Source organism: Vidua chalybeata, chromosome 3, assembly GCF_026979565.1.
Source record: "Vidua chalybeata isolate OUT-0048 chromosome 3, bVidCha1 merged haplotype, whole genome shotgun sequence".
Classification (NCBI taxonomy): domain Eukaryota; kingdom Metazoa; phylum Chordata; class Aves; order Passeriformes; family Viduidae; genus Vidua; species Vidua chalybeata.
Window position 1 is genome coordinate 9236594 of NC_071532.1, and position 144179 is coordinate 9380772.

General features: G+C 39.4%; 3 protein-coding genes and 1 long non-coding RNA gene across 6 annotated transcripts in view; 2 read left to right on the top strand and 2 right to left on the bottom strand.

Annotated features, from left to right (window-relative positions):
- Positions 1-5191: 5191 nt before the first annotated feature.
- CCR6 (C-C motif chemokine receptor 6) lies at positions 5192-23302 on the bottom strand. Its single transcript, XM_053939832.1, has 3 exons — positions 23212-23302; positions 12188-12264; positions 5192-6404 (listed from the first exon to the last, which is right to left on the bottom strand). Exons 1-3 carry the CDS (start codon positions 23300-23302, stop codon positions 5319-5321), a joined length of 1254 nt encoding a protein of 417 aa, XP_053795807.1. The 3' UTR covers positions 5192-5318.
- Positions 23303-27349: 4047 nt separating this feature from the next.
- On the bottom strand, positions 27350-54291 carry CEP43 (centrosomal protein 43). Of its 3 annotated transcripts, XR_008429835.1 has the most exons (13): positions 51273-54291; positions 42903-42956; positions 41008-41062; positions 40287-40375; positions 38303-38437; positions 36667-36750; positions 35002-35219; positions 32266-32375; positions 31616-31684; positions 30838-30877; positions 30115-30208; positions 29274-29650; positions 27350-28291 (listed from the first exon to the last, which is right to left on the bottom strand). XR_008429835.1 is itself a non-coding variant. In XM_053937724.1 (12 exons), the coding sequence occupies exons 1-12, from the start codon at positions 51360-51362 to the stop codon at positions 29576-29578; spliced, it is 1113 nt and encodes a 370-aa protein (XP_053793699.1). In that variant the 5' UTR covers positions 51363-54291; the 3' UTR covers positions 27350-29575. The 3 variants fall into 3 exon arrangements, 2 of the variants coding, with proteins under 2 accessions (XP_053793699.1, XP_053793700.1); XM_053937724.1 differs by having other exon boundaries at positions 27350-29650; XM_053937725.1 differs by lacking the exon at positions 30115-30208 and having other exon boundaries at positions 27350-29650.
- A 1169-nt stretch (positions 54292-55460) lies between these two features.
- RNASET2 (ribonuclease T2) lies at positions 55461-76329 on the top strand. The gene is given in 11 exon segments (XM_053937727.1): positions 55461-55532; positions 55534-55556; positions 59650-59754; positions 61657-61723; positions 66839-66894; positions 67994-68051; positions 68859-68929; positions 71239-71352; positions 73572-73617; positions 73833-73907; positions 75973-76329. Coding segments are annotated over 11 exon segments (909 nt in total). The 5' UTR covers positions 55461-55475; the 3' UTR covers positions 76210-76329.
- A 24191-nt stretch (positions 76330-100520) lies between these two features.
- The window catches only part of LOC128785691 (uncharacterized), a 45411-nt gene continuing 1752 nt past the window's right edge, over positions 100521-144179 (top strand). Inside the window, exons 1-3 of the long non-coding RNA XR_008429992.1 lie at positions 100521-100665; positions 100787-100865; positions 104047-104091. This is a non-coding gene — a long non-coding RNA (uncharacterized LOC128785691). The remainder of the gene's footprint in view (positions 100666-100786; positions 100866-104046; positions 104092-144179) is intronic.

Genomic DNA, 144179 nt, shown 5'->3' on the forward strand with positions numbered 1-144179 from the left:
CATTCAATCAAAAATGAAGAAATTGTTTTAAGGAACTCATCATAAAAGGAACTGATCTATGCTCCAAGTGGTGAAGAGAACACAAGAGACTGCTCAGCGGTCACAACATTACCACCACGTCTTGTGTCATTCATCCACACTAGAGGAGGTATAATTTAATTTCCTCTTCAGCCTGAAGGACATGCAGAAGAGAAATAAGATCTACTGGTGTAGGAGAATTTGATGACAAAATTTTCACCCTTTTTTAGCTGTACTTTGCATAGGTTTTTCAAAGATGCTATGAGCCCTTAACTCATGAGGGGTAACAGAGGTTTGGTACCCTCTGCCTTAAGAGGTGGTTGGAGGGAATAACCTGATTACTTGGCAGCAGCATAAAAAAGTAGGTTAGGAACTACTTTCAGTGGTTTTGTGAAATTATTTCCTTGGCATTTGTTATAGTATCTGAAATTTAACCAGAAATGTCAAAATATTGTAGATGCTTCATGAGACAAACTGTTTTGATGATTTGAAACTGTTATCATTTTCACTTAATCTGAAACTTTTTTTTTAATTTTGTCCAAATTTTTAAAGCTTCAAATACCATCTCTTGCTACTCTGTAGTAAGAAAATTTCCCCAGAATTTCCACAATTATAAATAACAAGTTTGCCCTACAAAGATCCAAAGCAGAGTTATATCTGTTATGTACTTAACCATCATTAATAACTTTCCATAGCAAGATGTTCTTCTCTAGACTGTTTTTTCAAGTTTCCCTTCAGTTTCCACTAATCATCAGCAAATGCTATCTACCTTGGTGTGTAATTTTAATTTTCTTTCTTTTGCCACTCCTTGCTAGAAGCAAGGCACAGATGGCTCTGAACTTATTCTGTCCACTTTGAATCTCTTGCAGGCTCACCAATGTATAGTGATCACTCTTCTAAGAAATGTAATACATAAATAGAAGAGACACCACATGAACTTTAAATTTCACCCTGTGAAGAAAGCTGTCATTTATTGTGGGGAGAAGAATAATAAATGAGGTCAATTTTTATGATCATAGATATCAGAAAAGAGATTTATCTTTAGACTGTCTGCACTGACTTTATTTAGCAGTGAGCACTGATGAACTATGTCCTTCTGAACTGCTAGAACAGGAAGCATCAAGCAGGGCCACCGTGTACCCACCTAAAGCAGAACGGAACCTGCCAACAAGAGAGACCTTGTAGGTCCAGCCAATACCACAAGTCAGCCCCAGTCCCCAGCTGGAGGAAGATATGAATCAGCTTCTCTAAGCTTATCAGCCACATCTTCTCTGTCCAAGACATGATGCAACACTGCATATGTCCTTCTCCCTCTCTTTAAATGTGGTGGGAAAAAAGGACCTGTGCAAAACTAAGTCTTATATTTCCAAAAATCCCAGATGGAATACCTGCAATGAAAAAGAAAATCTTACCATATGTTTGTCATACACAGCTATGACAAGAAGAAAATCATAATAAAATGCAGTATGCATAGTAAGCTTTGAAATATTGCTCTATAATATTTATTATTATTGTTCCTTTTAAAAGGAACACCAAGTTCCCAGGCTCCCCTAAACCTGTGCTCTTTTCAAGCCTTGAACTACCAATATCAGCCCCAACTCATGAGCTGATTCTGCTGACATGGCCACCAGAGACATGATGGAATATCTGAGAGCCCACCAGCCACATCCACTGGCCAGCCTGCCACTATGGCCATCTCCTTCTGGACATTGAGCAGAGTAATCCTTCTCTTCCACTGCTTTTTCTCTGAACTGTTCTTTCTCTCTTACCTTATGGTAAATTTCACAAAAAATGTCAAGAAGGTATTATGTCTAAATTAAATTTCTGTCTACCCACCCTTCCATGCTGTAGTTACCCTCAAAGCGTATGTAAAAAGGCCAGCATCCCACTGGCTGGAGCTGTGGTTCTCCCTGCACAGCAGCCCCTTGGGAGATGTATTGAGCTTATGTGGTCAGGTTTTGGCAGTGGGGGAGCTTTAAGAGGAACCCTTATTACTCTAGAGAAACTGCTAGAAGCTTCTCCCACATCCAACAAAGCCAATGTCAGCTGGCTCCCCCAAGATGGACCCACTTCTGGCCAAGGCTGAGCCCATCAGCCATGATAGTAACACTAAATAGGAAAAGAAAAGCTATTGGCACAGAAGTAATTGCAGAAGTGAGAATACGTGAGAGAATCAACACTGCAGACACCAAGGCCAGCAAAGAAGGAGGGGGAGAAGGTGCTCCAGGCACCAGAGAAGAGATGTATTTGTAGCTCATGATGAAGACCACGGTGAGGCAGGCTGTCACCCTGCAGCATTCAGAGTTCCACAGGAGCTCAGACATCCACCTGCAGACCCTGGGGGAGCCCCACATGAGAGCAGGTGGATGCTTGAAAAAATGTTGTGACTCTGTGACTCTGTGGGAAGCCCACGTTGGAGCAGGCTCCTGGCAGGACCTCTGGCCCTGTGGAGAGCGGAGTCCATGCAACCTGGTTTCTTGGCAGAACTTGGGACCTCACAGGGAACCCATGCTGGAGCAGCCTTTTCTTGAAGAACTGTAAGTCATAGAAAAGGACCCAGACTGAAGCAGTTTGTGAAGCACTGCAGCCCATGGAAAGAACTCATGCTGTAGGAATTAATGGAAGACTGTCTCCTGTGTGAGGGACTCCAGGCTAGGGCAGGGGAAGGACTCCTCTTCCTGAGAAGGAAGCGGTGGCAGAAATAACATGTGATGAACTGCCTGTAATCCCCATTCCCATTTCCCTGCTGTGGGAAGGAGGTCAAGAATCAGGAACAAAGTTACACCTGGGGAGGAAGATGGGTGGGGGGAAGGTATTTTTAAGACCTGTTGTATTTTTCATTGTCTCACTCTGATTTTGACTGGTAATAAGTCCAATTAACTTCTCCAAGTACCATGATAGCAATCAGTGAGTGATCTCCCCCTGCTCTTGTATGAACTCATGAGCCTTTCATTACATTTTGTCTCCCCTGTCCAGTTGAGGAGGGGAGTGATAGAGAGGCTTTGGTGGATGCTTGGCAACCAGATATGCTAAACCACCACAGGAATCCATCCAGTCCTCTACCTTCATCTTTCCTAGCACAGAGCACTCATTCATGGCAATAGAGATTTTGGTTGCACCTCAAGCAGGACTTTTGGCAAGACCTTGGAACCAGCACAATTCATGCTCCAAGTGCTGTTTTAGTCCCACATGTGTACCAGGCTCCTCTTCACTCAGCAGGACTTCTCTCCCATATGCATTGGGGAGTAGCTGGGTACATTTTCTACACTTCAATGTCATTTCCAGTGAGCATTTTACCCTCACAAAATCCAGCAGCTGAGGAGCTGTGCTGGAGGCAGCTGTCCCACTCCACCACTTCCAGCTTGCCTGGGTCTCTCACAGTTACGAGGGGCTGGCGACCTGCGAGGCCCCAGGCTGACCCCTCTCTCTGGGGAAGGCCCAGGGCTGCAGGACCCTGCTTTGTTCTCTTTCTCTGCCCTCCCTCTGAGGCAGGATGCTCTTTCCATTAACTACTTCAGGAAGGCTATGGCACACATTCCCTGCCCTCTCCCGGGGTCCATCAGCAAGTCACCAGTGGTGGGACAGTGACAGTGCCCGCTCGGTGACTGTCCCTTGGCTGCTGTCTGGCCCCCGAGCCCCACTGGGGCAGTGTTTGGGTGCTCAGTGGCTGAAGGCCAATGCAGGCATGGCAGTGGGGTGACAGGAGGTGGGGGATACACTTTGGAGCCTTGGGAGGTTCTGCCCAAGAGCCCCTGCAGCTGCTTCAGCTCTGAACCTCCCGCCCTGGGGCACGCTCCCTCGGGGAGCCCACAATGGACACACTGTTCAGGTGTGACAGATTTTTCACAGAGTCAAAGAGAATGCTTCATGGCAACATAGCACGGAACTCTTAGATATGAGGGGATCTTTTCCTTTTCAGTTACATTTTTTATTTGCTGAATTCTCTTCCAGAAAATCATCATTGCTATGTACAGCAAATGCATGCATCTGTATTTACATAATTTTCTATCATATTGCAAAATTGCTATTCAGTTATGATAAATATATGCAATCTTTATCATATCTGGTACTGATATTTAAAAACCTGACACTGCAGAGGAAACAAGGATGGATTGTACCAGCCAAAGCAGTACTAGTTTCATGTGCCCTATTAATGATTTCCTCAAGGGATCTTCAGCTCCTGCTTCTGGCTACCTCACTGTCCCACAGTGACTGCAACAGTGGTAAAGCTCACTCAATGAGCAGAAGATCCACTGAAGATTTGCTGAAGAGTCAAGGCTGGGTAAAACAAATTGCATTTATTATAAATATTCCTATATTCATAGTGAGTCAAATAGTGACTCAGTAAAAATTTCAGCTGAATTAAATCAGATTCTGCTCTTTTTTTAGACAATAATTTCAAACTAATTTCTGAAACTACATATATGCATATTTGAGCTGGTAAACGCATTCCTAAGGAATCTTTGCTAGCAGTAGCTAAATACAAAGAAATGCTTCATATTTTGTCACCATTCACATCCCAATAAATTGTGTTGGAATAATTGCAGTTTTATCCAATTCGGTGCCTTTTAAAAAGTAAAGTGTAAATTTCAGGTAGAAAGAGGCAACTTTTCACAAAGAGATATTCATCAGGTTATCAGCTTTGTTGGATTCCAGCATCTGAAACAATGATAGAAAACTCTAGCAAAGCTTCACTCTCTGCTCAGAATAGCACTGGGCAAAGATTTACAAGACCAAGCACCTCAGCCCAGCTATGTCAGCAGTTCTGAACCTGTTTTTTCATTTTGCAGTTTGCATTCCTTGTCATGCTTTGCTCAAATGCCATCTCTTTGTGTTAGTCCTGTCACAATGTGACCTGTCTGCAATATAAGCACAGTGGAGAGCCACACTTCACAGGGATTTCCAGGTAGAAGTAATTAACAGAAACAACATAAATGTAAGAAGAGCCTAGACATAACCTTATTAATTTACTTATTATTTTGGGGATATTTCAATGTTGTAGGACAGATGAGATGCAATTTTTTCCTTACACAATGACGAGGGTTCCTCTTTAAACTTCACTTTCTTTATAATTCCAAGAGGATGTAGTTTAGAAGAGCATTAAGAGGAGTGAATAAGGTTTTAGTTTTACACAGGACAGTATTATTCCTTTATCTAAATTAGTTTCCTGAAAGGAGGTGTAGATCATTGGATCTCATTTAGAGGCACGGAGAAGTTCAGATTACTTGCTGTCACACGCAGTCACATTGGTTTGGGTTTCTTGGTGAGAAGAGTCCTTCAGTACTAATGTTCAAATTGTATTATATAGTAAAAGATGATCCATTGTCAGTCAGAATTTCACTAGTCTGTCTTGAATGATAAGTATCAGAGTTTGTCCTTGAATTACGTTTACTGTCTTTCTTGTATCTCTTGCACCTTAGGTCCTTCATTAGCTTCACAAAATAACTTCTGAACTTCACTCCAATAAATGCATAGAGCACAGGGTTCACACAACAGTGTAAAAATGCTATGGCTTCAGTGGTGTATTTTGCATAAGCCATTATCTTGTCATTGTCACAAGATTTGTCAATCTTGCCCATGTTGACAGCTGTTATGAGAAGAACAATGTTATAAGGTACCTGGCAAATTAGGAAAACAGCTATAATTAATACAATCACACGAATTGCTTTGTTTCTTTTGGAATTCTGAGCTTGTTGTAAGGATTTGACAATGAAGGTGTAGCAAAAAATCATGAATATGAAAGGTATAAGAAATCCAAATGAAACTTGTAGCCATAGCAGCAGTGATTTCAGCATTGTGCTTGCAGAAATTCTGGTCGATCTGTGATCACAAATCTCTTTGGTTTCATTCATGGAGAAGCTGTAACTTCCACTGTACAGAAAAGAGGGACTAGAGATTAGAATTGATGATATCCACACAGCCAAACAAATGAGTTTACTATGTGCGAGAGTCCTTGCCCTGAGTTTAAAAGACTTTGTTGCCTGTACGATAGCAATGTACCGGTCCACGCTGATAAAGGCCAAAAGCAGCATGCCACAGCTGAAGTTGATTGCATAGATACCTCTAGTCATTTTGCAAATGAAATCACCAAAAATCCATTCATCAGCAGCATAATTCACTGCCCACAGTGGAAGAGTCAGAACAAACAGTATGTCTGCTATGGCCATGTTGAAGAGGTACACATCCGTCATGGACTTGGCTCTTTCATATAAAGCGAAGGTCATCACTACAAAGATGTTACCAAAGAGGCCGATGATACAAATCAATGAATATGCAACTGGCAGAAATGCTTTTGTGAAGTTCCTGACTTCCAGCTTAGAACAAGGTGGCGTGATCAGAGAAAAATAGTCTGAATAATAGGGGTAATCTGTGGAACAAGGGTCTGTCTGTAGAAAAGGAGAACACCAGTTAACACACGGATGTTAATCTTTAATTCCTGTATGGTAGAAACGTGATAGGTAACTGACCACACATTCCAATTACAAATGCATTTAACACTACAGACAAGGCTTGTAAGAACTATCTAGGAAATTACATAAAATCATACTTAAAATACGAATGTGGAAATAATCCTTTTGGATGTCCCAAAGGTCTTCATATTTAAATGCATTGTGCAGAAAGGACAAATCTGCTGTCACAGAAGACTCTGTAAAAGTCTGAATTTGAATTAGGGGCCTAGTCTTCCTTTACCATCACACAAGGCAAACAGGTCTTTATAACATACTATGCATTTCATACTAATGTAGCTTGACTAAATCAAGCCCAAAAATGATTACTTCTCTCCACTCAGCTAGAAAGGCAATCTGTGATAGCTAGCCTGAGACACATTTACCTGCACCACAAATACCACACCTGTAGTGAAAATCCAATAGAGTGTGCTTTGACAGTGAACTCTGCTGTCAGAAACATCTCTTCAGATTTTCACTCCTGAAATTACAGTGTTTGCATCTGCAGCCTCAAGGAACTGGGTCTTACAGGGTCATTGCTTTATTGATATACTAACATAGTTTATCAATTAGGTACTTACAACATTCATTTTGGCAGTACACTTCTCAGAAAAATATGTTCAGAAGGACCTCAAAATATTTTCCCCAAGTATTTCTGAAAAGAAAATAAGTAGATTGGATCAAAAAAAACAGCACAAGAAGTGTGAACAAGTAAAAAAACAAAATTGGAAATAAAACCTACTCAAAACAGAATCTCATCTCTGTTAACAAGTCTTAACAAATCACACATCCCTACAAAATGTGCAGTTGTAGAAAGTGAATGGTTTTTATCAGTATTATTAAGAGCACAGACTTATATATTAAATGTTTATTCATAGGCTAATAAATTATATTTGAGACTATGTGACCGCTACTTCACATTGAATTTGCACACAAGAAATTAGAATAAATTAAATTTTACGTTGAGAACTTCTGTATGACAATGGCAATCCATGTATTGAGGGAAATACAGAAAATATAAACAGCACTCCCTTAGTATACTTCCTAATGCAACAGTTTACCCTTTGTTCCCACTCTGACCCTTTATCAGTGACCCTTTATCAGTACTTTCAACATAACATTATTTGTCATTTTTTATTACACTAGTGAAGTAATAGAAGAGCAACAGATTAATATCTTATAGTGCAAAGGATAGTACACAATGTATGAACAGACTGAGCACCGGTGTTTTGTCTTTGTTCAGTGCACAGATTTACTGTGCAGTGCTCGGTGTGCAGTTCAGACAGCACCCTATGAAAAAATTTGTTTTCTTTATCACTGTGATACCTAACTGTTTTACAGATAGGGCTTACTTAATTTGTGCAACACTCTGTGGTGAAGAAGTATTACCACCTTTATTTAAAAGGGAGAATCTGAGTCATTAGAGTTAAGTATCCACTTAAGATGTTTGGTTTGAGATACGTATCCCCCTCAACATCACTTGTAAAATTATGAAAGACTTCAGCTAGGTAAAAGATTAAATCCATTGACTGTTTGCATCCAGGATCAGACTCCTGCAAATCAGATCACAGAGTCTAAAGTCACAGAAAAATAAAATGGGGAACATGTCATTGGTGACCACACATGGGAAGCTAGGCTTAGATAACTTGTTCAGCCTCACACAGGAGCTCATGGGCAGGAGATTTTATTCCTCAGACTCCCCTTGCACGAGTTCAGCCCTTCCCTTCTTTCCATTAGCTGTTCTCTGAGAACTGCACCTATCAGCAAGGCAGTAATTTCAGGGACAGGATGACATGAGGTCCCATATTTGTCAAGGTTGTGAAGGACAGTTTTATCTAGAGTTTTTCTGCTTTTTGCTAGTCATGCTACCAGTTGGGAAAAGCACATGGGTCAGCTTTAAGTCTACAAAACCAAAACCTTCTTGTTTGGGAATTACCTAATGTTGAAAACGAGAGAGAGAGAATTTGTAAAAGTGGGGCAGATGAAGTCCAGATACAATGGGGAAGTTGAGAGAGGGGAAAGGACAGAACACTCTCCAAAAGCACAATGAGGATGACTCATATGGGGATGCTGGCTCATGACAGAGGGCTGCAGCTGGGTAAAGACCTGAACTACATGATGTAGCTAAGGCATCTTAGCTTATCTTGATTTCCTGCCCTTTAGACAAATCTTTAACTATCTCTCCAGCTTCATTTGTTGGCTTTTCAAAACTGATTTTTAGAAGCTGCAGGAATATGACAGCCTGAAAGTTCTTGAAGCTCCTGAAGCAAATCTCAAACAACTTAAAGGTGTCTCTCAGAAGTGCAGAGATGTATAGAGTAAGCAGGCAGGTTATGCAATTAACCAGGGGCTGTGGTCCCCTAGCACATCTTTGCACAATTTTAGTCACTATCCACTGCTTTACAGTTTCTGATCTCATCCAGAGACACACTCATGACCTTGCTTGGTGCTTCTGTTACCCTTTGTACTTGGCAGCTACAGTAATTCTTCAGATGGACAGAATTAAAGGGGTACCCGTCTAGGTTATTACTTTTGAAACTGTTATTTTATCATTGCAAGAAAAATACCATTCTAGATGTCTGCCACTCATGTTTTTTTAAGACCTACATGGTTAAAATATACAGAGTCTGACAGCATATCTTCTATCAGCCACCCTGAAACGTGAGCATAACATACAGAAGAAAGGTGATTGAGTGAGGGCATTTAGAAGAAAGGGAGCCATGGGTACTTCCTACAGCCTGCAAGGAGGGCTAAGGGAGCTCTCTTCAGATGATCACTTAGAAAAGGCTCTTTAGTTTGCAGAAGAGCTCAGCAGAGATCATATGGGGAACAACAGCTACTCATCATAGAAGAGATGCATATTCTCCCTGATCCTACAGGAATTCAAAAAGGCACCACCAGTCACACATTTATTCACAAAATTACTTCTACTGTCCAGCAGAAGCTTCCTGAGAATAGTTAGTATGAGAGTTGTAGCAAAGGACTCAAACTGAAATCAGAACTGCAGAGATCAGATTTAGACCTGATTTAAATCTCTTGAGCTGACTTCCTTTTCTGAACTTGAAACAGCATTCGCAGAAGTTTTTAAAAAGATGCACCGGCTGCTGAGGAAGTTGAATCATAAGTCTTATAAACACAATTTCCTTTTCAATTTAAATCTTTCTAACAGTGTTTTAGTAGGCTCCTTTATAATTTATAGTCTTCATATTTACATTGTTATTTAGCATTAATGTATTAGGCAAATATAAAAATAAATTTTCATATATACATATATATATATATATATATATATATATATATATATATATATATGGTGGTGTGTCCTAACATTGGTTATGTACTACATATTGGTAGTACATGTCTGTGCATGTGCACTCAAAAACACGTATGTTCTGAATGTTAAATATATAAGCCTTGAATTTTTAAGCTTAGTATTTTTCCACTTTAGCCACACCGTTACATTTCTTTTCACTATGAAAGCAGTATGCGAGGACTCAAATGTAAGACTACACCTCAATCTTAAGAGCAAATAAACTATTTGAATTATACAAACAAAACACGATGAATAAAGACATACCTGGGGAAAAAGACAGAATTCTATGAAGAAAAAAAATCAGTCATTAAGTACTTTTAAGAGTAGTCCACCCTTGTAAGTAGAATCCCACTTACATGTTCAGTTTAATACATTCGCCGCACATATACACGGATCATAGATTACCTGTTTTATTTTAGTACTTACGCAATTTGAAATTTGTCTGAAGGGCAGGTGAAAGAGGATGTGTGATTCTTTTGGCTGCCTCAAGCACATTTACCAGCCTCAACAAAAGTACACTCTAATTCAGAAAACAAGAAATAACAGCATTAGTTAAAGATACAGAGTTAAATTGAAATAACCACCACTTCCTCCTCACAAGCAACAGCAATAAGCTGTTTTTTAGAAGCTGTTTTTTATGTAAAGGAAAATGTTGTTGTACTGAAAACATTCAAGCTGGAGGCAAATATGTTATTAATTTACTTATTAGTCTACCTATGTAATGATATTATTTTTAAAATGATCAAGCTAGAATCAGAATCATAATAATGAGCAGGGTGTTAATTGTCATTGTGCTCAGAAATGTCCTGAATGATGACCTGGTTTTGCAAAGGGTGCACTTAATGTCATGCAGATGAGTAGTTTCAACATCAATCATTTAAATCAACAAGACTGCTTAGAGTGAAACTGTGAAATGAGACAAGTAATAATTACCAAATTGATTAGCAGCTGTTTTAGAAGAAAAAAAAAAAAAAAAGTAATCTGTTATATGTCAAGGTGCACACAACCCAAATGTTTGTCCAGATCTGCTAACAAAAAATGTGTAAATGCAGGTAGATAAGTAAAATGTGGTTGCATTTGCCTGTTTGACACAAACATTTGCTGTTCATGTTTGTGCTGTTCAAGTCTGTTGCTAAAGCTAGTTGGAACTAATTTTAATTTAATTTCATGATTCCTGAATTTTAAAACCTAGAAATGTTTCTTTTCCAGACCTGGGTTTGAACACAACTTAGATGTTTCCATTAGCAGGAAGGGGGGAAAAAAAGAAAAAAAAATGGTAAAATGGCATAAATACAGACAGTCTTGTAAGATTCCAAGATATGATTAAATTAATAGAACACTGGACCTAAAGAAATGCAGGATGACAGATGTTCTGCTCACTCACTTTTTTCCTAAACAGAGCATATCACAGGAGCAGTGGCTCCCTACCAGCTTAAGTTTGGTGCTTCTTTCCACTGACCACACCCAGTGAACAGAACAAAAACACTGCCTGGTGTCAAAAGGAGAACTGGTGCATTTAAAGCACCATGTTGTAATGGTTCATAATCATCTAAGCAGGCACGTGTAATTTTCTCAATGGCTCATTTTCACAGGATCCAAGACTTCAGCTATTACCAAATACATGTGTATGGAGCAACACAGAGACCTGAAACCCCTGAAATGAGTCTTGTTTTACTGAAATGTGCATGCATATGTGGTGAAAGCATGTTTTGATTGTTACTGCTGAACATCAATCTTCACTGTTTGATGCATAGAAAGCAAAAAAGTGTGAAATCTATCTGTGACTCAAATAACTTCAGCAGGGTCACTACAATATTAATTTGGCCTCCTTATCACTGTTTGGACTAAACCATTCCCTGTCATCACAGATCTGGAACAGGTTGTGATTAAATCCATAACATAGTTAAGCACTTGAAAATGGTTTTATGAAGCTCAGGAACATGGAGGAAAGAACATGTGGGAGTTTCAGTGCAGAGACAAGGAGGTGAAGACAGAAGTCCTTGTGAATCTTTCAAGACATCCTTAATCACAATAGAGAAGTAGTCTTCACTCTTTAGTTATGATTTTATAACTCATAACAATCCCTATCTTTAAAACGTCACAGGTTTTCAAGGCCATCCTTTAATCATTTTGTGAAAGGGGTTTTGACTTTTCTTTTAACTGCATTTTTGTGCTGGTTTGCTAACTTGTTATTTGTATGTCAAATTGTAATAAAGGAAATCTAATTAACTTGAGATGAGGAAGGTACTTTCTGGACTTTCTTAGAAACAAAACACAAGCTTCATTTTGAAATCTCCTGTCCCTCAAGTGCTGCAAGGCACAGTAATTTACTCCCGATAAACTGAGTTACTACTCTTTGTAGTAACATAGCTACATATAGCAGCCTCAATCCTGTTTACAGAGAACTCACATTCTGTAAACACTGTCTGTAGAAAACCACAGATTCCTCTTCAGAGTCTCCGACAGTTTGAAACAAGGGCTCAAACCCTGTTAAAAGCAGCAAATTTAGAGTAGGAACACATTCTGCTGGTAATGTAATTTGCTGACATGTCATTGTGGGATCTTTCACTGAAGCATTTCTAGTGCTTCTTTCTCATAACTTGGAGAGGGAAGAGATGGATCTGTGTCTTGCAAAACAAACTTCATTGCACAAAGACAAATGTAACACATGGCAGTCACGTAACCAGCAAATAATGAGTAACAGAAGTAGAAAATCCCTCTCCATTACAAAATCATCTGTGACTTCAAATCATCAAGTCCATCATGATTATAATACATATTCAGACAAGCATTTCTAATAACAGCTTCCAACATCTCTCTCAGACAACAACTTACCTTTGGAATACCAAGATTAGGCTATGAAGAAACTGAATATTATCAACATATTTTCATGGAATGAGAGTCATCAAAATATACATTAGATTTTTAATGCTTAATTAAAGATAAATCAGAGGCTAATCCCTTACAAAAACTATTGCTCACCTTGTTCCATAATCAGGTGCTTTCTAATTTAAATGTATCTTGTGCTTTTAGTCTGTAATATATTCAATATCCAGCATCAATAAAAAACTTTCAGAAGGTGAAGAATTCACTGTTTGGTGAATTCCAAAGTTACCACAAGGTACCCAGTCCAACTTACCTTATCAACACAGTTTCTTTCAATCAGTCAGCCTTCTTTACAGGTGCTTTGTGCTTCACCTTCACACTGTGGCAAGTGGAAAGAGTTAGTTCTTTTCAACACAGCTATTTGTTAATCTCTGTGTTAGCTATTTTTGGTTCATATGTTAGAGCTCTGAAAGGAAATCTGCTCTCGCTTAGCTAATATGGTAATTGTGGTTTTTCAAATCTTACCACATTGTTAGTTTTCTGCCACCAGTAATTAAGGAAAGAAAATATTTAAAGATAGGGAAAGCAAAGCTATTGTCCGAGTTGTTCCAGAATCCACAAGTTTCTTCTGAAATGACACAGTATGTCACCTGATTTCATGTTCCTTCAGTTAAATTTAGATCAGTCTAATCTAATTCAAAAATCTAGCCATCAGCTGAAGTTGTAGTCTCTTCATTATTCTTTTCGTCTATAAAATGTAAATTATGTATTTACATTCAAATTGTTTATGTTACCTATTTAATTTTCTCATCATGACCATCCTACATTGTCAATATATATTTTTTCCTCATTAATTGTATCAAAATTTCCTTCTTTTGTTTGCATCTAGCTTTTTATTTCTTGTCAAACATTTTTGCTGATTTTGGTATTTCTGTTTTTTAGTTTTTTTGGTCTCCCTTTCTTCCTCTTTCTTTGCTTAGCTTTTCTAGATTTCCCTTATTCCCATCTCTTGTTGTCTTTATAATTTCTCTTCAGCATTATGTTTTGCAATTCCCCTGACTTCCTTCCCCTTTGATAATTTTTGTTCCCCTTTTACCTCACTCCCATCTGCTTCCATTATCCTTTTGCCAGTTGCAGCCCTCCTCTCACATTATGAGGTGTCAGTGACTGATATCCATCCTGCACTGACCAGCATCCATCAATGTTTTTATCACTTGGTCACCTCTGCCAAACCTGTCAGGGAAGACAGAGCCCTCCTAAAGGCCTTCTATAGGGTTTTTTTTCCTACAGGAGCAACTAGGACTCAGGGATTAAATGGGTAGCAGTTGTAAACAGAGCACTTGGGAAGGAGCCTGCACGTTCAGTGCTTAGGGCTCACCTCCAGCCCAAGGTATGACTGCATTTGTCAGGTATCACAACCCATCACTTGTCTTCCACCAATGCACTCGATATTTTTCTTGAAAATGAAGTCAGGCTGAAAAAAACATCTGATGGGAAACAATTTGCTGGTCATGGTAAAGATTCAGATGTGATTTCTTGTCAGACTAGACATGGAATTTCTGAAGGAGGAGCACAGTCATACTCATAGCACTCCTCTGCTGCACTGCAGCATCACTTCTTAGAACCAGCTGAGCTCATAGCGGGCCTGAGTTCCAGAAAGAAGCATGAAGAACAGTAAGTGCATCGTCCTGTTGATAATCACTGACTTCAGAGAAGCTGGTTAAACAGATTTCATTGGAGAAAATGTTGATAAACCAAAGTTGTAAATTAAAAATTTTCAGTTTAAAATTTTAAAATACTAGTTTATAAAATGCAGCAAGATGGACAGCTGAATTATCATATGCTTGTTTATGTTTTTATCCTCTTTTGTAGTCTCAGCTTATCAGTCAGGCTAAGTTACCCAGCTTTGGACAGAGGAAGTAGGCTGTGAGTAATGTCATTCCATGGTTTAAGATCTCACAGAACTTTAGACAAAAAAAGAAATAGAAATCATAAGGAGCACCAGCTCCCATGAGACATAAGACCAGCCTTTTCCAATTAACGCACTTCAATTTTTCATCAGAACATTTCTGAGATAGCTAAAAGCATTCTGAAAGAAAAATCTGGTTCATTGAAATAATGTGGTTTTTACTTTAAGAAAAAGATTTTTCTAGATTATGCTGTATTTGGTCTCTTTCTTACTATTCCCTTTTGAGTGCTTATCTTAAAAATGTTTAAGAACCATTTCTGGTAAAAGCATCTCCCCAGGTTATGCCAGAAGTAACGAACCCTAACAGTGATAAACACAATAACACAATCTTTGTACTGCCAAGGGCCTATTGAGTGAAGATGCCAAGCACTTGTAATCTCACTTTTTTACCTTTTCAACACAAAAGAAATTATTTTATAGACCAGAGAATATATGTTTGTTCCTGAAATTCCAAGAAAAAATGTGTACTGCAAGTCACAGTCCCTTATTTAAGGGCTTAACATCATATTCTTGCTAAAGTGGATGTAAATATTTTAAAAATTAAGTATATCACCTCAGAGAAGACAAAATATTGCAAAATATTTCCAAATAACTGCTTTCTGAAATCAATGGTCTAGTGAAAGAAAATTCTGCTGAATTGTTTACAAAGGTATGCTAGTGTTTACATTAGCTGTAGAGGACATGTGAATTTCCATGTCAGAAACGTTGCACACATGAGACAAAGATACAAGCAGAGCTAAGTATGCAGTTGCTGACATAATTCCTATGTTTTTGATCCTGTAGTCAGATCATACCCATTGTGGTGACATTTTTTCATTGTTTCACTCAGTCACTCACTCTCTATTTCATGTGTCATTGAAATAACTACCAAAGTAGTTTCTCAGAGCCTGTCATCACTCTGTACTCCCAAGCATTTACATTTTAACCTGAATATGTTGAATTCAGTGACCTGATTTCTTTTTAGACTTGTACTTTCTTCATATGACTGTTTTTTACAAGAGACCCACACCATGGAATGCCCCAATCCCATCTCTCCAGCAGTGGGCTTCATGGCCTGAGTAAGAGCTCAAGATAGCTTAAAAGTTGTTTATATACCTAATGCTGCAACTGGATGTGCAGTATGGAAGTTTTAAGGCATCTGTAATCCCAGCTCCCATCTAAAGCCACAGGTGATGAAATGGAAGAGTGAAATTTGAATTTGTGTCTGCACAATATGCACTCCCTGTGTTGGCTGGATACAGAGCAGAGGCGATTTCTTTCCTCCTGCAGGGACCAAGTTACAGCGTGTGCCTTTCAGCACGTGAGCTGTGATTTTGCTGATTGCAAAGACAAACTGGAGGTGCTGGCTGGCCACTTCAATGAGACAATGACTCCCTCATTTTACATCTATACCACTAACCACACCAATGATCTGAGGCTACCCAGAGAGAAACTGCCACAAGAGATTGCTCTGCAAGGAGGAAAATCTGCTTCCAGGTCTTCTGGACAGGAGGAATTACTGCTCCCATACAGTCATCACTGAGATGCCACTTGTGCAGGCTGGTATAGCAAGGAAGTTGTGTCCTAATCACACATCCTCTCTATGCTCAGATACTAATCAGTGAGACAATTAAACACATTTAAATAATTTTGCTTTTAACAAGTTTTAAATGTTTCAGGCACTCAATTTTCACAGCAGAAGAGTTGCACCATGATCCCTTTAGAGCATTGATCATAACTATTTATTTCTGTGTGGATTAGGAGGGAAAGGAAATGCACAGAGCTGTGTTATGCCAAGCAGATGACAGGGAAAATACTTGCTTACACAGGATCCTCTCCTGTGCACATCTAACACATCTGTCTGAATTCATATTGCAGCAGATATATAACCTTTCACTTCCCTTCTAAGAGTGGGCAGCTGCTGTTATCATTTGATCTCAAGGTCTTTATGCATGAAATCACTGGTGGTTAGAGCTTTGATAACATTGATTTTTCCACTTTGATTTCAGAGGTGGCAAAAAAATTTTAAAAAAGAAACCAAAGAAGTAATGGGAGGCACATTACTGAATGTTTACTCCCAGGAACAACAAATTGGCAACTGCAGTTGATTAATTTTGTGCTAGAGAGAGAATGTAAGTATATGCTTACATACATTCCTGAGGGATGATGGGTTTGTTTCCTTAAATATAATCTAGCCTGCACAAAGACAGGAACTTGCTAATGCTGTGGGACAGGTATGTTAGAGAATCAAGCAGCACAGCTAAATCTACTGAAATTATACGGTTGGGCAACAGCCTGGAGTGAAGAACAGTTAGCCCAGTTACTCAGGTATAACTGTCCTGGTGAGACCAGGAGCACAAAGGGACAGGTCAGTTCTGTAGGCATTCTGGCACTGATTTGAACTTCAGTGCTGGTTGGTGGGTTGACCCTGGCTGGATGCCAGGTGCCCATCAAAGCATTTCTATCACTCCCCACCTCAAATGGACATGGGAGTGAAAATATAATGAAAGGCTCATGAGATAAGGGCAGGGAGAGAACACTCACTGATTGCTTTGCCTGGGCATCTCTAGAGCTGTTACAGTCTCTCATATATTCTGACTATTCTCTTCTTTATCTGCCATTGCTCTTGTGAAGGATTTCCCCCCACCTCCCCCTTCTTAAATATGTTATCCCAGAGGCTCTGCCACCATCACTGATAGACTTGGCCTTGACCAGCAATGCATCTGTCTTGGAGTGTCTGGCATTGGGTCTGTTTGACATGTGAAGCTGTAGCATCCCCCACCCACCTCCAAACATTGCCACACAAACCCAATATAACCTGGAAAGCCAGCAACTTGTTTATGGCTCTTATCCTTTTCAAGGAAATTTCTTCATCTGCAGCAAAACTTTTTAACAGGTCTCAAAGCTATGCCAGTTCAGGTGGCAGAAGCAGTACAGCCCCCAAATGATCTATTCATCTTTCTCCAAGTTAGATTATTTTTGATGAATGCCCAGGCACCTTGGTCATCTCTTCATGGCATTGTCCCTGCTTGTTGCAGGGGGATTAGACTAGATGACCTTTGAAGGCCTCTTCCAAACCAAACTATTCCATGATTTTAGAATTATGTGATTGTGCTGTGTGGCACAAATGTGTTCTTTACTGAAGGGGAAATGTATATGTGTTTGGACATATACCTGTACCTCCAAGACACACTGGAGAAAGCTGGCAACCCGTGGTCCTTTCTCCCCAGGATGTTTTGGTTGCCTCCACTTTTGAAAAGTGAACTAGTATTAATTTTGAAAAGTGAACTAGTATTAACCACGTCCTGCTTCACTTCATCTTCCTCCCAGTTTGTTGGCTAGGCTTGACAGGCATCTAAATTTGCACTGGTCTATCACTCATGCCCTCTCACTACCCTGAAGCTTTAGTGCCTGTTCCAGAAAGCAGCACCTAAATGCTAACTGGGACACCCTCACCAGGATCTGCTGCTGCTCCCCATTGCTGCTCTCTGTGGTCCTACAGGAACTCTTTGCTCTATCTGCTTCCTCCTACAAAGATGACCATCTGACAAATATGTTTCTTTCTCTTGCTCCCAAAATATTCTTTCTGTCCACGTTCAGCTGACCTCACCAGTCTGTGTTTGGAGTGAGGATCACAACTCAGCTGGCAATATTTGGGACAGCATTCTTGTTCTTTCATTACTTCACAGGCACAATATTCCTCTTGCTATTTCCAAGCTCAATTTCTTCCAAAACACTTCTGACCTGAACCATTGCTACCTGAAATGCTGAAGTGAGACCTGGCCCAGCTAGGCATTTCCTTCTACCTGCTGTCAGTTGTAGGGGCAGAGGTGCTGCTCCTCTGCACTTTTTGTACATTTGTCTCAAGCATACCTGCTCCCTGTTCAATCCAGAGTGCCAGGACCAAATGTCTTGACTCCCAAGGCACACACCACAAGAACCATTTACCAGACAACCTTAGTATCAAATACACAAAACTGGAATCCAGAAAGGCTCCTCAAAGCAGTGTTGGTTACATGAGGTTTATGTGATCTGTTCCTTGACTTCTCAACATTAGTGTGAAGGCACAAGGTCAACACACCCACAGCTAAGCACTGCACTGCATTTAACACTGCAGCACTGACTCTTCAGCCCTTCCTGAGCCAGGGAAGGCCTCACACTAGTGAGGTGTTTAGATCTCTGCCTACTTCTAAATGCATGGATAATCTCAAAGGTGTTTTCCAGTCTGGTTTTAAATGATAGATGGGCCAACATGTCAGCTGCCGCAGACACTTTCTCCTGGACTCTGGCACCTGCCTTTCTCTCCTAGTTTCTGTCTTAGTTTGGCAAAACAACAGAAAAGTGTTCATTCTCTTTCTTTGTTGTTTTATGCTGTGTTTTGTTGGTTTATTGTTTGGGTTTTTTTAAATGAGGAATTTCCCGCATGTTTAGCAAACCAACTCTCTCTGGGATCAGCCAAAAAGCCAACAAGAGGAGACCAGACTTTGATCCTAAATATTGTTGGGTCTTGCTTAACTCCCCTCCCTGTGCTTGTGGGACAAGGGTTCTTGGTGAGGATTGTCACTCCTATCTGCAACCGAGAGGGAACCACGTGGGTGAAGTTTGTCCACACTAACCCACAGTGACATGTAAAGTCCGGAAAGGGTCCCCTAATCCTCACACTGATTATGGAGAGAAAATTATGTCTTCCTGACAGGATATGATGTGTCACATGTACTAGTCATGCCTGGGTCACCCTGCTGTAGATGGCACAGAGCAGTCCATCCTTCAGGAAGACCAGCAGAAAGAGAATTCTGTTATGCTGGCATCAAGACTGGAATCCACTGCCAAACCATGTCTCTGAGGACATGTTCATCAACCAGCTCCACAGTGGGGTGTGTTCAAGTTCACACAGCAGCCTACTGTCAGCCAGGGTGCATCCAGGGGGTTATTTTCCTTTTTTCCTTTTTGACATACATAAGTGTTACATGATGCAAATTTTACTTACTTTTTGAGGATGGAGGGAAAATCTGCTTCTCTGTCATTGGGGTTTCAGCCTTCATGGCTGGAAAAGAGAAAGATGTCGTGCCACAGCAAATGTAGACAGCAGGACCAGAGGTGTTTGTTCTACAACAAATGCTGCCAGACCTGTCTGACCAACCTGATCCACACCACCTCTGACTTTAGGTTTGTGTCCTTGTCAAAGGATCCTTCCTGTTAATACTTCAGTGGGGTTAAAACAGGCAAGCAGCTTTCACTAATATGGGATTTTTGCTACACTTTTCCCAGTGATTTTATGAGATGAGCACTCTGCCTCAGCTGTGCCAGAGAAAGGGATGGAATCCTACTTGTTGAGCTCAGTCAGAAGGTTCCTGGATATCCTTGAGTGATAATCCTGTGGTCTCTTAAAAAATCTAATACAAACAAATACAGCAAAAATGCTTGCACTGTGGTGCCTCACTGAGTTGTATTACTGAAGAGAAACTATGAAAGAAGCTGCACTGTAATTACTAGATTTGTGTCCTTTGCTGTTCAGATGCTACTGCCTGATAGCCTTGAGTGACACCTCAGAATTCTGAAGTTACTTCAGCTCTACAGAAGTGGAACCAATAGCAGGATTAATGTCTCAAACCCTAAATTCTTGGTAAAATATGGTATTGCAACAGTAATTTGTAATTTCCTCATCATCTGAACCAACTGCAAAATTTCAGTACCCAGGTAGAGATTTCTTAGTGCAAGAGGCTGGTAAGAGTGCAAGAGAGTGAGAGAGAGGCCATGCCAGCAGCTGGAGAGAAACCCTTGAGCACAAAATGAAGCTCTCAAATGCAGCCACTTTGCCTGGTAGTGAAATGGAAGGTGAATGTGAGACTGGTCCAGTGTGAGACAAGAGGTGTGTGGGAAGAGTCAGTATTTTGTAGCTCACAAAATACTTGTGAGGGCTTTTTTATGATTTAGAAATAACTTTTCTTTACACTAACTTTCCTTTTCCATCACTGCTGATGCACAAAGACTGTTAAAGGCAAGACAGAATGATAGACTGGAAGATTTTTTCAAGGAACAGGAGATACGTGGTTAAAAGTTATTTTGAACTTCTGCTGAGGAAGATGCCTCCTTACTGAAGGTAGCACAAGGCTTAATTTTTAAAAGCTCCCCTCTGATTATTAGTTAATTAAAAAGCTGCTGTTTGAATAAAGAAGAAAGAAACTGCTAGAGTTCAATTTTCTATAACCCATGAACTAAGGGTGCTTTTTTTTGAAGAGGGCTTAAGAGAATTTTTAATGAAGTTAAAATCTTATTATTCTAATAATTAGAAAATACCAGAATCATTGAAAAATACTAGACTTGTGTCTTTTAATAGTCATATATACAGAGATTTATGATTGCTTACAACTTTATCTTGTTATATCTGAGGCAACAACATCCTACTCTAAAAGTCTTTCATCTTCTCTCTTTCTGCACTCCTGCAAGGCCCAGGGTGGTTTTCAGTCTGTGTTAGAGTACAGTAGCATCCGAGTCACAGTGAGACTTTGAAGCTGTTGTCATCAGCAGCTTTTTCATGGGCCCATTGCCAGCCTGCTCTCCCAAGAAGGAGCTCTTCTGTCCCTGCACCACTCCAATGCTCTGAACCTCAGACTGAAGCACAGCCCCTGCACGAGGACACTTAAGCACATTTCTGGCATGCCCAATTCTGCCTCACAGCCTCTCCTGAAAGTTCAGCCTCTCAGTCTACCTGGTTCCAGAATCTCTTCTCAGTTGCACTTTTGGCTGTACACAGCAGCTTTAATGTACCACCAAAAGGGCAACTTCCATTGTCGAACTCTTCAGGAGCTATACAGTGTTCCTAAGGGGAAAACCAAATCTGCTTGATTTGAAGGCAGTCCAAGGGTTTTCTTCCAGGTCCCTGGAAGACCAGCAAATATATTAGTGAGGCCCCCTACCCACATGCAGAACTATGTCTTTACTCACATCGAGAGCCTGCTGTATCTTTCTCCCTCTGACTTGCTCTAACAGCTCAGATCAACACCAGAGTAGGTTTTGTTTCCTTCTGAGCAACAGCAATGTCATCTCCTCAGACCCCAATCAGTCACAGGATTTTTTAAGTAAGCATCTTGTGGTTACCTGTGCTGTGCTTAGACCAGCACAGGTCTGAGTTTGACAGGCTTCACGACTAATGAAAGCAGAGGGCTTTTCTGAGATCAGAGGTTTCTACCTTTTCACAAACCATGAAACTACTGGGAAGGAAGAATAGCTCAACTTCTTGCTAACACCACAGTGCAAATCTGGAAGTTCTGCACTACATAGATGGAGTATGCCTCACCAGGACTTCAGTACTGGTCCCACACTATCTCACCACTGCCTGTTCCAACCCCTAATACGCAGCAGAGAATCCTCAACTGTACTCATCCCCCTCCTTTCTGTGCCTGAGACTAGATATAATTTGTGCTTGTGTAGTTTTATCTATAAGTGCTGTTTTCTGCAGATAGAGGTTAAAACTAGTCCGTAAGACAGATCAATGTCCCTGCATTTATTCACTTCAGTAGGTTTAACATAACAATAATTAAATTCCACTTCCCAGTGCAACTTTGTGCACAGAGAAGACACTGCCCCTTCCCAGACAAATGGTCAGTGGGGGTCGTCCTCTCAGCACCTTGCACTGGTGGCAAAGTGGCAACATTTCTGTTTTACCCAAAGTATTGGCAAATTCTACACTCCTGAGACTTTTCTGCACTGCCACATCTTGAGATGGAGCCTTAAATTCTATTAAATATCATGTTTACTAAAAATAAAGCACACAGTTCACTAACAATCATTCCAAGTAACTGTGTGCCCCAGGCTGGTAGCTAACAACAGACTGCTGTGCTTTTAGATTAAACTCTCCTTAAACCAGGATAGGAAAGGGATAGCCATTCTCGAGAGAGAACTCTGTCTTTAGCTGTGTGATTAGCTTATCACAGCTCAGTTTCTGCTCTCCTATACTGTTGGAACCAAGGAGAGAGAAAATAAACTCCAAGCAATTAGGTTTGATTGATTTGAATGATCTCTTTTATGTTCTTTCCTGTTGAAAGTTTGTTTCAATTCCCCTCCCTAACCCCTAAAGGATGAGAGGCTCAAGTAAATGTAAAATGATTCATTAGCAGAATTTGACTCTACCACACAGAAAAAAACCAAAAATCCCAACAGGTAATCAGTGTAAAAAACCAGTAGTGACAAGAAAATGTTTAGATGCTATTTATTTTCAAAGACCACACAATTCAACAGTGTTCAGTTTGCTTTCTATGATGAACAGATCCTTTTATTATATAACAGCATGAGTCAGGATGCATATATATTTTAAAAATTCGAACTACATTGAGAGATGAGCAAAAGAAAAAGGCTGTTCTGCAAGATTTCCTGTTCTGTGATGCATGGGCAATTGGCCTACATTTGTGACCCCATTTTTCTTTCAGGTCTGAAGCTGTACTGCACAGACCCGATCCTTTGCTTGGAAGTCTGAAGGAGTGGGAATGGCCAATGCTGGGTCCAGACTGAGTCTTGAATGAGCTGCACTGCTCTCTAACCCACATGACTTCTAGCTTCCACATGGCTCTAAGCCTGAACCAGACCTTAAGTGCTGCTCTTCAGCAAAGGAGGACATAGAAAGAGATGAACAGCCTCCTCCCTCGGGCACCTCTGTGACTCACACTCGAGCCGGAACCCCAGGCGGGGTGGGGCCGTGGTGGGGAACGCGCTGTGGCTGCAGGAAGAGAACCTCTGCGGCGCTGCTCCCACCATCGACACGGACAGGAGAGTCACTGCCCTAAAAATGCGTTTCACAGCTCTTTACATGGCTTGTACTGCTAGAGCTGTAACATTATGAGGTATTTCTGTGACAAAAAACTGTAGGGCAGAGCTGTGAGATCATGTAGTCTATATGAGCTGCTACAGCCATGCATCTCCTAAGCTTTTCCCAATTTTCTAGCTCATTCCCTACAACACCAGGATGTAACCAAAACTAAGGTCCACCTTCTGAATTTTTGTTTACAAATGGGATTATGACCTCCTGGTTCAAAAACAGAGTGCTCCTCATGGTTAATCTCTAATATGATGCAGTCATTTCTTCAGATTTTTAAATTTAACTCAATCCTTGCACCTGCTTCTCCCTTCTATAAACTGCCCAGCTTGGTATCTGCTTCACCATCAAGAACATATCCACATGCCTCAGGGAAGGGAGCACAGCCACAGTCATCCTTTTTCAGTGCAAAGGGAGTTTCCTGCACCAAGGCACAGCTCCTGTGTGGCTGCCAGCGTTCTTACTGTGTCAATTTTACATAACTTGCTCTCTGCTACCACCCATTGCTTTCTCAGGTTCATTGTTCTTTGGGTTAGTCTCAATTCGTGTGCATGAGCGTGATTTAATTTTCTTTATACAAGTTTGATTGGCTTGGCTTCTTTCAAAGTGGTACTTGGCACTGATTTCTGCATATATTGTTGCACCTCTCTGGTGCAGAGTTTATCTTAATACATTTTGATATTTAGTGCAAAAGCATGCATGCAAGGAATCAGTGCAGAAGAGCCCCTATGCATTAACATAACACTAGTGTATCCTAATCTCTCTTCCCAGGTTGGATGAGACCTATAGCCCCAATGCATTCATTTGACTGGCGCTTCCAACTCCTTCAAATCAAGTGCCATCAAATTAGCACACATTCATTGAAACCAGAAACTCATGAAAATATTCATTAATTTTCTCTTTCATGGAAGAAGACCATGAGAATTTGTCCTCTTTGTCTCTGAGATCATCAGCACATCCGTGACTGCACCTTAAAGAGACCTGCACTGCCAAAACTTGCTCAAAATTCAAACCTTCTTGTACAGTCAATAGTTTCTGTTAAGGTGCCAAATTTCAAATTTCAGTAGGGCTTAATAATGTTAGTCTATTGAGTGAATGTAACTGACAAACACCAGGTTTGCAGTGCTACAGTTAACAATAGCTGGTGTATGTTTGTGTTGCTTTTTAATGACAGAGCCTATTACTTAAAACTTATTCCATAAGAATTACTTTAAATTTCATATTTCTCCCATGATATGTGTTAAATTATGAAGTTTAAGTGTACATAATTCTCACCTCCAGGATTGCTTTAGTCTTTGAAACCCAGAACTTACATTTTGTAAGTTCATCTTGGCTTGCTTGGAATGCTTTGAACTACGTATCTTTCGATTTTATCAGTTTCTTTTTAATGAACAGAGCACAGACCTCTTATTTTGCAGTTCAAAGGAGATGAAGAAAACATCAGTCAGGATGTCAGGTACTTAACACCATAAAGGTGCTTTTCTTATAAAGGCTGCCAGAATAATTTTGTAAAATCCAATCTCTGTCTCATGTTTCCAGGTAGCCAAGTATCACATTGATTTCAAGGAAATGTATGCTTCTAGATTTTGCCTAAATTCATCCCTAATTTAGCCACAAGCCACTATTACTTAGGCAGTTTTAAGCATTTTATTCATGTTTAGAAAGAACTGGAAAGAATTTTTAGGGAGAGCAGACAGTGCCGTGAGGGGTAGGCACAGCCAGACACACTGCTGAGCAGCAGCCTGTTTGCCCACAACTGCCCCCTTCTCTCTCTGCCCATGCTTGTTCCTCCAAATCACCATGACCCCTCCCTTTCTCCCCTTTTGTTTCTGGCTCTAAATATCCCAGAACAGAATTTATGCAACCCCCAGTCTTCTCCAACATCCCATCAGCCTATGCATCTGTAGGTCACTAAACCCATGAGGTGACCCAAGGGCTTGCCTGGGGGCACCTCTCCCGAGATGGCCCAGGAAAGAAAGCAAGAGGTTTCAGCTTCAAGAGCTCCAGTTCAGTATTGAGCTTCCCCTTGCCCTTGCCCCTCTGTGCTTACAAGAGCTGAGCCTTAACCCCAAACCAAACATCCACCAACATCCAAAGGAGGTGGGCTGCACTGTCACCTCTCTTCACACGCTGTTTCCCAGCCTGTTTCAGCTCCTGTGTGGGCAGCACTCCCCACACAGAGGCTTGCAGCCACTGCGGGTTCTGAGGGCTTGCTGATGTGGGTGGCTCCAGCGTGTTGAGCTGCACAGCCCCACACCTCAGGAGAGGAGCTGCTGGATCACAGCAGCCCCCAGCAGTGGCAAATGCACCTGCACAAATTACCTCTTTCCTTTGGCCTGCTTTCCATTTGTGGAGCTGAGATTTTAACCACATAACCTAACACAAACCAGAATTACGTCTGAAACATGATGAGAACATCAGTTTAAAAGCAAGTCTGCCACAATCACCTGAGCTAAAAATGCATCTGGAAACACTGCTCTGCCACATGCCAGCCTTTTCCCAACAGTTCCCCTTGCAGCATGGCCTGAAGGACACCTGCCAGCCAAAACAGACCATGTTGTGAGCACAAGGTGAAAACTTTTCCATTTCAGAGGAAAAAAAAACTGAAGTAGTTTCTTGCTATGAAAGTACATGTGATACTTTTACAGGGGAACACGGCATATGACCTGATTTTACTACCTTGTATCTATTGTGGTTTCCCCATTGCACAGAGTAATTGAAACAAAACACTTAAAACTGGTAAGAAACTGAAAAACAACTTCCAGAAACCTTATGCTTTGTTTTTAAACTTAGATACAAGTTAAGCTGATAAGGATCAGCTGCAGTTATTCACACAGCACTATTCAATTATGCTCCAAGTCCATGTTTCCTAAAAGATTTCTTCGAGGACATAAATTTAAATCCTTACAGTAGAGTCAATGTTAAATTACTGTATTTGCAAACATTAGCCTTTTTGGCTATTCAGTTAAATTTCTTTTGGCTCTGCCTTACAAGGAAAACATCAAACCAAAGGGCCTGCCAAAAGACATGCATCTGGCACCACAAAGTTCTACCCATGGATTAACTTTTTCCTGAAGAGCAGGCTGGTCTTTGTTGATAGCATTTCATCAGTGAGAACTATACTTAAATGAAAATGAAGTAGTAAACTCCATCTTTACCAACATCACCTAATCAGGTGTTTCAGTTGTCTCAAGAGCTAGGTGTAGTATCTATATGTTGTCAAAACAGTCTAAAGCTGATAGTGATTTTATTATAACTGGGGAAAGCATCACTTACAAGGAAAGATTTTATGAGATGTACTGTGGTTTCCCACTTAAATTAAAAAGAGGTGGAATGCAGCAATTTCACTAAAAAGACAAGTATCATTTTTATAATCCATCCTTATTACAGGAGCCATGTTAATGCTATGAAAATGTCAGCCATAGTCTAGTTTTTACTTCTGAAAAAGCACAGATTGTGTTAAAAAAATTACAGAGAGCATTTAACAAAATTGAGTATTTCTAACCAGACCTAGTTGATACAGAACTGCACAGAGCAGTCATCAGTGACTGGTTGTCAATTCTAAAATCTGAGGTGGGGTACTCAACTACATTGATCCTTCTGGGAGAAGCCTATGTGAAATACTAAACAATATGGTTTGAAATATACAGTGAAACAAGCATTCAAAAGAGCTTAACTTGTCACTTATGTTTAAATACCTCTAACAATGGTAAATGAGACAAAATTTTGCCAGTCAAGACTGTTGGGTTTTTTTCCTTTGTTGAATCATAAACCATCTGACAACTTGGGCTGATACCACTAATGTAATTCTGTCAAGTCTTAATCAGATTCATTATCAAAAATTGCACGATCTATTGGGCTTAAAAGGATTCTCAGTTGCAGACTGGACTATAAAAAAGCATTTTTCATAAAAACCCCTCAAATTCCATAGAGCTTCCTTATTTTATCTAAATGTTAAGATTTCTGGTTCAACAAGTCTCAAAACACGATTTAGCCAGCACAATAGCTTTATTTTACAATTTGAATTATTGTACACAATTCAGTAAAAGTTCACAGGAGGAACAGTATGAAGACACACCACTTTTTGGTATTTCCTTCAATTAGAGCCAAAGTGAAAGGTCTCCAATTAACTGCCAAGATAAGAGAACAATACTTGGCTGTTAACACAAGTCATGTTAACACTTAAAACATCAAATTAGTTAATGAAAAGGCCACATCTTCAAATGCAATTATAAGTATTTTAATAAACTTTTAGTTTCTTTTGGTAAGACAAATTGCCCCATATCCTACAGCTAACAGGTAATGGAACATCCATGTTTTCCCAAGGCATGTAAGAAAGCCAACAACACCGCCTCTGCATTATTCCATACACCTTAAAAATGAATGCCAAAAGCAACTGTTCATGTGAAATTTTATTTCCTTCAGACATGCTGATTCTCTTAAGAAAAAAAGAAAGGAAAAAAGAAAGGAAAAAAAGTCCAATCCAAACTTTTCCATATACATTATCTTGAGGCACAGGTTCCCCTACCCTTAAATAAATTTTTTACACAGGCTATATTACAGCATTGTTCCTATCTGAAGTTATGGCACATTGACTTCCTGGGGTGAAAAAAATTCTCCTGTGTGTTCAGCTGCTACAATATGGCACAAAGTTAAAAGTTAACACCATGACTAAATACTCTGATGCTTTTTTGCTGGCTATTTTTGGGGTGCACATAAATAAAAGGCACACTTTTGCTGTCTCCTCTCAAATCATTTATGTAATGTACAAGCCTAACTTCCCAGCACTGCTCCAGGCCTGCTGGCCCAGTGCAAAAAAACATTTAAGTCAGCTTCTAGTGCTAGTAGCAGCTTTATATACTTAACCAATGGCTTTAGTTTAGCATGCTACTTCCACTGTGGTGACTACTGATGACAGGCCAACAGTGTTCCTGAAAAAGAAAATTACAAATTCTCAAAAAAGAAAATGACATTAAAAATAAAATTATTTATATTCACTTACATGTCTATTTTCCAGATGTGTTCACAATGTTCAGAAAGTGCACATTTTGAAGTCTTGTTTCAGTATTACAAATGTCTATGACCTACACATTATAGCAGTGCCACTTGCAACAGTATCATTCAAGAAGTGTCAACCCTGCCACGACTGACCCTGTTCTGCAAGAGCATCATGAAAATACAAGAATTTGCTCTTAGCTAGAACTTAGTGTCCATAATGTCTTCAGTATGGTATTTTAAAATATTTGCATTGAACTTTGTACAGCAGTCAGAATCTGAAAAGTAGAAGTTTAGTAGTTTCACTTTTTGGCGCTCATTTTTACTTAAAATATTTTCAAGAATGAAAGTAATCTTACAGCACATGAAGAATCCTCAAAAATAAAAGCTCCACTAAATATTACACACTGTTAAAAACTTATCCCATAAGATTTAGTTACTGATTTGTGAATCCTTACAAAATTACTTTTTGTGATTTAACAACAGATAACATTGATGAAATTAGCATATATAAAAACAGCTTAGGTCTTAACATCAATGGTCTGACAAACATATTTAAACAAGAATATTCTGGGTTAAGACTAGTGCTAAATTTAGCTCCTGAATATAGCTAAATTTAGGTTTAAGAGTTTAGATACTCTCAATTTAATATGCCTTTAAAAAAGGTAAAGTCCAACTTTCAGAGGAGTCTGTAAAGAAGCAGTTTCAAGTAAGTCTGGAATAATTAGGTATTGTGGCTAGAGTTACCATAAATATTGACTACATGCTGACTTGACAAGGTTGTGTTAAAAGAAGTGTAAATTGAACCACTACCTTTGAAGGTTCTTGCTTTGGTTATCTTTAAAAAAAATCTGACTGTTAAAATAACAGTGCAAGTTCACTATAAAGCCACATGCCTCTTTCTCGATGTTCTCTTACCAATTGGTTTTTATTATGTCCACTGCCAGCAGTGGACGTTCTGCTTGGAAAATCCACGTCCTTCTGTGAAAAGTTTGGCTGAATCAAATGAAGAAAGTAATTCTGATATCAGAGTCAAGTGGGAACACACTATTTCATTGAGTTCTTGTTCAGAGTATTTAAAAACCTTCTTCACCTACAGTATTTTTGAAACACAAGGCACAAATAGGGAGTGGACATTCCAGCAAAAGGTGATTGTCTGAAATTAATAGTCCACAGCAGTCTTCTAATCCAGCACAACGAAACATTTTTGCTGTCCAATTCTATGCCACATCTTCTAGATAATCTGCAACGTCGCTTAACTGAGAAATGGTAAGGTCTTGAGTGATGCTTTCGAGCTAGAAAATAAAAAAAATTGCAAACTCAGAAACCACAAAAACAGTAAGAATTATGTCATGTATTCCTTCATATGCTTTCATATACCTTTTGGCCTCAAGCTCTTTCAGTGAGATTACACAATCCTTTAGGAGGTACTCAGACAGATCTGGAGATACTGGGGTAAACCTTTGTATGTTGGGCACTGAACCAGCTTCCAAAACATTTTACTCACCTAGAAAGGCACAGTGAGTTGTGCTAGTGAACAACTGTTGCAGGATTTTTGTTTTGTTGGGATTTTGTTAATCAGTATAGCATCTAACTTAGCAAGGATACTAGGTGTCAAAACCAAAATGTAATGAATAATGGACCTTAACATACAACCTAGGAACTAAAGATAACAGTATGTTACTTCACAGAAGGTTGGAAACAAAGTCAAGACAAGATCAGAAGAATATAAAAAACAACAATTCAAAAATAATCATACTTTATCACTGGCATTTGACTCTTCTGTTTCCACAGAAATTTCGTCTATTTCTTCGCCAATACTGATATCACTTTTTTCTGAGCGATGACTCGTACTAAAGAGAAAGCAAACCATAAGCACAGAAATAGTATTTCCTTATCAAACATCCAGGTATGACATTTATTTTATACCTGGCATTTGATTGGAATTGCACTTCCTAGCAAGTCAGATGTGAAGTTCATAACAACTACAGGTTTTCTACCTAAACGAAGCCATAATAAATACTGAGAAATACTTAGGCCTCAATCATGCAATTTACAACACCAATACCTTCACATCATAAGCATGAGGTTATTAAATATTTGTTACCAACTTTATTTACAATTGTATATCTCAGCATACAACATAATTATTGACTAATTGCATTAATTGCTAAAACATTATTAAGTGCATGGTTCAGGAAAAACACCAAACCCTTTCCACAACGAACCCAACACAGAATCATGCTGAAGTTAGCAGTAGGTTTTTAAGGAACTCATTATCCCTATATAAAAAGAGATATGTTTTGGTTGGTTTTCTAACTGGTAACTAAATCTATTAAAATAGCAAACTGAAGTTTAAAGGAGTTCAGAAATACCCAGTGATAGTGACTGTCTGTCATATTATGAAGTAATTGAAATATGCTAGTGGATATGCTTATACTGCATAAAGTACTACCCTACTGAGGTACGATCCTTCTCTTACCTGTTGAAGTCATCAGCATATTCATCATCATCTCCATTTCCTAAATAAGATTTAAAAGCTATTAATCAAACAAGTTCTCTTCAGGAAATACAACCCCCCCCCAATCTATTCCTGCACCAAAATACATGGTCTGATGACCAGCAAAGTGGGAGTAGATTAAATTAGTTACACTGATTAGGAAGATGAGTTATGTTTGCCATTATTTAATCTCAGTATTATTAACATAAACTGTTTCAAAACTGAACATACATTTTCAGGACATTAGCTGCATTGCTGAATACAAAAGTTAAATACTTGACAGTTCTATTTTGAGAGAATTCTTCCATCACACCTTCTTCATATTGCACCAAAAGAAAAGCAATTTTCAAAGGTGTGGAGGGCCTCTAAATATGCACCTGAAAAGCAGTAATATTTACCAGGCTATCTTTTAACAAAAATATAAACCTGCTCTTTTCGTAGAAACCTCAACAACAAAATTCATCACTTGGTATTAGTAAATGCATGCACAGAATGAATCAAATTTTTGCTCCATGTGTAAAATATTAACCCACAAGAGACCAGTTTGCATTTTTTTGGATTTCTTTAGATCACATGTCGCTTTTAACCATATTAAGCTTCACAATCTATGTTAAATAGAATAACATAAGTAGAAACGGGAAGATTTTAGCTCAGTATGTGTATTTGAGTTTCTCAGATTCCTCTAGGAATCTGGGCCAGAATTTATCAGTTATGGCCAACCAAAAATATCAGAGCTTCCTCATGTTTAGCAGTTACTTGCCTAATTCTAGTGATCCCAGCTTTGCATTCACTAACCGCAGGTCTTTTAAAACAGAGTTTCTATCCAAATCTGCAAACAAAAGCATTTATATCAGAAACTGGACTTGTCACTCATTAGTAAGATCCCACTTACACGTACAAACTAAGCATTTATAACACCTGTTCTTTTATTTCAACCTTATGCACTTTTATAGTATAGTACAGCAATATCATATATTTTCATATATTATCAGCTGAACTCTGATAATAGTTAAAAACTCGAGGAGTAAATAGGAATAATTTCCTACTACTCAGGGATTCACAACATGAAAGCAAACACTTCTAAAGAATTGGTACAAATAATTTAAGATAATACAAGGGAATAAGCCAATTTCATTTAAAACTGAGCAGTAGAATTATATAGTCCTTTCTATACAGACAAAAAAAAGGGATGTAGATAAGTATTTCATGCTCCAAAGCATAAAATGCCCCAGTGGTAGCACAATATATCCAAACCAGTATGCCACCACCCTAAAATAGCACTACTGTAAAGCACATTACAACCAGAAGGGGGCCACATAATCATTCTTCCATCTGAACTTGTAGCTAATTCACTGCATTACAGAAATAACCTCTACAATCATCAAAACACAAAAAAATATGAAAACTTACTATCAGACTCCTTTAGTAAAGGTGCACCAGTCAGGGAGCTTAACCCACTTTTTAGAGCCGGTGCATCAGAAAGGGATGCTAGACCTCCTGCTTTATTAGCCTCAGTTTTCCTGTAAAAACCAAATAAATAAATACTCCACTCCCAATAAGAGCTGTAAAATATGCATCATTACCTTCTTTTCTGTTATTACAATGTCATAAAACTAAAACAGCAATACTACAGCAAAAAAGAACAAGGAAAAAGCCCTATTCACTGCAACCTTAAAAGCAGTAGGCAGTTCCCTGGCACAAGTGTCAACCACAACACTGACTGAGAAAGCCACTTTCTCACCCATGCAAATACTTCCGCCTGTCTTCTCCCACAGACAGAGCACCTTCATCAGCATCACTATTTATGTCTAGGGGCCTTTCATCATCCCCACATGTAAATGCAGCCAAAAGAAAAAAGATTCAGACATAAATCAGTACTTCAGTTTGTTTTATGTCTTAAAGAAATTACTTCTGATGAAGCTATTAATTCTAAGAGCAGTCAGTTTAGAGAACAAAAACCTCCTGGTTATAGGAAGATAGATCTTACCATATGTTGAAGTTCATTTGGCTACTACCTAGTTCAAATCTTACTTGCAAATAAAAGATAAATAAACACAAATAAAAAGAGACCAAGATTTTCATATTTAGTATTTCCAGAACTTTTTACTATTTTGATTCCATTCCTATTAATAATGGGCATAATTTGAATAATTCATAATATCTAGATCACCAAAGTATCATGTGTAACATCATATGTTAAAGTGCTTCAAAATTTTGAACAATGGGTCAGAGACATAGAGATAATGATTGCCTGGATCATCCCTCACACTGTCATTAGCAACTGCTTGCTCTGAACCCATCTTAAATGAAAGCCAAGATTTCCATAAGGAAAATACCTTTTTTGCAAAGAAAGCAATGCTGGCAGCTGTCCTACTTATTTACCCCTTGGGACCCCAGCACACCAGCACAAAGTACCATAAAGGGGATTCTACCTCAAGAATATGGGAGGGGTTTTGCCCTCTAGAAGAGTTGTCAGGAAGGTAAAAATGAGCAATTCAGCACACACAGCTCAGCTACAAATAGCTTCTAGCTCATTTGTTGGTAAAACATTCAGCACACCTCATTATGGGATGTTACTAGAATAGCTGCATCACAGTAACGTGCTACAAAATACTACTTGTGGACTGTGACTACTACAGACAGACAATCTGGCAACAATTTTTTCTGTAGGGAGTTTCTCTACTAGGAAAAAAAAATCCTTACTTTACTAAGTAATTAGCCTGTTTTTCGGATTGTCTTTTAGAAGAAATCTAGTTTACCCAGTTTCAAAGAAAATTTCCCTTGCTGTCATATGAAAATGCTCAAAAAATAAGAAATTAGTAAATATTATTATGCAAAAGTTTTTACAGTCTTTTCTAATTTACCCAACTTATCATTTAGACTATCTGCTACAATGGTTACTTTGGTTAAAGGCTAGCTAAACAAGTTCTCGAGTAAGGAGGAGTAAATGCACTCAGATGCAGTTTTAATCTTGATATTAACAATGAGAAAAGAAATACTATAGTAGGTTTAGTTGTTACACACAGTATTTTCCGGAGTACAATCACTGCCCTTTGAGGAAAAAAAGTCTACTCCAACAAAAAACATCCAACAAAGGCTGTATTATAAATAATCTTTTACAAAGAGTCCATTAATTTATTAGAGACAGACTTCGTTTACCTGGTATGATGACTTTGTGCTCTACCAAGCACCAAGCACCAAGGATCCTACTCTAAGACTAAGCATCAACTGTAGCACTAATACAAAAAAGCTTGTGCTGCTCTGCCCACTATCAGCATAGTGGGGAAAAAGTCAACTGCCAAACCGACTTACAAATGATCCTGCAACCTCTTCTTAATGTCTGCTAAGCTGAAGCAGTTCTCTGATTACTTGAGCACAGCAAAAGAACACCATGAAATGATCCTGCAGCATTGCTCAATACAGTGGTATCTAAGTTAAGCTTCAAGATAACATAACACAAATGTTTCGGTTTTATAACAAAGCTGCTGCATAGTTCAGTAACTAGTTCTTGTTTCAAATGGCATTTTTCAGTCATCAGACTCTACAGATGAACAATGAAAAACGTGCTTTGCATGCATCTGCAAAATTGGCACATGCAGCAGTAACAACACTTCACTGAAAACACAAAAAGTGTTGCAATGTGAAGAGAAAATCCTCAGCTGTAAGGAAACTTTCCTTATTATTACAGTCTGTGGAGCCATTTAGAGGAAGACAAAAACCACTGTTTAGAGTGTTTTTTGTATTCCTTACAAAGCTGTATCAATATTTAATGCACTGTCCCTGTCACTGTCCACTTCCTTTAGTACAGATGATCACTGCAGCTCTGTTGCAAGAAGAAACACTCAAGTCTGTGCCTCATACATGTTCATTCCACCAAAGAAACAGGCTGGGAATATTAAATACCCTAACTGATGCATCTTAAAGTGATACAGGTTTTTCCACTCATAGTATATCCAAGAGATCCCAGAGAACACTGTGCATAGAATAGAATACAACAAAATCAGAGACATTAATATTTTGGAAATAAAATGTTCCAGATCTGAACACTTACAAAAGCAAATAATCAAATAACTAATAGCTCTCAAAGGTCTGCAAGCATTCAGAGGACAAAATAAACCATGTATTAAGAACATCCATGTTACCTACCAGCTATAAGTTCTTTCTGGTTTGGGTACAGGATCATCAAAGAAAGAATCTCCCTCTACATCATCTTCATCCACAACTGGATCACTTTTTTCTTTGGTATTCAAGTCTTTGTTTTCTAGTTGAGGATCTAGTTTTGTTTCATTAGGCAGAAAATGAATACTTCTTTTGCTTGCTTCCCCTGATGAGACACTTGTATCACTCTGAGTGTTTTCAGCAGCCTTGAAAGACAAAGACAGGAGTAAGTATTCATGTCATGTAATACTCTAAGTGTATATATAAATGCACAACACATAACATACACCTAGCATCACTTCTTAAAATATTACCTCAAATTCCTGAAAAGGAAGCAAGTTCATTAGTATTGTCAAGAGTCACACCATAAAATGTTGTTTTATCACTTTACAAAGTGTTCTTTATTGTTGCTGCCATTAAAATCTTTTGTTCCAGCCTGTGCATTGCTATGCTATCTACATCACTTCTATTATAAAAGCAAGCAATTTTAAAAGCAATCTTAGTTATCAAATAAAGAAATCTACAGACAGACTGATTTTTACATTTTATTCATGTCTTTTGCAACATCTCTACAAACAAAGGTTCTTAGTTATAGCCACTGTCTTCAAAAGAAATCAATTTAAACCCATGAAAATTACGCTAAATTCCCTACTAAATCTCTGCAATATAGTATTAGGTTTTAAAGTAATAAGCATAAGAAAACTAGAGTTAATGACACATTCTCTCAAATACTAAAACCAAAAATGACAAAAGTGAGACTTTTGTACGTAATTTTCAGTCTTTTTCTCATGCTTATGGCTCAGTCCTAAAGTCTGAAACTTTAAGGACAATTCCATGTGCAACCTTTCACATCAAGTCACACAACTCAAACTGCAACTTAGCATGGCTTTGTGGCCCAAAAAACAATATTCTAATTTACCTAGATAATCAAGGTGCTGAGAAAGAAAAATGTTTTTATATTATTACCTAGCAAGGAGTACTGCTATTTTTACTTTCTCCTAGACTTATTAAAATTAAGCCAGTAAAAGATTTAGCTTCCTTTCTACAAACTAATAGCAGCACAATTTTGAAACAAAACAAAAGGTATTATTTAATCCAGATAGCCAATATGTATGCAGGTTGTACTGTCTGAAGTATTTTTATCAGTCATTAACTTTCATTCAGAAGGCTGAAGCCAAATTTTCAAATTAAAGGCCATGAAAGTTACAATTACCTTGGTAGGTCTTTTTCATAGCAAGGCTATTTTATTTCAGTCACAGAATCACATTCAATTGCTGGCAGTAGCTCAGGTTTTCTAGGGCAGGAAAAAGTACTTAAACCCACAAGTGGTAGTAATAAAAATATTTTGATTTCCTATCTACAGTAACAGAATTGTTTTTGAAAATTAAGAGCTTGATGATAGCCTGGCTACAATAAACGGGAAGCTACAGCTACTTTTCTGTTCTGGGGCCTGTACTGTGTCATGCCAGAAAAGTATAAGCACAACAGTTCATCTTTGCTTGGAATCATAGATGAAAGTTTTGCTGAGTGGAATAAATATTTTCAAATTGCAGATCATTTAAGTGAATGCTGTCATATCTGCAGTTTCACAAGAGCTCCCTCTTTTACTTATCTCATGTATGTTACAAAGCTTTTCATTATATATGATCTTACCTTATTTGGTATAGAATGTGCACTTGACCGTCCATCAGATGATTTTGATGTGGGGCACTGGCTGTCACTTAGAACTGGAGCCACCTAAGAAGTTTCAAATAAGCACTTACTAAAACTTATATTTGATTTTGTAATAACTGGCACTGGTGAGGTTGCATCTCGACTACTGCATTCAGTTTTGGGCCCCTCCCATTAGAAAAGATATTGAACATGTCCAGAGAAGTGCAACGAGACTCATGATGGATCTAGAAAACATGTCCTAAGAGGAACAGTTGAGGCAGCTGGTCTAAACAAGAGGAGGCTCAGGGGAGATGTAGTGAGGTGGGGACCAGACTCTTCTACCGTGCCCACAGTGAGAGGTCCAGAGGAAATGGCTTTAACATGAGACAGGGGGGAATTCAGATTACATAACAGAAAAAAATGTTTCACTGTTACAGTGGTCGGGCATTGGAATAGGTTACCCAGAGGGGTGGTGGAGTCACCATGCTTGGAGGTGTTCAAGAGGCATCAGGATCTGGTGCTGGGTGCTGTGGGTTAGGGGTTACAGTGATGGTGCTACGCTGATGCTTGAACTGGATAATATTTCAATGGTCTCTTTCAATCTCAGTGATTCTCTGATCCTATGATAATTGCATCCAACAAGAAACAAGGCTACCACCCTCACTTGGACAGTATGCAAACCTTGACACTGGGAAGACAACTAACAGTAGAACTAGAGAAAACTGGGACATTATAGTCACACACAGTTTGGAAATCACAGAGTGTGGAGATCCAGCAGGGGCTCTCCCTTCTAAATTGCACTATGGGATTTGACTCCAATACACTGCTGGCACGTGTCCCTCAGCAAGTCAGTTAAACACCCTCCAATACAGTGGACTGCTCAGTGGAGTCCCTGTAACAGGACACAGACAGACTGGCAAGCACAAGAGTCTTGGCTTTCCTGGGGTATTCCCAGACAAATACAAGGAAATACAAGGGTTCAAGGAAATCCCGCTTTCATGTGACAGAAAATTATTATGTTAAGAAGTCTATGACAACTACTCCTGAATTTAAGCTTTCTTTGGGACACTGAATACCTCCTGGGTGTAGAGAACTTTCTTTCAAGTCACAATCAAATGCTATTGGATGGGTTTAATTCACTTAATCAACATATTTATTATCTATTCCATTCAAAAACTACTGTCACAGTCTTCAAATAGTTAAATACTTTGATATATTTAATTTTAAGTACATATGTTTTCAGTAGAGCTTTAAAGCTTTTGACAAAACTCATTTGAGGCTTTTCAGGTCATATTAAAATTAGAAGTATGCTAAGGAAAACAGGTATAGATAAAAGTGTTACCAAACAACTACAAAAAAGAGAAAATAAGTGACAGTGTTTTGTGTCATTTATCTAGATTCACTCTGTGCTACTATGCTGTAGTAGAATATTAATAAAGAGCCCTAGGGTGGTATTAATAGTCATAAAGTTTATCTCTTATCTCTCTGATTAAGTTGAAGGCATAATATAATAAAGACCTGAAACAGTATAATAGTACAACAATAGCCAAGTGTTCATAAATTCAGTTTATTTTTCATCATTAAAAGAAAGAATAAATAATTATAAAGAAAGAAATTTCAATTTAATATTACTTACTTCTCCACCACCTGAAGTCTTTTTCTGCTGACACTTCCTAACAACCTCCAACAACAGGGGGCCACCCACAGTACCTTCTGCTTCTGTAATTCCCAAATCTCGAGCTAAGTTTTCTCGACCATCAAGGCCATTTAGCTGGGGGGATAGAAGAAAAAAGAACCACAACATCAAAATAACTGTCAGAAAACAAAAGATAAATTTTGTAATACAAAAAAGTCTTATTTAACACAGCTCTACCTGAACTAAACAGTGATTATTTATGTTTTCTTGTTGCTGGTGGACTAAAGTAATAAAATCATAGAATCACTCAGGTTGGAAAGGACCCTTAAGATCATCAAGTCCACCACTACACCATGCCCCTAAGTGCCTCATCTACACCTCTTTTGGATATCATCTATTGCATAATTTACTTCTGATCTGTCACAGATCATGCAAAGTTATTTTAAATATGCAAGAAGCCACCATTAGCATGCTTTGGAATTTAAGAATTTATATGGCCAAATTACTTTAGCCTATCACATTTAAAAGTGGATCCAAGGACACCCGGCCAGTGGTCCCAGCAAATTCATGGATGATGGGGAGTCACCATTCCTATGCATACAGAGCTATGCTTGCACAGATTAACACTTACTTTCAGTCTCTGTTCCACATTAAAAAATACACAGGTTTGGACAGAAAAAGGGATGAAAGCTACTTGGTATCATCCAAAAAACCTCACAAAAAACCCCAAAAACACTTTTTCAAACTGAACTTCACACTACAGGAGAAGCAGAATGCTAAAGCAAACCCAGGCTGGTTAGCACAGCCCCAGATAGAAACACTGCAAAGGGCACCAGTTCATCCTGATCTCTTATGACCATATCGTGGCACTTCCTATCAGAACACAGGTCTAGCAAATACTGAAGTGAGCTACCACTAGCCAAGCACACTGGATAAAGAGACAGCACAAGAAACTGCTCAGAGGCAGAGGCTAGTAGAGAAAGACAAAGTCAAATCTCTCAGCACCCTACCCAGCAGTCTTGGCCAGCTCAATTAACTTTGGCCAAATTTCCTTTATGCTCCTCAATACGTGAAATGGACACATTTATTGGAAAACAGAAGGGAGTGTTTCAAAGAGCATAAGATGCCTTTACAATGCAAATGAAGCACTGCTCCCAAGAGTGAGTGGCAACACAATACAAAGCGTGGCTGTTTTTACTTGTTTCTATTTGGTAGCATGAACATGAATCTTTGTACAGATGTGTTCTAGTAATAACTTAGCAACTAATTTGGCTAAGAATATTTGGCAAAGAACAAAGTTGTATGGGATTTTCTTTGAATAAACCCCTAAAATGAAACATGAATTTCTGAGAAATAGAAGTCAACTAACTGATTGATTTGAAGAAATTGGATTTTAAATATATTAACTATTTAAACCAATGTCAAGAAAAAAAAAGTACTTGAGATATGAGAAATTCTGCAGTGAAATGAAACTGCTTCAAACTCAAAATTATTATTAAAACCTTTATATCATAAAAAGAGACAAAGATGATGAAAACCCTCTAATTCAGTACCTAAAGCCTTAAAGCAATCAGTTAGGCCACATATTCACTGTATTCACTCCCAACTGAACTATTCTATTCAAACACTTTTTGTCAAGTATATCTGCACAAAATCCTTTTTTGTCACTGAAATTTCTTTCAGAGCAGATGACTGACATTATTTTAGTTTTCATGTAACAACACTAACTTAATATTATGACATAGTAAAGTTAGTGGCAAAAAATGTTGCAGGGTATGCAGGATTCATATACCATTACATGTTTCCACAAAAATTATCAGCTCGTTAATTCAAAATTAAATTACTATCTAGCATTGATTTTGATAAAGAGAAATATTCATATTAGCCCACTTTCCTGAAAAATGTATCTGCCATAGCTTCTGCATTCATTGCCATGCACTTCAAACAGTGAGCACTGTATACAAACAAAACCAGTCTATCTTACTGTGCTTGATTCAGGCTGAAAAACAGCTAAAGTAAAATCAAGATTGAAAAACCGTAGAAATTCTGCAACAAGACCTGCTACCAAGCGACCTAAAAAGAAAATAAGAAGAGTTAGAATACACCAGACAGAAACAAATCTTATTTCAAAGATTTAACAGTAACACCAGCACACATGGCTTCAGTACGGACATAGTTTAGACATTCAGCAAACTACCACCTCATAGCAAGTTTGTATACTAACTCCCTAATTTTGAACTTGGCCATCAGTATCAAAATCAGTTAAGCCAGTAATACTGCAAGAGCATTACAGACTGCTTACAAAATTCACATGCAGCGGTTTCTTTAACTATTCAGCTGTTTTAAAAACATCATTTTGACATTTGTCATATATGTGCATTCACTCCTGTACCTCTACTCTTAATTTTCACTGGTTGCTGTTTCTATTGGTCTAGAATGTCTCTGAATTAGCACAACCATAAGGCATCATGAAATACTAACTTCAATGCCTTAATCACCTTAATTAAAAATATAACTTCAGCAATATTGACTTTAAAAATTATAGATTTAATTCTATTCTGAATGAGTAGTAATTAGGACATTTGAAAGGAACAAAAGCATACTTAATGTGAATGGAGACTGCACTATTAATAAGATTTGAAGACTTAATCCTTTGTCTCCTATTTTTATTATCAGGAGAAGTATATACTAAACAAAGAACTTACCATCCTTTGTACCTAAAAAACTTTTCAAGCTTTCATTTACCAGAGGTGCTTTGTTCTGTCAAAAAGCAAAAAGCAGACAGCAATTAATGTCATCTACATGCTAGCAAGAAACTGCAAACCACAGAAAGCTAGTGTTTTGGTATACTCTGCTGCACAATGATGCCCTGCCCGTGCAATGCACTTCTTTAAAATCTACCTTTGTATGAATTCCATAACTACAAGTAAAAGCTATGTAGCAATACATTTATTTAGGCAAATTGAATTTGTCTCATAGCTAAAGTAATTTCACCAAAATTCTTAATAGCATACTGATTTTTATTTATCTAATGACTGAAGAGGTAAGTTAAGCAGGTAACTTCCCATGTTGCTCCTCTAATATAGTGCAAAATTTAAGGCAATTCAGTCCAGCCTTTTAAAAATTGGAAATTTACAAATCTTCCAAACGAATTGTGGACGATGATAATTATTAGAACACAAATCAGTATCTTCTATTAATTAAAACATCTTCAAAGATATTATGAAAAATGCTTTTTTCTCCCTTGTTAGATGTGCCCTCTTCAATTTTTAAACAGTAATAAATCAATATGCTGTGTCTGGGTTTGTTAAAATTGTTCTGGGATTTTTCAAAATAAATTTTAAATGCCATTCCTAAGATAGAATGGGTATACTGGGTAAGAAAAGGATCAGTTAATAGGTATTTATCACTACAGTTGCAAATGCTAACACACAAGAAAGTGCTACCTGAAAAAAGGAAATCTTGCTTAATATTTTAGAATTGAGAGTCATGGTAAGTATTAACATGTCACCAGTGTCAGTAGTGCAAATTTTAAATATCATGATACGTGTAAGCTTTTTGAGAAATGGTGAGCTGAAATGTACTGTAGCAAATCTCTCTTCTTGTTACTTGAACTATTGCTGTTACTCTCCAGGTAGTGTGGGAGGTTGTTCTCTGGGTGCTCTATAATATCCTGATGCTTCCCATAAAGAGATGGCACTGTATTACTCTATATTACTCTTCCACCACATCTTCTTCAGCCATCTTATGTTAAATTTCTGGAATATGGAATCTCAAATCATAGAATAACTACTTCCCATCCTTACTAACATCCCAATATTGTCTGTTTCAGTTAACCAGTAGAGGAATAGATCAGTTTTCCATTCCTCTCCTTTTGAAGCAGAGAGGCTGGACATACAGCACTCTCTACACCCCAACTGTAGAAAATGGAAAGACAGAGGAAATGAAGCAAAGTCAGCAGCAGAAGAGGTCACAAAACTGGTATCTGTATACCACAGCAGTACTCTTATGCAACCATGTGTCAGTATCTCATTCCCTAAATATTAATATATTGTGGAGGTGTCAGTACACAGTCCATCTCTTTATTAAGAATTCATCCTTAAGTGTTAAAGCAAATTATCCTGAAGCAAACCTACAACATCCTTAAGGGAAATACCATAAGCATTAGCATACTTGGCATTTTACTGGACTAAACTGCTTTTGAAATATATTGTCAAGACACCCCAGTAAAGCATTTTCAATTTCAAAAGAAATTATTCTGATTTGATAAAATCTTGATCAGTCAAGTAGATATCTTTTTTAAAAGATGTATTTGATGGAGAAAACATTTAGCCATTCTGGTCAACTGGACAGAAGCCATATAAACCCAGCAGAGACAGACACTTAAAATTGTAACTTCAAAAGGCTATTTAACAATTCCTATTTTTAAACATCAGGAAACACCCTGATAGTCCTGTTTTGCATTCTTTATACATCTTATGCAGAAATACATATTTCTATCTTGTTACATTTCACAAATAGAAAGTATTAAAGCTATTATATTTAATTCTACAGAAAGGATGTTTTTTCTTTCTGATTTGTTTTTTTACAGTTCTCTTACCTCTACTTTCTCTTGTTCTTCTAATGCCAAAAACACAGCTGCTCGTAACTCTGCCTGCCAAACAAAAAACAAAACAAACAGCATTTCTACAAGCACTTTTTTTCCTAAGCAAATAGGATGCAAAGAGCTAACAAGTAGCTTTACAGCTATTTGTTTCTCCTCAAGCAACTTGGCATGGACTGTAATCTATATCAGTGCAATTAAAACACTTAAGATTACAGGCAATGTTACTTGAGGCAGAGAAATAATAGTTTCCACTCTGAGAACAAGGCAGGGGGCAGCATAATTTGATACAAGACTTCCTAAATTATTTCTTTGTACATAAAAAGATTCCAAAGTACCTAAATTATCTCCTATTAGTTTATTCTGACAGTTAAACATCCATCTCTTTCAGGCAGCTCCAAAACACCTACCCTTCATTTACAATTCACTCAGGAAATACGAACAAATAGGCCATAATAAGCCATTAAAAACTAAACATTAAGATATACAAATTGCTATGATTTCTTGTCAGATTACACTCAAACCCCAGAATTTCTCAAGGAAAAGAACATGATCAAAGTCATTCAAATACTCCCGGTAGTAATAGTTTACCTACCTGATTCTAAATATATTATTATAAAGAATCAGAATTCTTCTAAGGACTACTTTGAATATTGAAGCTTATGCCTTGCCTACTTTTTAAAAAATTTTGTAAGCATCTCAGTTCTACTTTCACTGAACACGTCAAATGGATAACATACATTTGATGAATTAGTCTGCCACTTTAATCAACCCTTAATCTGACATTTTGAAGTCAGCAGATAACACTGTAGTAATAAACTAGAAAAGACAGCATATTAAAGTTTTCTCAACAGCAAAAAACCATAAGAATTTAAAAGATTTATTTCCATAACTAAGAATAAGGCCAATATAAAGAATGTCTGGACTTTCTCATATATATTACAAGAGGTAACTAAACATGAAGTAACTGGTCCCTCCCACCAAAAAAATAAAACCAAAAGGAAATGCCCACCCATAAAAAACCCAACAAAGCAAAAACCCCAAACCCTACCAAAAAAACCCCAACCCACTCAGAAAACAACCAAACAAAAAAACCCAAACTCAAAAAAACCTTTCATGGGAAAAACAAACACTTCTTTTTTAAGGAAACTTCTCTTTGGACACCTTATTGAAAGACAAAAAATAATGCAAAAAAGCTAAAAGGATTTCCCACCAAAAGAAGAGTAAAATGCTTACAACAATTATACACAATGGTCATACTGACACTGCAATCACATTTTTTCAGTTGCTGGCATACAGTATTCAATCAGAAAATCTTCTTATAAGCAAATAATTTATTTATTATTCTTACCTTTTTTTTTCTGGTGTTGGGGTGCAGTTGTCAATCAGTGAGACCGTTTACACATCCCATTAATGTAAATATTATTCTTACAAAATCAGTTTCCATTTTACTTTGCAACCAGCAGTGAATAACTTATTTATTTAGTCTTACCTCACTAAAATAAACCTGAAAGCAAGGCTTTCTTTTCACTTAGGCCACAGAAACCAAATATATTTACATAATAGGATAATAAAACTAACAAAGCATTTCTGACTGGCTGCTACAACTGTTCAAAATAAAACACACCAGTCAATGCATGTGGGTAGGGCAGGGGTAAACCCCCCTAAGAGTCTGGATCATGGGACCAGTGAATAAAGTTGTCTGAAAGTAGTTGCCAGTACATCAGCTAATCCAGAGTCTGACCTGTTCTGAGATTCTGGAACAATATCAAACACTCACTTTTTTTCACTTAACTGGGATTGTTTACCTGCTCCACTCCTCTAGGTCCAATCCACTGGCTTTTAATTACTAATGGAGGTGCTCTTCTTCCTCTTATCTATTTAATGACACATAGTCAATTTCTCTCAGATGTTACCATTCTCCATGAATAGCTGGTTCACCTTTATTTACTTTAGTGCCCAATTAATAAACTTAAGGTAAGGAGTTGACCACCAGAAGATAATGCCACTGGTATTTACATGTCCCTTTAGCTTACCTATATCATCTAGAATACCACCCTAAAGTCTTTGCAAAAATACACAGCCCTGAATCGACCCTCTAACCCTGTAAGCATTGCAATGTTTGAAGTTACACGTTCCTGTACTATCCCCACAAGGAAAGTTTACAGTACTACAACAACACACTGACCTTCATCCTTTGTGGTGGGTACTGCTGAGATCATAGCACAATATTCTCAAAATATCATCTCAATAAATTTAGACAAAGAACCACACACTAGAATTTGAGTGAGGTTAAAGCAGTAATTCTCATCTTCATGCAGAAAGTAAAAAGCAACAACAACAAAGCTGAGGCCAAAGGAATAATCACCCTACTACAAGATGAATCATACTACACCAGTAGGATGGACAATGTCATATAGGCTTTTCAGGACCTGAGGCTAGTCACAGAGAATTTAAACACCAGAGACTGAGATCACCATCATCAGGTACGGCCACAGCAATTTGCTCCCACCAGCAGATATGAAGGTTATAACTACACAAATTAATCCACTTACAGTGTTCTTCTCACACTTCTTTTGTTTTTAATGGGTATGAACAGACTGCATTTCTCTTTGGCCTAGTACCCTTTGGCACCAGCCCAATACGTGTTTCATACATTGTTACAATCTATGCTTGTCATTTCAACATTTCACTATTCCACACTGCCTCATTCTGCTAGCAGTGCTCAACACAATCCAAATACACTGTGAAGAATTTTATTCACCGTCTAGTAGAAAGGCAGACCAAAGCTTGATATTCTAATTCCCCAGCCATATTCTTTCTAAGTCATCAATAAAACAGGATTATGTCAAGAGACAGATGTTGATGAGTAAGTGTCTATCATTTTTACATCCATCAAACCGACAGACTTCTTTCTCATACTGTGAAAGACACCCATTCTCTTCTATCCCTAAGAAGTTTTATCAGGCAAGAACTCATGTCAATGAAACGGCAATTTGGTTTCACTGAACTTGGCTAAAACAAGGAAGGCTATCATTATATATGACAAATATTGCCTGTGTTAGAGAAATGTATGGGTAAGTGTTTTGAAACAAAATTAAATTTCCCCTTTTCGTCCCAGGCATTTACAACTCATCAGACAACACTGGTTTTTACTCATTGTTAATGTACTGTAAATCAGAAATTGAAATCCATGAAAACATACGTGTTTTCTGCACTGAACTACAGCATCCCTCTTTAGAACCTGGGTAAGTTTACCCTATTGGAAATAGAGACCCTTTTGCATGTACCCTAAGGACTGTCCATGAAAACAGCTCCCTCCATCTGCAGCTCCCTGAAAAAGAGGATTAACAGTTCTTACTATCTCAAGAGCTCCCCAAACACACTTTTTAGGTGGCATCTCAAAAAATGCTTATCTAATTTGGAAATTTGATTTTAATAGGAAGACAACAAGCACCTACATTAGCAAGGTTATTGGTCTGATTTAGCAGTATGCTTGTAAAGCCATAAAGCCATCCACAGCATCTTACATAGCAGATACTGGATGAAAAGTGAAAGGATAAGAAAGAGACCATTCAGGACTGAATGATTACCTGTAACCTGTAACTACCTCCCACTTGTAGACTCCAAAATGTATAATATTTAGCAAATCCATGGAATTTCTGGGTTGTTTTTTGTTTGGTTGGTTTTTTTTGGTAGTATTTGTCTTTGACTGTGCTAGAATATATTTGTCCAGGACTTAAACAAGAGATCTGATTTTCCTAAGAAAAAAATTGAGACAGTATTTTCCAACAGGAAAATACTTGCAAACTTCAAACACATTTCTACTCCTCAAAGCACGTAGGCACATCAGTGGCCAAGATGATTTCTAATAACAAGCACAAACTCTGGATATGGCTTGCTCTTTGCATTCTGTCTCCTTTGTACAGCTACACAATTCACCTTCAATCCCCATATCCCAACACCCTCCAAAGAGATCTCATCAAAATATTTTTTTCCTATCAAACTTCATTCATATTTTCTATTGCTGGGGCAATATTTCATATGAATGAGCAATGGTTTCCCAACACTGTGGAATACTAAGTAAAAAAGTGGGAACTTGAGCTTCATAAACTACTTTGTACCTGTAGCACAGCTGAGTATGACGTTGTCTGCTAGCTAACAGAGCCTTGCTGTCTGCTTTGTGCATCTCTCAACATTTCTACGAACCCTTAAGAGTTCTGCAGCTTTTGCAGAGGAAGTCCTGGGCTTCTTTTTTTCATCCAAGACTCACTAGCAGAAACCATAATATAAATTTCAGCCTGTCAAACGCATATGCTACCACTCTTCTCAACCCACTTCAGCAAGCTGAACACAGTTTTTGAAGCCATACAGGCAGCATTTTGTATTCCCTAAGAAACAAGGGGTAGGCAAGCTCACCAAGTGCCAATATGGGATACACTTCAGAGATCTGGGCCAGCTGGAGGTGCAAAATCTCCTGCAAACTTGCACTCACAAGATGTGCATCAGAGGATGCTGTGGTTAAATATGTGGTTTAGGGAAGTGAAATTATTAAAGTAATGCATAAGATTTTTCAGGGACCTGCCAGCTAAATCACAGGCATGTGTAACCACCGTCTGCTCCAGCATTGTGGAACAGGCCCATGCATGCCCAAGCATAAACAATCTCTTGCATTTGTAAAATTTAGTGGCACATGGGCACCCTTCTGCACAACTTTCAGTATCTCCACTTCCTAACTCCAAAACAACTCTCATACCCCTTGGTAGACAGAGAGCAGATGCATTGTGCTGGAAAGAGACATAGCTGAATACTGAGCTGTTTCACTGCTGGTGATCAACCCGGGCTAAACCTCCGCGTGCACCAGGATAAACACCTCTCCCAGTCTACATGCAAATCCAAGGATGGAGTCAAACCATAACCAGGAACATCTCTACCAACATTACTCAGCAATATCCTTCCTGTAATCTCCATCTGCAAAATCTGTAAAGGTTCTCATCCTTGAGCACGTGGTGGGTATGCTCTCCCCCACTGCCTGCTATACTTCGGAATCTTGGCTAAGGGACATAAAGCAGTGATTGTGCACACATAATCTGCTAGACATAAACAAAGTCCTGGACTAGTAGTGAACCAGTTAGACTCCTCCCTGAGAATACGATGAGGACCATATTGACATTTAAATGTTGAATTTCAGTTAGTTTATTTGAAAAAATTAAAAATGGTTATATTTTACTTGACTTATAAAACTAAAAAAAAAATAAATATTAAGTTGACTTTCTGGTATGAACTGCTTCAAAACAAACAACACATCACAACAGGCAGAAAACAGGAGGTTACACTGCAGTGCACAGCATGCTTATCACGACAGTTAATAATTCTAAGACATTTAAAAGCACTGTTCATTACCATACATGGATCGAAGATGCAAAAGCAAGCAGAACAATTTTAAATTACCTGTGTAAATGCTCTCTTTTATCCTCTCTAACATCACACCACCTGCACTGAGCTTGTACCTCAGCCATCCAGGTTTTGAAGCAAATTAGTAAGAAATTAGCAGTACCACCTGGCCAAAAGCTCTCCTAGGCATATGACATTAGTGATGCTAACCCCCCTCACATAACTGCAGCATCAGCAAGTTCCAGAGAAGATGCAAAATTCAGGTAATATGAACTTAAAAGTATTCCAAAGCAAGAGATTAAAAGATATAAACCAAAACAAAATAAGATAACAAAGAAACACACAAGAAGCATAATGGCTCCTCTTGCTCAGATGACGACAGCTTCCCTAGGAGAAAGATCACATTCTCTTCAAGACAGAACACTCCTATTTGTACACTATCACACAGAAACGGATAATTTTCACTGAAATACAAATATCTACAGTTATATTGTGTGTTTACAGAATTCATTAGAAAGCTGTTTCATTCATCAGACTAATTCCAATGGTCAACAAACTACATATAGTAGAAATCTGTACTATATACATACATTTAAGTGTGTATATATACATATACACACATATTGCATTTTAGAGAATACAGGAAATTCTCAACTGCAAGCAGTAAATACATTTATACAACTTCCAATTTTAACAATATTACTTTATTAATTACCTCAGTGCGCAAACTTTAAGACAAATACAAAAATTATGAACAAATTTTTAAAATGTCATCTAAGTAACATTTTTGAGATAAATAATTTACATCAACAACAATGCAGCCAAGAAATTAACATCAAAATAAGAACAAACTAATAAACTGCAAGCCATTATAAAATCGTGTCTTAGTAGAGAACTAAATTATGACAATAAGTTTCTTTCTAAAAATTACTCTCATTATGTTACAAAATGTGACACCCTGATACATTCCATCCACTGAAATAATTCCCCTTGAATTCTAATCTTTCCAGTACTTCATACCAATGCAGCTATACATTGACCATATATTTTTTCCTTTATTGTAGCTTTCTAGCCTCATCCATCTTGAAAAATGGTCAGTTCTCATTCTACAGTGTGAAACTAGCATCAGTTTTGATAACATGTAAATGTTCAGTTCTAGCACATAATAAAAAAATATTGACACATAATAGATAAGCACTATTGAACAAAATCAAGTTTAACTAATTTTAATAAAAGAATGACTGCAACTTTTTTTAATGGATGGTGTAATCTAATTTCAATTAAAAGATTACAGCTTAAAAAGCCTTGCTCAATCTTAATTCTTCCAGCAACAGGGTTTTGTCAAGTAATAGTAGAACAAAATCTCTAAGTCATTAACACTGCCAAACAACACTCAACAAACTCACATGCCAATTAAGGTTTACAGCTAAGAAAAAAGCCACCATGAGTTCTTCCAGTCAAAAGCCTTAGCCATAAGCATACCAGTTATTAAACAGTAGCACCTTGTATTAAGGAGAGACATCATCTGGCAAGGAGGCTGCATTTTGTACTTTTCTAAGTCATTTGTTAATTTGCCATAACAGCACCTTACACAGTATTGAACACTGCACACTCTAAGCATTATAGAATAGTGAACTACAATAAATTTATTCACATAAAACTCAACGGACTGGCAACCATAGTATGAAATTTTACATACTACACAAAGGTAGGAATTAAGAAATTATGGTTCACGAGCTCCATGTGACCCAACTGCCTTGCCATGCTTTTTTAAATTACAATTTTACTATCAACATACTTTCATTGTTTAATAGGAGGTGAGTGGTTAACAGGTGGCCCAAAAGGCCTATCTGACATGTATTAGAAAAGCCTCACTACTCAGAACACAGTTACTTCAGCTAGAATCTTCATTCTCTTACAGAACTTAAATAAGGAACATCCAATTTGAAAGTGATGAACAATGTGGTTTTGAATATTATTTTGCTGAAAAGTATGACTAGTTCAAAATACAGTAAACTTGAAAGTACATACACAAAGATGCTCTCACTTCCATAAACCACTTCAGTTGTTGAACTGCTCTTGAAATATCAGCAATAACCATCTACCTCTGGAGACTTAACACTGTGGAAAAACACCACCATCCCTTATCTGAAAACTACATTTCTCCTCCAACTTTGAAGGAAACTTGGTCTCTATTATACACAATAATTATTCCTAGCAGCTTTTAATTTGAACAAGAATCCATGGAACCAATTTTCCTACCCTTTCTGACACAAGCTCATGCTGCACCACAGACTCAGTAGTAGCGTGCACTCCGCTATCTTCTGTAAATTTTCTTAACATAGCGCTCGCTATTTGTTCCCTGTAAGCAGGCAGCATCCCCCGAGAGCTTCCAGACTTAGCAAGCCTTCAAGGAACAACTGAAGTAACCCACACTCAAGAAGAACAAGTGCTTAAATAGCGACCCACAACAACTCCCGCTTGAAATTTTCAGTAAGGGCTTTCCGTATCGAAGCAGGGATTAACTTCACCCGCCCCGTCCCGCACCACGCTGCAGCCCACTGCTTCCAGCCAGTCTGGCGGCAGCAAGGGAGCTCTTGCGGCCACACGCTACCCGAGAGCGAACGCGCACAGCCGGGGCCGGGCTCCCCGCGGCGGCCCCGCGCTCCCCTCGCTCTGCCCGCCCGGGGGATCCCGAATGCCCGCGGCCGCGGGGCAGCGCCGTGCGATGGTCAGGCCCCGGGCCCTCGCACCAGCTCCACCACGAGCAGCCGGGGAACACCACGGGGAAAGCAGGCGCCACCACCAGGCCGCGACGCCGAGGGAACGCTCCAGCCGGGAACACCGGCTGCAAGCGGGAGTGAGAGGGGACGAAGCACGGGAAGCCTCGGTCCTCCCACACTCCGCAGGGCCGCGAAGCTCCGCCAGACTCAGCCACCGCTCCCCGCCGGCGGGAGGCCCCTCTTCGCCCACCTTAATCTTATTGAGCACCCCGCTGCTCTCCAGCGTCTGCACCAGCAGGTCCCGCAGCTCCGTGTCCTCCTCCGCCGCCGCGGCCGCCATCTTGCTTCTCCCTGACAACCGCCCAAACCGCGCTAGCGGCGGGACCAGCCCGGCAGATTCGCCGCCGCCGGAGGCGCCAGCCTAGGGCGGACCCAAGGGAACGGAGCGGACCGCGCCGGTGGCCACCCTCAGCACCGCCCCGAGAGGGGACGCAGAGAGGCCGCGGCCACCCGGCGCTTTTGCCGCCCGCTGAGCCTGGAAACTGCGGCGGCGAACGGGCAGCGCGGGCGGCGGGCGGGAAGTTCAAAGCGGGGGCGGCGGTAACGGCTGAACTGCGCGGCCGCCCGCGCCCGCAAGCGGCCCTTCAGGCGCGCCCTGCGTCCCTCCCTTTCTCCCGCCACGCTCGAACCCAAGCAACCGTACGAGGAGCGGCTGAGCTCATTTGGTCTGTTCAGCCTGGAGGAGACTGAGGGGAGATCTCAACACAGTCTACAACTTCCTCGCGAGGGGAAGCAGAGGGGCACGCAGCCATCTCTTTGTGGTGATCGGTGACAGGACCTGAAGGAATGGCATGAAGCTGAGTCGGTTTAGGTTAGATACTAGGAAAACGTTTTCCTCCGGAGAGTGGTTGGGCACTGGAGCAGGTCCCCCAGGCCTCCCCAGGGAAGTGGTCACAGCACCGAGCCGGTCAAAGTTCAAGAAGCGCTTGGACAGCTCCGACACCTGGCAGCTGCTCTGTGTTCGGGCTGAGGGTGAACAGCCCCGTTCCAGGGCCACGCTCGCTCCAGCAGCTTCTGACGGCAGCAGTGGGCTCCGGGCAAGGTCTCACCCGCCTGCTCTGCTGCCCACAAGGGCGCCTGGCACTGAACAACACCTAGAGGGGCTTCTAGAGCCCTCGTTTTGTAACAAGCATGTTCGCTGTTGCTCCTTAAAACAAAAAGTATAAAGCTTTGTAAATTGTAATGCTTTCTCTGCAGAACTACATGTGGCATTTTTTTCCATGCTGAACTGCTTATAATTTTTTATTGAAGAGAAGTCCAGTGTACGACAAATAATTTTGTAAGTTAGGAATGCTCCAAGGGAGCAGGTACGGCCCTCGGGCGAAGCAGGGCACTGCGGGAGGCTGGTTTTAAAACACATACACCGACTGTTCAGAGATACTCTAAAGATTTGGCCAAGCCTGTGAGGACAGGTGTCCATCACTCCACCCCATTTCTGCTGGACACATGGGAGGTACTGCTGGAATCCTATGCCCATTCCCACAGCTGCCCAAAGAATATAGTGTTGTATTTTGAAATAGTGAAGTCCAGAAACGTTAGCAGCCTTTCACTTTAGTACAGAACTGTGTTAAAGTAAACCCACAACATTGTACTTAAGCACTTAACAATTCTTTCCGTTTAATTTTTCAAAACCGTGTCAGAAACAAATAGTTTCTGAAAGATAATGTCTGGTGCTACAGTTATTTTTATTTAACTTAATGGAAAGACAAAACCCACTTGATAAAATAATTCATGAAAAAAAAGAGAGCAGAGGAAGACAAATCAGTAGATGCAGAAGATAGTTTATAATTTGTAAGATTCATTTAGCATTTCATAAACAGTGCCTTCCAGCTTTCAAATACATGTAGAATATTTTAAATCCATTCTACAGATAATGTTTTTTTTGAGCTATGCAAAACAGCAGACTATTATATAGCTAAATATCCATCAGCTTGAGGGCAGCAAAGCACAGTCCAGTGTCCTATTGCAATGTGCTGCCTCAAATTGTCTCACGTGTGAAGGAAATGTTTCCATTTTGAATTTATGTAATTCCCAAGTCAACTCTGTGGAAATCATAGAAACACATAGCTACAGGCTATTAACACAATTTAAATAAAATTTAAGCTTTCAAAATAATCCATGGACTAATTCTACTGATTTAAAATTAGGACATGAGAATATACATATATTCCAAAATGTGTACATCTGCTCAGAGTATTGTAAATGTTTCTTTACCACACTTTTAGGAATAAAGTCTAGCTGGATTTGTTTGTTCTATTTGTGCAATGGGAATAATCAAAGCAAAACAACACATTGTGTTATGGAGAAAAAAATTTGAAAGTCTATCTTGATTCTTAAATCCTAATGTAAACAGCTGAAAGCTAGAAAAAATGTATTCTTTTGAAGCGTTTCAACTCATTTTGGGTTGAGTTTTTTTCAGGCCATGCATTTCAGCATATAAACATATAGAAATCTAGGGTACTACCACATTTGTTCAGAATTTTTTGAGAAGAACATAATTTTCATGAAATTTAAAAGAAACTTTTCAAATATTCTGACATTTCCTCATTTTTTTCATAGCAAAATGAGTGCTAATAGGCAGCAATCAGGAGATAAAAGACAACAGAGAAACAAAAGGTCATAGTAGACAGACAAATATGAAAGTCTTAAGGAGATGGTTATCCAATGTAGCTGTCCGTTGTCTATCTTTGCATATTTCACAAAAACATACTTTTTAATAAGTGTCCATTAACATGCACTATTTTATGATATTGTAACATAAAATTGTGGCTTCTTTGTCCTATTATATTAAAGGCCTACACTATTTCTGAGTAGCTTTGGATCTCTCTTCGTAGTCACCCTAATGGGAAACTTGTCATTGAGCTTAGTTTTCACAAAGTGCAAAGCGGTAATTCGGCACTCTCAGAGAGCAAATCCCTGTTGCACCTCAAACAAGATTAGCACTGGAGCACAGGACCCTGCGGGCTGGAGAGGATGTGCAGTGCAGCGCAGTGTTTTCACCCCTAGTCTGCAAAGATAGAATCAGTCTAAGAGAACAACTCGGTGTGCTTATCTTCTGATTTAATGGGCAGTGACAAACACTTCAGTGCCACATGGAGCCCTGGTGTCCTCAGCGGCAGGAAGAGCCTGCAGGAAGAGGACGCTGCTTACAAGGATCTGGAGAGCTTCACTATTTTTCAGTCTTTGAGAAAAATTCTGGAACTTTTGATACCTCTTAGACAACAATAGATGGATCACTCATTCCATCTAGCACATTTTCACGTTTCCACAAAAAGGTAGGCAAAGAGATTAGTTTTGTCTCATCCTTCTTCCTACCACGTAAATATGAAAACATAATTTTTTTTTACTAGTTAATAAAACTGAGACGTTGAACAAAGACATTATTACAAAGACTGTAATTAAATCTGTTTAAAACAAATGTTGTTTTGCTTGTGGAAGCAGATCTGCCCACATATTTCTTAAGTGCATTGATGTAGGATGGTTGTAACATACCCCCTGTAGTTCAAAACTTCATAATAATAATTAATAATCACACAATGTATTTATGACTCATGCATCGGCAGAGAAAGAAGGGTCAGAATATGTTTCATAGTTTAACATACCGCTGAGAAAATATTGAACCAAGTTCTGACTCATCCCTTGGGGCTCCTTCCTCGGGAACTTCCTACTGCTTCCAAACACGAGTTGTTACCATTTCAAACTTCTCTATTTGGAGAAGCAAGCCACAGACGCCTGTGTCAGTTCCTGGGCTCGCATTAGTCAGTAGTCGCCTATTTAGAGCCCCCATCGCACTCTCGAAGACCTCTGTGCCGCGCAAATGCTCAGTATGAAACCAACATAACTGAATCCTTGAATATCCTAAAGAAGAAACAACCAAAACAGCAGGACGAGCCAAACACCCACATAAATTACTTCCTCCGCATCTCGCCGCTCCTGTCTTGCCCGCGCTCACAATGCCCCGCTCCCGCGGTACCCGGCTGGCCGCGGGGAGGCTCCGGGGACACCGCGGGGCCGCCACCCCGAGTGCGCCCCTCTCCAGCAGCCGCCAGCGGCCGGGAGACCGCGGAGAGCCGCTGAGGGGAGCGGCGGTGCCGGCCCCCGCCGCCCGCCCTCCGGGGCGGGGCCGAGTGCAGGCCTGGGGAGAGGGGCGGGCGCAGGGCAGCTCCTGCGGGCAGCGCCGGGAGGAAGGTAACGCGGGTCGGGGGGTGCGCGCCGCATGCTGAGCTGCGGTGAGGTCTGAACCCGAGGCAGCTGAGGTCGGATTTGAGAGTGTCCCTGCTCTGGCCTGCCTTGGCTCCCTCTTCCCGCCCCCTGCCCGCCGTGGGGCTGCGCTCCCGCGGTGGCAGCCGGGCAGGAGGGAGCTGCGGCTCGGCCCGCCCGAGGTGTTCTGAGTATGGCACCTGCCATACCCAGGCTTTTCTGCCTGGGAGTGTGGCTCTCTGCCACTGTGGTCCTCTTTGCGCGAACTGCAAAGGTGGGACTTGCAGGCCTGGGACGGACTCAGATTGTGTTTGCTTTCACTTCCTATGCTTTAAATTCCATGCGTAGCAAATCGTAAGTCAGTCAAATAAGTGGCAGCATTTCCCAGAGGCGGGAAGACTCCTAATAGATTTTTTGGGTTTTGTTTGTTTTTGGGTTTTTTTTGTTTGGTTTTTTTTTTTTTTTTTTTTTTCACTTTACATCAGCTTTGGCATCCTCCTGTCGCCTGGAGGCCTCCCGCTTCCGGTGCTGGGGAGATTTGCATTCTTTACGGTTTGTGCAGACGCCTCTGTAGCGAGTGTTTATGTGAGCAAAGGCTTTCCGCTGTCGGAGTGACATCGGTGCTAGAGCAGAGCCGTGTGCTGGTTGCCGTGCTCGGCGGGCGCGGTGCCGCCGTGCTCGGCGCTTCCCCAGGAAGCCGGCGGGGCTGAGCGCTGCCCCTGCTCCCTCCGGGCTCAGCCATCGCACTGACCGCAGTGAGAGGGGCACTGCTGAAATCCTGCCGTGGCGGTGCGCGTGAGTATTGCCTCTGAAAAGGCTTCGAAGAGCCTTTTGCAGTTACTCGGACCAGCACTTGGTTAGCTGGGAGTGGACAGTGGAGGTAAAAGTTGCCGGAGCTAAGAGCGTTGTTACAAATTAAATTAATGCTTCTGTCATACAGTGTTGTGACTTGGCTTGTCTAACTCGTTGTGGCAGATGCCACATGTGGCATGCTGACTTGTTAAGGTTGCTACCAAAGCCTTGGGTGTTCATTTTTGTGGCTTTAGATGCCAGGCTAACTGTCCTAAATCTTATCTCTGAGAGGACATTGTTGCCAGTATTTAGCTGCGTGCATCCTTTGTCATAACCATGGGCATCTCCTGCTAATGCTTGAGTGCTCTTCTGCAGCGTCTTCTCTTCTGATTTTACATGCTGAACTTAACTGTAGAGCAGGAGATTCTATATTAATGAGAGGTTTGCTAGTCAAGCTTATTGTTAAAAGCAAAACAGAAAGAAAATAAGGAAGTAAAATAAGAGGTGACCAATTGCTAGAGTCCAAAAGAAGCATGTGCTATATCAGCACTCCCCTCCAGATGGTATATTAGAATTCAAACTATAGTGAATGTGTTAAAGGAGGATTTCCTCAGTGTTTATTACAAGTTCTCTCTAGTGTTTGATAAGCCTGGGCAGATAATTTTGAAAACAGCATGGAACAATGCTAACATAACTGAAAGTGACCTTGCCCTAACTGGGTTACTAAAACACACACAGAAACAAGTGTTTTGCATTCCTTTTCTAGATACAGTAAATCAAGAGTAATCCCAAAGCTATTATTGCACTTTGGAATTTTATCCATAATGAAAATATGTTGATAGCCTAGTGTCAAGTAATAATTTTATGTATGTGTGCAGCTTTTATTTTGAAGTTTTAAGTTTTCTATGTTAAGAAATCTTTTGGAACTTTTTGACTTTTTTTTGTAACTTTCACAATATGAAATCCCTGTTTCTTATTAGAGAAGAGTTGGGGTAAGATTTGTTAAATCTGTTCTTTCTTGTATTAATGAAATTAGTAATCTAGTGTGATTTTTAGTAAACAGAAGCAATTTTTATTAAAAATGTATGTGCTCTATCTTAGTTGTTGATACAGTTTTCATATGGATGCGTGTATTTCCTCAAATGTGCATGATTCAGATGCCTTTAAGGTGAGATTGATGCACTTTTCACCTGCCACCATCAATGTCACAGACAAAAGGTCAGCTTGAATAAATCAGTCTGTCATGATAGTGTTGTGGTAGCTGCAAGGTTGTCTTCTGAGCTAAATCCTTAGAGAGAGTTTATGTATTGTTTATCAGTGGGGAAAAAAAGTGAGAGTTACAGACTGGGGGCTTTCAAACCTGCTTTGTTGCTCTATGTCCAGGTTTCGTGGTTTCAGGGTTCAGAACAATGTATAGAATAAATCAGCACCTTCTGCTGCCCTGATAGCAGCATTTTTTGAAGCCCCCTCTGTTCCTGGTCGTCACTTGATCAAGCATAAGAGTCCAGTGAGAAAGGAGACAATTGCCTTTATGTTTTTTTTTTTTTGCAATTTAGTCACTGGAAAAAAAGCTTCTTTCTGCCTACCAATTTACATCAAAAGAAATGCTATAATGCTTGCTGGGTTATTTTTCTTCATAATTGACTTCCTTAAGGTGTTTCTTCCACACCTTTGTAGAGTACAGCTTTTTTTTTTGGTGATGTGTGACATTACTGTCTTTTAAGTGGTGCTTCCTGCTTTTTGTAGGTAGGGCAGATATTTACATGAATCTTACACTCCTTACATCTCTCAGTGTTTTGTCTTGATAGTTTTTCATGCAGAAAAGTAGTCTTGCTTGGTTGGTTTTCAGTTCAAAATAATAGAAGACGAAACCATTAAGCAGGTCTGTAAGGCAGAATCTCATATCATCATTAATTCCTGCTGTTCAAATGATGAGACTGGAGATCACTTCAGGTGCAGAACTCTTGGGGAAATTTGCTATCCAGCAGTTAGTTACTTATTTGTGACTTTTTTAATACTTTATAAAGTCTCAAATTACTTATTTGTGGCTTTATAGTATGACTATATCAATTTCTTTAATACAGCATATATATCTTGCTTTGGCTAGCTTTTGCTAAAGATTTGTTCTACATTATTGTTTGCTTTTCTATACAAGTAGCACTCTCCAAATGATTTTTAAAATTATTTTTTTTCTTATTACCTGGTGAGTGAAATTCCTTCAGGTGTTTTTGAGAAACTAGATTGGGAAGTTAACAGTTGGCAACTAATATTTATCTTCTTATATCTTCTGTTAGGCCAAGTACCCTGATAATGTGTCCATTACAAGTTAGAGAGGCATTAATGTATGAAACGGGAGAATGTGTTAAAGGTGTTAGCTTCCTCACAATTTAGCAAGACCTTGTGATAAATTTAGCTGGTTAGTGGTTACTGTTGTTGCCCAAGCCCCTCACGAGTTTTGAAATCCCCACACATTTTGCAAGTGGGGGGGGCTCCCTCCTTTGTACTTCAGCTCTGGCACAGAGTTTGCAGAACTGTGGGGTTCTGCAAGCTGGGTCCAGAGCCACATAACAACTGTGGAAAAATGGGCTCTTCTTTATAATGAGCTGTGAATATGAATTACACTGAGTTTTCTTAGTGGTATGGCAGAATCAGCCATGTCTTCACTGGTGTCAAAATAGGCTTTACTTGACTGTGGTGAGCACGAATTAAAAAAAAACCTTCATAGAAAAAAAGAATACAGCTTGTGTAGAGAGAGATCTTTGAAAGCTCACCTAGGTTACACGTGGTGTCTTGTGGTGTAGGGTTGTCATTTTGAGAAAGTTGGGAAGTAGGTTTGGTGAGGCTTTCATAACTTGCATGTAAATACGTGCATGTACATCCCTTTCTAGAAGGTAGCATTTGAAATGCTGTGAAATGACTGGTGGATTTGGGAGACAGTTGGGATTTTTGACCTGTGCCAAGTGAAAGTCCTTCTGTTTGTGAAGGTTGATTTGGTTTTTTTTATCCCATGACTTCTAAGGTCCGTGAAGTATTAGGCAAATTGCTCTTGGTTTTGTAGAGGCTATCTCAGGTTTATAACAAGAACAGAAATTCATGTGGTTTTAGCAGCATTTAAAAAAAAAATATTAGTTAGGTAGTCAACTGGCATTTAGACAGAATTTAATCTTTGGACATCATACTTGGTGAGTTTCTAATATCGGCCTTGGCTAATCCAACACTAATATTCAATATTAAATTCAAAGCTTCTGTAATTAATCACTTTGGGCATTTGAGCTGTGTAGAAGATTTATGTATTTCTCCTGATTGGAAGGTGGCTCTGTTGCAACCGTGTGCAAGTAAAGAAAAAAAGAAACGGTGATCTCATCCTTGGTGGCGTTAGTTTATGAAAATTACCATACAAGCTGGGGAATCAGGCACAGCCCTGAAAGACATCCCCATTTTACCCATGGTAATAAATCTAATCTAGAGTTACCATTACTTGCTATTTCTGACGTAGTAGGGTTTTTTTTTTTGCATTTTAACATTTAAGTGTGCTGGATTGATAACAGATTTCTTCTTTCAACACCTTTTTACAGCTCTTTGGATAGCAAAATGAAACCTGCAAAGCAGCACTATTGGATTCTGGGTTGGTTTTCCATGGCTCTATGTTGTTGGTGTACTTCAGATACTTTTACTCAAAGGTACGTTGTGCTTTAAAATGAAACTCTGACAACTCATTCTTAAGTGCAGATCAGAATAGTTTAATTTCTAATGTAAATCTGTTATTATGTACTATTCTACCCTTATATGATTTATAGTAAGGCATCTACATTAACTGGAGAAGGATCATGCCTGAGGAAACCTTTACATGTGTCAGTATGAAGAAAGAGGGGAAACTTGAATTCCATTTGATGTACTTAAAACTTCTAATCTTGCTGTAGATTAATCATTTAGAGTTGTGATGTAGTAATGACAAAAACTGAAAATTATTTTGACACTTACAGCAAAAAATCTGGAGTCATCACTGTGGCGTGAATTGCACTGTTACATTATTTAGTTTTTTATTTATCTTTTTTTTCCTTACTATTTTCTCAGTTCTGACAATATAAAATTATTTTTAATATGACATCCCAACTGAGGTTGTATCAGATTGCTGCACTACCTTTTAGTGGTTGTTGCCCTTTGGAAAAATCTGAGCTTCAATAGCAATGGGCCATGGGAGAAACCACACCCAAGTCACACACTTCTGTGGTCAAAGCTGAAATTCCTATTGCATTATATGAGGAAATAAACTTTTCTGCTTCCTTTTAGTGCTTTGGCAAGAGGATGGTTAGGGGTGCTCAGTTCAGAGCTGAACTACTTTCAGTGCCTACATTGCAGTTAGTGGGTAGCTTAGACACTGTACTGATGTTTTCTTCAATCCCCAGGATTTAAGCTCTGGCTTGGCCATTTTGGCAAAGAATCAGCTCTAGAGCCACGTTCCTGTGCTGCACAGAGCAGGATAACTCAGGTCCAGAGAAGGGGGGATATCTCTGAAGCTGCATAGGTATTGAAAGTGGCTTTCCTTGAATGCCAGTTCTGAGCTTAACTCGCTCTGTTTAATAAGTACTATTTTCTGACCTATCCTTAGCCAAAAAGTGTGTTCTAGGACAACTCTTTTTGGCATGACTGTCATTGCAGAAGTTCAGCTGTTATTTCAAATACAGATAAAGGTCTAATGAAAAGTCTAATGAAAGATTGTTTCTAAGCAAGGGCTTTTTAAAACCAAGTAAATTAACTGCTCTGCAATATAGGGCAATTTATCTATTCAGGTTTCTACAGCAACAGTAAAGACCCCTATAAAAGTGTTAATAGTTTTCATTGTGGCTATGCCTGCTAAGTTCCAGAGCTATTCTCCTAAATTATACAGAAAACCACAAATATATGTGAATGCTTAAGAGAAAATGTGGCCATTGCAAAGTAGAAAAACTAGAGGAAGAAACTGAGGTGTGATATAACATGGAAGCATCCCTCAGGCTGCCCTCAGGTCGAGAAGAATTAGCTTGGTCTTTTATTCCTTTTTTTTTTCCTTTTTCTTTTAGTAATATATCCTCTAGCAAGAACTAATGACTGACAAGTGGCTGTTAGCTTCCAGAGAATAACAATTTATTTTGACAGTTCTGCACGTAATGTTGTCAGTTTAAATAATTTACAATTCTGTTGATTTTTTTCCCATTTGCTGTTATCTTTAATTACTTTGTCTGGTTTCTTAATAACTAAATATATCTGCTGCTATGTCTGATGCAACAGGTTTTTTATTTACATTTACTTAACCAGAATAGGTCTGCTCCAAACTATTGGATAAGGCCTCTATAGAAATGATACAACATTTCTTGAACAAATTTTTGAGGGGTTTTTTTTTCCCCTCTGCATACTTAAGAAATGCATACATATAGAAAGCATATGGAGATATGATGCCAGAAGGAGAAATTGTTTAACAATGGGGATATTAGCATGTTTCCTTATATGTTGTTTCTCTTTGAATCATTAGTTTGGAGTGTGCCTGAAGGTGTTCCTCTTTTTAAAATACTTGAAGAAAAATAAATTTATCTGTCTCTCTCCAGTGGCATCCACCCTCATGCCTGGAAAAAGCTGTATTTTGCTCATCATTGGCCAGTGACTGTATGTAAGGTGAGGTTTTTGTGTTTCTATTTTATCCTAAAAAAGGTAGCATTGGATCATAATGAACAGATTGAATAAAGCCCATTAAGTATTTAATCTTGGTTATGCCTTTATAATGGCTTTTCCTGATCTTGATGCAACTTCTGCTACTTCCCCTGCAATGCAGAGCAGCCATAACTGGAAAGATTGTGGTGTGTTACAGATAGAGTTGTCATTGTAGGGTATACTGTACACTAAGCTTGTTACAGAATTTGTGACATGTTATTTGTTATAAACTTAATCCTAGACTTTCATCAGACTATATAGGAAGACTTGCCTGCCTTGTTTGTCTGATGACAGTTCAGTATTTTAGCTATCTGCTGCGCAATTAGTTTTCTTAGCTTTGTAATATTGGCTCCAATATTTCTGTGATGTCATCAAATATTGATTCAGTCAGGAAAGAGAGCTGTAAAGGTGTTGTGGCAGGTGTCTCTGAGTATTTCTGCATTTTTTGCTGTATTTGAGGGGTGTGAACCCAAAATGAACCCAACCTTCCAACATACATCTGTCAAAGCACAGCTAAGAGCTATACTGTTGCTATGAAGTCTCTACTACAATCTGATAAGTAGAATACTTTTCCTATACTGGAAGTATTCAAAGGTCTCTTCCCATACAGTTTAGTTAAAAATGTTACCAGATTTACTGACACAAGGTTGAAGAACCTTGTGGATAATACATTAGCTTCAGGTTCAGCCAAATGAATGTGGAAGGTAATATCAATAACAAAAGTCAGATGCGTGTGACTGAGACCAAAGACCAAGACCACTGTTCTGTTTTTTTGTTTGTTTGCCTGTTTTTGAGTGGAAATAAGGAAAGCTTTGATGCAATTTTGTTTATTTTCTGTTGATTAAGCATCTCTGTTAATGACTTGTAGAAGAGATGTTGGTGTTGAAGAGTTTGTAGTGCCTACCACAAGTCAGTGTTCAGAGTCAGTAGCACTGCAAACCCTTGCTTGTATGGATGAGATGAGAAGAATTGGGAAAAAATAAAAAAAGAAAAATGAAACAACCCAAAATTAAAAAAGCAAACCCCTACCAACCAGTTTCCCCACTGTGTATTTATGCTGGTTACACCTCTGAATTCCAGGGTAATTGATAAATTGACTAATAATTTTCATAACCTTCTAGTGAAGTTGTAGTGAAGTTGTAGATCTTGAACGTCAGAAAATGTAGGCATCCTTGCACTTTGTTGATTTTTTTTATGATACCTGTAGTTAGAGGTGGACAGATGCATTCAAAGAAGTGCAGAAAAAGTGATATTAAAATCATATTAAGTGACTTTTTTTCCTAGTTTCCCATCATTGAGTCATATGAAGAAACAAGATCTCAGCTATACTCCTATAACAGCTTTCTTCTTTTACAGAAGAGGAGTTCCTAAATTCAGGAATTAATTTAAGTATTTTTAAGTAGGTAGATTCTTCTGTGTGTTTGGTGTATTTATCTATGAGAACTGGTATTTTTCAGGGTGTAAATATTTTTAATGTTATTATTCAGTTTAAAACTCCTGACATGATGTTGAAAGGAAAAAGCTGTGAAAGAAGCAGCAGAAGTCATTATATCATTTATGGCAAAAGCTGTGAGATACTTTTTTTCTGAAAGTACCTCTTCGTTTATGCCTCCTGTGTAAAGGAATCTGATTGTAGACTCTTTCATACACAGTGTGTTCTTGAGGTGTGTGGATGAGCTGCATCTTAACTCCTACCTGTTTTGCAAATCTGTGCTTGAAAAGTTTTTTTAGGCTTTTGAAGGCCCAAAAGGCCTTCTTTAAAATTTAGAGGGCACAGATCAGCATGCCAGAAATTTGAGAATACATCTCTCCCAGCTCTTCCTGGGCTTTAAAAAGTAAGTATTCAGCTGATGCTTTTTAATACTGAGTGTGATCGGCACAATTAAATTGGGAAGTGTTTTGTAATCATATCTTCCAAACTAACCCATTAAAATAAAGTGATATCATGGAAGCAGTGATAACCCCAGGACCTAATTACTGACTACTACAGTGAAAAGGGTGAAGGAAGAAAAGAGATTTTCTTCCTTGTAAAGTGATTAGAAATTCCAGTACCATATAATTGACCTAAGGTGACTATGTCTTATGCAAAGATTGATGAACTAGATTCACAGACCTCAAGTGATTGTGAATTTCATGTTCCCTTAAAAAATTGTGCCTGTGGCTAATTCATGCCACAGTTTTCAGTAACAAATGAGTGTGACTTAAGATCAACTCAAGGGCAAGAAGAGGGACTTTCCTACTGCCTTTTTATGGAGTTGTGAAAACCTTTTATTCCAGAACTTAAAACGAGAACTATTATTTCAGCTTTTGCATCCTGGAGATTGCAAAAAGATAAAATTTTCTGTGTTGTTGGGGTTTTTGTGTTTGTGTGAAATGTGGAAAATCCACTACAAGTTTGTAAGTTATTGAGTTCTTTTTCTGTTACTAATGGGAAGGACAATAAAGAAATGGTACCTGCTGTCATCTGCCTTTTACTTCACATATGTGCTCATTAAAGGAAAGAGTCAAAAAAAGGACAATAGAATAGAGTAATGAACAGAACAGCCTGAATTCAAGTTTGAATGTTGTGTTAAGTAACAGATGATTTTTTTTTTTAAATTTGTATTTTTCAGTATGAGATAAAAAATTTCCTAAGTTCAGGCTTTGGCAATAATTTTATAGCAGAGGCTCAAATGAAGAATAGAAATACTTGTTTTCCTTCTTTTTTTCATAAAAATAGAAGTAGTCACGTAACACAGAAAGTATTAAAGTGACTAAAGGAGGAAGGGGAGTAATTGCACAATGTTTGAGGGGAAGAAGTTGAAGAGGTGAACTCTCTGCACAGTTTGAAAAGCAAGAATTTTTCTTTCCAGTTGCCATGTTTCATTACAAAATAACTTGTAATTTATCTTAATTAAAGAGATGGCGTACTGAAGCAAGGTGGTTGGAAGGGAGAACAGGATTAAATATTTCACTTCCCAGAAGCTGATTTTTATTTTGATTTGGTGTATCTGTATGGGATCCAGTAGCACTACTCTCGCCTTTTCCAGCTGCAGTACCAAGGGATTTGTAACTTAGCCAGCTCAACAGGTGACACTTCTGGGACACATCAATGGTATTTCACTTTTTGGTGTTTCAGAGATGATAAAAGCTTCCATGCTTCTGGCAAGTGCTGTTTGTGCAATGACTTGCTGTTGCAAATAGACTAATCCCTCTGCTGTAGCGTTCCCTCTGTGTGGTGGGTGCTCTACAGCCTCACCAGAACTTTGCTCAGTTTTATAGGTCATGTATGGTTCATTTGGATTGGTTTGATTATCAGTTTGCTTTAAAACAGGATAAAACAGTGCTTCTTTTTTCAAATGAATCTAGGTATATAGGGCTTTCTGGGTACAAATAAGTATTTGTACCTCTGTTTCAAGTCAGTGGTTGCCTGAGTTTGAATTAATCCTCCAGCAATCAGTCTGTGATAAACAGGAAGGCTGACAAGGAGTGGTTTTGCACCAGCAAGCAGGGACACCCCGCTTTGCAGACCAGCGTTTGCATTTTTTATGTTACTGATTTAAAATGAACATTGGAAAGACACTAAGGCTAGAATGAACAAGGAGATTGAATGAAGCTGACCAAAGCATGCAGAGTGTGAACTCATGTGTTGTAGGTTGCATTGACCTCCCAGTTCCGCCAGCACACATGGTTAACACCAAGAGTCTGACGAAGCGGATAGAAGAAACTGCTAGGAAGGTTAGTGCCATGATTTTAAATCTGAAATGCTCTGGCTGTTCATTAGCATGTCTGAGAACTGCAGTTAAAGACTGAATAAGGAGCACAATTGCACTGTTTTTGTTGCCACCTCGGTTGAGCAAGCTGTTGACTATTAATTCGCCGTACTTTGGGCTAGATAGCCAAACCCCTCCAGATCCACAGAGCTTGTGTCATGACAGAGCAGTATTGTTTAGGCATTTGCAGTGTGTGTTTGTTCAAAATACTCCTTTCAGGAAAAAAAGCTGGTGCTGGGTGTAATTGCTTGTATTGTTGGTGGCAAGAGAGGAGAGGAAGGAAATGGACACAGAACAAGAAAGTCTTGCACAATTTACAGATCTGCTGCCACTGGCCTGTGGCATGTGGAAGGCAATTAGTGAGATTACAGGCCTGTCTCTGCTCCTCTCTACACTCTGCTCTTGCTCTGGCATCACATAAAAGGCATTTTGGCATAATTACGACAGACTACAGAGCCAAAAAGGAAAGCTATTATTATGGGAAAAGAATGTCTGGGGAGGTTGTTAGTTAATGGCAAAAATGTTTACTTGAAAGAGCTGTAATTCCTAAGAAGAATAATCAGGGAAAATACAGTAATGGTATTCTGTGATGTGTGACACAGATTTTTTTTTTTTAGTTTGTTCATCTCAGGCATATGTCTCTGCTCTAAACAGTAATTAAAGTGTAGACTATTTCTCCTGTATTATCAACAGTTTTTATTGGAGGCTCTATTTTTCTGGTTTTTGTAGGAAGGTATTTAGACTTCCTTTTTTTCTCCATTCCCTTGTCCCTCAAATCAAAATCTTTAAAGCATAAATCTGTTTTACTTGGAATAAGCAATATATTTAATATCTTCTTTGTATTTTTCGCTTTTAATACAATGATAAAACTAGTCCTGAATGCTTAAAGAGGTTTTTGTGCTTGTCCAATGTTATAGTTTATTTTGCATGTTTTTATTTTAATGGCTCTGCACTCCTTGAAAAGATGTGGTAATGGGAAAAATACAGAGAGCTGCCACCTGGAATACTATAAATGCAGATAAAGCTCTGTTCATTTAGCATGGATCAGGCTGCTTTCTGTTACCTCAGCACCTATCCTTTTGTCTTCTCTTTACGCTGTCTGTTCAGATTTCACTGATCTGCTTCAAAACTCTAATGCCAGTGGGTCCCTAAGTGGCATAATCCATGACAGCTTTAAGTAACTGGAGTTCACCAGTTCCTGATTTGGCAAGGAAAAGTTGGCATGCCACAGTAGAACCTTGGGCCATCACTGAATGAGGTTTTACTTTTGCCTTTAAACCTTTACTGGATACATGCAGCAAATACTCTGTGGTTTTGTTTCCTACAGATGAATGCTAATGATTGTCATGACCCACCAAAGTACTGGACAATCCATGGATTGTGGTATGATCATAGAGTGATTTTATTTTAGCCTGGAAAGGAAAAATTAAATTTTGTTCCAGGATGTTTAGTGATTTGCTTTTGTTGGGTAGGGTTTTGTTTGTTTGTTTTTGTTTTTGTTTTGTGTGTGTGTGTGTTTTGTTGCTTTTTTGTGGGGTTTTTGTGGGGTTTTCTTTTGTTTGTTTTTTTTTGTGGGTTTGTTTTTGTTTTGGTTTTTTTTTTTGGTTGGTTGGTTTTTGTGGGGTTTTTTTTTTGAAGATCTTAATCTGTCCTTATGATTGAAATAAAATTAAAACCCTATGGCTTGACATAAAACTGAAATACACTTCTGTATCTCATGACTTGCTGAAATTCTCTGGCCACATAAGCATTTTATTTACAAACCTCCTCATAAGATCAGAAATAGTCTCAACCACAAAGGGAATTATTGTTTCCCTTCTTTTTTTTTTTTTTTTTTTGTCTCTCTAAGTAAAAAGAATTTGTTAATATCTATGACTGCTTGTGGCCTTAAGTATCTTATATATACACAAATATTGCAAAAGTATAGGAAAAAGTAATTTGCTTCAAAGGAATCAACTCACTGGAATTGATGCCAATGGCAGCAATTCAAAAATTTTCAGGACAAATACAGGTTAGAATCAGTACAGGAGTTTAAGCTATGCCTCCTGGAAAAGTGAACAGCATTATGTTCTCATTATTCCCTGAGAGTGTCTTGGTGATACTTGCAGAAACATCAGATGGGGCAGCAATTTAGGAGATCATTGCCATTAGTGACACCAGTGACATCACGTGCAAGACCCTTCCAAGTCATTGGCACACCCAAATGACTTTTACATAGAACGAAAGGAACCAAAGGGCCAAACAAAGAAATCATGACAAAATCTTTTGGCCATCTTCTGAATCTTTATGAGAAATCTTTTGGTCATAATTAGTGTCTTGAAGGTTTTACTTCTAAACCACTGTAGGTTCTGATGGTTTACTTGCATTTTTAAGTAACATCTCCAGCTGTAATCATGCATATTCAAAATTCAGGCCAATGATATGTTAGTTACCAGTAGTGAGTTAGGAGACCTCTTTCTTCAATTTTATTTTGCTTCCCTAGGCCTGACAGAGCTGAAGACTGTAATAGGACATGGCATTTCAATGTCACCGAGATCAAGGTATTTAAAACAAAAACAGAAATACCAGGCAGAGCTTTTGCACATCCTATATGCAAAATCTGCAGTTTGTAATATCACTCTTAATGTTACCCTTCATACTGAAGGGTATGGTTTTTTAAGGACTCCAGAAATTCTTTTAGTGCTTCTGGTACTATTTGAAGTTGCCATCCTTGTGATCATTAGCAGCTGTACCTACTTGATTTTGTGAACATGCAGCTTGCCTCATTCATCCACATCCTCCGTAATAAAATCTAGAGGTCCACCACCACATAGGTGATGGATCTGCAGTGACAAAAAGCACCTGTGAAAAGAAAAAGATTCAGTCAGTCGGTGTTCTCCCTTCACGCTTTCTACTGCAAAATCCAAACAAAGAAAGTAAAAGTTCAGAAAACTGTTTTCTGTGTGTTTTCTCCTAGGCCATTAGTCCTTTTTTGTTCTTTTTCTACTTAAAAAAAAAAAACCCAGTGTATTTAATTCAACAAAATTCACTGATGTATTATAGACAGGGATAAGAGACTGGAGCTGACAAATGTGAAACACTGCATGATTGAACAACTTCTGCAGGGACAGTTGAAGGAAAGTCTTGCTTTGAGACAGTGTTTCAGTATTAGTATGTTCAGATATTTAGGTAGGTGTATTTTCAAAACATGGGGGAAAAAGACGTTTTATTTTTCTTCAACTAAATGTTTCAGTCATGGACACTGAAAAATGAGGCTTTAGTTGTAAAAAAATTATTAATATATGTAGATTGTATAAGAAGCAGCTTTTCAATGCTGTAGTTGCATTTAGTAATTATGGTATTTTTAGGATCTTATGTCAGACATGAGACACTACTGGCCTGATGTGCTTCATTCATCTCTGAATCGTACCCAGTTCTGGTGAGTACAAAAAAGCCATTAAAAGCATTTTGGATATTATTTTATAAAAATCTGTCTGAGTAGTTCTTCAGGTGCATGAGAGGTTGTGTCCAGGAGGCCACTGAAGCACTGTGTCTTGCTAGTCTCATTTACAGTATAGATCTGTTCTTTTATAAAATGCAGCTGTTGAAGAGAGGGCTATAGCAGAAGTTTTAGAGAAATGAAACTTAGCAAGATAATGTGTTCTTCCTTTGTTCCCAGGGAGGAGAAACAGCTGTTGTTGACACATTAAATCTGATTAGCAGTAGCACTCCTGGGATATCACTGCTAGCTGCAAGAGCAGCTTCCCAGCTCTCTTTCCATAGCTAGTTTAACTGTGTTGCTGGTCTTGAGAGAGCTTTCCTTTGAGGCTTCCTCATAGAAGAGAAAATAGAAAAACAGAATGTGCTGTGTTATGGTAGCCACTTCTCTGTTCAGTGAGGTTACTGACAGCAGCTCTGTGCTACCACCAAGCTCAGGGGTGCAAGAGGTGCAGAAGGATGGAACACCTGCAGCTGTTTCAGTATCTTTTTTTTTTTTTCTTTTAACATGGCTGCGCTGCAAAATAAAGTGACACTGTATCATCTTAAAGTCTTGGTAAATATTTTGTGGAGACTAAAGTCTCTGTCCATTCTGGAAGCTCACAGGACTGATGAAAACACTTGGGCCTGGTGCATTCTTGGCTTGCTGCAGATGATGGTGCACAGGCACTGTCAGTGCAGACTGCACCAAACCACTCCAGCAGCAGTTCCATGGTAGCAATGAAAGGCTTCTTGAATGCCAGCAGATTTTTGGCCCTCTATTTCTGCCTTCTTTTTAGAAAGAGCTTAAATATAAGTACTACTGAAAGCCTTCAAAAGACAGGTACATCACCATTAGTTTTACAGACATGCATGTTTGCATTCTCTGGACTAAAATTGTCATCTTACATGCAAAGCCTTGCCTCCAGCTTGCTGCTGGTTTTTTTAGTAGCCCTTTGGATATGACTATTACCTGCTTCTGATGCAACCTAACTATATCTCTTGCTAAGTTTACCCCCAAAAGACCTTCTGTTTACTTAAAAACACTGGTGTCTTTTCTCATTAGTAATTTAAAATCCCTTGTGGAGAAATTTGCCCATGGAAACCAGACTCTTCCAGGCAATAAACAATTTATTTGACATGCAGTTGTGTTAAATGTTACAGCCGGGATGAGAACTCTCTACAAGGCTAAATTTGGGAAGATACAGTGAAAATCTTACAGTAAAGCATCTTCTCTCCTGCCTCAAATCTCCTGACACCACAGTTGCTTTATTTATTTTCTGTTCAGAAGTGGTGCACTATTTCTCCAAATGCAAACATAATTTCTTTTAAGGTGTTTTAACTCCTTAAGAAATCTCTGAAGCTTTAATTTCAATGGACAATTCTAAGGTAGGCTTTCAAGTGAATAATAGTTGTCCTTCTCTGCTTTTTTATGATGTACTTAAGGCATCGTAAGGTCACAGGATGCTGTGATGATGGCAGGAGCTTGTGATTAGATAATATTTGAGTACATCTGCTGAACTGATACCTATATAGTACAAGTGGATTGTAAAAATTTGAAAAGAATTTTAAAAAAAGACATCCACAGGCCATGTCACAAAAGATTATACTGCTTAGTCTTTCTATGGACTTTAGAACTGATAGAAACATTTTTGTCTTTTCCCCAGTTTTCGTCCTGTTTGAGTTTGTCTGCTGTACACTGCAAGAATTTCTTTTGCTCTCTGTTTCTTGCTCTTAGGAGAATGGATAGTGGACTAGAAGCAAGACTTGAGAGGAGGCCTATGAAAATTCCGCAACAGGCCAGCATAAAAGCTGATGCTAAAATCTTAGCAGCTTGTGCAATTACACTGTTTCACCCAAAATAAGGCTTAATCCTTTGAGTTCAGAAAAAAAAAATAGTGCTATAAAAGTGCATTTAACACAAAAGGTTGTACTAAAACTTACAAGAAGTGTAGAGATAGTAATTTTCTAGGCAATTTTTTTTGTATTCTGATCTCCAAACATCTTTGTGTAAATATACTGAGAGGGCATTGTATTATAAGAGCATGATATATATTTATATATATCATTTACAGATGTTGCTGTAATTGAAATGGTTGGAGTGATCTTGCTTGGGTTTACCTTTTACATGTGTGATAAATTTGAATGCAGTGTCCTACTCCACAATTGTAGCCTTTCAGGTACTTGATTTAAGTACAGTGGCTAGCTTGTACAGCACATGTATCTGCCAGTAATGTGTTCTAAAATTTGCATTTTGCTTTTCTCCTGTAGGAAACATGAGTGGGAAAAACATGGCACTTGTGCAGCCACACTTGAGGTCCTTAATTCTCAGAAAAAATACTTTGGTAAAGCCATAGAACTCTACCAGCATGTTGATCTCAATGGGTACGTAAATGAACTCAATGATCTGGCTTTTATTTCAAACAGTTCCTAAAGGTTTCAGATCTAGCCTCAAATGAAAGTCTAAAAATCTCACGGTAGAGAGGAAATGAAAATTAGCATAAATTATTTTTAGTACTGAAGTTCAGAGGAAGAGTTGTTACCCTGAGAAGCAGTGTCTGGTCACTTCAGCCAGATAAGCCAGCATCATTCTTAGCAGCATCCTTCTAGACAGCGTGAGCCGGTAAATTTTTGAGCAGCTTTACAGGCTGTATCTTGGTACCAAAAGCTATGGTGCCTGTAAAGTTCTAAATCAAGTGACAAAACTCCCCAAACTTCTGAGTTGTGCTGAGCCCAAACACTTGTTTTTAAGACAGTGCTGTGCTCAGGGGAAAGGATAAGCTGCAGGCAAAATCATGCAGGACATCCTGGGAAAAGGCTGAGAGGCAACAGCAAGAGAGGAGGTTATGAAGGGTTCAGTCGCTGCAGGCAGTCCTCTGCTGTCCTTTGTGACAACCCCAGTGTGACTGGGATTGCTTTGTCCTAGAGGCTGATTTCTCCTTATTGTTCCAAAGCACTGGCCATTCCAGATTCAAAGTCTTGAGGAGACTGTTGTGGCTTGTCCAAGTGCTGTATGCATGTGTTCTGGCTGCAGTTGAATGCCAGAAGGTTAGAGTCCTTTCCTGATCAGTGCTTGGTATGGGTGAGAGGATGTTTGACTTAGATTCGTGTACCATGAGAGGACAGTATCCAAGAGAGGAAATAGTTTTGTACAAAGAAACATACCTTTAAAAAATTCAATAAAACAACCCCAGAGAAACCCCAAACCAGCTCATGCTGTTTATGCTCTGCCAGTATCCCGTCCAAGCAGTCTCCTACTTGAAGTCTCATTTATTTTGCATATGCACAAAGAAAATAAGTCTTCCCTCCCACCTCGATTTTGAAAATGTCTTTTAAAACTGTAGCAGATTTTTCTGAGAGGGTTTTCAGTGTTTGAGCATGTCATATGTAATGGTAAAATTATCGATGTCTAAGTCAATTGCCTAAGTAGCTGTGATGGTGTGACTAAAACATTTACAGATGGCACAGTGATCGGTGATGTGACTCTGTATCAGCATGTGCAACACTGCAAAAGAATAGAGACTGAAGCATGTTGAAATTAATTGCTCAAAGCTTATTATCTATTGTGAAAATGAGTACAATTAATTTTATCTTTACTGAAGAGAAAAAACACGGAAAATGTTCTCATTGTATATAATTTCTACTTGAAAGACAAAAAATGCCAGTGATTAAAAAAATTATTTCCACAAATCAAATTATTAAAAAGCGGACATCATGCAGCCTTCTGTAAGAATTAACAGAGCATCATCTATTTTATCGGCCTCCTTATATCCAGTGTAAAATGACAGTGAAAAACAGCTTGTCATTTAGTCAGCTGGGTAAAATCTTCCTTGTGCCAAAACTGACATTGGAAGGGAAGGGTTGAGCATTATCAGCATTTGTGGATTAAATCCTGCAAGATACTCACCATTCCCACTTCTTACAGAAGAAGCTGGAACTCACAGACTCATCACGTGTTAGGTCCTGAATCTTGCCGGCTTGGAAATGTGAACCCTCTCAGGACTGAGCCTAAAGGAAGGGTACACAGGCTACAGGTTCTTGGGCACTACCTCATTTCTCTCATGTGACCAGCTTTTCCTCTTCAAAAACATATTTATTAGGAACAGTTTCTGCCCTGACAGTAACATTGATTCTGACTGACATGCTGTATCCCTCTCCCAGTGTGCTGTGTCTCCCACCACAGGAAGCCCATTCTGTGTTTGGATATGAGGGTGCCTGGAATGCCCTCACAAGTCTGCCCCCATGCCCTCCGCAGTGGCAGGAGCACCGTGGAATGACTCAAGGCAGGGGAGAGGGAGCAGTTACACTCTGGCACTGAACAGAGCACTCTGAAACTCCCTTTCCCCTAGCTGTATCTGAAGACTGAACTATCCTAGTTCCTCAGATTAAGGTGTGGGAAAGGGTTCTTCCTGACCCTGTCAAGTTAGATGGGAAGTGTCCTTTCAGAAAATGGCCTTTCCTTGGCTGGCAAACAATGAAAGACAAGTTGCCCTTGCTCCCGTCACTGTAATGCTTGACAGGTTCTTAAGATCTGTTTTACCTTATGATTATAAAGGTATATTTGCATACATGAAAAATGGCAAAATGTTTTATCTTTGTTTCAGTTGTCTCTTAAAAGCTGGGATAAAGCCGAGCAGTTCATATTACAAGGTAAGAGGCAATCTTTAATAAAACAAAATCATGTGCGTGGACTTTTTTTTCAGTAGGATTCAACTAATTTCTGTAGAACAAATAATCTTTTTAAAATTTTATAGTTCTTTAAGGTTGTGCTTTTTATAAAAGTCTTTGAGAGTTTAACCAGTGTGGGAGCTGTTGGAAGATGTCCTTGTGACCTATTAATCTCTATAAACATTTTAATTTTTCAGATGACTGCTATAAAGGAAGCTCTTACAAGATTTTATGGTGTAACACCAAAGATCCAATGCCTTCCTCCAGAAGAGGTAAAAACTCCCCTAACTTCCCAAAATGGAAAAAAGAAAAAACCCCAAAAAAATAACTTACTTTTTTTAAGGAGCACTGTCTATCAAAAATATAGCAAAAACAGAGTGAAAAATGTTCGATATGGAGATACTTAGGTCTAGGTGTTCTTTGTGTATACAGCTGTTCGCATATAGGTATTGTTTGATTCTTGGACTTGGGTTTTAAAGGTCTCTTTGTCTTAAAAGATGTAAACTTGCATCTCTTGCATGAATGCTGTAACCACCCTGCCAGAGGTATTGCTGTAGCTGAGCACTTTCCTCCATGCCTGCTGAAGTTTAATTGCTGCATGGCAAATTACTAACCAAGAGTGAGCTGAATGGAGGCCTTGGTGAGGGTGCTGCTGTCAGAATCCTTCTGAAATAAAGCACCTCAGAAGCTTGTCTCTGAGATTGTTCCAGAGAGCCCATACCTTAAGAGGTCACTGTAGTCTTTCCTTTTGAACCAGTCATGTCTCGAATTTCCATGTCTTCTTACTTTTCCTGCCAGTAATTGTGCTGTGCATCATGATGCAGTAGAGAAGGTGGTACACAGAGACAGTGTTCTGTAAAGTATAGGTCACCATATCTGAACCAAAAGTGCCTTTGAAAGAACAAATTAGTGTTCTGAACAATTACATGTGTAGGTTGTAGAGCTCTCTTTCCTTTTTTTCAACTAGGTTACCCTGCTCTTACAGAAAAAATAAAGCAAAAAACCCACAAGGTTAGCTTTCACTCTTATGAGTGGTTCCTTCTTAGCTCAGCTTGTTCAAGGTGATTTACTATAGAACTCTTGGCAGAGTTACTGCCAAGTTACTGTTACAGACAACAATTTATGAAAACCTGCTAAGATACCGTTGCTATTGGAGTGTATTGTCAACTCTTGGTTTAGTAATGCTCTGAGGTTTTTGTACTCATGGTTTTTAACATGAAAAAATATCTATAGGTTACAATATTTTTAACATGTGTTTATAAGTTACTTTAAGGAACAAAGGAATTTTAGTTGAATGTGGGTTGTATACTCACACACCTTTTGACATTGAAGAAATACAGAGCTAACACAAACCCCAGTTCCTAGCTCTGTTCACTGTCGTTCTGCCATTGCTTTTAGTACACTTGGCATTCTGCTCCAATAGCATGAAAATAATGTACAGCTTGGGTCTCCTGTACTTAACAGCTGAAGGTGTTGGGCAATAGAAATGAAAAATTACATCTCAGTTATTTGAAGATAGGCCTTTTTCAGAGTTCTAGACCTGTCCATGCCTGAAGTGCATGATGGAGGCACTTTGTTTGAAATGGATTAGACACATTCTCTGTTCTTAAATTTCTTTAAAAAAACACAAAATAAACAAACTCCCCTACAACACAAATTCCAAACAAACAAAAAAACCCTCATCTCAGTTGCTTTTATCTTGTACATATCTTTTTGTCCTGCTTAATTGTTTCAAAACCATTTTTTTCCACATTTTGTTAGACCTGAGCACTGGGGGGGATTTTCCTGTAATCTTTTTGCCATATGAAAGGTCCCCATGCCTGCCTGCTTTATTCATGGTCAGTATTCTTCTTCCTAGCCCGTTCTGTAGTTAAAAAATGACACTTCTGCTCCTTCTGTCAGCTTGCTTCTGCATTCTTTTTTGTAAAAGCCATTATAAAATTTAGTTTCTCTTCTCATGTATGGAGAATTTTGTTTGCCTCAATTCCTGTCCTGTTATGAAGAGTTGGTGAAAAGTGTCTTTCTGGTCACATGTGCCCTTCAATATTCACAGAGTTCAGCCAGAGCTCATCATTTTGCAGATGAGTAAAGGCCAGGATAATATGTCACAGCATTTCATAATGAGGCCTACCAGTTAGACAAGTCCCAGATTGGTACTGAGTAACAGTCTGTGCTATAAGCTGTTCAGAGTGGATGCCTTTTATACTTTCCTTTGCATTTGTGATCTGGTAAGTACACAAATAATCACTACTGTATTCTATAGATAGGGCAATGTAGCTGAAGAATTGATTTATTTTCTCCTTCCCATGAGGCTGATCTTACCCTTCATGTTTCTAGGGTGAAAAAGCACAAACAATTGGCCAGATTGAGTTCTGCTTCACCAAAGAGCTGCAGCTGGTAAACTGCACGGTGCCAGAGGGTGGATCCAACCCAGTGCAGGCTCACTTGAAGCTTGGAACTTCGGAGCTGTCGGTGTGCAATGATACTCTTCCAACCTATTATCCTTCAGAGGTCCAAGATCACAAATTAAGCCATAAGAGTTTGAAAAACTTTTTAAACATCAACAAAGCCTGAACTCGTGTAGTATTACAAGCACCTGTCCATATCACAGGCCTACAGTGAAGATTTCTGCTGGAAAACACAGTTCTTTTGCTATTAAAGGAGAGTGGTCCACATGATAGGATCAGCATCTGATTTACAGTGTGGTCTGGATTTTTTGGCTTGCTTATGGTTTGAATCAATGTTCAAAAGAGAACTGTGACTTCTCAGTTTGACATGCAGTTGTCTGCTACTTTAGCTGCTTTTTGGTTTTTACCAGTGAGTCAGGGAACTTAATTCTTTGTATTGAAAGGATGATTGTCTCTCTGAGATGAGGTGACAAGTTCTTGAGAGGGAAATACTGTAAACAGAAGGAACTCTTGAGACCTGTCTGGAGATCCATTTCCAGATGTAATAGCCACTGCCTTGCATAATTGTTCTCCAGAAGTGCAGAACAGAGACCATATCCTCTGAGGTGTTAAACCTTTCCTCACTGAGGGAGCACAGTGGACCAAAGACAACTTTTGCATAACTTCTTAGTGAAGTAATAACATTCTTCAAGTTTGGGCTTTTCTACCTTAAAGATCTCAGGGAAACTCTATTTGTAGCCTTACCTGTCCTTTGATTATTTTCATGGCAGTAGCTCTATACAGTCTTGAGGAACAACCAATGCTAGAACTTACATGTTAGTACAGGAGAATGTTAGGCCCTAGAAATATGTTGTTACTAATTTTTAGTTATGTTTGATCATTCAGCATTACCACTTGTGAGTGCCTGCACTTGTATATAAAAACAAGATTATCACATAATCACTTTGTTCCAAGAAACATATTTTTATAGATGAAACAGTAAACACTACAGGATTTTCAGTAAAAAGTACAGATGTTGGCAATAGTGCATCTCTATCCCATAATGATGAGTAACATGTCACAAAGGTGGATGTTTCTAAAGGGAACCAAATTTTGATATCTTCCCCAAAGTGCTGTATTGATCTATGTGTCTCAAATTGTGTTTCAAAGAAAGACAATTATGGCTCAAGGAACCATCTGTTTGTTAGAATAATGTTACTGTGAAAACATGAAATGCAGTATTAGAAACAAATTTCTTATTTTGAGGTGGTTAGAAACCATTTACTCTCATTTTTGACTGTCCCTGTTTCTCTACAACCTTTCATTTAATGCTCTGTTACCTTTCCATTCCAAAATGCTGTCAGTTTCTTTGGCCTCTCTTGAAACTCAGATATTTATTTTAACAACAAAGAAATTATTATGGTCTGTCAAACAAGTGATTGTTGGGTTTGTGTGTTTTTTCTGCAGTTGCTTTAATCCCTCAGTCCCGTTTCTCAGTTAAAGCTGACTCTTGCCAAAAGGAGTCAGCAGATACAGGCATGAGTCACAAATGACCAAACTCTGCAGCAGAGTAGATAGTATGGATTCCATGCATTTTTCAGCCTTATTTTCAAATGCAAGAAATGTGAAGGAGCTGATAAATCTTAAAACTTTGAGGAGAAAATTACATTATTCAAAATGAGTGAGGGAGACAACATGCCAGTAACTGAGTAAAAATTGACTGAGAAAAAGCTTGGCTAAAACAACCTCACATACTCTGAAGTCCCATACCTGAACTACAGTGCTTGCCTTAAAGAACCAACACCCACATACTTTTTATTACAGATTAAATAATTAAATTTTCTCCAGTGAACTTCTGAGTAGTAGCAATAAAACACTATGTATATGATTACTCGTGCTTGGGTTTTGCCAAACCCATCTGCTTAACTTCTGGGAAGATACAAATATCTTTTTAAAGCTACTTACTGATTTTTATACAGAGATGTGCCAAGACATTATGAAGTTTTAAGTGATATATTTAAGGGATGCTCTAAGGTCTGTATCTGGGCAGCCAGAAGAGCAGATGAATCAATGCTATTACCACTTCAGACCAAAGACCATGTCCAGCCCTTCCTGTTCTTTCTAGCAATGGCTCACAGCCAGTTGTGAGCCTTGTCAGTTGCTTTCTATCAGAATGTGTGTAATTTCAATAGTTGGATTAAGGCAGTTTAAATAAAAGAAGTAAACAAAGGTATATTGGGAGCCATAAAATTCACTTCAGTTCTGAAAAGCATCACTCAATTCCTCGTGCAATATAAATTCTGTCAACCTTGAAAATTCAGCACAGCCTGGGGATGATGGGTCCTTTTCTTTTCTGCATCATTGAATAAATTAACTAAATTTCAGCAGAGATGTTGTGTATGCAGTCTCAGTGGTTTAAAATCCTACTCAACTCCACAAAGGGACTTAGCTTGTTTATAACCTCAGTTCCTGTGCTCTCTCATGCAAAATGCTTAAGCATCCCTTGGCATGTAGGTTAGAGCGTGGGTGTGTGTCCCTTTTCCAAGGACAGCTCTTCTTCCTGGGCCATGGGCAGGTTCTTTTCTCTCTCTTGTTTTTTTCTCTCTCTTCATGGCCTGTGCTGAGCTTTTCTCAACTGCACAGGAGCCCAGCTCGAGCCAAGTTTATGGTGGGGTGGAATAGGAGATTGGGAAATGTAGCTTCTGCTCAGTTCCCTGAGGTACGTATGTGCTTAAGGGCATATCTGTCTCTTTCTACCAGCAGACAGCTGATCTGCCACTACCAGCCTGTACAGGAGATGGGAGAAGCAGAGGGGCCTGTCCCCATCACTCTTGTTCTTAGTGGGGTCAGCAGCTGGTTGCAGTTGTCTGAGGGATGGGGAAAGCTACCTCTGCAGGCTGGAATGGAGGTGGCATAAGCCTCTGGCTGAGTCCCTACTCTGCCCCCTCAGTGGCTGGAGGGTGCTGGGCTGTGCTACTGCCCCAGCTGCTGCTGGCTGGAGGGAGGAGTGGGGGCAGGACTGCAGTGTCCATGCAGCATGTAAATACACTGCAAATCAAGTCCCACCAAGGGGGACAGGCTAGGTATCTACAGCTGCAAAGCACCGGGTTGGGAGGAGGGATTTTGACCAGAATGGGTCCTTGAATTTGGGCACCTCAGTTCTGGTGTGGTTCTGCTTCTGTCAGCTGGGCTCTGGATCTGGCACTGAGCACCGTTACGCCAAGGCCACAGAAGGTTAATGGTGCTGCTAACAGTGTTATTGATGCCTGACGATGCAAAGAGAAATTGTCAGGACTTTGCAAGTTGCTTTCCCAGGAATGGAGCAATCAATGATGAGGAATGTTGTACTCATTGTAAATTCAGACTCATGCTGATATGGCAGCTTCCTTCACAAGGGTCACTGCATGCCTCCTGTTCCTGTAAATATTCCCTGTTCCACGAAGTTGCCATAGATCACCCAGAGTCGATACAAATAATGAATTTTAGAAAAGATTTAAATTTGTGCTTTGAAGAATAAGAGGTTTTGTCTACAGACCAAGTGAGACTTGATGTGGGAGATAGGCAGATTATTTTGTGTTTTGCTGTGATTTTCATTATTCCTTACCCCAAAGCACACTGGAACATCAAAGACTCTTGGAGGAGGATTAAATAGACCTCAGGGGCAGCCAAACCCAACCATGCCCACAGATTGGTGGTGTAAATCAATACATCAGTTCATTCAGCATGAAAATCAGAGTGCTGACATTCATTTGCAATGCTTTCTCTAAAGGACTGCTATGTCAGTAATCTTTTATAAAACAAAAGAAGTAAAAATGGCCATATTTGATAAGAACTTTTAAGGTGTTATTAAATTCTTAGGCAAGCTGGAGAATACCATAGTGCTATTTTGCAAGAAATACTTTTCTGAGTACAGCTCATTTACCAGAAAAGAGGCTGTTTGCTTAGGTTTTTTTCCATAACTCACACAGTTGTTCGTGTTAGAGACCTGTGCTCTGCATGCAAATCAGGAGAGACGAGCCAAAACAAAATTAGCAAGAATTAAAAGCACAGCAGCTACCTGGCAACAATTACAATCTCTGTAAGCAAGCATTATGCATCCCAGCAGGTACCTGCTGTTACACCACTTACTTCTGCTTAGTATTGAATAAAACTTGCTGCTGTCAGCCTTGGAGGGACTTCTCTCTATCCAAAGTGCTCAGCTGAGGGTGGAGAAGTTGTGTGTACTTCTGGCAGAGGTTGGAAGAGCTGTCCTGTCGCCTGACTGCTGTGATTTTAACCCATCAGCCTTCCACAGATCCATCTCCCTTCCCAAGATTTCATAGGTTAGGTTATGAAGGCTGCACATACCCAGATGACTTCTGCTAACAATCCCCAGTGCCAGCTGTTGTGGGCTTGTGTTCCAAAGAACATTGTGAAGGGACTGCCCCTCCTCAACCCTAATTTGCAGATATTTGCTAAATGCCTGGGGTTTGCATTTTTCAAGGATTTATTAGCCAGGAGGCTGCCTGACTGATGTGTGAAGTGGGAGCTGTTTTCTCCCAGACTCCCAGATGTTTGAGGCTTAGAATACTCATATCCTACTGAGGGAGTTGTTTTATACATAACAGCTGGCCCTGACTTACTTTTTATCCTTCAGCCCCTGGATACCTTGAGAGATTTCAGTCTCACAGTTTCTGTGGGATTTAGTGAGCAGCTTGTCATTTCTGAAGCCTATTGTAGGATAATCACTGTAATAAAATATCTCTGGGACAGAAACTACCCTCTCATTTCCAATGCCTTGTGTTGTTTTCTCTTTGATTCCCTTCATTATCTTCAGTGACTTGAAGGATGAATGGACCATGCTTTTGATCTTGCAGAATAACTGACGGCACAGATATTGTAAGAGAGAAAAATCTCTTGAATCTCACGGACAAAATATTCTTAAAATAAACACCTATTTTCTCTCTCCATTTCTCCCCCTCTATGACTTTAAAGGATTCTAAATGCAAGGAACCCTGCAGGTCTGAAAGAAGGTAGGTGTATTGATGGATAGCTTTTAGTCCTTTATTTGTTATGTGTTTGGCACCTAATTTTTGGCCAGCCTGGCTGATTAACAGACTTGCTCTCACACAACTGACCAAGAACAATGTCTTGAAAACTGAATTAAAAAAGGTGGGGAAAATGGATATTTATTAAAGTAGTTAACAGTCTGGGGCCTCCACAATCACTTAAGCAGAAACATGGCATGCCTGGTCTGTCTGGGCAGATGGGAGAACAGGGAAATTGGGGTATGTTTTCTTACTTAGCTCTGCCACCATCCCATTCAGCTTGAAATTGGATGACAATTTTAAGTCTCACAAATTAAATAAGACTTCCACATACTTGCTGTCTGCAGAGGATCATTTCATCCTCCCTAGCTCTGGAGTCTAAATGCTTATCATGGCTCTTAGAGGTAATAGAACGTGTGGTCCCTACAGTGGTCAAAACCCTGCTTTAAGCAGCTGAGTTCCTTTTGCTTACACGGTGTGAAATAAGCAGCACTGCAGAGAGATGCCTCATGCAATAGCTGGACTGAGTCTTAAATCCAGCTTCTTCCCAGGGTGGCAAGGAGGAATGTCCTGCTGCTCTGCTGCAGCCCTTCCTAAGCCTTTGAGATAAAACAGGTATGGCATTCCTGGCAGGAGTGCAGACAGCACTGGTCAGTGTCAATGAGTACTGCTTAGTCACGTGGCACAGTCACACTCTTCCAGTCACCCCAAAGAGGTTTCTGCTGCTACAAAAGGCCTCTCCAAAAGGAGAAATTGCTGAAGCAGGTTTTGTAGCAGAGATGAGAACCAAAGGCTTCTCCCCACTTCAGGCAATCTAGCCAGTTTTCTTCACAGCTTCACAAGGAGAGACTTGTAGGAGGCCTGTGCAGAAAAAAGCCCTCAGTCTGGTGGTTTGGATGCTCAGAGGGGAGGAAGAAGTCCTTGTCCCCATTTGACCCTGCCAAGGGGAGAGTGCAAGGGACCTCCTCTCCTGTGGCTGAGACCACTTCTTCACTTGCTGACTCCTGCAGACAGCTCCAGTGCTTTCAGCTGTATGTTAAACACAGTGGGTGTTGTCTTTTGCGATGAATTTTATCCTGTTGGGATAAGTGACATGGACTCTTAGAAAGCTGCCCCAAAAACTGATAGGTGAAGGAATAACCTAGCTGGCGAGGAAGGAGTGCATTGGGTGCTGAAACTCCTCCTCCTCACCCAGGTGGATGAGCCTCAGCAGTACATATCCAAGTGTCTGGGGAATGTCAGAATAGAAGGAGAGGTAGGACCTTGCAGAGCAAGGTGCCAGGTGAAGCAGAGTTTCATAAAATGAGATTTTATGCTTTTCATGCCTGAATCCCCCCAAATTTCACAAGAAGCACACATGCGTTTTCTCATCCATCTCTTAAAATTTGCTCAGCAGTGTTCTGTGCATTTCCCCTTCTCCAGCTGAATTCTGGTGGAAGCCGCTAGTGGTCAGTGGTGGAAATTTTAATTACTGGCAGCTTATTTTATAAGCCACAGGGAGCCAGACAGAGATAATTCCATAACCCTAAATTATAAATAATGTATTATGTAATAGAGATGCTGAAGTCCCTTTAGGCTTGCAAATCAGCCAGTTAATAACTTTTTGGCTTAGACATACTGAACACTGTAATAACCTGATGTCATTTTGAACACAGCAATTAAGTATTCCGTTTACAAGACAAATTGAGACTCATTAGAGTCAATCAGGGAGAATTACACAAACTTAAATTGCAGATATTTCTCACAGTTTCTCAGAAGAAAATTTTATTAGCTATTTTGAAAGAAAAAGCTGCTGCTTTGTTATTCTGTAAAAGTACTGCCTTCTTTATAAAGAGCTTCTAATCACCTCCTGTTCCAATCCTAATGTTTTTTGGTAATCTGACTGCACCATGTCATTACAGGTCATTGTGAAGTTAGAAAGTGAGTGTGACAAGTAGATCACACTGGCAATTTCTTAGAAATTTATTTTAAGATTTTGCAATTGTGATGGCTAGAAGGAGGCAAAACTTTATTTTAGATAATGCACTAGGAACTGATTCAGAAGCCAGTGACTTTGAGTACACTGGACAGAACAAAACCAAATAAACAAAGAAAACAACAACTCAGAAAAAGAAATAGTGAGATTTTATATGCTTAGTTCATCATGTTTGCTTAACTTAGAAAATGTTGGGAATTTTCCAGTACTTTAGAGCTCAGTAACATAAGTAATTCAAAGACCACTTAGTTAAATATACAACACAGATATTCAATTATTTATGATTGCAATTTTTAATGATTTTAATACCACCCATCTTTGTAAGCTTTTTACTATATTTATCTTTTTTACAAGATTGACTAAGCTGTAATGAAGCTGCCAACAGCCAATTACCAATTAGGGTAATACTAATACTTTGTAGCAGAGGAATTGGAATAAAACTATTTCCATTTAGCCAAGGATTTCAGATGAAATATTAAGTAGCATCATGGCTAGATTTACAGAAAGAAACCAGGCTGAGGCTGCTTTTCAGAAACTTGCTTAACATATTTTTCCCCCTCAATTTCTTTACAACACAGGAGCCCAATGCTCTTGGCTCCAGCTAAAGCACTTGAGGGTCCTATTGCCGAAAGGCAAACTTTTATTTGTTGAATAAATCACAGAAAGACTCTGTTAATCTCTAACCTTTGCATCATTACGAATGACTGACAATAAAGCTCCTGTTTCAACTCCCTGCTTTCAGTAACAGCACATTTCTCTTCCAGCTTATTTGGCATCATTCAAGTTTAGGCTGAGAGGTTGTGTTTTGTAGTCACTCTTTGTGAAGACGTAATTTACATGAGCATTTCTTGAAATATCACAGTCAACTTCAGTTTCAATAAAGGGTATTGGTATTACAAGACAACTGGGATTTGCATTCAAGTAACAGAGCAGAAAGGCTTGCAGAGAAAACAAAAACGAAGTAGTTTTGCCTTAGAAAAGCAGTTACTTTCCATAGGAAGTTTTGTCTTCATCTTCTTTATTCCACACAGAGAATTAGATGTAAAGACTCTGAGATAGAGAACATGCTACGATGCAGCCTGTCAGTTTATTACCAAATTTTATTCCAGACTTTATATATTTTCTGGAATTGGCTGCCATGTGTCCTGCTCTCAGGGTAGTTTATAAAATAGAAAAAAATTGTACTGTTGGTGTTATTTATATGAGACAATAAGCAATTCCAGATTCTGCTAGTTGTGACTTTTTGGGAAACATTTTACTTTTGAGAAATCTTTTCCAGTTTGTCAGGTGAAAAGTGGAATTTGGTTAGAAGAGAAGACTCTCAATCCAGCTAACACAAGGGATCTGTCCAGGCTGGCCAAATAGCTGATTTGTTCCAGGAGCCATCCAGAATATTTCAGAATCTCAGTTGTCCACACTGTGCTCATTGGCTGCATTTCTGTCCTGGGAGAACAACTTTTCAAGCCAACCACTTTCTACAGGTGTGAATTTTATTTCCCAGTGAGCCTTTTCTAGACTTCAGCAACCACCAGAAAATATCCCTAGTGCAGCCAAGATACTTGCAGTTCCAAGAACATCACAGTGCAGAGCTGTGCATCGTTCTGTTGTAACTGGATCAAAAGATTAGCACTTCAGACAATTCAGTTCCAAAATTCTGAGACTACTTGTACTTCTAATCTGAACTTCTGCCTTGTTTACATTAGCCTTCCTGTTCTGGATTTTACAGAAGAGGGAAAGAAACCAAAGGACCAAGTGACTTGCTGCAGATTACAGAGAAGTAAAATCAGCCATAACCAGAACCTCATTTAGTGCTGCCTGTATTAGCTTAAATTAGATTTGCACCATTATTTGCTCTGTTTCGTTACACAGTATTGTTAGGGATTTGGCAGAGGATTTGTTTATGTGACAGAGAGCAGAATTATAAATAGCAATGTTTTGTTCCTACAGGTGCTGTTTCACAAATAAAATGACTGCAGGAGAAACAGAGTCTGAAAATAATGTGCCACGTAACTGCTTTCAAAATGTATTAATTTATAACAACAAGGCAAATCAGCACACATTTTCAAACTTCTTATAAGTCTTCCAATTCCCCCAGACAACTTGCATTGCCCATGTGGAGATGAATCATTGCTGTCCTTGAAAACCTTGTACCCTGGAGCTGGTGGAAAGCTGTGCTGCTTTCTTTCTGTGAAGTACCCACCAGCTAAGAACACCAGCCCCTTAGAAAGCTTTCCTATTTCACAAGTTTTCCTACTGAGCAAGCAAAATAAGCTCTTTTATCAAGTTCTCCCAAAGACTGGGATGCTCCCTGCAGCCTCTGTCTGCAAAGCCTGATGCACATGTGGGCCTTTATTCCTAAAGCTTTGTTAGAGGTGTGAGATTTTCTTTGAAAGAAATTCTGCAATTTGAGAGCTACTGTGAGGCTCTCTTGTTTACATTAAAATTTACATTGTTTACATGAAATGACATTTCAATTGCAGAATTGAAATAAATTCTGCAGTTTGAGAGCTACTGTGAGGCTCTCAAAATGACTTTGAAACTTGGAGGGACTGGTCTTCTTGATGGATGTTTTACTCCTGATTCTAGGTCTCTGAGTGTTAGAGACTTGAAAACAGGTGGCAGACTCACAGGGATTTATCCAGTCAATTACATCTGGAGAGAAAGAAGTAGAAAGAAGAACTGTAGAAATTTTTAATTGCTATTTGCTTATTTTGTGAAACAGGCATGACTGCAATGAATAGGCTGAGCCAAATGTAAGGTAGTTAATTGACTCCACTGGTGATCTGTAGTGGAATTTGTATCTATTGATCAAGAACAGAACCAAACAGAATGGGAGACAAAAGAAGAAAATTGTCTCTGTTAAAACTGTTTGGAGAGTGCAGAGAGGTCTAGTAATTAGATATACATCTAAGTGGGGGCAGCTGTTTGCCTGGGATTGTTTTTAGCCTTGTGACTTAGCTACTTGGTCATGTTATATGGCAAAATAATACACTCACAGAAATGCTTTAAATTGCATTATGTAGGAAACTTCTAGTCAACCATGTCACAGTAATGTCTCAAGGCAAATTGCAGCAAAGCTTTAAATAATGTTTTGCAAATTACTTAGGATGACATAAACAACATTTTTCTGGTTTTAATGAACTGAGAAATCATAATTATTCAAGTAAGCCTTTGCCTCTCCAGTGGTAACAGACAGGTGATTGAGACACTGTTTAAAAATAATACTGTCTCATATACTACTTGACATGGATTTTTTTTTTTTTTCTTTCAGCAGTATATTGAGGAGCTGTATTATTGCTCATAATGGAGTTTGTGATATTAGAGTGGAAATTGTACCAGTAATTACTCAGGTCAGAATATCCTGACATGAGAAAATAACATTTCTCAAACCTCAATTAACTGAACTGAATGATGATTCATAGCTGTGTACAGGATATTATTGGTGACCTATAGAAATTATAAATGTATAATGATTTCTAGAACATTTAAGCCATCAAATACTTAAGCAGTAGAAACATATTTATAATTATTTCCAATAGGAGCAGTAAAAGGACGTATTCAAAACAACAGGTTTTAAATATGAGCTAGAACTTAGGGATTTTGAAAACAGCAAAATTCTAAGATAAAACTACTTTTTTGAAATAAATTAAAAGCTGAGATAATGTAAATTCACTATTAAGGTAGCTACAGCAAATATAATTTTTCCACATTACACACCACACAGATCAGCAATCATTATGACATTAAAGTCAAAGAATAAATTAGAGATACTTAATAACTCCACGTGTATCTACTTCATTGAACAAGGTGCCTAAGAACATGTATCCTAATACTAATCATTGTAGAATTTTTGTGGAAACCATTGCAAAATGACATGCACATATAGCTAACTGTTATGAAAAAACCCAAGCAAAAACCCTCAACAAAAGCATTAGGTGGAATACTTTTAAATAAGTTCTGGGGAAATGACATGAACTCAATTTCTGAAAAACTGTTTATGCCCTTATTTGAAAAAGGGCTGGATTTCATTTTTCAGTGTATCAAAGCAATTAACTAAACTAGGCAGAACAAAATGTGTCCAGGAATTTTATAATTGGGTCTATGCCATCTGCAAAGTAGTTGTGGTCCCTGTGAAACTGTCTTCTCCTACAAGTTTATGGGCTAGAAATGGTATGTGTAGCACATATTGGTTGGTAGCATGAAGATTTTATCAATGTAATTCCAGATTTGGTTTCATAGAAATACACAAACTGCTGAAATATTTGAATGTTGTTTGACCAGTCCTGTTCAGCTGCAAATCTACAAATCTTTATATATAGGACTGGTTTACTAGTGAGCTTTGACTTCTATTTTTCCACTCCTGAATGTGAGGAGTGAAACCAGCTCAGGTTGTAGAGGCGACTCCTTAGGTCACTTCATGAGTCCATTATATGCAGGAGGTTACCACAAGGGCTAGTGATTATCTCAGCATAATTCTTGAAGCATCTCACCAGGAACAAAGGTTTCCTGTTTTTAAAATGGTTGGCACAGGATATCAGATACAATAGGAAGGGAGTAGAACATGAGCTTCTCATTGCATTAGTAGAACTTCTTTTTCAAGAAAGATCATTAAGACATTATGAACCTGTACCGAAATGGATTTCTAGAAGCAGTGATTCATACATCAGAACAGTCCCTCCAGCACATTCATGAGTCTCTATTCCTAATTTGAAAACTTCTCTGAAGTGTAAAAAGATTTTTTAACAAATCTGATTTATGCTAATATATTGCAGCATTTGAGGAAATCTGTGCAAGATGTAGACTCATCTACTTAGGAAAAAAAAATGTTTCTGATTGCAGCATGTTAGGGTCTGTATGAAGTGAAGCAAATCATTAAAACATAATGCATTTTCCTTGCTGTATTTCTGTCTGACACTGAAAATGTAGGTCATGTGACAAAGGTACTTCTGACCCATATTTTCAAGTCCTATTTGTAGAATCCTCAGGTAATAATTAAATTTAAAAACTTTTGAGGATTCCTAAATATAATTTTCCTTTGTTTTATCTTTATGATATGAAGAAAGGTCTAGGAAAGTTTGAGGATGTGTAAAACCAGTCCCAATCCTAACTGGACATTGATTTCAGACTTGATTGGAAATGAACAGTGGATTGAAGAGTCCTTCTTTACTTGACAGAAATTCCTGCTTACTTCTGGTGCTTAACCTCGTTTTACAACCTTCTAGTTGTAATATACTCTGATCCTAATGGTCTTACTTGGACTTAAAGCTCATTTTCAAAGCCAAGACTCTTGGAACCTAAACTGGCTTTTACTGTTATATAATACTGTGTGACACTGTTCTGTGAGATTACTTAGGGATGTTAAAATTACATTTAAATTGTGACAACTTCGGTAAGAAGTCTGAATATGTGAGACAGAGTAATACCTTTGATGCAGACAAGTGGAAAAATACTCCAGCTAATGTTGAGTGAAAGCATAGGACCCCAAGGGCTTCAAAAAGTACAAATACCCTTAGAAATTTGGATATAAGGAAATTGTGCAAAAAAGCAACACAAATACTAAAACAATCCCCTAAGAGGTGACACTTTGTGTTTTAGTTAAGGGGTTAAACTCTCCTGGAATGTAGGGATCCTTTATTTAGCTCAATTTTTTGCCCAAGAGGATTCAAATTTTCCACCACTCATGAAAGTCCCTCACCTGACAGAACAGTCTGGTTTGGATTGCATCAACTGTTTGTATTGCTCTTTCCCTTTGCACAAACCAGCACTCTGCTGACAGGACTGGGTCTCGAGACTCCTATCCATCTGCTGAACTTTTGAGACTCTACACACAGTCATGAATTGCCCCTTCTTTTCATCTTGGTGAAATTTCAGATGTTTTATGAAAAGCTAGGCAGCTTTTCAGCTGATTCTCCATCCAGAAAATAACAATTAAGGACATGTGGTGTGAAGAGTGGGAAATATGGGTTAAAGTGTCTCCAGGGCAAAAAGGTGGCACCGAATCTTCATCACTGAAAAGGAAATGCAAATTCTGCAATGCACTTCTGTCTGTTTGCTTCCTAGAAAACATTTTAATATAAAGAATGCAGTATGGGGTAGAAAAGTACTGGGGGTAAGCTCTGTAGATACAGTAAGAAGTACATGCCAATTAATCTGGATGCCCATTATTTTGTAAGTATTTTGTTATAAGTGAACAATATTTTTCGGCCTTTCTGTGTGCTTGTTGGTTTGTTTGTTTGTTTGTTTGAATCTTACAAGGGATGTCGTTCCACAATGCAAATAATTTAGAATCCAGTTCCTCTTCACTGACCTTGATAACTGCCTCCAGAAAAAAAAAATTAAATGCTTTCTAGTTGAGAGGTTGGAAAGAAATTCAATGCATTTACTGAAAATTTCCACAGCAATGGGCTGCATGGCCTGGGCACTGTGCACTTGTCACACGAGGCATCAGACAGCCCACACCTGGCAGCCACCTGGGACGCACGAGGGTGACAGCAGGTTGGTGTGGTGTCCTTTGAGGTGCCAGTTCCATGTGCACAGCCCACAGAGGTGGAAAGTTGGAGCTCACTCCAGTCAAAGGCTGTATCCCAAAGAGATCAGCTCAGCCTGCTGTAGGAGAAGGCAAGGGGATATGCCCTGTGGGGAAGAGTTGGTTGAATATGGAGTTCCAGCAAGGAGGTGCACAGGACTTTTGTCAGCATTATAAGGCCCTAAAAGTCCTTACCAGTGGCACTCATGGGATTGTCCAGGTTAGCTGAAGAGATGAACATGCAGGGTTAATTCCCAACTTCAGCCTCCAAAAATCAGCTGAAGGCTGATTATCTGTGTAGGAGTTAATTGAACCCTGAAGACCCAGATAGGCATTACTAAGCTAGAGACTGGGGAAATACTAGACCTCTGAGAGAATGAACATGAGTATGGATATGTTAAGTGAAGCTGGGAAATGAGGGAGGAATTATCCCTTCCATTTTGTTTTATTGCTTATTGAGTATAGATGAAAATGCTGTGAGGGACTTTTACCACCCTGTTCCAGATTTGAATTGACTTGAGAGACTGCAATCCAGCTAAACTCGAACATGTTGCTATTATTCTTTCTGCTGCTACCTCAGTCTTATACAAATCTGTTAAAGTTTGAAAAGCAAATTGCAGGTCTAGTGGGTAACAGCAGCCAAGAGCCCCATGTGTCTGTTTGAAAGGCTCTTATGAGGCCAAGGGAAGTTTGTTTTGAAATCTAGCAGCATGACTGCTCTTGCAGAGTTCTCTTTCCAAGGAGAAATGTGCCTCATTTGCAGAGTCCAAGACCAGTTTGCCTCTGGTTACCATTGCTCTGCACTCTCTGGTTGAGTACTGCTGTGGAACTACTGCAACACTGGCTTGATTTTTGTCTCTTTTTAAGTCTTTGGCCAGCTGGTGGTCAGGCTCATTTGGCCACCTGTGTGTGAGGCCTTGAAAATTCTTTGGAAGCTGCTTTACAAGTAACTCATGATAATAAATTCTGCTCTTCTTGCAGAACAACTGCAATTCTTTTTCTAATACCAATAAGCTTTTATTGATTAGTACTCATACACCAAGTTTGGCAAGCTTTTGCTTTTCATGCCTTGCTTCATAAATTGGGCATTAAATATTTTTGAGAAACACAAAATTAAGTTAGGGACATATAATGGTTCTTGAAGCAGAAGACAGGTATCATAATATATAAGGGAACATCAAATATAAGTGAAATGTAAAATTCTACTGCAGGCTTAATTTTATTTACAGACGAGAAAAACATTAATTTTGGAACAAATAATATAATCTACTTGATCCAGAACTTTTTGAACTCTCTTGATGGAAAGATAGCAAATGGATGATAAAAGAAGACCCAGGAATTCCATATCTTAAAACATCAGGATTTTTTACCAACTGAGATTTATTCTGTTGTGCCCTCTTTCTCTCAATCATTCTTGCTAGCAACAAAAACCCCACTACAATTTCATATGCATCTGAATCAAAATATCAGTCAGCCAGAGCTGATCTGACTGACAGCCCCGTGGGGCAGATGTGAGACCACAGGGCTCTCTGCATTTCCTCCACTGCCTCTGCTCAGGGCAGGATGTGTATCTGACCTTCAACTAGAGGTCAAGAGCACCAACTGTTTCCTTCTTGTCAGAAAGCTGTTCCTGGAAGGTCCTCCCAGCACTAACAGGAGTGCTGTTCTTTCCCTCTGGAGCCTAGCAGCAGGTGGCTCTCCTCCAGGTGGCCCTCACCCAGGTGATCCTTGTTACATTAAGGAGGGGCTTTAAATTAGGGCAGGCTGGGTATGCAGGAGCCCTCTCTGCTTTTGTGGCTGTGGGGTTTTCTGCAGTTGGTGCTGGTATTGGTGTACTTTGGGAAAGCAGCGTGATCTGGATGGTGAATATGGAAGTGCACCATCACCATGGGCTCCTGGGGCTACGGTACTGCTGCACCTTGACCTGTGAAGGAAGGAACATGGCTTTGTGTAGCACCATTTCCTTACTGCTTCTCAGGAGGGGGAAGAAGGGCACCTAGAGATGGGCTGCTAGCACATACCTTCCTGACTTACTGGCCTTGGAAACTGGTAAAAGGTATGGAAAGTGTATATTGAGTGGTGGGGGCCTGGCTGTGTGGCAGAACAGGTTCACCTCTGGACACCCCATCCCAGCCTTGTGTGTTTCTGCCTCATCACTAGGTAGGAATTCTGGTTTGTGTGTGTAACTCATCTCCGTGATATTGCTGTGGAAAGCCCTTGCTTGACCTCTAATGTCCATTTTGGAAAGACTTGCTATGTTACAGCTGGTGTCTCTCTGTTAGTGGGCACTGGAAGTGTTAAATGGTTTGGTCCCTTGTGCAGCTTGATTTTAGCTTGCCCATCAAACTGCTTTTTTTTGGCCTTTTAAAAATCTTCCTGGAGGGGATATGAAATGTGAGTTATGTGGGGGTGGTATACAGCTGTGCTGTGTAGCCTGGCTTGCTGTGCAGCCTCACAACATTAGAGGATTTTGGCTCTGCTCTATCACTTGCTGTCCCCAGTTCTCCCCTCTGCCCTTGCCTTTGCTAATGGCAGCTGCCACGATGAGGGGGAATTCTTTCTGGAATTGCACAGTTTATAGATGCTGGCTGGGCTACAACCAAAAATCCTTTAATCATCACCCATAATATACTTCATTTCTTGAGCTCAGATATTCAAATCTGAATCTCAGTTATTTCATGCTTTTCTATAAAAATAAGCAGCTATTTGGTATTCATTTGGAAAAAGTAATGAAAATACAGCATGTCATATGCTTAAAATAGCAAACTAAAAAACTGTTACTTCTGTCTGCTTAAAATTCAAAACACTGTAGAAATTAACTCAGTTTGGAATATAATTTGTTTTTTACCAGAATTGGATATAAAGCACCTGCAGAGTCCATCTCACATTCAAGCTAAAGTCATCTTTAAAAAGACAAATGTGAACTGATTGAAGGGGAAGACATCACAGTGGCTACTTGGTTTTGGATTAGAAATTCTTGATTTCTGATTTGTGTTTATGCTTTCCGAAGTCTTCATTGATGTGAATGTTCTGTTTGAAAGGTAATAATTCCCTTTGATACTAAAGACACTTGATGTTGCAAAACTCCTGTAATAATGGAGGATTTGTGCTGGTTATGTTGAATAGCTTTATTCATTTCCAGACTGTAGGTTAGATCCCTTAAAGGAGAATTTATGAAGCTGAACTACATCAACTTCAGTTGGGGCTGCATTCACTCCTGTTCTTAGTGTGTGAGATCATGGTTTACTGAGTGAAAACCTAGCAGCATGCACAAGATTTCAAAATTAATTGTAAATATTCTGATCCTTTTCTTTGGTCAAGGTTGTTGCTTCCTTAGGCTCTGTGTGAATCTTATTAATGAATATGTTTTGTTTCTCCATTGAATATGCTTTGTTTATCTATTGTTTCTGCAAATATCTTTGCAGTTGCTGAAAATCTCACGTCTATGTACATGTTTGATGAGAGTCTTGTCTGAGTAGACATACTGAAATAATAAAGTCCATTTTCTTGACACAGCTTTTTTTCCCTGACATTGAATGAAAAATGGGTCTTCTTTTAGGAAGGCTATAATTCAGTTATTCCATGTGTTTTAGCAGGATCTAAACTGAAAGTCTGCCCACAAATGAGCTAGTAGCTTTGTTTTCAATCACCTGAAGTGTTTGTGGCACAGCTATTGGGTAGCTTACTGTGAGATTTCCTATGACATGTAATCTTAGATCACACTAATGTTACTTTTACTGAATTATGCTTGAAATATTGCTTAGGGTCCTCTCTCTGTATTTTTAGGCTATCTTAAGGTCTCTCCTATCACAAGGCTTCCTCATCTGTTACAGGAAGAAAATGATTGAAGTAAGCTTTTTAGTTCTAATTTTTTTTTTAATTTAGAAAGTTCTGCACAAAAAAAAATAGTTCCTGAGTATTCTGTCACCAGAATGCTTTTCTAGATCTAAAATAATAACTTCATTATGTACTTAAGTTTGCTTGAACTTCTAAATATAACTATTGACAGAAACAGTGACCTGTACGAAAGTAGTCTGTCTGGTCAATGGAAGATAAGACCTAAGTTTATTTCTTGAGGACAATTCCTCTGTGTAGGCTGGAGTAGGACAGGTGCTCTGACCCTGTTCAGTGCAGTCCCATCCACCCTAGTAAGATTCTAGTAGCAGTGCAGCCCTGTTACCTCTTCCTGTTGTTTCTGCTGCTTCTGCATGGTCCAGTTGAGGTACCAAAGCTGTTCTTGCTCCTTTTAGTGAGGAAGTGTTTAAGCAGTTGGAGAGACTGGGTTGCAGCTACCATCTCTTTGCTGTGTGTCCCACTCCTATAGCACTGAGGTGACAGGGAAGAGTTTTTCCTTGGGTTTTTTGGGGATGGCAGAAGGGTACGTTGGTGTGGGGATTGAGACATGGACCATGCTATGCAAGTAAAGCCAGATATTACACTAGTCACCAGTATTTATAGTTCTCTAACTTCCACACAATTTTTTCCACTGGGACCCCTTTGCCCTGTTCCCTTTGTAACACAATCTTTTTAGTTATAAAATCCCTGTTACATTCTTTTGTGCCAGCAATGTCCTTGTTCCATCTTGTCTCGTCAGAGTGACCAGACATGATTTCTTCACTTCTGTTTTTGGCTTGAGTTTCTCTCTCCCATGGCTTCCACTGTACCAGGGCTGAGAGGTGGGTGGTGCTACCCAGCTCAGCTTCTGTAGCTGTCTGATCTTCCACATGTTGGGGTGGTATTATCTGTGGATGCAGTGAGTACGGTGGGTAGAGCAAGTGAAGTGTCAAACATTGTCCCCCATCATCCTGAATTGCTGCATTGCCTCCAAATCAGTTTTCCTGACCCTGAGTTGAGGGCAATGTGACTGTCCTTTCCCCTTCCCATCCCCTCATTTTGGCTGTGGTAAGTGTTCAAGCTGTGTTGCAGCTGCTGAGAAGCCTTGATCCAGCCTGACTGGAGCTGTTTGTGTTCAGCTCTCCAACCTCTGACAGAAGGGGCTGTGTACAGCAGGCAAGTGGAAGCCTCTTTGTTCAGTCAAGGTACTGCTGCTGAAAAGGGAATGTGTCCTTGGAACTGGCAGAAAAGGGAATGTGTCCTTGGAAATATCTGCTCTAGGGCATGTGAGCTTCTCCTTGGAGAGCTATATACAGTGCATTTTGGGGAAAACAGTCTCTTCTGTGCTTGTAAGATGAAAATACGAAGTCACAAAACTCAGTGTAATCTTGTGTAGCAGGAAAGCTTTTGCTGTAGCTTATCTTTGTTGAACATCTTTAACTGGTGTTTGCCAGTGTGTTATAGGGAATTACAGCTTTAATGAAGAATATCCCAGAAGTTTGCACGGGGAATTGCTGTGTAGAACATTACTTGAGTAAATATTTGAGGCTCAGCATCTTTGCCACAGAAATCCTTTCAAATTTTTTTTTTTTTAATTAGGTACAGGATGTAGCAGGTAAGGCTACCCTGTAGTAATTAATACCTTGCACAGTAAGGAGATTAACAGGCTTTGGATTTTGGGCAAACTGTCAGCAAATCAGAGCAGGCTTTCTAGCTGTGTAGGCTTGCAGTGCAAACACGATGCAGGTACCCAAATGGCTTGTGGAAAAACCAGTCATCACCTGGTTTAGTGTAGGTGGCACTCAAGTGGATTGTGGAGCTTGGCTGATGCCATGGGATGCCACTTGGTGCTGGTTCCAGTATTCTGCACTGGCTCACCAGCCCCAAGGTATTCAGGTTATTGAAGCCAGACTCAATATTATACCTCAGCTAAACTAATGGGTCAGTGCAGGAACAGAGTGGGGTCTCTGCTGTTCTAGCCAATTATCCCTACTGGGGACATCAGCTAAGCCACGTCTGCACTGAAGGAGGCTGCTCTGCTGCAGATATCTGAAGTTAATTCTTCCAGTATTTAACTATTTGATAATATTAAGAACTGATTAATGTAGGATGTGCTAAGTAGCTGCAGCCTTAATGCAGATAAGTAACAAATGTGAAAAGTGTTTTTCAACAGCTCCTAATAGCCCTCATCCCTGTTTGGCAGAGGCACCAGGCTGGCTTGTAATAGCTGTCTGTTGCCCCCTTTAAGCTGAAGGAGTCTTAATTACTCTTGCTGCTCTCTAAGCATATTGATTTTCATGTTCAGTCTAGACCTTCTCATTAAATACAAATGGTGAAGCCAAACCATTGCAAAGGTTAGGAATTAAGCTTTCTCTCCAGTTTTGAGCATTTCTTATTTCAGGGGACTCAACAGACATGCTTTTAATTGGAAAATGTTAAGTTATGAGCTTTGCAGGGGGCAGATGCACACTGCTTTGATACCGAATGTCTTATCTGCCACTGTTTCCTCTTGTGCTTCTCAGGCATGTACTTCACAACCAAACAGTAAATTGTTTTAGCAGCACTAGGGATGCCTCTTCTATTGTAGTAAACACTATTTTCCCTGTGTGTGGCACAATTAGCAGTGTGTAGATACTGTTTTGTGTTTCTCTCAGGTTCTGCACAAATGATGGTAGGTTATCCAAATGCTAAGCTTCAAGTACTTAATGCTGAGACACTGAACAAATAAGCTGAGGAGGAATGTATTCATCTTGTTTAGGAATGAGCTTAAATAATTTCAACACCTGCTCTCACAGAGAAAAAGTAGTGTGAGGGATTTTATTTGCTTTCAACCAGAAAGAGTAACTTTTGGTAACTTTAGTATAAAACCAAAAATGTATAGGCAAGTTAGACTTCCCTCCATCAAAGAATGATGTATAGATCCTGTTTAAAACCTGCCCTACCTTTACTAGTTCCTTCTAGTATTTGACACCCATTTGCCACAGATTTCATCAGTCTAACACAAGCTTAACTATACAGATTACAGGAAACTAGTCATGCCCAGCATGTTTCTTTCACATTTGGGATGGTGCAGTGGAAGTCCCATAGGAGCCTCAAAGACCATGCTTTCTACTTCCTGCCATAAGGCTGCATGTTATGGTAAACTAGAGCAGCAGCTGATGGATATATCATCCATTGTGATGGATACACATGATGACAGTGGTCTGTGTGGATCTAATGCCATCACTGGGATGTGCTCAGGCCTCTCCTCTTGTGCATGGTCTGTGTATGTCACCTTCTGCCACTGTGTGTGGCCAGCAGTGTTTTCTTCATCATGGGGTGCCAAATCCTTTAGCTGAAGGGTGTCTCTCAGCAGGACTTCTAGAGAGATTTCCTCCAGTTTATGCCAACCATTTACTGTCAAGTGAGGTATTTTGAAGTATTCTTTCAATGTGCCTTGGTCTTTTTCTGCTTAGGACATAAGGAGGAGTTTTTTCCCAGACAGGGCAATTAAGCATCCTTCCCCATGTGCTTATTCCATAGGTACAAATATGCAACAGAATAAAGAGGCTACAAAATGACTACTTGCTTGAAATGTGTTTATGTGCTGCATGACAGAGTTCTTTCTGCCCCAGGTCCATCGTTTTTTGGCTGCAGTACGTAGCAGCAGCCATTGGAAAGGACCAAAGACATTCCTTTTTTGTGCCTTGGAAACTGGATTAATCTGCAGGAAATGTTGCTAGTGCTCTACTCTGATTTTGTTCTTAAGTGACCTTTGGGGGGTCTTCAGCACACATTGTACAGTCTGATTTCTTTGGAGGTTAGGGGATGATTAGTGGCTGGGTCTCTTGCTGTTGAGCATTCAAGGCTTTCCAGGAGTCCTTTAGCAGCCAAAAATGGCATCAGGCAAGTAATGCACTCTATGTATGCTCTCTAGTGCAGCATGTGAAAGGGACAGTGGACTGTTACTACTTTGCTCTTGGTAATTTTTTCCTCCCACTTTTACTCTGACACTTCAGAGACCAGATCTCTTTTCAGCACTGACATTTGGGGAATTCCATCCTTTAAGAAAATGTTCCATATAGCTCTTACTGAAAATTAAGCTTAAATTTTGCTTGTGTAATGCTGCAGATGAGCAGACAGGCAAGTGGTCAGTCTTGCCCCAAAAAGTTATGTGCAGGAAAGGAGTTTTCAATTGAGTGAAAACTTGGTTGGAATTTAGAGGGGGGAAAAAAACTCAAAAAGTTGGGCAGGTGATGCTGGTTTGGCAGTGCAGCCAGCCTAATGTTTGTACTGTGGCAACCAGGAAGAGGCTTTAAATGCAGAGGGGGATGGTGGGAATGCCTTTGAAGGAGAGAGGATTTTTTGCTGACTTCTACATTGGGTGGTATCTTTTGGTTGTTGCACAGGCAGAAAGCTATCCAGCTCAAGCTTTGAGTGAGCTTTGGGCTCAAGCTGCATGCAGATGAATGCATGTGTTTTGGCATGAGGTGATTCCATTCAACTGAACACTGAAGTCATGAACTTGGATGGGTGTTGAGCTAGTGGCAGAGAATAATATTTCTCTGTGCTTCTTCCCTTTTGTGCATCAAATGAAGAAATAGTCCTTTCCTTTTCCACAAAGCAGATGACATGTAAGTTATTAAAGTATGTTAATGTGATTTGTACACAATGCTCTTAAGAAACTTTCTTCTGTACTAGTGTATCTTCTGGTAGCATAGGAATTACTGTAACCCAGCAGGATATTGATGTGTCTAATCTCCTGCTCTGCATCTGGCAGCAATCATTAGCTACTAACTCAGGAGACAGGTAAAAATAGATGAAAAATCACCATGCAAGTAATCCAATGCTTCCTTACGTAGGAAATAAAAATGCTTTTATTCTCTTGATGCAAGTTGAACTAATCTCCTTGCAATTCTCAGCCTAGCTAGCATATCTGCAAATATTACTTCTGCTAAATTTTCAGTGTGTTTAATTAGCATTTTTTCTTAGGAAAAAAATCTGTAACTACTTCTTGCTCTGACCAGACTTTGTGTGTGTCCTTGGACACCAATTGCTTTGAATTTGTCTGCTTTTTTGTGTGGGTTTTTTTTTTTTTTTTGGTGGTGGTTTTTTTGATTTTTTTTTTTTTTTTTGAAGTGGACTACTCCTGGTTTTGTGATGCTGCAAAATAAAGGGCAGGGGAAAATTACACAAACCCACATTTTCGTTGAGGCTGAAGTTAAAAACTTCTGCACTTTGTTAGGTAGGGATAAGAAATGGCGTATGGAATGCATGCTTTGGCTGGTCCAATTATTTTTGAATATATAATTTGGGTCCAAGTCACCTTGGTGCTGGAAGAGTGTAGGCAGTCTACTGCACAGTACATGTATCGTGCTTATAACAGAAATATGTATGTCAAAGCAATAACAAGTTCTTATCACTTGGTTTTCCCTGCTATTATCTTAGGCATGTTTAGACTGACCAAACTGGTCTGGAAATAAACTTGTGAGTTTTGATGTCCCAACTTGATAACAGATTAATACTTAAGGAAGAATTTAACTGTATGTCTCAAGAATTAAGTGAAGTTCATGGAAAAGTTGTAAAACCATTAGATCTGCATGCACATGTTTTTTACTTGATTACAGTGCAATGACCCCAAACCTCGGATTTGCCTCCCTTGGGATAATCTGGACCTCCCCAGTTCCCTGTTGTTACAGACACTTTGCTCTTGCTCTCAGCCCATAGCATCCAAGATTTCGATCTCAAAAGTTAAAATACAGTCCTGTAAATTGGAGTTAAACATTTTTTAAATATCAAGATGGAATGTGATATAATTATGTACAATCTTCTTGGGGTTGATATGTCTGTTTGACAAAGGTCCTTGGGTTTTGTAAAACAAGTGGGGTTTGTGCTCTGAATTTGTTGTGCCTGGTCCTGACCTCACAGTCGTTGGTGCCATGAGGCTGTTTGGGAGTGCCTGTATGTCAAGTTAAAGGTAGGAACTCCTTCTCTCATGCGCTGCTGGGGAAGAAACAGGGACAGGGCACAAGAGCCAGGGAGTGTGTTACAGCCAGGTACAGCAGCTCCTGACCTGTGTCTGTTATGTGATTAACATCACTCCCACTACACTTTTTTGGTGAGCAGTAAGAAAAGGCAGTAATCTAGATATTTAATTGCTCAAACTGTAAAGCAGATGAAACTGCATAATTGGTGTTACAAGTTGTTACTGAAGTGTTGTCACGGATGTCAAGAAAAGTGTTGTATTCTAACACAATTAAAAGACTGAGTTCTCACAGCAGTATCTGAATGCATGGCTCTGGTTGAGGACTAATTTTTTTTTTGCTTTATTGTGGTTGGTGAATTTGATTTTCCTAACCATGCTTAGCATTTGGACTCATGGAAAGCTTATTCATGTTAAATAGAGTTTGGGGAAGTTGAGATGGGATTGGAGGAGGAGCACTTCTCAAATGTTCCTTTGTAGACTGGTAGAAGAATTTTTGTTGTTAATGAAAGCTTGTGTTGAATTTGTACAGCACTGCTTATATGGAAGCAAACGATGGTATTTTGAGCATGGAACAGAAGAAAAATGTATTCAGCATATTGATCCTTCATTCCAAAATGGTTCTTTGAAGAGCAATGATTTATTTAGCACTAAAACCTTTTGGTTCTTGATGAAGTTGCCCAAACAAATTAAAATCCGTGTTTTGTCCTAATTTTTTAGGAGAATTGAAGTCAGTATCTGAATAAACCATGGTCTCTGGCAGGTGGGCATGTGGTGTGTTGTCATGCTTAGTAAGGTTGTACTAGCTAATGAGATTTGAAGGAAAAGGAAAGGGCATGTGAATAAACAGACTTTACTACAGGCTTTGTAGTACAGAGGTAAAATAGTAGAGGAAGTGATAGTCAGTTCTTTTTAAGACTGGACTAATACCGGGCTTTGTAAACCTTAGATATGCTTCTGTTAGCTGCACACTCTTTCACGATTCCAGCATTCCACATAGTGGTTATAAACTAATTTTCCTGTTGCCTCTCCAGCCCCAATTCGGTTCCTCGGGCGGGGCCGGGCCGGCGGGGGGGCCGCGCTGCCGTTGCCATGGCAGCGCCCGCCGCCGCCGCAGCATCCTCCGCAGCAACTTTCCCCCCAGCTCAAAAGCGAGCCAAGGCGGTCGCGGCGGCCGAGAGGGACGGGACGGGGCGGCGAGGGTCCGTCGGCGGCTGCGGAGCGGCGGCCGCTGCCTTGTCCTGCCTCCCGCGCCTGCGGAGCGCCCGCGCCCCGCCTGCGGCTCCCCTGGGGCAGCGCGGAGCCATTTTGCCGAGCGGGTGGGTGGAGGGTCCCGGTCCCCTTCGGCGCCGTGTCCCGACCCCGCCGACTCCTTCCCTTCTCCGCTCCCGCTCTCGCCGGCGGCCGACGCGCGCTCCTTGTGCTTGATCCCGTCCTCAGGCAGGAATCGCCCAGCATGCCGATCGCCCACTTGCTGGAGCTATGGAAAGGGATAGAGGTGGAGCCCATGGAGACGGAGGTGAGCGGCAGCGGGGGCGTGCGGCAGCGGCCGTGCTGCCGGTCCCCCTTTCCCGCCGGGGGAAGCGCCTCGGTGCCCAAACCTCACGAAATGGGGTGTGATGAGCATCCCTCGCCCGCTCTGCTCGCTGCCGAGGGCGGGGAGCCAGGCGAGGCTCGGGAACCTGTTGCCTCACAGGTGGAGCGGTTTGGAGCGGCAGCCGCGGTGCCCGGGCAGTGCGGGATGTTCCGTCCCGTCCTGCCCGCCCGGCACCGGGCTCGGGTCGGAACAGTGCCCCGGAGGACTGGGGTAGCTGGAAAGGAAAGAGATGGAATACAAAGTGGGCTCAGTCGTACTCGGCTCACATTTAAGCATGAAGTATGTGATCTGTAATTTGAGGCTCGAATAGGTCCATAGACCTCACTTGGGTTCTGATTACCCATTTGCCCACTACCTCTTAGCCTAAGACTGCTTTCCGTGTCATACTGGAAACCTGATGCTGTGATAATTAGCTGGCTGCTGTGTTACGTGTGCTCACAATTTGTCTTGCAGTGTTTTCATTATCTGCAGTCTGGGGTTATCTTGTGTCAAGAAAGGCATCATTCAAGTTCAAGAAGTGTTTGGACAGTGCTCTCAGTCACATGGTGTGATTCGTGGGGATGTCCTGTGCAGGAGCTGAGCTCTGTAATCCTTGTGGGTTTCCAACCTTCCAGCTTGGGTTATTCTATGACTTTATGGTTTTTGTACTGTAACAGGGCAAGGTAGATTCCTGAGTATTTCTGGGGCTGTTAAGCAGTGCAAAAACCCCAGAGTATTTCAGGTCAATTGTTTGTAGCACAGGATGCACATTTCTAACAGACAGGTGGTAGAAATAGATGAATTAAACTTGAGGTGGGGGATGTTGGTGTCTATCTTTTAACCGCCCATCCCCTTGTTTGATTGAAATACTGTAGAAGGGTTTTGATGAGAGGGAAAGATGGGATGTAACTGAGACAGACAGGTTATGAAGAACACAAAACACTTGACTCAAAAGGAGCTGCTGAACTGCAGGAAAGGTTTCATGCTAGGTGTTAGTTTGCACATGTAAATAATACAGCAGAATAATAATTATACCAGCATAGATCATTCTGGAGTCCCTAGGTTAAAAACAAGTTGTGGGGCACTTGCAAAGGTTTTAATCATGTAATTCACTTCTGAATACTGTCACTTGTTCCACTTTGTGGGATGCAAGGAATCTGAGGGTTAATAAACAGGTTATAGCTGGGACACTGTATCATTCCTGTTTTTGCTTTAGAAGTCAGCTGACACCTTGTTAAATCACTTTCACAATGAGAAGACTTGTATAGCTGTATTTATGGTGAACAGATTTCTGCTGATCATCATAGAAATGGTGCTCCCCTCCCAAGTCTACCTTTCTGTTGACTGCTGTTCAAAGTGCATATGCATGCCTGTGGTTTTTTTTCCTTCTTCCTTCCCTCCTTTCTAAAATCAGTTCGTTTTTTGTGTGCCCAATGTTTTTTTCTTTCCTGCCCAGACAGAAAGCACTTCAGTCACTGCTTTTTCTGTTGTCAGTTTCTGGGGAAAACTCCCTTAGAGCACAGGGTAAATCCTGCACTAAAGCCCAATGTACATTGCCTGGGGCAATATCTTTGTATTGTTATCTCTTTCGCTGGTAGAGAACTACTTAGACCTTTCTTTCAGACGAAACTGTGTGGATTTCCTTAGGAGGGATAATTGACCCATTGCAATGATAGTTAATCATTGCACTTCTAGGTTTAGGTGGTGTTTGGTTTTTTGTTTTTTTTTTTTTTTTTTTCCTTTCCCGCTTGAAAGAGCAGCATAGCTGAGCTACACTGTTCCATCACTTCCTGAGATTTCACTTACAAAAAGTTGAGGATTAAAGAATTGCAGGTGTAAACTCCTGCAGTTTAGATAGGAACAACATATAAAGCACCATTTATTGGCTCTATTTATTGCTGTCTCTAAACACGACAAAGATATGCTATAACTTCAGACCATTTTAGATCATGCTGTAGATAGAATTGCTGAAGCACTGTTTACTCGACTCTAGTAAAAGCACATAGAAATTAATTTCATCTCTTGTGGGCTCTTGTCCATGAAGACATTTTCAAACAGCAGAAACATTTATTCTTTAATTAACTGAATGCAGCTTAAACACTAGTGGTTGTACTGATTCAAGAGAACTGTCATGGTCTCTCAATCTGTGTGGGATAAAATGTTTTCATGATTGTCTGCAAGTTGTTCTTTTTCATGGAAGCTTTTCACAGTTGGTAGACAAGGAGGGAGACAGTTTAATTCTTTGATGCATATGGACCTCTTTCTCCTTCCCTTCCTAAATGCCAAAAACCCTTTTAAAACAGAGACATTTATGAGTGCCTGTGCATGACTCAGGTGAATGACTTGCAGATATTAAAGACAGCTTTTATAGTAAATCAATTACTTGCTAAGGAAGAGTGCATCAAGGGCATGTTCTATATTATGTTTGTGTAAAGGAAGATTAGAGTGAAATACTGCTGCTTTCACCTGTTGACTCAGGAGGTCATTAATTGTGTTTGACAAGTAAGCAAGAAAATTGGGATATTTGCTGTTCTAAATTTCTTTGAGAGTAGGCAAAGCTATTGATCCCACTCAAGCTGCATGGCTAGGATACTAAATTACAACCTTGGGAATATTTTTCCTGAGAAAGCATTGTGTGATCAAACTCCATGTAACCTTTCTACCTGTTTTCCAAAGCGTTCATCACTTAATGATTTTAAGTAAGCACAGCATTTAGATGGAAGTTGTTTAGAAAATTTGCTCCTATTTATACACACATATTCTCTTTTCCCAGTAGGAAATTATGTTCCATTTCTCTAGTTTGTTTTGTTTTTTTTTTTTTTGTTCTTTATCGATTCTATGACAAATTTGGCTTCAACTATTCATCAGCAGTTTTAATAATTCTTTTATTGTGCTTTCTTCTCTTAACATTTTATAGATCTTGGAGAAAACAGGTGCTTATGGATTCAAAGGTTAATTTACCTGTGCAAAGTGTGAAGAATTGAACAAGCTTACTATAGTAGGCTAAATTGAAAGCAACTTAACTGCCTCAAACTAAATTGACTAGATCTTGGCTTAAAATTTTCTTTCTTGGTAGCGTATATTTACAGGATTTTTCTTCTCTTTTCTCCTCTCTGTTTACTAGACTGTAGTGGAAGATGCTGCCCTGGATGAAGAACCTGCAAAAGAGGTAAATCAGCTGATTCATGGATTACAAAAATCTTAACAAATTATTGTAATATCACCTTCTGTCTTCATGAAACAAAATGTCTCTGGTACATGTTCTCCACATGCTTGTAGCTGTCAAGATACAAAGCCAACCCATTTTTGGTCTCTTATTACAAGGTCAAGTGAGGAATAAAAAGATGCGTTCAACTAGAGGTTAGGGAACTTTATTTACAGATATTGGCTGTGCATTTTTACTGAGAAAGAGCACACAACTTCTTGAGGTATATAGTTTTACTGCAGAGACCATTTTGTAATGACCTTAAAAAGAGTAGCTGTCATATTAACAAGGTTTGTGTATTGTAAATTGTGCATAAGTTAATTCCATGGACTCTTAAATTGAAGTCATTACTGCTTGTTCCCTTGGCTGGATCTTCACCACAATAAGACTGAGCTAACCCTTTGCTTTAAGTTAATCTGTTGTTTGTATTATTGTGGCACTGTACTGTTGTGCTAATTAAGACCGACAAACAAATCTAAACCTACGGGGAAAGGTAAGTCTTGCCTCGGAGTGTGTAAATGCCAAATAAGTCATATGAAGATATAAAGCAGGCAAGGTCAAATCATCATTCAGTATTATGATGAGCTGAGGGCAAAGCTTGATACTGGTCCTGTGTGTCAGTGCAAGGTGCTGCTGGTTTGTGTAGAGTGACCCAAGGGGTGCTTGATGGATCATCAGCCATTTGCTGATGTCCAAAAGCAAAGCAAACTGAATCCCTTGAGGACTGAAGGGAGGCTGCAGAGATGCATGTCTAAGTAGCCACCTTTTGAAGATCAACTTCCTGGTATCTCTTACTCCTTGAAATCTAAAACTTACCTTTGATGTCTGGGTTTCTGTGCAAGGATGTGGTTTTGGTAATTTCTACTATGTTAAAGGCATAGTTTAACCCCCTACTGATAGGAAGGAGGAAGAAATCTTAGCTTTGATCTCTGAAATGAGTGCAACTTCCAAATGGATTTTTTCCCCCTTCCATTACCATTTCTTAAAAAGAGCAGTAAATTACTCTTTAAAAAGCTTGGGGAAGAAATTAAGTGCAGATAGCTTGGTTCATCACTTTCTTTGAGGCTATGGCTGAAGATAAAATTTCTGATTTGTAGGTTTTAGGAGGACTCTTTTGTTAATATAGCCTTCATTTCCCAAATTAATTTAAATCTAGTTAATTTCCATTAGGGATGCTTCTTATAATTTTTAAGTCTGAAATTTGGCAGAAAAAAAGGCATGTAAGGCAATGTAAAAACTGCTTTATAGAAACCTTAATCCTGTGTTCTCGTTTTCTGATGTAAACATTGCAGTGTGCAATTTAATATCTGTAATGGTGTTTCTTTCTGATTTTTTTTTTCTCCCTTTCTCTGCTGCTGCCATGCTATTTCAGCCCTTTGCTGGCTCAGTCTGTAAGCCTCTTCCATTTTCATGGAACTTGTGTCCTGCTGTAGTGGTATTGTAAGAAAGAGCAGTCTACTCCTCAGGTGACTGATAGCTGTACTGTGCCCAACCCCAAAGAATATTTTTTTTGTTGAGAGATGGAAGAGTGACTTAAGGAGTGAATTTAAATCATGTAATACAGTTGTTCGTGCCTGCTTAAAGGATGTTTTTGTAAATTTCCTGCCTTAGGCTATGTTGGCCTCCTGCTGTTTATCCCATGCTGTGTGTAGTGTGGACAAATGAGATGGTGGTAAAATGCATTGTAAAAACTGCACTTCTCATTGTTTTTTTCTGAGGTCTGATTTTCCTGTTGATGGATAATTTCTTTAAATGTCTTGGGGGCATAAATTAATGGGGTTGTTGAATAGAGCAAGTGTTCCTGAGACACATCGTGGCCCTAGAGCATTGTATCAGCTCTGCTCTAGAATTGTCATCCAGATTACTGAGTGTTGCAATCAGGGCTTGTTCCTAGGGTGAGGAACATCCCACAGACCCTGTTTGTCCTGTCACAAAAGCAAGCAGATTAGTGGATGGAAATCCTTACGAGGATTTTATACTCCTGCAGCATTTTATACTCCTCCCGTCTTGTGGGATGCAGTTTTTCCTTAAGCGGTTCTTTTTGACAAAATGGCCTTTTCTTGATAGAGGAGGAGAAGTCTGACCATCTGTGTTGGTTAGAGGCCCCAGCATACTTAAGGGTGATGTGTCCTGTGGTCTAGTCTAGGTCAGTGTTGGCATTCTATCTAAACTTCCTTGAAGGTGCAGCTGGCACCAAAATTCTTTGTCACATTTTTCTAAAATAATGACAATGTGTACAAAACAGCTCGCAGTCCTTTGAAATTACAACATTCAGAAGCTATCTTGTAACACTTCTTTGAGCTGTTTTACCCTTTCAAGAGAATTTGTATCCTCTAGTTTAAATGTTGCGTGGGGCTGTTGGGGAAAATAGAGCAGGTATGTAATGGAAATGCTGATACACAAACAGAACTGCCCAGCAAAACTGAAAATGGCAGTACCTAGGTTTACTTTTAACTCCTGTGTAGTTTCCAAAGACGTGTAACTTCTGCTGATAGTGTGTGCACTGGTGAAAATGTGAGTAATAAAATTGGAGGGAGCAAAGGTGGACGCTCTGTGTGTAGCTCATGAAGCTACATGTTGCAGGCTCTGCCACTGTCTATAGTGAGGATATCAATTTATTGGATTGTCACTGAAAGATGGAGTTTCTATAACTAATGGCAGTAACAGTCTGTGTGATACCTTTTAGGAACTGAAGGAAAACTGCACTGAATGATCACAATGAGGAAAGCGTGAAACCTACACATCAGTGGAAATATATTTGTTGCTCTAGTGCTACTGTTATCAAGGCAATAAATGTTCATAGCAACATAAAAAATGGATATTTTCTATGAAAAACATAGAAAAATAGATGTTGGAAGGTGCTTCTGGAGGTCATCTAGCCCAACCTTCCCTGCCTTGCTGAAAGTAGTGTCAGTGGTGCAAAAGTGCTTGGCACTGCACCACTGCATCCAGTTGTGCCTTGAGTGGACTCTAGGAGATCTCTGGGACCCATTTATAGCATTTGATCACCTTAAGGGGAAAAAAACCCATTAATGACTAAAGTTTTCTGTGTTTTGGTTGTGTTCACTGCCTCCTGTAATTTCACTGGAGATACCATTGCAAAGAGTCTTGTTCTGTCATTTTTTTCTCTCTTTGGGTATTTATATATGCAAATAAGACACATTCTCCATTCTTTCCTTGTCTCCTGCATTGTCTTCTTCAGGGGGTACAATTCCAGCTTTCTCAGAATCTTTTCTGTAGGTCAGAACTGCTCTTCCATTGTTTATTTTTTTGGTGATTCACCTTCACTTGTTCCAGTATGTTCATGTCTTTTTTTTTTTTTTTTGAACAGTGTAAACCCAGAACAGGGCATCACTCCAGATGTCTTAACAGTGCTGAATGGAAGAGAGGGATCATTGCACTAGACCTGCTGGCATCACCTTCTCTAATACAGCCCAGAGTGCTGTCAACTTTCTTTGCCAGCTGGCTCAATTGAACTTCTCCACCAGGATGCCCAGGTCCTTCTCTGAAAAGATGAATTCTGGCTGTGTAGCCCCTAGCCTGTAGCATAGGGTTATTTTTCTTGAGATACAGAACCTTGCATATTCCTTTGCCAAACTTCAGGATAATACTGTTGGCCAGTTTCTTCAGTCAGAAGTCCCTCTGGACACAGCTCAATTGTCTGGTGTTACTAGCTGTTACTGCATTTTGTAACATCTGCAAACTTGTGTGTACTCTGCCCACTCATCCAAATCATTAATGAAGATGTTAAATAATCCAGGGCCCAGTGTTGATCCCTGGGGTACACCAGTGACTGACTCCAACAGAACTTTGTGCTGATCACAACCCTCTGGGTATTGTAGTTCAGTTTTTCATCCATTTCACTGTTCGCTTATCTGATTCAATCAATCCTTCTACTGTTTGAGATGATGTAGGAGACAGTGGCAAAAGTCTTACTTGAAGCCTGCACCTTCATTCTTCAAAATAGTGAAGGCTGTCAGGATGTTTAAGCACAATTTTCCTCTTCACAAATCTATGGTGACTACAGCAAATAATTTTCTTGCCATTCATATGCTTGTGAATTCGTTCTAGAGCAATTTGATTCATCACCCTTTCAGGTACTGAGGTGAAGCTGACTGGCTTGCAATTTTCTGGATCTTCCTTCTTGAAGAGAGGAACTACATCCTTTCTCACACCTCTCAAGAAGCTTTTCTAATTTCCATGTGTCTTCAGAGTACTGAGAGTGGCCACACAATTATATTGGTCAGTTCCCTCAGCATTAATGGATGTATCTCATCAAGTACCATATTCTTTTTGCAGGGCATGTTGTGTTTGCTTAAATGCCCCCTAAGCTGACCCTCCTCCACTAAAGCCAAATCCTTCTTTCCCACCTTTTTTCAGGTGCTTGGGAGTCCTAAAGGCTCAGAATTACCAGTAAAGACCATAGCAAAGAAAGTACTGGGTAGCTTGGCTTTCTTGTATCTTTTGTCACCATAGCTCCTTTCCTGCTCAGTAGCAGGACCAAAGATATTCCTTTTGTTGCTGCTGGAACTACAGTAGTCCTTGTTACTCTCTACCTCTGTTGCCAGATGGAATTGCACATGGGCTTTGGCTTTCCTGACACCACAACTACGTGCCTAGTAGTCTTCATGCTGCTCCTGGACACATCTTTCCTCCATTTAGATATACTTCTCTTGCATGTCTGGGGTTTTTCAAATGCCCCTTGTTCATTCATGCAGGCCTTTGACTGCCTTTGCATGATTTTTTTGTTGGTCAGGGTGGCCAAACCTGAACTAGGAGGAGAGGTGATCCTTGAAAATTATCCAGCTGTCCTGTACCCCTCATCTGCCATGGGATTCATCCAAGCAGGTGCTTGAAGGGAACAAAATCTGTTCTGATGAAGTCTGCAATTATGACCTTGACTTTTGCTTTGCTCTTTTGTCTTGGGATCTTGAGTTTCCTCTCATGATAACTGCAAGGAAAACTGCTCTGGAACTTCAGTCTTGACCAGTTCTTTCTTGTTTGTAGGGATCAGGTCCAGCAGAGCAACTTCCCTCATTGGCTTGTTAATGACCTGTATCAAGAATTTGTCAATGCAGCAGTCTCTTGGATTGCTCTTGATTTTCAAAAGATAGGAGAGTGGATAAAGTGGATTCTTTGAGGATTAGGATCTGTGCATATGAGGCTTCTTCCTGTTTTCTGAAGAAGGCCTCTGCTTCTTCCTGGACAGTTTGTCTGCAGCAGGTACCTGCCATAGTGCTGAGGCACATCTGTGCCAGTGTAATGTTGAGCCACCAGCAGCAGCCTCTGTTTCAAAGAGACTGGAATAATTTTCAGCTACAGAGACAATAGGGAGTGCTTCTAGGCTGTTTGTTGTGATTTTCACTAGTATTATGTCAAAACAGCTTAACCAGTGCACACCAGTACTAGAGTTGCTGGTGTATCTGTCTCATGAAAAAAACATCAGTGAAGTTAAAGCAGGTCAGAACATTCTGATTTGCCATTAAGAGTTGCTTTTCTTGAAGAGCTGGAGAGGTGGTTGTTTTTTTTTTTTTCCCCAGTAATATCTGGTGAACTTTCACTTGTCTCACACCTCAATTAATTAAAGGTCTCAATATACCTCGTATGCAGTGTTTAATCCATTATAAAACTAGATGTATGTTGATGATTTTTAACAGTAATTATAGATGACTGCAGAGCAAAGGAAAAAATCTACATCTCCGTGGTTGAGCTTGTAGGTCACAAATTAGCATGTGTATTGAGGTTTTTCAAACAGGATGACTTTATTTTTCTGCTGGTTTGTGAGTTGTGTTTTAGTTGTCAGGAACGATCACAGAACACAAGACATTTCTCGGTATATATGTTTACACATACACTCACAAGAAGTCTGTACCTTATTAAAAAACTTGGCTTGCAAGAAGAGCTTTTCATTTCAGGGAAAAACAAATAGGAAGCTTATTGTCAAATGGGTGGTATGGCAAAAAGTGTAGAGAAGTACAATTTTGTAATATGGTGAAAAAAACTTTTGAGGAGAGAAGCCTGGTTTGGGTTGCTAGATGACAGCAACATGTTTACTGAACATACTGGGCTTTTTGTTTCCTCCAAAAAAACCAAGCAACCAAACCCAACAACAACCAAACACTCAGAATTAAGGAACCTTTTTTAAGAAAAGGTTGGAAGTAATGTGGTGGGGTTTTTTTGGTGGTGGGGTGTTTTTTTTTTTTTTTTTTTTTGTTTTGTATCAAATAATGCTTTATAATCACAGTATGTAATTGTAAGCTCAGATATCATGCTACACACCTTTCTAAAAAGAAATATCTGGGATGACTTTTTTCTCTCGATACAAATAGATGGTCAGTGAACTCAAATATAGGCCCTGACTGGAAAACTATGACCTTGCATAGATTCTTACAAAATTGCACTGATGATGTATTTAAGAAACAAATTATTTCTCCTTTCTATGTTCTTTGAGCATGTGGTGTTGGCGGTGTAAGCTGTTTTACTTAAAATTTTTCATTTAAAAAAAATTATCCCTAGTATTTAGCTCTTACGAAGGCTTTGGTAGGTAATAACTTGTAAATTGATTTTTAGAAACTGTTTTAATTCCCAAAATGTATTAATCTACAGTGCCTATCATCTAACACTTTTAAAAAGAGTAAATAACTGCAATTTGTTTTGGAATGAAACTGATCAGGCAACCAACAGAATATTGGTTTCTATTTAACTCCATGAAAAATAATGTATAAAAACATGTATCCTTGATAAAGATTAAAGGTTTTGTCATTGACTTTGTGTGGCTAAAATGTGAGAGGGGACAGCTGGGGTCATGGAATGAATGAAATGTCTCCTCCTTCTCTTGCACCCAGAGCCTGTGTTCAGAATCCCAGCAATGAAAGGGAAGCTGACAGGGCAACAGCTGTGCTACTCGTATTGAAATAGAATTTTGTTACTTCTGATTCCTTGTAAATTGGTTTCTTGTTGTCACTCTCTCAACTGAATTAAGGCAGATATAGGGGAGATATCAATATAAAATGAAAGCTTATTATTTTTCCACTTTTTTCTTTCTCTGTCCCCTTGTATGTTTCATAAAGCAACTAGAGACACAGAAAACTTCCAATTTTGGCAGTAACCAGAGTGTAGAAAAACTTATTACATTATCTGAAAGACTTGTGACATTTGAACTTAAACATAAGTTTAGCAACATATTTATATATGATATCCTATTCATATTACTCTTTTTGGTTCTAGCTGTTATTGCACCATCACTGTTGCTGGTTTGAATTACTGCTTTCAGACAGTGTGCTGTTGTGGCTCTGATGCACCAGAGAGAAGATAACAGTGCTTTAAAAGAACTTCTTCAAAACCCTTTTCAGGAGTTTTCAACCCCTTTGGCTCTCTGCAGCCTTTGCTAAATGCTGCTGTCTGTGGTGAATGGCAACCTTCATTGAAACTATTCTCTCTGTGGCCAAAGGGTGACAGATTCTGTTTCTCACAAACCTTGGTCTTTCAGAAGCAAAAATGAACTCTGTCTCTGTATCTATTGAGACCCTGAAGGGTGGGTTTTTAGCTGGTAGAGAAAGTCACTGATACTTAAAGTTGGCAGCAGAGATTCCCTTGAGATAACAGCTGATGCACCCTCCTATTGAAGTGTAACTTCTACATGTGTTTGCCTTGATCTTCTTGAACCTTTATTGAATCAGGACCTTGAGGTGATGGTGATTTCATCTCTGTTCCTGATACTCCAGGAAGTGCTGATGCATTGGGGTGGTGCAACCTGCAGAGTTCAGGGACAATGCGTTGGGGGTGTAGGTTTTGTTGGTGTGTTTTGTTGTGTGTTGGATTTTTAAGCTTGCAATGTTTAGCGATAGAACAAACAGCTAAGCAAGCAAATATTTTTTGCTAAGTGGACACTAGAATGACCAATTCTGATTTAATCAATTAAGCATGCACATGGATGCACAGCAAATATACTGTATTTGGAAGCTTTTAACATAAATGTTGCAGACTGCAGTGCAGTGGTCACAACTGAGCAAATGTCATGCTGAATGGGGAAAAGAGGTTCTGACAGTATTTGCAAGATGTAAAACGCTTCATGGAATTAGGCTGCTTGCTTTTGAACAAGGGTTATTACTTACGACAAATGAAAGTTCATCTGGGGAAAACCATTCCCTCATGAAATAATCTTATACCGTAATGGCTGTTGGTGCCCAAGAGCATGCTGGCTGTGAGTGAATTGTGTCATCAGGAGAGATGAGTCACTTGGCAGTCCCTAGAGTCAAGGATAAATTGTTTCTGCGATGAGTATGGTGCCTCCTAGAGAGATATGTTATTTAAAATAGAAACAAACTATGATTTACATGCAGATGGTTACAACTTTAGGGTGAAAAAAATCAATTTTTCTTCATTGCAATGAATTTGTAATTAATTTTACAATTGTTTTGCTTTTTTTTTTCCCCCCTACTAGATTGCTCTAATTTTCTTGCTCACTCTGTGGTTTGTTCTCTCCTTAGAACATATTGTTTTGTATTGAAATGAGACTTATTTCTTTGAATCTTCTACTCCTCTTTCCTGCTACTTCCAAGGTTAATAAATAACTTTCACCATAAGGAAAAGTAATGTGACAAAGAAGCAAGATGGGCACTGTTATTTTGGAAGAAAGTCTTCCTCTGATGCTTTCTTCCAAAGATTTGATAGGAAAAATCAGAAGGTAGCTCTAAATCGGAAAAAAAAAAAAAATTAAAAATATATTGTTAAATGGGCATGGTTAGACACAGAAGAATTATGTTGTTATTGGAGATGTCAAGTATTTTAAGCTTCTGTTTCTAGGTAGTTACATGCTTCATGGTGCAGTTCATTTTTTTCAAGACTTGACTACTTTTCCCTGCTGACTAGAAATGGAGCTTTTGGTAATAGTCTGGCTGCATTTTGAATGACAAGTGAATTATGCTTGCACAGTTTTGTGTTTATAGAATGTGTGATCAGTACTCAGGCATGCTTATTGCACTCAGGGTTTCACAAAGATTATATTGACATTTACAAGTGGCGTGTGAAGTATTCAGAGAAGCAACAAAACCAACACTGCATAAGTTTTGGAAGTCAAGAAGGGAAGGCAAATTACCTCTTCCCAAGCACTTGGACGCTTAAAACTACCTGATGCTTTGTCTCATTCAGCCAGTTATCTCTGAGAGGTGGCCACAAAAGTCATGTTGTGTATCACCTCTGTGGAAGAGGGTTGCTTCCACACCAGGAAAGTGTGGGGCTGAATGTAAAGACCTGATGTCTAGGGTTGCAGGTGGGTGTTCTCACAATATTGTCTCTGAAGCTAACTGCAAGTTCCCAGCTGTTCAAAACTTTGATCCAGCATCTATGTAGAATTCCTGGTACATCTAAGTTTCTTGAAGTGTAGGTATCATGATCAAATGACCTCTTTATAATTACATGAGGTAGAAACCTGAATCATCAAAAGTGGATGTGGATTTCTTGATTGCTATTTTCTTTTCAGTCCAATTCTCAATTTAACTGAGGTGAAAAGGTAATATGAATATTTAACAATACCTCTTATGGAAGCAAACATTGCAAACAGAACAGTGAGCAGTATGGTACTGTTAAAGAAGATATGCTCTTGTACATGAGACCTGTTATTTGAGTGGATTGCTTCCTGGTTTGTGCTATTAATCATGCATGTTTAGTTGGTATAATCTCCTGCATTTTCCTATAAAAAGTCTTCTATTATGATGAACAGTCTTGAGAGACTTTTTGCACAGTATATATTATAGCAGCTTTTAATGTGTTTTGCTTTATTTCTTTTTTAAGAAAGCTAAGGATTGTGAGTCACCCTTCCTATAAAGAGGTTACAACAGAATTAAACTGCATAAGTAATGTTTTGGTTATGTCAGAGAGCCACCTCTGAGTGTCTGTCATCTGAAAACTGTTTCTGAAATCCTGCTTGAAATGCTGCAGCAGTGGTCTTGAAGGCTACTCTGAGCACTCTGCACAGCTGAATAGGGAGGGCATGGTGAGGGAGGTGTTATTTATTTATGATTTCAGTTGAAGTCTTTGAAATGCTTGGTCTCTTCATCTCTTTCAACTCAGTTTGGGAAGCTCCTTAGAAAGGGCAGTGTAGCAGTAGAAGGAGGGCTGACTTCTTTTCCTAAAATGAAAGCTAGAGCAAGGGGATGCTTATTGAATCCCAGCTTCCTAACTGCAGTATTCCTGACTGCACTTGACACAACAGGGCTCTGAGGCGAGGTCTGCTTGGAGCCTGTCCTGCAGCAGCACTGCAGAAAAGCTGTTTACAGAGGTGGAGATGATGGGTTTTTCCAGAGGAAGTTTTCCTAGGGCAGCATCTTTTGGGCTGTCCTGCTTGTCAGAAGGAGCCTTGGTCCCTTGGCTCTGTGGTTGCCAAGCAAGGGCAGGGCCATATCCCAGCAGGGCTGTGTGCTTAGGTAGCTTGATACACACAGGTGTTCTTGGGAGCTCCTTCTCAAACAACTGAGTTCTCCACAGATGCCTAAAGTGGCCTCTTGTACTGTTAGTAGCCAAATACTTGAAGTGACAAACCTGAATGCCTAAGCCAGTATAATGCTGTTAACTTTTAGGAGAGAACTGAAGAATCCTTCTTTCTCACTTCAAACTCATTTCTTTGAAATTTGTTTGGCTGTAGATTAGATGCGTAGTGCGCATTAGATGCATGCACCTGACCCAAAGAATAGTCAGAAGATCTGTCAAGGTAGGAGTTTTGTGGTGTGTGTCTGCATTTATTTCTATATTTGATTGGTTTATTCTCTTGAATTTCCTGCTGTTGGTTTTTCCTAGCCTGGCATAAGGTTTTATCACACTTCAGGAAGAGGAAGGTAGCCCTGAAGCTGCAGAGTATGCATCTGGTTTCACAGAGATATTTCCTCTGGAAATGGTGTATGAGAAGCAATCTTACTGCAGATATTAATATGTTTCTGTGGGTGACAGTCTTGTTGAGTGAAAGGAAGAGTAACGTAGCTCAGAGATCTGAATGGTATTTGTCAGTTTGCAGTCTGTAGCTTTGGATGGTATTTGTCAGTTTGCAGTCTGTAGTTTGTTTACTTCTGCAGACAGATAAGTGATCAAATCCTACAAACATCTGATTCCAGTATCCAACAAATATACAAGCAGTGAAGCACAATACTAAATCATTATGACTTGATATCCAGGCTTGATGCATGTCTTGTACAACATTGTTGTGGAGGTAAAGGTGAATGAAAAGGTATAAGAAGGTTCCCCACTTATTTACTGGTTTGAATCAGGCTTGATTTAGGGTGCATGAAGAGTTTTGCTATCTGATAGTTCAGTGTTGGTAGCCATGGTGAGGAGTTCAGCAATATTCAGATCAATAGTGTGGGAATGGTTGAAGAATTAATCTTTCCTTCTACAGGGTAGGCATTGCCACCTGAAGACTCAAGTGCATTAGTGGGACAGGTCTTGAAAGTCAGTATAACCTCTGCCACAAGTATCTCTCCTCTGAGCTACGTGTTTAACACCAGTGCCCTTTGACTAGGGGAGGGCAGTAACTGCATCTGGCAGGATGGAAGCAAATCCAAGCATGCCTGTGAAAGACCTAATCTACTGCTGTACTGGGGACCTCTGATCTTCTTGCACCTCTGTTCTGCAGAATGTATGCCCTCAGCTGTACAGCTTTCTGCTGCCTGAAATAACAACAGTGAGATTTTGTCTGTGTGAAGAGTGTTTGTGTCCCCTTGTTTAACTTGGTAAGCTAGTCATTCTGCAGGTCAGGATGCTGAGGATGGAGAGGCATGCACTAATAGCACTGCAGGTGTGTGAGAATTTAATTATAAACTGCTGTACATACTTCATATTGTAAGAGTGCAAAGGACAATGACTGTGTTTTACTTGGGTTTCCTTGCAGCCAACTAGTGGTGTGTATGGTTTTTTCCCATGTGCTACTGCTCTACTTTTTTATAAGGACATGATGGAGGCTGATTTATAGCACATCCAATGGATGTTCTGTGGATCCTTCCAAACTGAATGTCTATTGTACATTTTTCTGTGGACTTGTGGGACCTCAGAGCTCTCATCTATGTTCTTATTTACTTTAGCTCATTGCTGTCAGCAGTGGGAGTAGGCAACCTGTGGACAACAGGATAACACATATATGTGCATAATGGTTTTTATTTTAGCATCAGGACTATTTTGTGCAAGTCTGATCTCTTTTACTAGTAGTCTATCTCAATAAAGGAGCTCAAGATACTGCAGTGTATAATAGGTAACAGCATGGTAACCACTGAGTACATGCAGTGATGTGCACAAAAGTTGTGCTAATGACACCATTACCACTGCCTCTTTGCCTTCTTCCAACAAAGGATGGAACATCGAGGACATCTTTCTTTGTGGAAGACACAGAAGGGGGGAGCAGTAGATCAGTGTTGCAGGGTCAGCTGGCAGCACAGAGAGGATTAGCAGAGGGCTTGATGTCAGTGCCTCAGCAGTGACTGGCTGGTGCAGCCTCTGGGCTTCGAGTCAAGGCAGTTCTCTTCTGCCTCCCCCGGCTTCCTATCTGTGCTATGCTGGCCTATGAAGTGAGGAGTATCCTCCTGGATCTCTGCTTCAGCAAGTCATTGTTCAGCTCCAGAAGTAAGCAGTTAAGTTCTTGTGTTGCCTTGAGTTTGCTCCTGGGATCCAGCTTCCATGATTCATACTCCTGCTTGCCAACTGGAGTTAGCGTAAGGCTTAATTAAATGTGTAAAACATTTTGAACTTAGTGAGTCATTTTCCTGAAATATGCTGCATGTGGTTGGCAGATTTGCCCACCTTTTTGGCTCTCAGAGCCAGCTTTGAATAAAGAATTGACTTTGAGCAGGTGAAGTATTTGGTGTTCATACTGTCAGCCTTGAAGCATCTGAGTAAAAAGAATAATAATTTAAAAATGCTCAAGATGAACAGATGTATACTTAGTGTACATGGATTTTTTTGTTTGCTTTATGTTATAAAATTTGAAAACCCCAGAGGCTTTGATGTCTGGGTAAGGCTTATACAATCCTTTTGATGAAGAAGATAGGCTGAATCCAGTTCTTGTCCCTGGAGTCCTCCAGGTTTCTGGAATTGAAACAGGAATTGAAAAACTGATCTTCCTTCCAGACAGGTAAGCAGGAGTTCTCATGCACATTAGAAGATCAGCCAGGAGTCTCTGGCATTGTTATACCTGGATCCTCATTTTGACTTCTCTCTTTGGCTTTGCAGTAAGCTCATTTGTAAATCTAGCTTTGTGAATATTTTCAGATGTAACTGGCAAGGAATAAAAAACTTTCTGGAATGTCTGAATTGGGAGAAAAGAGATTTTAAGTTCAGCTTCTTCATGGAACAACTGTTTATCTCTTTACATGATGAGTCACTGTTGTGACTGATAAGATCAGTACAAAATTATCCTTCTTTAGTCTTATTCTTACCAGTCCTACTTTTTTTTTTTTTTTTTTTTTTTTTTTTTTTTTTTTTACTATTCGCCTAAGTTGCTCTATCAGCTTTGGGGGGAAAATTTGACCAAGCTTCTTTAAAAAGCCTGTAATATGCATTAGTTCCAAATCCTATAGACTGGAACATACTGGGGGGACCTGAGTTTTTCATATTTAACTTTTCTAATAGACTGCAGGTACAGAGTGGTTGGTATGGCAACTCATTGCTTCTCTTGCCCATGAAATGCTTTATCTTTAAACCAGGGTTCACTTCCTGGAATATCCAGAGCTATGGGAAATTCTTGCTGCAGGTTTGAAGCGATGACTCCATCAGTTTGCCAGGTTTGGTTCTGTGACTGTGGTGATTCTGGGAAGGTGGTGTAAGGGCATCAGCATAGCACAGTTTAACTTTTTAAATGACTCTTCTCAGTTTAAAATGTGCTGATGCCCTTACACCACCTTCCCAGAACCACCACAGTCACAGCACCCACTGTGCCTGGAGTTGAAGATCTCCTGGCTATTGCAGAGTGGGTTGAAGCAGGCTTAAAAACCAGAAATGCCTTCCATGTTGCTTTTATGCTATTTTGTGTGGGTTTTATGATTGTGTGGGGTTTTTGTTATTTTTGGGGCATATCTAGTTTTGTTTTTTTGGAGGGGGATGGGTTTGGTGTTTTGTGGGGTTTTTTTTAAGCAGTCTGTATCTGGTACCTGTTCTCTAAATGCTACTACCAATCTTTGCCTTCAAGGCATTACAACTCTTTCATTGTATTTCTAAGTATCTTAGTGGCCTTTAAAAGCACATTGCAAGCATAGTTACAGGCAGCAAGTGGCAAAACAACTGTTACCATCTGGTTGTGGCTTAAACAACTGTAACTATCAGAGAACACTTTGTTAGCCTTATTTCCACTGGGTTTTCTTAGGACTCAGTTATAAATGTTGGGTACAGGTGCTTTTGGAAACTTCTTCTTTGCTGTAGATATTAAAGGAGAAAGCTTGTCAATCTACAGGGCCTCCTCTAAAATTTGATACTTTGTGCCTGGCATAGCATTCCTTACACTTGCTGAAAGTCTTGCATTTCAGTTAGACTGCTAAAAAGCCAGCTATACACTTACTTATGTGTCACTGACCAGCAAGAAAAGCATGTGTGCAGACCAAATGCTTCTAATGTACTTGTGAGGCTGATTTTAGCAGAGAATTTTCCCCTTGAGAAGACATACGGATTCTCAGCTGTACAGCTTGAATGAGGTGAGGCCCTGGGAGATAAATAGGTCATTAAAATACTCTTTTGCCTAGCTTGTTCCTTCTGCCTGTTTTTTATTCTTTAACTAATGTGGATGGACCCTGCATGAAGAGTTGGAAGAGCTGCTTTTTATGAGATGAAACAGCTCTGGGTTCCTGGCTGACAGCTGGGGGAAGCATTTAATGGCACAATAAGTGCTGTATGAGGCAGATGCTGACAGCATGAGAAGCAGAAGAAGTCTCTAGCTGTCTGGAAATAATGGCTTGTGCAATTCTGAGCAGGAAATCTACTTGGATTAGGGTGTTTCTTTCATAATAATAAAAAACCCTGGAGGATGGGGGAGCACCTGAAAATCCTCTTCAGCAAAGAATACAAGTGCTGAATGCCTTCCCTGTGGTATCTGCAGGGTGATTACAGTCTGAACCTCTATCTGCAGCTGACAGGGAAATTGGATTTTTATCACAGGGAATGGAGAAACCCTCTGAGATTTGTGATTTTGACTTATTTTTTGCCAGAGTATCTGGAGATGAGTTGGAAAAAAATGGGGGAACTCTTCCTGCACTGTTTCTTTTAGCTGTTATTTCTTTGGGAGTTATACTTGGGCATCATGCAATGTCCAGATATACTGTTGATCACTTGAATTTAGGGTCACTAACTTGTATTGTTAAAACTGTCTTTCACCTCTCTGTAAAAATAAAAGTAATTTAATATTATCTAGTAGAACTGATATTTTTTTCTGTTAGGCTTTCTACAGATGGGCAAGATAAATGATTTCAGAAAATATAATGGAAACTGGAGTTTGACCCGTCTTGTGACTCTCTAGTTTAAAGATAAGAAATAATGCAAGATTAGCTTATTGGGGTTGGGATTGCATAGTGTTTTGTTCACAAATCTCCTTGCTTATGTTGTCATCAACACCAAACTCCCCTTTAGCCCTGTATCTGGCATAGGGTCTGTTTCTGGGCCTGAATAGCAGATTTTTCTGGTGAAACTCCTATCTGAAGACTGCATGCTGCAGCTTTTTAAGGGAGAGATAGTTGTCCTCTCTGTGAGGAAAGGAGACTTGCCTTGGGGCCCAAAGTTTGACATGGAAACTTCAAGAATAGTTTTTTTCCCCTCTTGCTATTGTCCTTATGAATTAGGAAAAAGTCCAGAGTTTGGCATGCTGTTTATGGAGGGTCAGGTGACTGCTGATCTGGGCACCCAAATCTGCCTGCACTTGTGTATGGCAAGTTATTGTGATCAAATGATCTATTCAAGACTGAAATGGGTGACCTAATGGTTTCTGTCTGAAACATTTTTGCTTCATATATAGCAGTACAAATACTAGACTAAATCTGAGAAATAGAAGCGTGTGTGACTGTTCCAGTTATTACAAGAAAGCCAATGTGTGAGACCAGAATCAACTATCCTCATGGCTTGAAGACATGGAATGAGCATAACTCCTTCCCCAGGTGAGTGTCTTGAGGAGACTGACTGCCCTTTTCTGCTTCAGTCTGTGGGAATTAGCAGAAATATCCAGTGACTGAAGATGGTACCAGCTCTATACAAGGGATTAAATAATTTTCATTGTGTTGCTGTGGCACAAAGTAAAATTTCACAGGCTTGCCAGAACTTAGTGTTCTGACAGGTAGTTGTGAATTTTGCTTAAGGAAAGCAAAGATTTTGGTTTGAGTATCACCCTGATGACATGAATTCAGACATACTCAGGTCAATGACCTTTTTAGCATAATGTGGTAGTTGGAAACATTCATAGGCAAAAGGGCCAAATGAAGCCAAGTGCCTGCTGGGCCCCTCTGTCTGTGGTATAGGAACTGTTGCCTCTCCTGTCCTGCGTCTATATTAGTCACCAACATCTTAAGTAACTGGGTTGTGGGTTTGGGGTTTGTTGGATTTTTTGGTTTTTTTTTGTGGGGGTGAGGTGGAAATGACTCAGGTACACTGTGTGCACTTTGTGTCTTATCTGAATACATGAGTCTTGTAAAGTGTACACTGAAATAATTTCAAATAACATGATGTGCATTTCTTACCAGGTGCTGCTCTGCAGTTGGTTGTGATACTTCTGCAGCTGTGGGAAAGAAAGGCTCAGTGTCAGGAGTAGATATGTGATGACAGCACTGAGCTTTAGCTAATGAGTGTGTACTCTTTGTGGAGACCCTAACCCATACTACTTAGGATATATTGCAACATTTTCTTGAACTAGCTAGACTGAAGCTGGCAAATAAACTGCAATCCCATCTCCTGAGTGGGGTGGGGACATGACTACATGACATGACAAAACAGTCCCAGCTTTACAAGAACACATTGTAAAGACAAAGCATGTTGTTAATATTTGTCCATGAGAACAGAAAGCTGTTTTTATTATTGTTTTCTGACCACTATGCAAGCTTGACCCTTAGTAATCTAGAAGGAAAATGCGGTGCTTTGGGAATACCTGTTCCCTGTAACCCTACATGCCTGCACCCAGCCATACTGGGGCAGGACTGACACCTAGTGTGGGCTGGGTGGAACTGAACATTCAGCTCATGAAGCTACTGCAAAGCTCAATGAAATTTTCTTTAAGCTTTGGATGTTACAAAGCTTTTGATACGTAAGTTTTCAGTTTGGACATCTAACAGCTCATCTTTCCAGCTGCTAGCAGAGATGATGCAGTAGTGAGGAACCTTGGCAGCTGGAAGGTGTGGTCCTGTTTTTACCTGACCTCCTTTCTCAGCTGGCTGATTTTAGGCCATCAGACACATTTCTGCATTATGTAAGACAGTCATTCACTGTATTTTCCAGATAGAACTGCCTCAGTCATGTTACTGTCATACTTTAGGCATTGAAAATTGTGCTTATGTGCAATTAATTAATTGCACATAAATAAATAAATTGTGCACATAAATGCACAATGCAATGAATGCATTCTGGCATTAATGCGATACTGTGCCTTTTAATAAGTGGTAGCTCTTGAATGTCTTACCCTCTTGAAGAAAAGACAACAGGTTTTGGAAGGTTGAAAAAAATCCAAAAAGCAGGGTTAAACTTAACCATGGCAGTTATGTATTTCTAATATTGAACCTAAGCTGCTCCAAAGCCTCCAGATCATTTTTTTCATATCTATGTTTTGAACTGCTCTGATGTGTCTTGTATCGCCATACCATAATAAACGGGATGTAGTGTAACTCTGTTGCAGATGGCAATGCAGTTTTGTCACAGAGAGCAACTATCATAGGTGTAATTATTTACTTTTTTCTAGCAAGACTTTAATTCTCTTGGTAGACACACCCCAAACAAGTATTCAAAGAAACAGATATCCCTTGCTCCAGGTCCTACCTCTGAAACATGCCCCAGCTTGTAATTATCTCATTTCTGCCACAGAGTCTGAGTGAAATCTGACTTTAGACTGACTTCTTTGAGCATGTAGTTCATCTGTGTTGCCTTGTTAGTGCTTGTTTCCAACCCAAGTGATTTTATCAATGTGGATTTTAGCCTGTTTCCCCCTTGCTCTTGCTTTGAACAGTGAGGAATGATAATTCTGTTTCTTAAAATCATAGTCTGCTATGTCAGTGGAAGGCTCAAGGGGAGATGCTGGTTGTTTCTTAACCAAATAAGAAAGCACACTTTCAACTCTGGTATTAGGAACACCATCACAGCAACGTTGCAGTCCACAGTAACTGTGGTGCAGCACAGGGATCTGGCAGGGAGACTGGCCCCTGGGTAGCCTGAGTACAGCCACAGTTTAACTTTGACAGGGTTGGCATGCAATTTGGGATGCTGTGACTGGCAGACATGTTAGTCCCAGTGTCATAGACCTCAGTTCAGGTCAATGGAAAGCCGACCTGAAAGCAGGCATTTTGATATTTGTGGAATATGCATTCATTTGAAATCTTTAAATTTCTTAGTCTTGGCAATTACATCTTTTAATTCTGCTTGTGAGCTGTATAGCACTTTATTTTAAGGAGCAGCAGCAGTGCCACGAAGGGTAGCTTTTTATGACATTCTGAACATGTTTGTTTCCATGAGCTGGGCCCCTCAGGAAGAAATGCACTAGGAAGGGGGGACTGGCCAGCTCATCTTGTACTTGGCTACCTCTGCCAACAAGCCATCTCAAATGCCACTATGGTGCAGCAAGAGCCTTTCTTTGTGCTGCAAGCTATAACCTATAACCAGCTCAAGGGAATTATTCCAGGGTAATGAGGAAGTTTTGTGAAGCTTGCAGTAGCTTCATCCAACAGCAGAGGTCTGTCTTGTTTGGGAAAAGGGTTTTTATCAGTTAAGAATGAATCATTGTATGAGAATTTGGGTAGCTTTTTCAGTCATTTTTAGGGTGGAGTTTTCTTTGTGTTTCTTTGAATACTAATTTAAAATTTTTTCAATGATAAGAACTGACCCAAAAGTGCAGCCTGCACTTAAGTGAATTGCATGTGCAGTAGCTGGGGAACTCTGGCAATCACTGAGCTGGTGTGAGAAATGCTGTAACTGGCATCTGAAGACTGTGCCCCCTCCTCAGACCCATCATTGACAACAGAGATACAAACTGCTGGCAGATTTTTGGGAGTGTGGGAAGTGATACTTTAGAGGTTGGGAAGTGAGCTTGTCCTTCTCCTGTAATTTTCAAGTCAGAATTGAATTCCTTTCTAGAAAATTTGCTTTAGCCAAACCCCAGATATTTGGCTTCAGATAGGCACAAGTGGATGAAAGTTCATGGCTAATGTTAGACAGGAATTGTTAGAGCAGATGAATTATTTTTTTTATTCTAATGTTAGCTCATGAAACTACGAAGCTTCTGCCAGAATTTGTCTTTCAACATGAATTACCTCCAAGTGTTCTCCATATCCAGTTATCTTTTATACTGTGAATGGAGGGATTCTGTACAGTCTAGATATGGCTTCAAAAGATCCAAAAAGCACAGGTCTCTAGTGTGGGTTTTCTGTTACTTAACTCAAACCATCTCTAGTTCATCATTGTCTCTTAAGGCATGCAGTATTTTCTTTAGCCATTTGCTGTTCTGGAATGATATTTTCCTTTACATTGTGCTGCTGTTTTCATTGAGCTATTGGAAGCTTGTGTTTGATTTTGATAAAGTTGTATGACTTCAGCCCAAACACATAATTTGCCATTTATGAGTCAGAACTATGATAATTTCTGCAAATCATCCTGTAAAGCATCCTACAGCTTGGCTAACTACACAACCTACAGATGGTCCTCTTGTTCCCTCTGTCCAAACTAAATGCAAGTTTGCTGTTAATATAAATTTCAAAATCCTGTTTCCTTTTTCCTTTGTAATTCTGTAGATAAGAATTTGAGAGGCAATTGAACAGCTCTCTTGCATTACAGACCAAATTTGTAATGGTAGTTCTTTGGGTACTTGTTAATATAGAAATTTTGAAAGGTAAACACAGTGTAAAATGCTGCATAAATTCAGTTAGAAAATACATCACATTTAGTGGGAGGTTATTCAGTAAAAATACAGTCCTGCATTTGCTAATCCTTAATTTAGGCAACTGCAAGATCTATTTAATTAAGCTGCAGCTTTTGTTGCTCTTTTCCTGGCTTTTTTGGTTTAACTGAATGTTGTAAATATAACTTTAGAATTATCCCTGTATTGACAGTGTTTTTGCTGCCTTATTGCTCTTAAAATTCTGGATCCTCTGCCTCACCTGAAAGATAAAACTCCTGTGAGAAGCACTATATTTTCCAACCATTAATCCCCTAGCACATTGTTTTGAGGGACATTATTTAGCAGAGTTTGTTTTACAGTAAACCTACTGTAAAACTGTAGAAATTACTGGAATTAGGACAAAGAGTATTATTGTGCTACTGCACATGAGATAAGATAGTAAAGTCAGTGGGAAGATTGATTTTCTTAAATCCATGAGCAAAGAACTTTTATGTTGTCATTGTGATATTATATTCTACACTTACATTTCTGGTACATTCATATAATGTCTTAATAGAAGAATAATAGCGTCTTTAATCAGATGAAAAAGCTCTGAAGGTGAAGAGAAAATGGCTTTTTTTTTTTTTCTAAAGTCACTAGCGTAGCTATTTCTAGAAATCTCTTTCAAAATGCTAGCAGTATGCAGGGATGGCATTGTTGTGCCAAGTACTGTGCCACTGTGGGAGATGCAGAGCACAGGCTTTGGAGCATCAATTCTCTTTCTGTTTGTGAGGCACTGGGGGGCTACTGTAGGCAGGAGGAGGTGAATAGGCAATACCAGCAGAGCTATGCCACTGTGCTGGTTCTTCTCAGTTGGAACCCTCTTTTCAGTTCCAGTCATTTCACCTTTGAAAAAGTATAGAGAAACACAGTTATTGAGACTAAGAGGTTGGTGGAAAATTATTAGAGCAGTTGAGAAAAATGTATATGAAGAGATGGGAAGAATATGAAATCACTTTTAATAGTGATTAGATAGGAGATGGTTCTTTTGGTTTGTGTGTTTTTGCTTTTGTGTGGGGAAGTGAAGATCAACTAATGTAAGAAATTACAACTTTTTTTCTTCCTTATATGTGTGTCTAAAATGTGCAAGAATCACAGATGAAATTAAACTTCAGGTAGATTCAATTGAATACTAATAAACAAAGAAAATAGGGTTAAGCTTGTATTTTATCCTAAGGGAAAAATGTGACGTATTTCCAGTTGTGGGTTTTTCTGCTTTTCTCCAAGGTCTCTGGCTTAAGTCATGTATTACTTCTATTTTTATATCCTTTATAGCTATGAACAAGGCACAAGAGTCACCAATACAATAAATATTTTTGTAACTCTGGAAGTGTATGCTTTTAGGTAATCTATAAACTTAGAATATTTAAAATGTCAAAAAAAAAAAAAAAACCTATCCAAGAGACATACTTGTTAGAGCACTCTAATCATAGGCTGAGATGTTAGTCTGAATCTGAGGCAGTCACTTTGGGCAATAGCCTTTCCTGGTTCACTGTGCCAAGGAATTGCCCTCAATGTCAGTTCATCTTTACAGTGATTATTGTAATAAGAACAATTTATGGTATGAAAGCTTTTCTGTTTTGACATCAACTTAACTACATAGGTTATTCACTTGAATTTACACTGTCTATTGAAAAGGTCAGGTAAAGATATGAAACTGTTGTTTGTTTCTGGTATAAAGGTGATACAGTAATTTTTTCATTGAGAGCATCTCAAAGGGTAACTCAAGGATTCTTAGGGCAGCAAGGAGACAAAGTGGGTCCTGTGGAGAAACAAATTCCTTGCTTTTATTGCAGTAATCCTTGGTATCAGCCTCCCAGGGAACTGACTTTGTGTTGGGTGCTGGGGAAGGTGTGAGGAGAGAGGGGTTTCTGTGAGAGTTGTTCTAAAGGCTTGAGCAGGATCTGCCAGGCAGTGATGTTTGCTAATTGGAACAAGAGGGGGAAATCAGATGCTCTTGCTGCTGCCTGAAGTGAGCACTTCCAGACCTAAACTCCTGTGGATTTTGGCACCAGTTATTTTCAAAAGGGAGTGGAGCTCTGTTTTCCAAGGTCAGTGCACCCAGTGCTACCCAAGCACAGGCACTGTGCTCTGTGGTCCGCTCCCTTGTTTGTCCCTCAGGGTGGCTCTTGAGGAGATGGGGTTGGTGTATCAGGACCAAAGAGAACATGATACAATTGTACCTTTAGGCTTTTGAGGAGTGGGAGGAGAAAGAAAAACGTTTTTTTCTGTAATCCAAACTTCTGATCAAATATGCTTTATCATTTTTAAGTAAGTTTGGGGGAAACAAGTGTGAAAACAGGTAATCATATTGGAATCTTTCTTGATCTAAGTTACCAATGATCTTTAAGAGAGCTGGCTCAGTCACTTGCTGTGCAGCCCCAGGAACTTTAAACAAATTTGCATTAGCTAGTTGTTGGGAGAAATCCTTTCAGCATCAAAAAGGGAGAAAAAATTACTTCTTTATGTAATGACTCCAAATAATTGATGGGGAAAAGCTGACAAAAATGGCAGTATTGATTTTTTGAGTATGCAGAAACTAACTAGTATTAAACAATTCTCCTAGTGTTTTGTAAGTCTGTGATTTTGTAAATCAAAACAGGAGGCAAAAAGGAAACCTGTCAGCTATAGGACTAACGTTTGGTTAGAATTGCTGATAAAATAACTTATTTTTTCAAATTCTGCTTCTTATTCTTTTTTACCCATGTGAGTTAAAGCAGTGAGGTATTTTATCTTTTCAGATTTGAGTTACTAAGGAAAGGTAACTTCAGTGGGCGTAGAAAGGAGTCTCTAATACCACCTACATTTGTATGGAACTCTTTAATATTGGTCCAGTCAAGAGTAACCCTGTATTAAAAAAAAAAATCTGAGCTATATTTTTCTTTCATAGAAAATATGGTATATATGCTCTCTATGAAGATCTAAATGTAGCCACAGGATGCTTTATTCCCTCAGTCTTGCAGAATTTGCTTATAGCTAGCTTCTCTTGGGATGCTAATGGCATCTTTCTAATATTAATGAGAATTGGTATTAGATGGGAGCAGGCCAGCTAAGAACAACAACAACAACAAAATAAACAGCAACAACAATTTGACAAATGGTGTTCCTTTTCTTGGTTAGGTCAGAAAGATGAGGTAAACATTCATCAATTAATGAAGAACATTTCATTTAAATTGCCCAAGCAAAGCCTGTATAACCTATAACAGCACACTGACTTGAAAAGGGCAGATAGCTGTGTCTGGAAGGAAAGGTGTTTGTGCACGTGGAATTTGGAGGACCTGTTTATATGTGAAATGTTGCTTTCAGCGGAGAGGATTGTGAATAAGCAGGGACTGTATGTGTTACATCTGTTCACTGTCAGATTTAACAAAAAGCAATTACCTACCATAGTAACCGTGACAGAATTCAGAATGTATTCTGACATACAGACATAGATAAATACCTAAAAATAATGCTAAAGGTGTGTCTTCAGTCCTCAGTGTTCTTCTTGATTTTAAAGAAACACTAACCAATGCAAACAACAAAACCACAGCAATTCGTAATTACAGCTGAAAGTCTACCTTTGACCTTTTGCTGTAATACAGCTTTTTTTCCAAAACCTGGTTATGTATTAGAAGGCATGGAAGTGTCTTTATGGTATTTTCAGCTTAAATCTAAATGTTTAGCTTGAGCTCAACTTTAAATAACTAAATGAGTATAGAGTTTGGGATGATTATGTACTATCTCAAAGGAAGGAAGTCTCAAATTCAAGATCCCTTCAAAGTATCTTTATTTGCTCTTGTAGAGGAAAACCTTGCAACTTCTGTGGATGTGAGTGCAGAAATGAAAATGCAGCCAAATAATTCCAATAGGAAATATGAAATTTTAAGTCAATGCTGTTTGGCTCTGGGGAATCTCCTAGACAGAAGCTCAAATCCTGAGAAATTATGATGACCCTAGTGATCTGGAGTAAGAATTGTTACTTTAAAAAGTAATATGCTTCTTGGTAATACATACCCCAAAATCACAGGGGTTTTTTTAAACTTGTAAGGCTTCAGGTTTCAAAATGAAATTTGCCCATTTGTAGCAGAAACTGTTGAGAAAGATGCTATAGCTATATAGTATATTAGATATACTATAATATTGCTGCTACATGCATCCAAGTGGGTTTTATGGTGTATTAACCATCTCTTTTTTAGTGGTGTCTTGGATTCTTTTACACCTTACACAGTATACAGTGAGAATTTCCTAAGAAATGTTTTTTCTAACTTTTATTAAAATTGAGCCCAAAGGCTTCAAACATATAACACACCAAAGAATTACCTCTTGTCTTGCTTCTTCTGTTCCCCAGTTGTCAGTTTTGGAACAATTTCTTAAAATTGGACTTGGACTTATCTTCTCCATGTTGTTTTGATATCTATCCTCATGGTGCAGATGCTTCTCAGGAAACAAGTCTGGAATTCTCCATCAGTTTGAATGCCTGATGGTCAGAATAATCTAAATACTTGGTCTACTGCTTATCTTCAGCTGTTGGTTTATCACAATAATTATCCTGGGTCTCTAGCTTTCTCCTGACTGATACTTTGACATATGTTGCACTTCTGTTCTGTGGCATTTTCAGTGTTCTGTCTCTCCAGCTGGACTTGGGGTGCATAGTGGCACTAGTTCTCAGAGGTTGGTTCTGCATTTTACTGTAGTTGTTTGCTTGTCACCTTTGGCCTTCCCCTAAACACAAACTTCTGGAGCTAAGTGTGTGCTGAACTCCCTTAACCTCCTTTTTCCTTGGCGTGCCTGAGACCTTGCTACTTGCTGGGGGTTAAGCACGTGTGCCTTTCTTTGTAGGAGTGGAAATTGGCAGTGACATTTGGTAGGCTTGTGGTACTTAAGCTCCTGAAGAATCGGCAGCAAGAGGGCCAAGGAACAAACATAGTCCTTGTGACAAGAAAATTACTCAAATAGCAGAAAAATTATACAGGTAGAGATGGATTGTTAGAGATTTGCAGCTTGTGTGAAATAATATTTATAGTATAAAAGCAGGAGATGGAGATTGGGGAGCAGCTGGTAATGTTTGGACGAAATTCCTCTTATTATACATTTCTCTGTGTATTTTTACACAGACTGACTCTTCAAACACTAATCAGGGAGTAGCTTGATCATGGAATGATTTTTTTAAACTGATTAAACTAGCTGCTTCAGCATGTGCTTAATTCTTAAACATAGGGATTATCCCATTGGCATAACTGGGAGTGACCACAGTATTTGAGATCAGATCACCCTACAGCACTTGTTGTTCTAGGACAGCAGTGGCCCAGGAGTTATGCAGCATTATTAGTGTGCTGCTGAGCCCTGTCCTTCCAAATCTGAAGCTGAGCTTTAGTTGCAAATTCCCAAAGGGAAGGTAGCAATGCCCATGATTGCTGATTCCTACGGTATTGAATCAAGCGCAGCATTGGTGTGCTCTATAAATACCTGCATATGTATCTGTATATAACATCTTTGCGTGCAATCTCTCTGTGTAGAGTTTTTTTTCTAAAAACTCTTCAGAGGAAATAAGTCTTCCAATGATTTGAAGAGAACACAAATGACAGGCTCTTTCCTGTGCTTGGCTGAATCACATACAGTGTGCTTAATTAACAGGTGCACAGTGACAAGCTGCACTCAGCAGGCAGTGCTAGGTTGTGTTCAGACACTGAGTTTCAGAAACTGGACACTGAGTTTCTTCTATAGCATGGGATTTGAAAGGATCAGTGGGATACTGAGCATCTCTGTCTCTTTCATCTTGCAAATTCTTGCCCCTGTGTAAGCACTTTCTTTAACTTTGCAGTGTTTTTTTTTAGGGGGCAATGCAGACCTCATACCTGTTCTCTTCCTCCTTGTGCTGTCAACACAGCTGAAGTATTCAGATGGACCTGGAGTGTTTGTATTAGAGCTTTCTTCAAAAATGAGATCCAGCCCTGCTCTTGCCTTTTAATCTTGCTGGGCTGGGCTGGTGTTTGGTGACGCATTGGGCTAAGCTGACTGCAGCGAGTTAATAGAGAAGGCAAAAGGTGTCAAGCCCCTGCAGAATGGCTCAAGGACTTGCAATGCCTGACCTGTATCCCAGATGGTGAAAAAAAGATGATAAAGCTGCCTCACAGGAAATTGCAGAAATTTTTCCTTAAAAAGGTAAAGTGCATCTTTTTTGTTTGCTTGCTTGCTTTAGTCAGGTTGGTGACAAAGTTTGATAATTGCATTGTTTTTGTGCTGTCAGCTTTGTGATTTCTTTGTACTGAGATGCCTTGAACTGTTCTCTCAATGTAATGTTATTCTTGGCTTCAGGTCTGGGACACAATTAGTATCCATCAAAAGCAGGCTTCAGCAGCACACTGCAGGGGTTAGTTTGATTACAGATACAGTTTACAGGTTTTGTCACCCTGTTGTATTATGCTAGCTTTTAGCAGTGCTCCTTGACTCAGTGGCACTGTATATTCTGAATCTGCCAAGCAATTTAGTGCTAAGTTTTTGCAGTGCACAAGACAGAATGCTGCTCATTGACTGGTTTTCATTCAAAAAAGAGTTGCTATTAGAAGATATATGTATATATTATGTGTAGGCTGTATATTTTCATTCTTTTCAAATGTATTCACAGAATATATTTGAAAATAAATCACTAGAGATATGGATACCTTTAACAGAAAATGGTATACTTTCAGGTAAAACTCTATATAAAACTGAGTTTAAACTGGGTTTAAAACTATCCCTAGATCACATGTTTCTATAAAGCACTTTATCTAGCTCAGTATTGAATGCTGTGGTAATTAGCTGTCTGAAATACCATTCTTTAATTTTAATGTCTGCATTATCTAGATCTTGTGTTGGCAACATACAAGGATTTATCCTATAGGTTTTGAAAACATGCTAGGTTTTTCCCCTCCCCCTCCTTCTCATTTTGGCTACTTATGCCCAGGGTTTATTAGTGGTTGATTAGAAGTGCAGTCTCTTTATTCTGTAGAGCGTCTCAATTTTCATGCAGGGCATTTGCAGTTGTAGTCAATTAGAATTTGGTGTTTTCACCATGCTGTATAATTTAACTTATATGATATTTCATATTAATATCTGCAATATGGTTCTTCAAAATTAAATACTCAACTTGGTTGTATACTAATTAAAACAGTTTTAAAAGGCCACAAGAGAAGACAGTTGGATTTCAATGCAAGTTAGATCTGGCACATGGCTCACTGATTTTTGGCACATTGACAGATGCAGATGGTTGGTTGTACCTTTTTCTCTGGAATAAATTTTCAGTACTTAAATGTTGATTCACCGTTGTGCTGTTGAACTATCCTTTTAGGGTTTCTTACTCTGATTAAGAATTTTCCCATTTGCTAGTTTATAGATGGCATATCTGATCAAATGGCTGTAGTTTCACTGGTTTGTATTAACAATGGTGCATTTTTTGTTATACTCTTGAATATAGGACTGAAAGCACACAGTCAATTAAAGTGGATTTAAGTGCAAGAGAGAAGACTTATGCTGGATTTTATTTTAAAGTAGTTATTAGAAATTTAACTGAGCTACTAGTCTGAAGTAACAGAGTGGAGGTGGGTACAAACAAGTTGGTGATGAGTGTAAGTTAACGTGGTATTAACAGTAGGTTATTGATAGTCTCAGGAATCCTGTAGCAACTTGCTCTCTCAAAAGGATGTCTGTATGGTGCCACACAGCAGAAATAATGTATCATTCATGTACTCATTATTGTTGATGTTTCCTGGTATTTCTCTGGAGGTGGGTGGAGTATTTTAAACAACCTGGTTTTGTTTGTGATAGTGTGCAAAAGAAAATTGTGGAAAACATCTGTAACCCTTCCAAGAGTTATGTACAGGTTCAGTTTGGAGAGGCCTTTTTCTAGATGCTAAGAAAGGGAGGCACTGCAGAACAAGCGGCCAGATCTGCCCTAAATTATGTGTGCATACTTTGTGCTCAAGTGAGTGCATGAACTTATTATGACTGCATCAAGTTTCTGTCTTATGCTGTCATTTGAATCACAGGCATCAATAACCTATGTCACCCTAGAGTGCCTGAATATACCATAGCTAGTTAGTATAGAGAATTTTGTTTCCCTTATTCTTTAATGAGGTTGTAGAGTTGTGGTTAGAAAAAGTAATGTCCAATACTAGAAAGTGAATTTTTGTGTGGTGACTGGGAAAAACTTACGCATATTTTTTGAGGGGGAGTTGCTGTGATAAATACAGACTTCAGTTAATGATATCTCTACTTAATGTGGCCATTCTCACTGCAATATTTTTTTTAAACAAGTTTTGAGAAGAACCCATAGCTCCCTTCTTGTTTTTTGAATATAACATCTACCCGATGGCTAGCCTACATGAATGTTTAGATGGTAGTGCAATTAAGTAGCTAAAATAACATGCTTTTAATTTTACATATGAAAGACTGCCCCAAATTGACAAGTTTCTTAATATAAGTAGATCAGACCTAAGCACAGTCCTGTATTTTCTGGGAAAAAAGTATCTACTGAATAATGACATTGAATTTGATTATTGCAGTAAACATCTTCAGAGCTTACTATACTGAAGCAGCAATCAAACATCTTGGCAGAAATTACTCAGCTTGCTGTTTGTGTAGGCACCAGCAGCTCTTGGACAAGTGAATGAGTCTTCTTGAATACACAAGGGGGGGTTTCAGAGTTGCATCTTCAATAGCTGTGTTAAAAATATGACTTTGCCCTGGAGAGTGAATGAAAAAGGACATGTTTCAAAGCTCCCAAAATCCCACAGTGGTTCCTAAAAGAATTTTTTTCAGGATCTGAAAAGAATTTTCAGTTGTTAAGAAAACATTTAACAACTTTGTTGCCTACTGAACCTTGAAAGAACAGTTGTCCTTCCAAAGAAAGGGCAGCTGCTTGACATGTGAGAGTAAATTGTAAATTATACTTCCATGTAAACATACCTGTGCTGCTCAGTTTCTTCTGAAAGTTTTGTCTGAAACAATCATGTAAAGACAGAAAGGTGTTCCTCCTGTAGTACTTTAACATTGAATTAGTATGCTTTACAAAATTGTTATGCATAGAAAATACAGTATCACCTAAACTGTTTGATTTAAGGAGTTGATCTGAAAACAGTTTCTTGTAATAAACTATAATTCAGTAACTGAGCCAGCATGAAAATAAAAAGCTAGTGAAAAACATTTTGAACAGCGTTCTGACAGAAAAAAAAGTTTTTATTAAAAATGGGTAATTTAGAGTTTTGCTGTTTAAGAACAAGATGTAATGTCACCTAATAAGAGAGAAGCACTCAAGGAAAACAAATTAAGACTTCAGCTGATGCATTCTTTTACAGGGATCTGGTGCTGTAAATACTGATTGCATGATTTATGGAAATGCATATGTTCTTTGTAGCATTAAAAAGGAGGATCTTTAATTTTTTTTCAGCATTGTGAAAAACAATTTGGTAATGACTGCAGTATTGGCAGAATATTGCTCTGTTGTAGCTCATGATAAATGCTTCTGCCTTTTCCCCATTGCCACCAATAGAAGTTTCTGTCCTTAAGGAATATATGACTGAGTCACTGATGCAAAGGACAGCAGAATGAAAAGATACCGAGCACCAAAAGAATCTGACAGCACGGACCTGTTAAATGTCTCTCTGTACATTCTCACATGGAAGAATCATACACATGGGCAAGGTATTTTGTGAGTTTTGTTTCTGGTATTTGTTTGTGTTTTATGTAAAACAATATATTTCATACATGTCTATAAAATTAGCTGTTATGTGCATGCTTATCTGTTGTGTTCTCAAGGACCCAGTCAGTTCAAAGGAACTGCTGTATCTTGGTGATGATGGCCATCCAGCTTGGGTGGGGGGCTTGAACCCTTCTTAATGGAAGGATTTTCCAGGATTCTCCCCCATCCTGCATGGATGCCACCTGTAATATTCAGTGTCACAGTTCCTGTCCTCAGTGATGACACTGCTCAGTACAGGGTAAACTCTTGGCAATGTGGGGAAGTTCTAGTGGTGTTTAACTGACTCATCTATTATTGTGTGACTGTTGCAGGACCCAAGTGTTGAGGTAGTGAAATGTGCCTGATCTGGCAAATAGTCTGCTTCTGTCATGACTGGGACAATGTTCGAGAAAAAGGAGGAAGATAGTCCTTCCCAAGTATGTTGGGGAGCTGTTTCAAATGAGTGGGGTTTCTCTTATGCTTTGTTTTGTAAATAACTCACTAATGGGGGGGTGTGTGTGTAGGGGGTTTCTGGTATCTGGTCCAGTGAAGGTACAGAGGGGGGCAGCCTCCTTGGCTCGGGCTGCAAGGACCTAGGTGTTTGATTCATGAGGGCTTTGATTTGTGCATGAGGTTGGCACATCATGACCTCTGTTGATATTGTTTTGTCTTATGAGTACATGCAAATGAACCTTCATTTTACTGCTGTTAGGACCTAGACAGCCAGGCAAAATTACTTCTGGCAGTTGTAGGGATGCTTTTGAAGCCAGGTATGGGAAAGGACTCTTTTTGTCACACTCAGCTTACAATGCCTCAGACTGTTAAGCTGCCAAGAGCTGTTGTAGTCTGGGGCCAGCAAGGCTGCTGGGTGGTTTTTGGGGATGGCTGTTGTTCCTGAGTATGAAATTCTGAGGCTAGTCAAGCCAGGCATCTTCCCCCACGTGGTAAAGGGAAGAGAACAGTTTGGAGCTGGGACACCAGGTCAGGGGCAGAGTAGAGAAGCAGCCTTGGGTTGTTGGTGGAGGACTTGAGGGATGGGACATGTTAGAGTGCTCCATTTGTCACTTGTGCAAATATGAAGCAAACTGCTGCCTTCTGATCCCTATCCTGCATTTTGTAGGAACATGTGTCTAGCTGTGTCTGGGAACGTGCTATAGGCAGGACTGGGCAGGAGGGAAGATTGTTTTGCCCCATACACTGGCCTGTTCTCTAGGCAGCTGCATGCCTTGACTACACCTAGAGCTGACACCAGTGCTGTATTGTCGTCCAGATATAAAATGGTGTTAAGGAATAACTGTAATCTTTTGAACATGCAATATTAGCTGTAAGTTCGTTGATGTTTTTATGAGGAACCTTGCTGAAAGTTGTGCTCTAGAAAATATGTAATTATTTAAAATTATCTAGGTCCTCGATTCCCAGAACTGGTAATGGATAGGCATGATCACTTTGAGTAAGAAATCACAGTATACAGAGAAACCACTGTCAAACTAACTCTTGAAGCATCTGTTTTAAGAGGAGAGGAAAGAAGGAACAACTGGATGTTATTTTTGGTTGGGCTTTAAAAAGAAAAGTTGCAAGCAGGAGCAGTTTGGATCTCTTACTCTTGGCATGAGACATTAATGGTCAATTAAAAAGACTTGCCTACTTCACCATCATAATACAAGTCTTGGACTTGTCTGTGTGGCACTGGTGGGAATTAAGGCTCTGTGAGTTTTTTGGTTCATGTGTTTTTGTAGCACTGAGTGGCAGAAAATGCAACTGTGTTTTGTTGGTGGTTTATTTTGAAAAGTTGCAGTAGAAGTTTTCTGAAGTGTACAAGTCTCCTAAACTTCACAAGACCCTAACAAGACAAGTATGCTTTTGAATGTGTAGTTCTTATGGCTGAAGTACTTGTTCAGTTCTTGGTGTCAACAAAGAATGAAGCAGGCTGTTCACAAAAGAAGAGGAAATTTCTATTCAAGCCAAGGTAAAGAGTTTTATAAGGAAAGCAATAATTTTCTGCATTTAGCCTGGCTACATTGTGTATTATAATGCATATAGCATACCTACATGGAACTAATATAAAGACAAATGATGTGTTAATATGGCCTTCAGTCATGTATAAGCACTACACCTGTTTTTGCATGTTTCAACCAAAATGCTGTATCTTTATAGAAAAGGAATATTAAGGTTGAATATAAAAGATTCCTAAATTTAAATAGTTTGATCACTTTTGAAATGACAATGGGAGCTCATCTTTATCCTTCTATTCTGTCTTTTCCTCATGGAACAGGACCTGTACATATTTCTGCCCTTTGTACTCATCTCAGTGATCCAAAGGAGTATTTTATTTGAGGGAAGTGAGGAATGGTTTGTTTTTGTCCTAAGCAACACCTTAGTCTCAGAAATAGCTGAACTAGTTAAGCTTGAAAGTTTGCAAAAGAATTGAGCCCGAGGCAATCTTCTGGCATCAAAAACTTCAGTCTAAATAGACTTGAGTTGGTAGAAATGGAAGCAGCTAAAGCATAATTCTTTGATAGAGATGCATCAGTAAATTCAAGAGGAGGTGGTGCTTGTGGAGGTGTTCTGGGAGCCACAACAGCAAGGGAGAATGCAATCCAGCTCTTGAGCACTGTCTTCACTCTTTCCTCCTACCCCAAGCTGCATGTCTTGAACAATGCTGTGCCCAAGTCTTTGAGCTCAGCTTAGAAACATCTACTTACACATACCACTAATATGCCAGTGAGACAGCTCCTGCTGTCCATGGCTTATGTAACTGAATTGAAAAAGAATTGAGAATTCATTTGAGTTGAGAATTCATTCAGTTGAGAATTCATTTGTGATGAATGTGCATCTGTGCAACCTGGGTGGAGTTGTGTTGGTATGTCACTTGCTACACGTGATATAGCAATTATTTCAGGGCCTAGAAACAATAGGGGACACAGAAAAGAATAGCACGTGGACAAGAAACTTTTTATTCTTGGACTTGATGTGGAGGAAAAATAGGTTGCTTTTTAAACTGGCACATTGGCCCTAAAGAGGGGTTTGGATGGAATAGCAGTAGGTATGTTCAACAGATTGATAAATATGAAAAACTCTCTAGATTTCTGATATGAATCAAGGAAGTAAAATATTAGCTGTACTTTCCAAGTCCAAAGGCTGGATGGGGCTGATCCATGGTTCTTTAATGATCATTCCCTGCAGGCTTTAGTCTTCCTCCTCTTAAAAAACAAACAAAAAAACCAAACAGTGAAACAAAAAAAGAAAAAAAACACAAAACCAATCCTAAAATATAACAGCGATACAGGAGGACCTGTGGAAATGCCAGCAAATTTCCATCTCCTAGATGTACCTGTTGATGTATAAAATTGCTTATGTAGAACTTAACACTCTCTTAATGCTTCAATAAGCTTGTGATCTAGTGAGACAGACCTTGGCAGTGCTTTGAGAAATGTATTCTTTTGGTCAGGGGAAAAGCCTAGAGATGCTAAACACTACCAGGTGATCTCTGCATTCAACCTGCCACAGCTGCTTCGTGTTCCTTGCTTGCAGCACGGCTTGGGCTGTGTTGCCAGCCTGGTTCTTGCCTTGCTGTGTTCCACTGGGCACCTCTCCTGGCTGTGACACACCATGGCCTCCCCTGGGAGTGCTGGGAGAGATTCTGGGGAGGGCAGGACCTCGATGCATGCGGGTGTGGGAGTGCTTCTGCCTCCCTGGCTGAGGATGAAGGGCTGCTTCATCTGTCTCCTGAAGTTTACATTTCACCAACAGATTCTCATTTTGGTAGGACTGGGAAGGCTGTAGAAAAGGGTCTGACTGGGGCTCCAAGGTGGGAGGAAGCACTGATGGGCTGAAGAACAGAATGAGAGTTGTGACACTGACCTTTGTAAAATTGATGTGAATTTCCTGGCTATTGCTAGCCTAATAGGTCTTTTAAGTATGTCTTGTAATTTAACTTGTTTAAAGAATTGGTAGGTAGAGACACTACTTGAAACACTACTGTAAGATTAAATGCAAGAAAATCAACAAAAACAATTATGTGTAGTGTCACATACTTACATACACTAAACTTAGCCTCACATAGATGTGTATCAGAATAATATGATATGTTTCCCCTCAAATCCTTCCTGCACAACAGTGACATTCTTCCCTGGAGCACAGAATTGTAGTAATATCCTTGAAGACTATTGTCTAGAATTACTGCCTGAGGGCTTGCTGCTGAGTGTGCAGAAAATGTACAACTTCTCATAAATGAAGCTTTCTGGTATTGTGCAGATTTTTCCTCTGTACAGCAATTTCTTGAGATCTGCAGTCAAAAGTTAAAGTTTGGGTGGAAGTGTACAGTATATCACAGCTTCCTCTCCCCTTGTTTTCTTACCCATTTCACTCTCCTTTATCAATATACTTCTCTTTGTGCAGCATCTCTTAAAGAGATTGTGTGACCAATTCACTGTTAATTCAGGAAAGTTTTCTCTGAAATACCTTTTCCTTTTGGCTGGAGGCAAGCACAGGTGCTTTAAGCTCCAGGTTTTCCCACTGGGATTTGGGAAATACCTCAGGGCTTCAAATATGTCCCTGTACCCTGTGTGTTTGGGCAAATGCTAGAGCAGTGTAATCCCTTTAAATAACATTTCTTCTGAGTTTCAGAAAGAAGCTCCCTGTGTGATGACTCCAGGTTTCACTCTGCTGTCTGCTGCCCACCCCCAGGGGCACTGACTAGTTAACTTTTACTGCAAAGATCTACTCAAAGATAGACGTGTATTTGTTTTTTAAAGTGAAATCAATACTGTTTTTACTGCTATGAATATGCTTTGCATCTCAAGTAAGAGAAATGTGCAAGAGATGAGGAGTTGGCAGTCTGAAAAGTGCTACTGCCTTACTGTCTGCTCAGCCACCCAGTAGGATGAAATACCTCGGAGTCTGTCGTGGGCTGTAATTGCCTTCTGGAAGGCTTTTCCACATACCTGTGTGTAATATCAGATGAAAGCACAGATTTTAGGAAAGTATTGCGTAAGAACTGTTCTTCTCCCCAGTATATTTGATTTTGGTGTGTTAGAAAAATGGGAAAAGTTGATTTCTTGGTGCACATGCTGTGGTGCCATTGTTAAGTGCACCAGTACTGTAGTCACTGGGTGTGTCTCTGGAAAAGAGCTGACATACTTTTATATTAAGCTGAATTTCTCCATAACTTTCATTATTTTTCGAAGGTTTTTATGAGTAGATATATATGGCTTTCTGTGAAGAAAAGCCTTCTTTGGTTTGTTCCTGTTAATGACTCTTGATTGTGGTTACACTCAGGTCAGTTACTGTAGCTTGTTGCAGAAGATTGAGACCCAGTTCATGGCAGGAATGCTGAACAGAATTCAGCATAGCTGGTGTCTTTTGCCTGCAGTGTGTTGGGCCTCTCATAGCACTTTTAAAATAGCCCTATGCCATAAAGGGCTGTTCCCCTCTGTAGCTTCCATGGATACCAAGGCCAGAGCAATCCTTATGCTTTTAAGCCCTGCTCTTCTGTAGCTTGGCTGAGCGCTGTATATGCCCTAACTTCTGATGTACCCCTAAATTCTCCTGTTGCTGAGTAGTCCTATGCTGCCCACTTCCAAAACATTTCCCTGAGAATTCATGAGAACTTGTGATGAAAAGGCATTTGAAAGGGAACACAGTGAAACAGCAGAACTTGACATCAGGACATGCACAGGTCTGGTGTTCAAGAACCTGACTCTGGAGTAATCATCTTATTCAGTGGGGCTTCTGTGTTTGCCATGAAAATATGGCATGGGAGTGGAACTTGTCTGCAAAGAATAGCTCAGCAGCTTTTCTGGGGACAGAAAGTCAGTATGAAGTAATTGATGTACTTTTCTCCCTCTTATTTTGCACCTTTTTTTTCTGTAGCCTGTTATCTGAGCTTAATGTGTATGCTGCATTTTTATCGCCTTTCAGAACAGCAAAATGTATTATGGCTTGGAAACTCTCAGTAGAGAAGTTATGTTCAAATGAGAAATCTAGAGCCCTGGAGGAGAAGTCTGAGGCAGAAAGTAATGTTTGTGTGAAAGATACTTGAAATAGAGAAACTCTTCTCCAAAGCTGTAACTTTTAAGGAATTAGAGATTTTTTGATTCAGGGGGAGAGCACATTTCTGCATAAATTCTGGCAGCACTGTTCAGTGTTGGCATTAGTCAGTTCTTATTTTCTGCACAGGTTGCATGCTAGATTCTTTGTTTTAACTAGGCCTAGTGATGATAAATATCAGTTTCTTGTTCTGAAAATCAGAGCATTCCCCCAAATGACTTTATGATCAATGGTTCCAAACAGGTACTCTTCCCTGCATGGAAATTAGTCTGTCAGGGAATGCACCTGTAAGCCCTTTGTGCTCTGTTGTCATTCAAGTTATTTACCCTTTGTTAACCTGCAAAGTTCATAGTGTGTTTTAAAGAAGAGAAGGAATTAGCAGCTTCAGAAACAATTAATGATTACCTTGTGTGAGCAAATTGTTTTCTTTGCAGAACTACAGTTTCCTTTGCAGGTATCTTCAGAAGCAGTAATGTGGTTTTTATTGGTTTTTTTTTTTTTTAATCCTCTTTAATTTATTGCTCTATTTCTTTTCTGACTTTTTAACATAATTTTTTCAAAGCTTTGGTCTATAATATTTCACATGTTTCTTTATCTTGATCTTTTTTAGCAAATATTCTTCAGCTTTAGAAAGCAATGAACTTCTAATAGCATAGTTCAGTGAAGTGAATCTACATTAATGCCGGGTCAGTATAAATGTTCTCAGTTGTCTTTGAGCCCTTTTATTTGCTCTTCCTTCTCTGATAACTTTATTTTTCACTTCATGATTACAGTATCTGTGCTAATCCAATGGTGGTTGTAAATTATGAATTTTATCACAGGATATCTTCAGAGCCACAATATTCCACTTGTCACTGGCTATGACTTAACAACCCAGATCCTTTTCTGTTCCTTTTGTTGGCATGCCAGGAAGTCCTTCAGGAGTTTGTTGGTACTTGATGCAGCATATGTGACCACTCCAATACTGTACCCTTCGTTTGTTGCACCTGAGTAGACTTTTCAAGCTACAAAACTATGCTAATGGAGGCTTCAACTTTTTCTTTCTATTCTTCATGATAGCACTTCTTTAGTTATCTCCTTGATTATACCTGGTCCTATACATCCATTAGAAAGGAACCAGAATTTGTACCTTGATCTATGCTGATATTTACTGGACTTGTTGAATAAAATGGGGCAGAATGGGGAGGGGAGAAAAGTAACCTCAACTGCTGCATGATGTTCAAGCATGATCATTTTGCACACCTGCACTTAAAATTTAAGCATTCATAGAACTAGATGTAAACTAAATAGTGTATGGAGGAAAACAATGTCAACATACAGAAATTCAAAAATTGATCCTGAAGGCATTTTTTAATCTATTATATGCAAAACCATTTAAACACTACTTGTACTTGTGGTGCAGCTGGATGGCTACTTGTACAAAATTGCTCATCTAGTACAACTCCTGTTGAAATTTTTAATAGCAAATGTATCTGGTCATGACAGTTTGCAGCGTTCCTGAAGGCTCAGGGCCTTAAATACCATTGGTGCCTTTGGACTCACTCAGAAACTTTGAAATGTGCAAACAGTAGAGTAATTGCTGGTCTTCTAATAAAGCAATATTAAGTTGACCTTTTATTTTTTTGTATGCTTTTAAAAATATTATTTGTGAAAACCTAAAAGAGAGGAAAGAATCACAAGCTGCAAGTGAGTCATTGCTAGCTTTGTTCTGTTATATTTTGGTTTAATGTTTTTGCATCCTGGGGCACAATCTCCTTAACTTTTAGCTAGTGGTGGTTGTGCTTTTATGAAATGATACTTATGGACAAAACTGTTAAAGAATAGTTCTTTTTGTTTTGGAGCATTCCCCTTCTCAAGTTACTTTTTCAGGTATTTTCCCTGGCTAAAATTTGGGATTTCAATGCCAGCAGCATCCTCCAACGTGTTCAGTGTCAGGTTCTCTGAATGGTTTAGATTCAGTTTGCATGTGTTGTGGTTGCTGAAGAGTTACTCTTCTGATGTGCAGCAAACACAGATTTTTGTAGGATTCTTGTTTTGCCAAAATTTTCCTATCTATCTAAGTCCAAGCAATTTTCTTCTGCAATCATTCAGTACTGAAGCCTTCCTACAAAGACAGGTAAATCTTGACTCCTTTTTGCTTGAGACATGGACTCTTTTGGAAAACTTGTTTCTCTGACTTTAAGAAAAAACATAATTCCCAGAATGAATCTAAGGCACCTCAAGCTACCAATGTTTTCATTTATTTCTTAAGGAAAGCTAGTGGCTGAGCATGGAGATTTTTGTGTCAGATCTGTTGTACCTTCTCCTTGGATTACACCCAAGGGATGCTGTTCTGAAAGATGGAACTCCCCTTTCTGCACCTAAATGAGGCTTTAGCTTCTTCCTTTATGGAATATTCAAGTTGTTTCTTGTCCTCTGGCATAATCCCTGAATTCTTTGCATTGATTTCCCATTTGTTTTGTCTGTATCCAGGATTCAGTACTGTTGCTAACAGCAAAGCACACATGCTGTGCACCTTCTGCTGCAAGCACAAGTCATCCTTCCTGATATTAGCTCTTTCAATATTCTGAATGCCATTCAGGCCAAGTTGATTTTTCTTACTCTTTTGCCAGTGTGATCTGCCTTTGCCTTTTTGCTTTAAGGTGGTCTTCCAGTTAATTAATGCATCCCCTTGAACATGAGTATCAAGTGTCTGCAACAAATATAATCCATATATATTTTTACACGGGCAGAGGCATTTTTTCCTTGCCATACTGGGAGCAGCAGCACTGAAGTGTTTCACCTTCTTTGTAGTTTTCCAGAGTGATGCAGTGTCGTCTTTCAGCAGTCATTGTTGACCTTCAGAAATTATGTTTAAAAGGGTGAAATATGCACGTGTTCAGTTTTCAAACTCTCAGGAAGTAAAAGGCAGCAATCTTGGCAGAAATCTCTTCTCAATGACTTCTGGTGCTGCTATATAAAGGAAGGTATGAGTCATGCAATGAAGGTAGGTTCCTGTGCATTTCCATGCAGGCATAACTTTGTTTTTTTCTCACCTGTCTTAAGCTTGATGCAGGCTACTCAACTGGGTGAATCTTAGAGGGAATATGAGCATATATACAGTGTTTTCTAGAGAGTAGTAAATCTACACTGTGTTTGTGTAGGTATAGAGGTAACTTACCTATTTCTTACTAGCAGTTGTGTCAGCTCAGCACTGCCTAATTTAACCTAAAAAGTCTGAGCTGTATCTTCATTTACAGCTCCCTGATGGGTATTAGCTGCATTCAATCTCTAACTGGTCTCCTGCACCAAGCAGAGTAATATTCTATCAAAACCAGTAAAAATTATTGACATTGCATTTGGAACTTTGCATATAAACTAGGATTTAGTATTTTCTAACTTTTTCTATCTTTTTTTGGTACTGTATGCTGTATTTGCAAGACTGTACTAGTTTCCAAAAGACAGTGGTAGAAGTAAGGAATGATGTGAGATCAACATTAGCTCTCCAGTGACGCTCTGTACAGAAGTTGTGAGGTTGGTTTTTGGCACAAGCTCCCACAGTAGGTACCTTGGGAAGACCTGTCAGACAAACAGTCCCTAGAGGGCAAAGCTGGGGTGGATTGTGTGAAAGAAATGTAAGATTGTTATTTTACTAGCTCAAATCCAAGACTCACCATTTCTGAATTGAATCGTGAAGACAGTTAACTAAGATTTGAAGCACAGACCATATATTTAGTTTAATGTGAATTTCTCTCCCCCTTTTAATAAATTTGGGGGTTAATTACAATGCTTCAGCCTTTGACTAGAGTGAAGTCAGTGCACCATGACATGCCCTTAAATGAAAAATAGCTTTCTGGCCAAGTGGAAATGGAATTATTTTCCAAAGGAGATTATTTCCCATCAGTTCTGCCTACAGGCTCGTGAAAGTGGTGCCATTCCCAAAGCAAGTAGTGAAGCCTTTTTCAAAGTAGGAATCAGATCATGTTCAAAGTCTGTGGGCTGGGGAGCTCAATAAGATGAGGAGTTGGAAGTTTACAAGTGTGTTTTTTCCTTTTTTTTTATAATAATATTGAAATCAGGGATGTTTATTTAATCTTTAAAATATAAAGGGAAATAGGCAGAGTTGAAGGAAAAGCAAATCTTAGTATGTCTTTAATAGCCATCTAATAAGACAGTAAGCCTTAAAATGGATTGGCAGTGCTTTACTGTATTACAATACTAGTATCCAACAGATGTATAAAGTTATCA

What these genes read in the sequence shown, in the direction of transcription:
- CCR6 (XM_053939832.1), bottom strand. Translation starts at nt 23,302, where the DNA reads ATGGTGGGAGCAGCGCCGCAGAGGTTCTCTTCCTGCAGCCACAGCGCG. An exon ending in CCTGGGGTTCCGGCTCGAGT is followed by an intron (nt 12,265 to 23,211) that starts GTGAGTCACAGA and finishes TGCTTTTAACAG; the next exon opens with GGTTTGAGCCCTTGTTTCAA. An exon ending in ACAGACAGTGTTTACAGAAT is followed by an intron (nt 6,405 to 12,187) that starts GTGAGTTCTCTG and finishes CCTTTTCTACAG; the next exon opens with ACAGACCCTTGTTCCACAGA.
- CEP43 (XM_053937724.1), bottom strand. Translation starts at nt 51,362, where the DNA reads ATGGCGGCCGCGGCGGCGGAGGAGGACACGGAGCTGCGGGACCTGCTG. An exon ending in GGGTGCTCAATAAGATTAAG is followed by an intron (nt 42,957 to 51,272) that starts GTGGGCGAAGAG and finishes TTTGTTTGGCAG; the next exon opens with GCAGAGTTACGAGCAGCTGT. An exon ending in TTCAGCCTGAATCAAGCACA is followed by an intron (nt 38,438 to 40,286) that starts GTAAGATAGACT and finishes CTATCCCCCCAG; the next exon opens with CTAAATGGCCTTGATGGTCG.